This window comes from Cryptomeria japonica, chromosome 11 (genome assembly GCF_030272615.1).
Source record: "Cryptomeria japonica chromosome 11, Sugi_1.0, whole genome shotgun sequence".
In the NCBI taxonomy this organism is placed as follows: domain Eukaryota; kingdom Viridiplantae; phylum Streptophyta; class Pinopsida; order Cupressales; family Cupressaceae; genus Cryptomeria; species Cryptomeria japonica.
This window is the reverse complement of record NC_081415.1, coordinates 56,412,860-56,557,038: the sequence shown is the minus strand read 5'-3', so window position 1 is coordinate 56,557,038 and position 144,179 is coordinate 56,412,860. Positions and strand designations below refer to the sequence as shown.

The window sequence follows — 144,179 nt, the reverse complement described above, 5'->3', positions numbered from 1 at the left end:
CACCCCCATTCAATCCTTCCATTAATTCTTTGGGGTTCCAGATAATCCCTAGCTTTAACTCCCCAAGCCTCCTCCAACAATCTTCTGACCTCCATCACATCCTCATTGCTACCAATGACCTCAATACCATCCCATGAGTCTACCCAAAAATTAGCACTCTTGTCGTCACCAATCTGCCATGATAAATGATTTGTGATTACTTTCCTGTAGGAAACAAGGAAATTCCAAATCGTTGATCCACATGCAGGGTTTGCAATGGTAAAGATCCTCCAATCATCTGAATGATCCAAGTAATTTGCACACAATATTTGTACCCAAAGTTGATGAGTATTTTTATAGATTGCCCAAACTAACTTTGCCCCCATTGCTTCATTCATTTGTTGTCAATTCCTTAATCTTGCCCCTCCCTAGTGCTTGGGCATGCAAATTTTGTCCCAAGCAAGCAACAAAATCTTATCCTCCTCTTAAGCATCGTTCCAAAAGAACTTTCTCATTTTTTGTTCAATCACCTTCAACACCTTTTGAGGAATTTGCAGGCACGTCATTGAGAAGAGCGATATAGCATAAATAACTAATTTTAACATCAAAATATGTCCCGCCAAAGTTAATCATTTAATTTTCCATCCATCCATCCATTGAATGAAACAATCTATAAGATTCTTCCATATAGAAGAACGGCTAGCCCCACCAAATAGAGGAATACCCAAGTATTTTCCTGGAAGACTACCAACATGCATTCCCAAAATATGTGAAATCTCCCTATGTTTTCCCAAGGGGGTGTTAAAGAAGAAAATTTAAGATTTCCTCCAATTAATCTTTTGACCAGACCAATTAGTATAATTGTCCAATGTACTTCTAAAAACGTGTGCTTCTCTCAAGGTTGCCTCCCCAAATAAAACAATATCATCAGCAAATTGTAGGTGAGAAACAACCCTTACATATTGTGCGATTTTAACACCCTTCCAAACACCCACATCCCTTTTCGGAGAAATCAATCAACCTAGCACCTCTGCCATAGTAATGAAGAGGGAGGGTGAAAGAGGATCACTCTATCTTGAGCCTCTAGATGTGTCAAAGAAACCTTGAAGAATATCATTTACCAAAGAAAAAAAGCATGGAGTGCACACACAACTTTTAACCCAAGCAATTCATTCACTATAGAAACCAAATTTTTGCAAAGTAGAAAATAGAAAATTCCACCTTACCTTGTCATAAGCCTTTTGTATGTCTAGCTTGACTAACATTTTAACCATTTGTGCAACACAAATCGAAAGAATTTCCTCGTGTGCCACAATAATGCCTTCTACTATAAACTTGTTTGGATCAAACCCACTCTGCTTCTCTAAAATGATAAACTTTAACACCTTTTTCAGCCTATTTGCAATAACTTGGAAATAATTTTATAAATGGTATTACATAAGGAAATGGGTCACATATCATCATAAGATACAACCATCGGCTTCTTTGGGATAAGGGAGATGAAGGTGTTATTAAAGTCCTTCAAAATGAAACCCCCAAATCTAGAATCCTGCACTACTTGTCATATATCCATAGCAAACAAATCCCAGAATTTTTGAAAAAAGGCTATAGGGAAGCCATTCGGTCTCAAAGCCCTCTCGCCCCCTAACTCAAAAAGAGTTGTGTTCACTTCCTCCATGGAAACTTTTCTATCAAACATTTGTTCTATAAATTCGTAATGCACTTAGGAATAACATCTAGAAAGTTCATATCAACCATTCTTTGAGGATCCTCCCCCATTAGCAAAAAACTTGGTATTTCTATCCCCTTCTTTGAGCCAAGTTTCCCAAGACTTCTACATCCAAAAGATCTCTTCCCTCGCAAGCACCTCCATATACTCTTGGTTGAGTTTTTTCTCTTCCATGTATTCTGATTCCGACATGCCATTTTGAATAACTTTGTTATGAAAGCTTTCCAAGTTTTTTTCAATGGCAAGCTTCTCAACAAAAACATTTTTAAACTTCTCTCTATTCCATTTCCTCAGAGACTCCTTTAAAAACTGTAATTTCTTGTAGAAGATGAAAGCATGATTTCCTTCCCAAGCCGAAGAATTTTGCCATAGGTCCTCAATCAAGTCTCGAAACTCTTCAGCCCTAAAGCACACCATTTCAAATTTAAACGAACATCATGTTGGGGAAAAATCATCTTGAATAAGGAGACTTATTGGATAGTGGTCTGAACCATGGATAGGCAATATGACGGCTTTGGTAATCCATGATTTAGACACCCAATCATCTACAAGAAAGAAGCATGTTCCAACTTTTCTGCAATATTTGAAAATCCAGCTCTTCTATTGGTCCATGTGAAATCCCTTGTCTTAAATTTTAATTCCGCCAAACCACTAATAATAGTAAATTCACCAAATTTTATTGCACTTGACTAAACCTAAGATTTCCACCTTTCTTCTATAGGGGACAAAGTGGCATTAAATTATCCCCCCATCACACAAATGTGATCATCCATATTTGCTAAAATGCTCCCCAACTGCTCCCAAGTTCTCCTTTTATCTAAGGTACTGGTCGATCCATAAACATTAAACAAATCAAAATTGCTTTGTAGAACTTTTAAGTACACTTGCACCCATTGCCAATTCTCCTCCATTCTTACGGGTTCAATATTTAGAGTTCACCATTCCACAAAATCCCCAATCCTCCTTAAGCTCCCATTGCCTCAGAAAAAAAACACCTCTCCATTTTTGAAATTGCAATTGAAAAGCTTGAATATCTTCACCTTTTAATCTGGTTTCTTGCAACAACATAACATCTGATTGTACCTAATCAAGACATCTTTTGATGATTCACCTCTTGTTAGGGAAATTCTAGCCCCTGATATTCCATGAAAGGTACCTCATTGCCTCTGAGAAGAGTCGTACACTCTTCCTGATCTAAGTTTGGTTTGTCCTTTAGTTAGGCCTGTCATCTCCAATATTTCCCTATTGGACTTTTCCCCTTTGGACCTCTTCTCACCTATTTTTGGTTTGGTGATTTTTGAATTAGTTTGATTCAAAAATCTTTTTTTCCAAAAATCCCTCCTCCTCCTGTAGACCAAAATTGTCAATATTATTGGCTTCATCTTCCGACTCTTGCGAATCCAAACCTTCCTTGAAGATTCCATGGCCCGATTATCCTCATCCATGAAATTTAGAGTTCTTATAGGTGAGATCTGGATATCTTTGAAAATTTCGCCACCTTATCAACCTATCCATCTCCCTCCTTTGAGTGGGACTTGAGATTCTAGACATTCATATCATCAATTAGAGGTTCATTAGGATTTAAGCTTCTATTCTAGATTCTTTTACTAAAAATTTAGTTTCATAGAAAACATCATAATATATAAGAAATTACATGAGATTAGATCAATGAATTGGTGGCACGTGGTTAGAAAAATATTTCAATAAATATAGAGGTATATAGCTATTTTAATGTGATAATTTCATGAAACTATTAGAAATGTGAATCAAGACATAGATATCTTAACATTGTTTTAGAGTTTTCTAGCATTCATTATTAGATATTGGTGAGAAACAAAAATTTGGTTGGAAGTGATAAATTATTGCACAAGAGATGTATTTAAAATTTTAAGTTATAATAGGGAATGTCAACCAAACAAACAGGTATATGTTGGAAACAGTGTAACAAACTGAGAGGGGGAGGGATGAATTAGTTTGCATAAAAAATTTACTACACTTAAATACCAATTCAAATCTGATAAATAACAGTGAAAGCATAAACCAACACCATATCAATAATGCTCATAACACCAATATTTTTTACGTAGAAAACCTGGTGAAGGGAAAAATCACTCTGGGAACCTACCCACAATATGATGATACCCTATTAGAAGTATATGAAATATTACAATGGGGAATGCACATGCATTTAGGCACACTACCTAGAGCTCACCACTCAAACACAATAATAAAGAGGGCTACAACCCTTGGGAAGACTCACTATCTTACAAAAAGATTTGGATTACATTTAGAAGATCATGAACTGATAGAATAACATCTCCTCATTCCTAGTTATAGTTCTGATTAAGCTCATATACTACTCTACTACACTTCTTCACACTTCTTCTCTTCTACCGAAAGATTAAAGAATTATTCACACATTACACACACTCACTAATACTGCAAATACATCTGCAATAGGATATTACACCAATTTATACATATCATCAACCTATATTTCAAGGTCAGCTCAACCCATAATACAAATTAAAAAATATAACCACACATGCTACAATAACACATGCAGACCAAAACAATGTCAGCTAAGACATAGTCTGGACCCAAATCAACTCCTCAAACATGAAACACATCCAAGAATTATTCCTCGAACATTTGAAACACACTACAATTATCATGTCGACCAATAACATGAAGAACACCATCAGATCAACGAAGATCATCAATAACACGCACAATGATCAATGTGAACCATCAACACAAATAGGACACAACCTATAAACATCCACAAGCATCATAAATTACCACAAAACCAACCGCAACATCACCACTTACTAGAATATCCATCACCATTATACTGAACCTCAAGAACAGTAACTGAATTGACTGTCAAACTAAAAGATACACCTATGGACCTCCAAATCACAAACCATTTGAATTGAGGACACACCAAAATGTCCCAAACACTCTACCAAATCTACAAACCAAGATATTGCAAATTTGGAGCAATGTGGAGCAAAATCCAAAACATTGAACACACTGAACAACTGAAAGACCAACTGCAATACCGGACCTCATTACTCGATCAAATCACCATGTGAACCACTAAAACTTTTGATGAATCAACTAGAGATACTTATCAAAAAACCCTTTAATCCACAACAACTCATTTGCAACACACTGGCCAAACCAACTTACTTAATCTAACCAAAACACATAGAGGAATATGTTGACATCAATGACAACAACACATTCCAGCAAACTTCTCAACAATATCCAACAGTATATTCTAGACAAATTTATTGAAGTGTTTCCTTATAGCATCTTTAATTAAATAATTTTAATTTATATTTTCTAACATAATAATGTATAGAAAATCTAAATCAAAACAACATTTTTTAAAACTCTCTTCAGTTGAATCAAAATACTCACAAGATTGAGAAAATTCTACACAAAACTATGCACCTTTAACTAGACTTAGCATAAAAACCTTTGAAACTCCTAATAAGTAAAATATAAATTTTTGTTACATAAAATGTCATTACAAAATCTAATGCATGCAATAGTAAAAATCTAGAAAATATGCAGTTATTCAACAATCAACATACATACATACATAGAGAGAGAGAGAGAGAGAGAGAGAGAGAGAGAGAGAGAGAGAGAGAGAGAGAGAGAGAGAGAGAGAGAGAGAGAGAGAGAGAGAGAGAGAGAGAGAGAGAGAGAGAGAGAGAGAATTAGAAAAATAATCATAAATAACATCCAAAAATTAGAAACAAAACCACACAAAATTCCCCCAATAACTAAAAAACAACTTCACCTACAACCTACAATAAAAACAACACATAAGATTGTTACGATATTTCATGGAAATATTTATAAAAAATAGAAATATAGTAGACCACTTTGAGGGGGTGACATGAATAATGAGATTATAATATATGAATTCAACATTTGATGATATGATAATATGGCTACAGTTGTCATCCTTGTTTATATGCTTAAATATGTAGGGGCGTGTGCCCCTTCATCATAATTAAGAGGAATTACTATATTAACTAATATTTATGTTAGGGTTAATCCTCTCAAAAGTGCTTACCCTCATTATAGCTAGGATTATATAATATATAGTTAGGAATATATTATATAAGCATCATGACATTCCCTTCTCTTTTAGGAAAGCATTGCCCTTAATGTTAGAAACTCAAAAAAAAAATTTATTCAAATTGTTCATCATTTCATGTTGCATCTTCAATTGGAAAATTCTTCCACTTGATTAGGAATTTTGAGGTGGCTCTATTTGCCATTAGATTTTGGAAATTTTTATGAACTTTTTGTATATTTTTTATGATTTTCTTTTTTGTAATATTAATAATAAATAGATGATAGAGGCCATAAAATATGCATTCTTAATGAGTCTATCTATAACAAGAAATATAATCTCAAGATTATTTGACTTTTGAAACCCCATAATGAAGGACATTTTTTATTTTGGCCACAACAACAAATTGAGAAATAGATAAAAAAAGCCAATAGGGGAAATTCATCTTCAACCCGTACCTTAAATGATTGAGCTCCATAAATATGTCTCTTGACCCTCGTAAGGATATAGTTATCATCAAAACTTGTGAACTCTATAGGAAACAATAAATATTGAGTTCAACACCAAACCTTTTAGCTATCTCCAAAAATCAAACTTCACAATAAATGTATTGTTCTAATCCTTCATTATCAATAAGGAAAGAAAACAAAATTTATCATACAAAGCACAATCTCAAAGTGAGAAGCTAACTTGAGATGATAGAAGAACCTCTGACCTCTGATGTCATCAGTCTCCAATGTTATCATAAAATATCCTTGAAACTACTAGCATAAATATTTGAACAATCATTCAAACCTTAAAAGGTTTTATCAAGTGTGACATGCATGGTTTTGAAAGAATACACAATTGGAATTATCATTCTCTTTGTCTTGTCATACAAATGATGAACTCCTAAATAACCCTTTAGCCAAGTGAGCACTAAAGATATCTTCAAAAGCAATCAATTCTTGATGAGAAGGAACGTGATTATTTTATGACCACCTTTTCAATCTTTAGGAATATTCATGCATTATTAACATGTCTTTATGCCCTTTTTGAGCACATGAAAAAATATTTCTCCTATAGTGCCTTATTCCCTATTATTTAACATTAGACACTTTATTACTCTAAAGAATACAATTTCAATCAATAGTAACTTTATAAGTGATTCGTACTAATCAAATCAACCCAATTTCATATAGTTTCTTTAAATTTGAAGAGTGTTTCCTGTGTATTTACAAGGATCAAAAATATTTTGCTAAAATTTTCAAGCAAGTAAAATTGGATGTATCTAATCAAAAATAAAAACCCTTACATCACCTTAAAATAAATTCTTATTTTGATTACACAACCTATTAAATTTTATCTCTACTTACCTTTCACACCTCTTTCAACTGGTTTAATTTTTCAACAATACAAAGATAAAAAATTGCACCTGTTTCTAACCATCTATTATTTTACTCAATTGAGAAATTAAATCTCACCCTTGAGCTTTACTACCTCTCAGATGGAATTTATCCTTCAGGGGGCTTATTTGATGCTGCATTACTCAATGTGTCTCAAAGCTTGTATTGTGTTTGTACTACTATTTCTTGAGGCCTAGTGCATAATTGAAAATTAGTCTACAATATTGGAATAAACTCGTATCATCAATTTATTGAATCTAGTATGAGGGATGAATTAAATCCATACTTTCAGCCATCAAGCTCCTCATTAACCATGTTACCCCTACTCCTCTTCACCTGCCTCAAGTTGTTCTCCTTGGCCTCCACTACCAAATTCTAATGCACCATCCATAAATTCCAATACATTTCCCTCTAAAAGGAGAAATTATTCGAAAAAAGAGATATTAGCAATGTTACTATTGTTGTGGGTTTTTTATTTTTTCAGTAATGCTCTACCTATGTCTGCTCCTTCAATTAGAGAAAATTCACATCAATGTTGTTGTTGTTGTTGTTGTTGTGAGTTACTAGTTTGATGGCTTCATTGCCAGTGTGGATGGGGTTCAAATCAATGTCCCAGATACTACTACCTCACTAGTCCTCCCCTCTTCTTTGGTTAATAGCAGCCATGAAAGAAACTGATTTGCTCTTCTCTCTATTTTTTGAAGGTCTTTCAAATATTTTTCTATAATAATGTAATTTTTGAATTTTGGTTCTATACTCAACAACTGTTTGTCCTTTCTTAGCTAGCTAATTATATGGCCTTTTGACTTTTAGGTCACTTTTGTATTTCCAATTTATTATATCGAAACTTTTTATTAATGTTATTATGGATGCTCTACATCCTTTGCTAAAAAACCATCACTCACCATTCTTAAATAACAAGGTAAATAGCCTTTGATCATCTTAATTCTTATCTCATAAAAAAAATTTGAAACTATTATTTCCCACTCATGTCTTATCACCCTTCCCAAGATTAAACTGTTGTTTGATAGAAAACCCTATCCGCGCTAGTACGATGGATGCAAATTTTGTCATTACCATCGTGTGCCTAGTCATGACACTTAGTGATGTTCTCATCTTTGACACATTGTCCAGGACCACATCGACAATGGAGAAATCAAATTTGATGCATGGAAACACAAGTCAAAAACGTTTGTTGACAAAACCAACAGTGACTTGCAAATCTATATCGATTGCTTTCCCCTGCGTTCGGAGAATTTCATCTCTGCATCGATCCTTCTTTGGGCGATGATCCATTTGTGAACATGGTCACCATCACTCCTATTTTTTTGCCTCCTAGCTAGAAGGAGAAGGTGTATGATGTGTCTTTCACCCCTCTGGATGTCACATATTGTGGAGAGCCTTCTCCTTTATACATCCCTACTGAATTGAATGGTCAAACTGTCATGGGTGTGATGGTTGACCCATCATCCAGGGTCGATGTCATTATAGAGGAGATTTTATTCATGAATGGTTGGCATAGGTCTGCATATGATGAATGTCGAGTGACCCTAAGGACGCATGATGCATTCACTATCCCTCCTTTAGGTAGTATCACCTTCACGGTCCTCGTGGGACCTAAGGCTATATCATTCACATTTGTGATCATTCCTGAGTTGGACCTATTCCAAGATAAGCTAGGAATTCCCTAGATAATTTCCATGGAGGCGGTCCCTTCAGTAATTCATAAATGTCTCAAGTTTCCCCATGAGCATTCAATGCATGTCATCCAAGATACTGGATATCGACCCCCGATAGCTCGTGGGGACTTTTCGCTAGACCATTTTTGGCCTGCTCTAGTGGGGCCTATGCTTCCCTATGGTGACTTGATGTACCACACATATTATCAGTATAAGACAAGGGAGTTGGCCACTAAATCGGCTTATCCTAGCTATTTGTTGCCTCTTCCTACATTGACCGTTGCTCTGTCTTTCCCGATCTTGGAGCGGGTGGTGCCTCATGTCCCCTCATCATCAGGGGTTAAGGCTAAGCATGATCCTCTGAGTAGACCTCTACATCCGCCTAGTTTTGCATAGCCTCTAGCGGTGTCCTATGTTCCCATGGTTGTAGATAAGGGAAGGGCACCCACGTTGTCAAAGTCTGCAACCTGCCCTCCATTCGAGCTCTCGATCATGGCTGATATCGCTCGGCCTTCTTGCTATGATAAAGAGAAGTGTTCCTCTCATTTTCATTCATCTCAACTTGCTCCTATTTCTTAGCCTACATCAGCACCTTTTGTTCCTCCCACTACTCCCCACGTGAAGTAAAGTCGAGCACCAACTGCTATCAATGTCGTGCCTATTTCAAATGCAACTCATATTTCATCAGTTGGGCCTTCTCTTGTCCCTTACATGGCTCTAGAGGCCTCTTTGATGGAGCATGATGCTCCTGAAACCTCTCGAGATTCAATAGGTGGCCCCCATCTCCGTTGTAATTAGCGTGCGCATGAGCGTAAACTCTTTCAACGGGCCAAGGCTCGCGAGCATGAGGCTACTTTCCATTCTTCTGGTGCATCTTCAACATCCAATCTTGTCACCTCAACTCCTATTTTGTCAGGTGCTCCTATTTCTGGATCATCCTCGGTTTTGCTTCCTGCTACTTCGGGGCCTGTTAAAGAGCCTCCCCCTAAACGGGTGTAGATTTTTGTCTCTCCTTTGGAGCCGCCTCTCATCACCTCTTTGTTGGACATACCTCCATTGTCTCAGCCCACTGATATGTTATATACATAGGTGGTTCCTAGCACAACTCTATCCGGTCCCCCTATTTCACAGTCGTTCCAGCATCAGAGCTTTCCTAGAGTCCTTCATCTTGCTATGGTTGATAGGAGACCTGCTTCTCCTGTTTGACCCAAACGCAAGCTTGAACAGGGCCCCGTTCCAGAGGTTTGACAGTGGAAATCATTGTAGGTATGTTCCTCACCCTCTTCTATGCCTATTTCAATGCTTGTTGGTTTGCCTATTTCTGTGTGTGTGATTGAGAAGGCTTCACTATCTCTTGAGTTTTTCACTGCCCCTCTTCCAAAGGCTAGCAGTCTCGTTGTCATTTCATCTTCTCCAAGTGAGTCACTTGCTTCCTCTATGGAGGCTTGCTTATTCCACTCCTTGGAGAACATCCCAACCTTGTCTATGATCTTCATGTGATCATTTACCCTTACCTCCTCTGAGCCTGTGGATGCAGACATTGTTGGTGCTTCATCCCTTGCCCTCGTTGCTGGTGAGTTGCTCGGTAAGCTCTTATGGTGGTCCCTCTCCGAGCTCGTCCTCCTTCTCCTTATGATCTAGATTGAGAGGATGATGATCTTCTACGGGATGAACTTTAGGATGTTTATCGCTTACCTCCATCTTTTTGTTTGTGCATTTGATTATGTTCCCCCAAGCTTTCTTTATATGTGTTGGCATGTTGGCATAACTGATGGAGATGATGATGTACTGGTAAAGGATGATATTGTGATGATATATTGATGGACTGTTGGTGATGATATGATCAATTATTTGTGTTGTCATTGATGGCAACCATGTTTGTTTATGTTTGGTATGTCATCTAAGTTATCTTAGTTCCCTAACTGGTAATGGATTTAATTGGACAACAAAACTGCTAAGTAGCAGTTAAGCAGTTAATTGATAAGCAGGAACAGAGAAGGAGATGATTGCGATAGAGATCCATGTTGAGTTAGGTGTTGTGGTTTAGAATTTATGCTTATGACATTGTAATGACTATATAATTGCAACCGCATCATGTTTAGAGAACCGAAAGTCAAGTTTGTTATTGACTGTTGTATTTTCAGTGTAGGGTTTGAGAACCGGTAACAAGATTTTTGACCGGTGATGTTTTGTGGTTTGGCGATGATTCTTTTCATGTTCATAAGTTAGTGATGATGTGTTAGAATCCATGTGAATGGATAAGACGTTGTTTGAGCGCGTACAAGGATCAAATTTCTTAGGAAACAACAAAGTGCTTAGCAAAATGTGATAAGGGTTTGACAACTTATCAGATCAATGTGTGTTGATGAGTTATTCAACGACTATAATTGTCTTGAAATTTGTTGTAATGATCTATGATGTAAATTCATTGTAAGTTAGGGTTATGTAACCGACCTAATTGTAAAGGTTATTTAGGTCTAGTTTGAGAAGGATAATTGTGTCAGTGATCAAAAAAGAAGAGTGTGTCGAACCAGATTGAGTTGTCTACATAAGTGAAGCAGATTGGAGCCGAAAAGGATCTGAAATAACAAGAAATGAAGTGTTGAGACTAGATCATTTGCCTGTTGTTTCCTAACAATTGCAACAATATTGAAATCCCTTAACCGGGTAGGTCCTAACAGGTCTGATCTTGTAAATCCCTTCACCGGGTGGTTCATTAATTTGGGTTTAAATATGTTAGCAAGGTTACTCCTAACATGATAAAGCTCCTAACAGGGCTAAGTTGTAAAACCCCTTGATTGGGTGACTCCTAATAGGGTCTACTCTTAATCGGGCATTATTGTAAAGCTCCTAACTGAGCTAGGCCTCTAACAGGGCGCATTCCAAAAGAGTGCAATTTTTGTGGGTACCGATTCCCACCGTGGTTTTTCCCATTTGGGTTTCCATGTGAAAAATCCTTATGTTCATGTTGTGGTTGGATTTTTAAGTTATTCATTTGATGTCTTTACTATATTTGTTTAATGATGAACACTTAAGTTACCATCGATAATGATTTGGTAAATCTGATTTGAAGACTGTTTGATTTGCTACTGAAACTGGTTATGAACTATTTTGAGAAGTATTTTGCAGATTGGTGAAAGATTGCATTTTTTTGTTATTAGTGATTCACCCCCCCTCTCAATAATAACCGGATCCTCGCAATAACAATATGTTTGTTTCCTCTTGGAGGACCTAGGTTACTCCGTAGGTACTTGGATACGGGAGGTTGATTGTGTTTATCTATTGTTCTCTCCTAGAGGACTTGAGTTACTCCATAGGTGCTCAGATATGAAATATTTTTTGTTGTATATCTTCTTTTATTTGTCTCTCTAGTTCTTCTATCTATCATATCTTGTTTTTTGATATTGAGGACGATGCAAAGTGTTGGGAGCATTTTGGGCCTTCTTCCATCTTGATCTGAATTTTTATTTTATCTTTGTCTTCATGTGCTCTTCTTCAAATTTGAGAAATTTGGTGCTATGACGATATACCCATCTCATAGTTGTATTACATATCTTTTCCCACTGCTATGGGTTTTGATGTCAAACTATCAGATCCCCCTGTCTTCTTGCATTTATCACTAATGTTGGGTACATCTTTGTGTCACTAGCTAATGGTGGCATTCCACAAAGACATAACACTATATTGACGTACCACAACTACTCTTCTCCTTAGAATGACATGCCTTTCGTGCATATCATTCTAAGGAGGGCCCATAATTTGCATTTGTCACTTAGCTTCTTGCATTTATTTTTGTTGATTGTTTTTTCTTGTTTTGATCTTTTTCTTTATTAGGTTTGCCTAGGTGGGGGACAAACCACTTGATCTATTTCTTTATCCTACTTTGCCTCTATAGGGGCCAATCTACTTACCAAATCTAGCTTTGATCGCCTAATCATATGGCTATCTAGTGCACCACTACCCATGCCATCAAAATCTATCTATCTTATCACCCTATTGTATGGTTATCGATACCAACATATCTCATCACTCTATTGTATGACTATCTAGCATAATGCACTTTGTTATCCATACTAGCATATCTCATATCACAACGACTGCTTATCTTGTATCTTTTCGTAACAAGGGGCTTTCCCCCAAAGCGAGGCTCATTTCTGTTACGCTCTATCACTTATCTCTATTCTTTATCTTATCATCCAACATGCTAGTCTGCAACTAGCATGTTTGTGATGTATCAAATAACAATATCTATTCCAAATGGGGGGCAACCTCGTCTGATGAATGAAAACATGTCTCCCTATCTTGACTTTCTATCTTCCTCTACTTTAGCTTCGCATCTCTCAACAAAGACATGCTCACTAAAGTGGGGGCAAAATGTAATATCAAAAATTACATCTTGTGCAATTCATCACAACAAATGGCACCTTCCTCCATGTCATCGGAGGTTGTGTACCACCATCTTTGTCCCTTTGTCAACTCAGGATCTCTTTGTCAGCTTCAAGTTGGTAATCCACCAGCTTTGTTAACCTATCACCTTCAGGACTAAGGTGTGGTACAAAGACGTTCGCACAGTGTGCTAACATCCTGCGAATCTGACAGTCTACAGGTGGTCGTTTGATTGTTATGCCTGCGCATAGAAGGAATCATATTGCTCCTGCATGCAGCCACCGATGTCGATTATCCTTGTAGGACCTATATCTCCTTCATTTGAACTCATTTTTTAGGATCTTTGATCACTCTCTAGAAGCAAGAGCTTTTAGCAATCCATTTGAGCATTATTTATAGGTTTTTTGCAAGGCGTCTATTATTGCAACCTTGGAGCATTTTACAACATTCACATCATACCATTTAGAGGATAAATATTGGAGTCCATAAGGGATTCTTTCTCTTCCTTCACTCTTTTGATTTCTCTTCTCATTTGTATCTTCTCCTTGAATTTATTGTACATGTTGTTTCTTAGCTTCATTTCCTTCATCTTGCATTTCTCTATGGATTTTATTTGGGTTGTTCTTGGAGGTGGAAACACCAAAAAGGGGGTCTGACTTAGGCAGGCTCCAAAACACAACCCCCAACATTTTCTCTCTTGCATGTGTGCAAGTTGTTGATTGTGAGGAGCTAGCTGGAAGCTTCATAGCTTGGACCTTTTGTGTGTTTATCTCTCACCTTTTTTTCTTGTTCTTTCATCTTATTTTGTTGTTGGTATTCACACAATAATTGTTTCTTAGTTAATTTTAACTTCTGGATAGTTGCATGGATGTCAAAGTCTTTCTATACAACTCTCTGCTCTCTGGCCAAAAAGGACGTTAGTGCGATGTGCTAAAGTCCCTTCTACATGCATTTGTCCTGTTCATAGAGACTTGTCTGAGTCGTCTAGAAACTTGTCTAGTCTTTAATTTGCCTAGTTTGTTGTCTGGTATCCCTAGCTCACCCTTAGCGCCAGTTCAAGTGAGGTATTGGAGGATCGATTTGTTCTCTAGGATCCATCTTCCTTGAGGTAGCAAATTTCCTCCATTACACTAGTCATTATTAAAAAGTTTTAAGAGTTGTTGCTCATTTGAATAACATTACTCTTATTTATATTGCCAACTTAGAAAATATTATTTCTTATTTCTAGCATATTGAAGGACATGTTCCCCCTTAGGACCATCAAGCTTTCCAAGAGAGATATAATTCAATTTCTAAATCCTTATGTAGAAGAGAGCTACCCTTGTAAAATAATATCATATGGAGTTTAATAAGGGTGAGAAATATCATCATTGCCATTCAACAACAAAGAGAATATTTGATTGGTATGAGGTTTAGATTACCTCTCATTATTGTGAATGCACCAAGGTTAAATGCTCTAAATCAGATCCCCCATAACCTGTTTGATATTTGGCTAATTAAAGTGAGAAATATACATGGATAGGCATTCAACATGAGTTATTATGAGTATATAAAAGGGAAAGATTTGATTGTTTCATGTGGTTCGAGACCATGAATAAGAGAATACCAAATATCATCAATGTCTGACCATGAAGACATGTTCTACTGTAAGAGGGGGAGGATGATAAGATTTCACAATTGGAGTTTAATTTTATGATTTTTAAGACTATTTAAAACTTTTTCAATTTTTTTAAGATTATGTGGCACCAAAATTTATGATATAACTTCTCTTTTATGCACGATACTTAATATAATATTGAATAGATATAGGAAGTATTGCTTATATAAATTTTTGCTTTATGATGAAATGTTTATGGAATGATTGCACGTGTCCTATTTCAACACATATTTTGTACTTATAATATTTTTGAAATATGGAGCTTCTGACAACATTAAGAAACCTATTGGTAAGTCGCATGTTGCATTATATCTTTCAATCTGTGATCTTACATTGAACATATTTCTTCACTAAGGCCAATGTATTTTGGGTAGTTACCCTGTCTTAGGTTAGCGTTAGAATTAGAGGATTTTGATTTGAGTTAAATTTTCTCTTTTATGTTGTAATTCCTACTATACACCTCCATTTGGGGCTGATTTGATGCCAATAATAAGAGAAGTTTCTTGATTAGAGTAGTCTCAAATCCCTCTTGAAGAAGAGTAGGATCCACTCTACTAATGGAGGTGATCTTTGTGTGTTCATTTCTGATAATTCATTTACTTAGTTACTTTAGTTTTTGTTTCATTACAAATCATTTCAATTTCTATTTCAATTAAGAATTTGCTAAGACCAAAATTTGGTAATTAGTTTTTCATTTTAGCAATAGATTCAAATTGTTTTATTTTCAATTTTAGCTTAAATCTGTTTGTAGTTAGATTGGTATTTCATTTGATCAAGTCTAAGATTAGATTTGTAATATTTTTCTTTCAATTGGTAGTTTGCACTAGAACAATGAAAGCTAAAAATTTAATACAATGTAATGAAAAAATGAAGTTATTTACTTTTATGCAAGTATGAGAAGTAGAGTAGATTTCATTTATATGCAAGTATAATATTCCTACAATAGTAGAATAGATTTATTTCCTTAAATTGGTTAGATTTCAATTTTGCAAGTGTTCTTAGATTAGATTTAATTTATGGAAAGTATGTCTATAATTTAGATAACTCCATCAACCATCACTTCAAATTGAATCAGGATTAGAAGTTAATATCTATAAAGATTGGATAGTCCAGGTAGAAGATCTCTAAGTTACAACTTAAAGTAGTAGAAAAAACCTTCTAGATAGTTATTACAGACAAATTCAAATTAAAAAATATTCAAAAGGATCGACTTTTGAAGATAAACCCCAATAACCCATTTTTATTGCAAATAGATTTAGACACCCTCAAATTGATATTTAAAATTAAATAGGAAGGGATTGTGACTCTACAATGACCTCTCCATCATCAATATTTCCTTTCCTAAGTTTTGCATCTTGCAATTAGGGATTCATTTGAAGAAGATCCTTGAGATGTCTTCACCTTGAACCTTTAGAGATTACTATAATCACCACATCTTCAAAGACCAGTTTCCCACTTAGTGCTAAGTTACTAAGAGCCAGAACCAATTGATCCCAAAATTTTTGAAATGAGCATAATAATATTGTTGCCTTATCTTCTTCTATCTTCACTCCCACTAAAGACAACTTGCTTATTATTGTGTTGAAACCGTTAAGATGACTATGACTGATGAATTGTCATGCATCCTCGAATTATACAATTTCCTTGATAACAAAATTTTGTTTTCCAATGAATGCATCTCAAACAACTTTTTAAAGCTTATTCCACAAGTCATGTGTTGTTGCAACATTGAACATATTTAAATCTACCAGAGATAATTGAATTGTTGGTCTAGCCATGGTATCTTTTTCATCCCAATCTATTGGTGATATGATTGTAGGTTTTGATGCTACCCCTTTAAGAGATAGGCCACATCCATCCTTTCACCAATAAAGCTTGAATCTTTAGCTTCCATAAAGCAAAATTGGAGCCATCATAATTTTGTACCTCAAATCTGGTAACAGTGCTTCCCGTCATTATTTACTTCTAAAAAATAAAACTTTTATATAAAACACCTCACTCTCATACCAATTGTTGTAAAAAATTACATTGCAAAATTATGTAGAGAAAATAACAAACAATAACTACACAAATTTACATGTAAAAACTGCTAAAATTATACTAGGAAAAAAGTAAATGGGCAAAGATCTTTCGTATTATATTTCTCAAGCATTTCCACAACTATATGTAATTGGTGAATAAAATTAGGGTTTCCACCACAGAAGGAAGAAATCGCTCATTTTATGACTTAAAGACCATTACATTCAAAAGAGGGTTCCAATCCAATAGATCTAGTCATAAAGCATAAAGGATTAGGATTGGGAATTCTGATTGGATTGGGGGTTTTCATGATGTAAATTAATAAACCCTTTTTTGTAAGTTGAATTACTGAAATTAGGTTAAAAGTGTTGGATATTGAAGTAGAAATGTGTAAACAGTAAGCTACATTTGTGGGATGGAGCCACAAACTTGGATCTGAGCAATGTAAGCAGATTCGAACCTATTCCCAGAAAGAGCTCCTAAAATGTTGGGACCGTGGTAGTGGTGGCCCTAGTCCTCTAAACTTTTTGCACTCCAATGGGGGATTGATTCGTCATTGTAAATAATGCTTATTTTGAAGATCACAACTCTGTACCTATTTCCTACACACAGAAAGAAAGGGAAATAGGTTGAGAATAGGGGTTTTCCTAATTCAAACCTTGGTTTTGGAATTAACCATGAAATAGAAATGAAAGATAATTGAATTGCAATAATGAAAATGTTCTCCTTTTGAGGGAGATGTTGAATAATGACTAAAAACACAAATGATATACCTCCTTGTGAATTTTTGTTAGTCTCCACACGGAATTAGGGTTTTATGAAGTCTTCAACAACATGGAACATGAATGTCAACTCCAATGCCTGAATCTTGACTTTATTGCTACTCCAATGCTTGAAGGAGGACCGATTGCTTGCTCACTTGACTTGAATTCTTAATTGCTTGATGTCAAATTGAATTTCATGTGTGTGTCTTCTCCAAATGAGAGGGCAAAGCCTCCTTTTATACTTGTCAGACACAAAACATATTAATTTTCCGACATGAGGCGACACGAAGTTGGGTTTCTTTCTCAAATTTTTAAATGGCTAAGGGGCCCAAAGCAAGGTCCTAATTGGGAGGACCAAGGTGTGGTGCCCTAGTCCTATTGAGGACCAAGGTGCCACACTCTAGTCCTACCCAATTTAGGAGCCAGGGCAAACGGTTTAAATGATGCATAAGGTTACTATGAAGTCAAATATGCATGGCATGAGCGGAATCAGGTCCTCATCAGGCCTAGGGGCGAAAATGCTAAGGTGAGGACCCAAATATGATCAAAATTGTAAGGGAGTACAATTGGGGATGCTACACTATAACATGACTTCACATAGCATATGCCTTCTGAGTTGCAAAGTCTTAATTAAAGACAAATTTCAAAAAATAAAAAGTATGACTTGTGCAGCTATGTGTCTAACAATATTGAAATGGCTTAACATAATAAGCCACCAAAAAAAATTCGGCTTCACTAGAGGGGTGCCTTCAATGTGAAAGGGGAGCTACAACCAGCCCCTACAATCCTAGCCTTCAAGCCTTCATCTTGAAGCTTATTATTTCAAACAAATACATTGGGCATACCCTTGAGACATTATCATGGTACTCCATGATGAATATTCGTCGCCGTTGGAATAACACTAGTGCTCTATCCACTCCTGACTATTTGTCACTGCTACAATAACACTAAAACTAGCAATTGCACCTTAGTGTGCAATGGGTACGCCGAAAATGTGTGGAAGGTTAATAAATTTTTTTTTTGTATATTCTTAGCATATTGAGAAGGGGGAGAGAGAGTGAGATAACAAGATAGAGATTGGGGATAGAGATAGAGATGGAGATGGAGATGGAGGAGATAAAGACATGGGATAAAGAGATAGGGGAGAGGAATAGATAGAGATGGAAGATACAAATATACATATAAGGGTAGAGAGGGAGAAATAGAAAGATAAATATAGAGCTAGGATGCAATATATAGAGAGAGGTGGAGAGAGATTAAAATATAACAAGATAAACATAGGCGAGAGATTAGAATAAATATGGAGGGATGGGGATAAAGGGGTAAAGAGATATAGATATAGAGGGTTTAAGAAGAGGAGAAGAGAGGGAGAGAGATAAATTGGTAAATAGTGGGAGACATGTCTAGAGAAAGAGGTGGAGAAAGGAAGATAGAGGGAGAGATGAAGATAGAGGGAGAGAGGAAGAGGGAGAAAAATAGATAAAGATAAAGAGATGTTTAAAGGGAGAGATGAAGATATATAGGGGAAGAGGAAGAGGGACAAAGAGATGGATGAAGAGGCAAAAAAATAGAGATAAGTGGAGAGGGAGTGGGGAAGATGGAGAGATATATAAAGACATAGGAAGTGCAAAGGTGTGTGTATATATATAAAGGGATGATATAGATATGTAATAGAGATAGTGATGAACAGATAGAGTGGGAGGAGATAGATAGAAACAAGAAAGGAGAAACAAGGAGTGAGTGTGTATATGTGAGTGATAGAGATATAGAGGTAGAAATAAGGAGGGAGAAAAAGGGGGTGAGAGAGAGAGTGAGTGAGAGAGAGATATGGAGATAGTGTTAGTGATCCAAACATGATTAAAACAAAACCTCTAAATTAGGAAAGGGAGAGAGAGGGAGAGATATGAGAGTGGAGAGAGATGGAGAGATAATGGGATACCTATAGAATGAGTGATAAAAGAAGAATTATGGAGATATAGAGAATATGGAGAGGAAAGTAGATAAAAATATAGAGGTATAGGAAGAGGAGAGGGAGAGAGATGGATGGATATGGATAGATATTGAGAGAGAGAGAGAGAGAGAGAGAGAGAGAGAGAGAGAGAGAGAGAGAGAGAGAGAGAGAGATGTCAAGAAAAAGAGATAGAGGTAGAGATATATGGGAAGAGAAAGGAAGAGAGATATAAAGAGACATATAGATATGGGATAGGTTGGGAATAGGGAGGGAGTGAGGAATGAGAGATGAGAGAGATAAGGAGATAAAGTAAGAGATATCTATAAATCATGCATCAAGTGTCTTTAATAAGACTAAAGTAGTAATTTAATTTTTTTCTTTTAATTAATTTAATTTAAGATTTTTATTTGTAATAAGCTTTAGCAATCAATACTAAGCTAAGTTTTACTGTTGTATGCCTAATAACCTTGTCTAAAACAAACATAAAATAAACCTAGAAAGAATCTGTGAATGTAATTCGACTTGGCAACTATCAAAATACAATAAACACCTTTTCATTAATCTTCAATATGCAATAGTCAGAAGTTAAGACTTAAGCTTTAGCTTTGACCACACAGCTAATATTTTAAACAATATTATGTACTATACGCCACATTAGCAAATGTATAGCAACTAAAGAATAAATAGTTTACAATGTTCTTTAGATATGTAAGGCTTAGATTGTGATAAAATGTTCTGCTTATACAATTTTGGTGCAGGATAATAAGGAATTAGTTGTTTCAAACTCTAAGATCAATAAATAATAAGGAATTAGTACATGTCAAACTATTCTTTGTTGAAACTATATTTTGCTTCCACGTTTCAATGCAGTTTCCACCACGTGTCCAGTCGAACTTTCTTCATTCATATTCCACATCTATCTTCCCTTGGCAGGAGGAATTATAGTCAAAAACAGGTTTTAAAGTTGAACGCAAAGGCAAAAATTGGGTCTGCAACATTTATCAAGATGTTGCTCTAAATATATATGCCTCTGCTTGGAGTTTTTCACAGATATAGTTGCGGGGTATGTGTTTACCTTCCCTTGTATTTTGCCTTTTTTTTTCTCATATAATCACAATCTTTGTATACTAATTTATGTTGGTGATGGTGATGGATTTACAGGTGGAGTTTTAGATAGATTTGTTGCTCACATTTTTTGGTTTCATTTTGGAATTACATATGCTCTGTATGTTCTTATTGAATAAAAAATTGTGCAGATATAGTTTATTTATAATTTAATATAAGAAGATTCAACATGATCATGAATATTAAATGTATTGGATTTTTCTGATCATGTTGGTCTATATCATTTATATGATAGGAGTATATTAGTGAAGACCCAGTAAATTTTTTTGCTTGTGTCCTCCCTGCATGTGCCAAAAGTGGGAGTTTTGAAGTAGGGTATGGACATCAATGCGTAATGGTATGAAACATAAATATGCCTGGAGATACAAAATGCCCGTAAGGATGATTGTATGCGATTGAGTTTTAATTTTACAGCCAAATTGTTGTCTTGTTATATACTGATTAATATAGTGATATTGGTGGTTGTAAAACTTGTTCCCTTTTTTACAAAGTTGTATTTATGTTCTTGTAAAAGTCCTTTTTATTTTTTAAATCTTGTGTGTGGTAGGGCATAATAGTACTTCTGCACAAAAGAAAAACTTCAACATCTCACAATCTGGGCAAGAACACAAATAATTTTTTTGTAAACAATAATTCCTTTTTTTACACAGTTTAGATTTATCACAAATTTTGCAGATTATGAACATAATTTTAATACAGTGATTGGTTAAAAATGAGATTGAAGGCGACCATCTATCAGCTTGAGGTTCCTACCATCCATAACTCTTGTTTATGAAAGTACAAATAGTGAAAAACCCATGTAGAGATGAACCAAAAAACAGGCAACAAACACACAGTTGTTGTGTGGGCATTTAGAATTACCTTCAAGAAAGCTTAGAAAGCTTTTGTAAAATGCAAATTAATTGTATGAAATGGTCGAATGCCACAGATAAGTAGGCTATGAAGGAGATGGGTTAGCAGGAAAAATATCATGGAAACATACAAAAGCAGAATTTTTATTTTTTCCAGACTAAACAAAACCGAACTCTCTACATCTGTGGCCTTTTCAACTTGCACAACCATCCATAAATTGAGAAAATAGTATACCAAAGGAGGACTACTATCTAAATGTTGGAGGTAAATCAAATGCCATTTTGCTTTCTTTACCTCTAGTCTACAAACTGTTTGAAATCCAAAGGCATATAACGAGACAATTCCTGACCTACAAAAGCTACACATGAACTCCCCAATTGAAAAAAACCTAAGCACATTAAGAGAACCACGAATTGAATCGGGAAGTTTGACAACATTAATCAAAAAAATATTATGGAATTACTGTACTGCATATGACGCACTGTATTCAGATTTCTTCATAGATTAAAGAAGTGACACAAATAGTCTCCAGTACGGGGAAAATGGAAAACGGGAATTTTTGCCCACCAGAAATCGGCATGAGACATGATGTTTCCAGTGGGTTTCCAACCTAGAATAGCCTTATCAACTAACAACAGTTCCCTGCAAAGAATTAATGAGGTGTCAGAGAGCAGAGACGAATTGGTACCAGGAGCCAGTCCCGTGGAGACTGTAGCAGTAGTGACACCTTTAATTATCTCTTTCTAGATTTTTTTTGTACCATAGCAGCGTGTTCGAGTCTCATTGCAAAGGGTCCCATCCATCAACCTCGGCAAATGAAAAACAATGAAGATGCAATGGTTGTGATGCTTTTGATCGTCTTGCATCCCATTTCCAACTGTTTCCACCGTCGATGCCTAAAATGAGCTTGTCCATTTAATAGTAGGAGACTCCTTCGGCGTAATTAAATAAATATTCCAATACATCCTTGATAAAAAATTTATGCAAATCATGCTTAGGAGACCAAGATTAAATATACAACCCCACATTGCCCATAAATATAGGGCCCTACTTGAGGATGTTATTAGACTATTCCTAAGTGAAAAATAATTTAAATAAACCATGGTGCTAAGAAAATAACCTTAGGGGTAGGGGCACTACCATTTTTGGTAGATCTAGTACCTAATATGATAAATTTAAGCCTAGATGCTAATAAATTTGGCAATTATTTCATTCAACTTATTCTTCTTAATTATCAAATTCAAAAGATTGTCCAAGATATTAAGACTTGGAATCGCCTCATCTATCTCAACATTGACATTTAAGAAGCAAATTTCACCCTTCACTCACTTCCTTACTTTTCCAATATACCATTCTCTTAGCTTTTGACTTCATGATCTCAATTCTCAACTAACCTAAGTCTTAGGGGAAGCCAAGAGACATTTAAAACATGTGTTCTTTCATCATGATATCCACTCCATCCATAATATTGGTAATTTAATTTCCCATTTAAGCTTCATGCCTTACCACCTTTGCTTCTTCACCAACTTAACTATTTTTACCCATATTCTAATTTAATTATAACCTCATCTATGCATTTTAATATCAACATTAGTTTTGACAACAATAACAAATTTTATTTTGATATATTAAAATGGCACGAAGGGGGGCATACTTGTAATACCAAAGGATTACATAAATGCTAGGCAAAAAGCCCAAAAAGTTGTCCACTCATAGGGCTTAGACCTAAAGGCCTATCATGTCATCGTCCATCTTTATCTCCAATATGATAGGTATAATATGTTGGTATTTTAGATATGTTGGTATGGTTTGTCATTGATGTCAACACTTGTCAACACTTATTAGCACTTGGAGTTTCTTGGTTATGTTCACTGGCATGTTCAGTGGCTTATGCATAGTCACCGGTATCTGGTTCACCAACAGATTATATTGTTCACCGGCACTTGGAATGACTTGGAGATTACTTGGTTATGTTGAAGACATTGTTTGGACACTTTGTTTTGGTAATTTGGTCATTGGTCTAATCGAGTTTGCATATTTGTCGTTACCAGCAAATAGGTCCAAGTTATGCACCGACAAGCCTATCTATTCTAGATCAGCATGACACATCATGAAGATGATTTGTTATTATTGTAAATGCATTGAGCCAACATGATGCATCGCATATTGATTCATTTGTAATTGATTTTATTATAATATCTTTAGTGAGCCGACCTACTCATTTGGTCTTAGGTTATGGTATAAATGTAAGATCTCATTTGTGAGAGTAATGTAAGTAAGAGGAAGAGGAATATAATAAGGTATATGCAAATATAAGCATAGCTATACACGCAGACATCATTCAAGATTGAAGAAGGTTTGAAGAAGTCAAATCAAAGCTAAACTGGTACTGAATCCAACATATGAAGATGTTATTTTGAGCAGTACATTATCATTGGATTTAACCATCCAATTGTAGTTAGTGTAACTCCCATTTTGTGATTGAGTAGTGAGCTCTAGGCAGTTGGCCTTTCTGCATGTGCAGACTCCATATTGTACACACATACTATCTATAGTAGTATCATCTGATTGTGGGTAAGGCTTCCCACTGTGGTTTTTCCCTTACAGGGTTTCCACGTACAAATATAAGTGTTATGTATTGTGGATGTTATTGTCTCTCTGGTTCATGCACTAAACTTTACCGGTACTACAATTAACTATTAAGACTGTCCACCGGCATAAAGTTTGGTTTACTGGTATTAAGCATTAAGTTTGGATAAGTTATATTTGGTTTGAAATTTATTGACAACTGATTCACCCCCCCCTCTCAGATGTCTCCGGGACCCAACAATTGGTATTAGATCTTGGTCCTCTTTTTGCAGAAGTTTAACAGTTTGAGGAGGTCGTATGTCTTCTAACTATTTTGGGAAGGACAGTCCAAAACTTGATGAAACTAACTATGGCATATGGAAGATCGGGATGAAGATACATCTGAATTGCATTGGAAAGGATATATGGAATGTTACAAAGAATGGATATGTTGCTCCTACTCAAGGTCAACCTATTCCACCAACCTTGGCTAAAGATGAGGAAAATGATTGCAAAGCAAAAACACTTTTGAGCACATTGTCTGATCAACAAATCATGGGATTATCAGATAAATCTGCTGCTAAAGCTATTTGGGACAAATTGGAGACATTGAATGAAGGTGATTCCACTGTCAAAATTGCAAAACTGGAATGCTTCCAAGTCAGGTATGAAAATATGAAAATGGAAGAAGATGAAAGGATTTCTGCTTTTATGGAAAGTGTAAATGAAATTGTTTTGGGTATACAATGTTGTGGAGGAACCTTAAGTGAAGATGAAATTATTTCTAAAATTTTAAGAGCATTACCACCGGCATATAAGATGAAAGCTACTGCTATAAATGAATTGAGAACAATGCCTAATACATCAACATCTAGAGACACTTTGGTTGGAAAACTTTCAGCTTTTGAACTTGAGGAATTTGGTCCTATTGCTACAATTAAGACACATTTAGCTTTCAAGGCATCATCATCACCTACATCATCATCATCATCATCTGAAAAATCTAATTGGAAATCCTTTTATGCAAGAGAACTTGAAGAAATCAGAAAAGAGAATGAAGAACTGGAAGAACTTGGAGCACTATTTGCAAGGAAAATGCCTAAAGGTCCAATTGGAAGTAAGTATGAAGGTAAAGCACCATTTAAATGTTTTAACTGCAATAAAATTGGTCATATGACATCTAGGTGTCCTGATAGACATCCAAGATTGAAAGAAGAAGCTAAAAGAACATATAAGCCTAACCTTGAATATTAGAGATACAGATTTAAGAAGAATAGAGACAAATCTTGTAACTATGCTGATGAAGGAGTTACTGATGATTTTGATGAAGAACTGACAAACAATGGATGGGATTTTGTTGCTATAACAAGATCAACCGACACCTACTGTTCAACCGGTAGAGCAAGCTCTGACAGCTAAAATTGAAGATAAGGATGAATGGATCATTGATTTTGGATGTTCACATCATATGACTGGGGATAAAAGTAAATTCTTAACCTTTCAGGAATACAATGGAGGTCTAGTAGGATTTGGAGATGATAAAGCTTGTTTGATCAAAGGAAAAGGGACTATATCTTTTGATGGCAAGCACAATACTGATAATGTTTACTATGTTGAAGGTTTGAAGCATAATCTTTTAAGTGTTGGTCAATTAGTTGAAAAAGGTTTTCGGTTACAATTCAAGAATGGTAAATGCACAATCATGAACAAAATTGGCTTATAAATTGCAATCTGTAATCAAATTAGAGGTAATATCTTTCATTTGAATAACCATGAGAAGGCATGCTTGATTGCACATATTGATGAAAGTTGGTTATGGCATTAGAGACTTTGTTATGTTAATTTTGATTGCATTGTGAAAATCAATACAACTAAGGCAGTAAGAGATTTACCTAAGATTGTTAAGCCTCACAACCCGGTATGTAAGGAATGTTAACTTGGAAAGCAAGTTAGAACAACTTTTAAGAGTATACCAAAAAAATCCAATAATGTTTTTGACTTGATTCATACTGATTTATGTGGTCCAGCAAGAACTAGAAGTTTACAAGGAGATAGATATTTTATGCTAATCATTGATGACTATTCTAGAATGTGTTGGGTTAATTTTCTCAGGGAGAAATCAGAAGCTTTTGGGAAATTCAAACTATTCAAGGTGATGGTAGAGAAGGAAACCGGTAAGAAAATCAAATGTTTGAGATCAAATCAAGGAGGTGAATTCACATCTAAGGAATTTAATACATTCTGTGAAGTGAATGGAATTAGGAGACAATTATCAACACCTCGGACACCCCAGTAGAATGGAGTTGTGGAAAGGAAGAACAAAACTATTCTGGATGCAGCTAGAAGCATGATATCAGAAGAAAATCTACCTCATGTATATTGGAGAGAAGCAGTGAATACAACAGTTTACACATTTAACATAGTTCACATCAAAGGTGAAACCGGTAAGACCCCTCATGAACTATGGTTTGGTAATACTCCTACTCTTAAATATTTCAGAATATTTGGAAGCAAATGCTATATTAGAAGAGATGAGCATATTGACAAATTTGATCCTAGAAGTGATGAAGAAATATTTCTTGGATATTCATCTAAAAACAAGGCATATAGATGTTTTAATAAGAGATTGCAGAAAATTGTTGAGAGTGCAAATGTGAAGATTGATGAACAGTTTAGAGATAATTCAAGGTACATGGACTCTGAACCAACAATAGAGATAATATCAAATGAACCTACAATAAGTACACCGGTACAGAATGTTGATCCAGTTACACCGGCATCATCTGAGGATTCAACAGTGACTGAAGAACAACAACAAGTAAAAATACCTCGGTATGTAAGATTGAACCACTCTGAAAGTCAGATAATTGGGAACAAGTATCAAGGTGTTATGACTAGAGGAAGACTGACAAATGAAGAGATATGTCTTATTTCTCAAATTGAACCAGCATTAGTTAATGAGGCATGTGAAGATACACATTGGATTAAAGCTATGGAAGATGAATTGGAACAAATTGAAAATAATAACACATGGACATTGGTTCCCCGACCTATAAACAAAAATGTAATTGGAACTAAATGGGTATTCAGAAATAAACTTAATGAAGATGGTAAGGTAATCAGAAACAAAGCAAGATTAGTGTGTAAGGGATATTCACAGAAAGAAGGAGTTGATTATAATGAAACCTTTGCACCGGTAGCTAGAATTGAGGCAGTCTGATTATTCTTGGCTTTTGCAACACACAAGAACTATAAAGTATATCAAATGGATGTTAAATGTGCATTTTTGAATGGTGATCTTGAAGAGGAAGTTTACATTGAACAACCTGATGGATTTTCATTGACAAATGACATATGGTTTGCAGGTTAAGGAAAACTTTATATGGACTAAAGAAAGCTCCTAGAGCTTGGCATGCTAGATTGGACAAATATCTTTTGAAGATTGGTTACACTAAAGGTAACGCTGACAACAATTTATATTACAAAGTGACTAATGATGACATCTTGGTTATAGAAGTTTTTGTTGATATAATTTTTGGAGGAGAAGATGGATTGTGTAAAGATTTTTCTAATAAGATGCAAGAAGAATTTGAAATGTCTATGATTGGAGAGATAAAATTCTTTTTAGGATTGCAGATTTCACAGACTGATAAAGGTATATTCATATGTTAATCTAAGCACTTGAAGGAATTACTAAAGAAATTTGGCATGGGAAACTCTAAACCGGTAAGCACACATATGACTACAACTGATAAACTATCATTGAAGGATGAATCAACACCTGTTAATCCGACAAGGTACAAGTCTATGATAGAAGGTTTACTATATTTGACACAAACAAGACCTCATATTATGAATGCAGTATGTATTGTTTCAAGATTTCTGAGTAATCCTAAAGAAAATCATGAATGAGCAGTGAAAAAGATTTTCTAGTATCTACAAGGCACTACAAATCTTGGCTTATGGTATCCTAAAGATGGAAATTTTGATTTATGTGCATACACATATGCAAATTGGGCAGGAGATGTAGATGACATAAAAAGTACCACTAGTGGAGCATTCTTTCTTGGTAGCAGATTAATTTCTTGGTTGACCCAGAAACAGAGTTGCACATCTTTATCAACAACAGAATCAGAATATGTTGCAACAACAACTAATTATACCTAGGTATTATGGATTAAGAAAATGTTGAAGGACATAAAGGTAAAATGAAAGGAACCTATAATTATTTATTGCGATAATATGGCAGAAATTGGCATATCTAAGAATCTGGTATTTCACTCAAAAACTAAACATGTTTCTATCAAATTCAATTTTTTGAAAGAGAATGTTGAAGCAAAAGAAGTGAAATTGGTTTATGTGAATACTAAAGAGCAAATTGTAGATATTTTTACTAAGCCTTTGCCTAAGGAGATTTTTGAATATCTCAAAGAGCAGTTTCGGGTTATACCCCCACCGGTAAAGACTTAGACAGTTGATGTTTGTCATCAAACTGACAGAATTAATAGAGAAATCTTTTTCCAACTTTGATGAGGAGAGCTACTTCTCAGGGGGAGTAGCTGGATAAATTGATAAGTTGGTATTTTGTGATAAGTTCTATGAACTATTTGAATCTGGTTTTGTATTGCTTTGACATTTGATGTCAAAGGGGGAGAGATATCTATGGAAAAACACATTATCTTTTAGGGAGAGATTGTTGGAGAGATTGTTACTCTCTATATCTGTATTTTGATTTCTAGTTAATGATCTCTTTGGGAGATTGTTGTTTTTTGGTTTTTGACATTTCTATTTTGGCACTTTGATGGTTTTTCCATCTTGTGTTGTCATCAATGACAAAGGGGGAGATTGTTGGTATTTTGGATATGTTGGTATGGTTTTGTCATTTATGTCAACACTTGTCAACACTTGGAGTTTCTTGGTTATGTTCACCGGCATGTTCAGTGACTTATGCACAGTCACTGGTATCTGGTTCACCGACAGATTATATTATTCACCAACACTTGGAATGACTTGGAGATTACTTGGTTATGTCGAAGATATTGTTTGGACACTTTGTTTTGGTAATTTGGTAATTGGTCTAATCGGGTTTTCATATTTGTCGTTACCAGCAAATAGGTTCAGATTATGCATCGACAAGCATATCTATTCCGGATCAGCACGACACATCATGAAGATGATTTGTTATTATTATAAATACATTGAGCTGACATGATGCATCACATATTGATTCATTTGTAATTGATTTTATTGTAATATTTTTAGTGAGCCGACCTACTCATTTGGTCTTAGATTATGGTATAAATTTAAGATCTCATTTGTGAGAGTAATGTAAGTAAGAGGAAGATGAATATAATAAGGTATATGCGAATATAAGCAAAGCTATACACACAGACATCATTCAAGATTGAAGAAGGGTTGAAGAAGGCAAATCAGAGCTAAACCAGTACTGAATCTAGCATATGAAGATGCTATTTTCAGCAGTACATTATCATTGGATTTAACCATCCAATTGTAGTCAGTGTGACTCCCATTTTGTGATTGAGTAGTGAGCTCTAGGCAGTTGGCCTTTCTGCATGTGCAGATTCCATATTGTACACACATACTATCTGCATTAGTATCATTTGATTGTGGGTAAGTCTTCCCACCATGGTTTTCCCCCTTACAGGATTTCCACGTACAAATATTTGTGTTGTGTGTTGTGGATGTTATTGTCTCTTTGTTTCATGCATTAAACTTTACCGGTATTGCAATTAACTGTTAAGACTGTCTATTGGCATAAAGTTTGGTTTATCGGTATCAAGCATTAAGTTTAGATAAGTTATATTTGGTTTGAAATTTATTGACAACTGATTCACCTCCCCCCCCTCTCAATTGTCTCCAGGACCTAACATAATAGGCATCAGATGAAGCACCAAAGCCCAAGATAAGCCTGTCACCCACAAATCACCCATGACCTCCTTCAATAGCTTAACGCACCCTAAAACCTGCAATCTTTGGGCCTCCTCATCCTTTCTAATTTGCCCTAGCGGGAAAGGAACCCAAGGTCCATTGTATGGTACTGTAATTTGTGATCACACACACACACCCCCAACACTCGCCATCATGCCTTAACTAATTTTTTCATAACAAAATTTAGTGAGCTCTTCCATCTCATGCTTGTATAAGCCATGCCATGAAGAGGGACGAACTATCACTATTTACTTAGAATCAATAGGTCAAGCTTAAGAATGCCTCTCCCAAAGTCATATTGATTGCTTCTAACACCTTTGGTCCAAAGACATTAAAAATTGTCCATGGGTATTGGTTTGTTGTATCAAAATGTCATCTACCTCTCTATCATGCTTAGGAAAATTGTTATAAATTGGGATCTTAAGATACTAATCATTATAAACAAGATATTAAATAAATGCATTAAGAATCATACAACAATAAATTAACACATTACGCAATATATGCATGGATAATTATATTTGAATACAACTCAATTTTCATTTTTACAAAAATCACAAAAGAACAACAATCAGTCCCAACACATAAATGAATCTGTATATTTTACAGATACTGATGCAAATATTGCATTCTAATCATTAATCAAAATACTTTCAACAAATAAAAACCTATTTATCTTTTTAAAAATAATATCCCTTAAATCTTAAAAAAGACAAAATTACGCTGCAAACTACGAAGCCTTCTCCCCCCATTTTACATACTCTAGAATGTTCTTTCCAATTTTGTCTGAACAGTTCGATTTAATAGTAACAAACTTCTAAAAAAAATGAGCACTCCCTTTATGAAGTCAGGTTGCATTTCTTCATACACTAATTTTTGCATTTCAAGTTATTTAAGGGAGTAAAGATAAAGTGGCTAAAATTTGCAATTAAATGACCTCCTAAATTAGCTTCTCATCACAGTTAAAACAATGGACAAGAAATAGGGGTGTCAAGTGCGGGATAGATATGTGAATGCAAGGCAACAAATTAAAGATACATTGATAACTGTTATTACAATCTATTAAACAAAAAAATGACTCTGAGACTTCTTTTTGAGGCTGAGAGTAAACTTAACTCTTGTTGACATGGACTCATGCCATTGGAAATGTAAATAACACAAAAACCAACTGTCAAAATTAAATAATTGAGAGAGATGTTTTAGGACTAAAAATCTCAAAAAAATAGATTGCACTACTTATTTTTCTATAGATGCATCTAGTTATCATATACTAATATACAAATCTACTACTGACTATGGTATTGTCTTATAACAATATATTCTCTATGACTTGTACATAACATATTAGTAGAAAAAAACTAAATATAGGAAATGCTTTAGCCTTAAAATGATTAACAGAAACACCCCACTATTCTACTTTCTATTGTTCTTCTAATATAAAGCAATGCGTAATAGAATTTCAAAAAGGTGAATTTTTTTGTTTCATCCCCATATGATTAGTTTGGAATATAAATATGATCCAGCTGATAGACTAAAAATGATGGATTCAATCTTGGGAACCGTATTCATCTTTAGGGTATGATAAATAAGCCATACAACCAAATTTGTCAGTTCCTTGTATTTGGTAGAAACCATTAATGAAAGCACTATAAGAATTTTGAATGTTCCATCCTGAAACCAGATACAACGAAATCTAGATCTAGCAGAAAAGAAAAGAAAAGTTAAAGATGAAGTAATATACGACACCCCTATCTCTAGGGCAATAATATTCATTGGCCGTAAAGTCGAATTGAGGCCCCTTTGTCATCATTGCTTCAGCTACTTTGAATAAGAATATTCTTGTCAGATTTCCCTTGTTTTATATCTCTAGAAAAAGTTTTGACTTGTTCACATAGTTGATTGGAAATCAAACTTGTGTTTCTAACAAGACTCACTTATTAATGTGTTTTTAGATAAGCCGTCTAAATAAGTCAAAGTTTATCCAATTCACTAAAAACATCAATTAGAAACATACACAATTGATTTCATAAACAATTTTTAAATACTACATAGATTGTATAAAACTTATGCAAAAAAATAGAAGTAGAAAGATACCTTGCACTTCAAGGTGTGAAGAAGTTGGCCTACATCATCCCATGTGAGAAGTACTTCATTTTTAGCATTGGGTGCGTAATTATCTACTTTGAAAACCAAAAAGACAGTAAACCCTTTGCCATTTAGTAAGAGGGATTTCTTCCAAACTGTGAACACAGTAGACGAGGTTGAACCAAATTTATGATCAATACAAACATGGGGAGACAAATGAGACTCGAGATGAACTTGACTTGTTTTTTGGGATCATAGCTTATCCTGCTTATTGTCAGAAAGTTGAAAAAAGAAAAGTTATCAAAAGTCAAGACTGTTTGAACTATAGATTGTTAAAACTTAATCCTACTCCTCCCTCTATAAATACCTCTAAGGCAACGTTTTTGGTCTTTCTTTTTCTTTTTAGAAATTTGGGCTTATTGACCATCATTAAATCATTGATCCTACATGACTATGGATAGATTCATTGTTGTGGAATAAGCAATATGCATTGAACTATTCATGTGATCAACTTAGAAATAGGAGAGCAGAGCATATCTTCATTTTGCTCCTTTTGCAACATAAGATTTTACATAGTTCCCTCAGTCGAAGACAGAGAGATGGTGTATTTAAAAATATTTAAGGTCAGCTATGTTCAAACATTCTCACTCCAATGGCATCACCTGGATTTGTGGTGATACATTTAGTATCATAAAATGATCTCCAATTATGCCTTACTTTCAAAAAGCTACAATAAATTTGTTGATAAAAACTACTCTAAATGATGCTTATTCAGAATTTGTTATAGAATGAAATAGAGCAAAACAAAAAAAAAAAAAAAAATCTAGCTGAGCACAGATTACCAAAGACAAAAAAACACTCACCGATACTATGCACAAAAATCACAATCAATTAAAAACTTGAATCTTTTGAAGGCTATTTATGATATAAATGAGAAGGGATCTTAAACTAAAGCCCTAAAACTTTTAGTGTGCCGCCATACATTTTGACTTTTTCCAAGTTTTCTTGTATAATTTGGTTAAACATATACTGAAAAGCATTAAAACGTATCTTTGGCACATGTTTAAATATATTCTAAAAAATATAACTGTATACTATTTTAGATTTCTCTAATGTAACTGAAAAAACACAGGAAGGCTCGAAGAATTTCTCTAGTCAACATTAATTTGTAATGAAGCAAAATATTTTTGAGAAATTGAAAACCCTAAAAAATGTGCATAGCTCAGATGAGATTTTCTTTGAAAGAATATTATTTAATTAAAAAAATTTAAACATCCTATTCGTGGAGATTGAGATATATTGCAGTTACGAAAAAATCCAAAAATATCCCGTCAATAAGTGAGCTAGAATTTTAAATATAAAGCATTATAAAACTGCCAATTATTTTTGTAGTTGGCTTGGAATCCATGCCTGTGCAGGAGAATATAAAGTGTGTCCGTCATATGCGGGCATGTCATATTTTGAAGTCTGGTGGCCTATCGGTTAAATGTTTTCGTTATGCTGTAATTGCAACCCTTAGGAGACTTCAGATCAATAGTAACATGTATACAAAATGTGTGCATCCTCAACCCAGTACAAAAATTTAACCAAATGCGTCAAGTATTAAATAGAAGAGGAAAAGAAATACTCGTTTACATCGTAATGGTAGAGCTTCTTGTTTTGAAAGCGAACCTTGCAAAGGTTAGCCAGGAGGAAATTCCTAAGCAGGCAAGCATTGAACCCTAATAGCTCTTCAAGAATGTGCAGGCAATGGGTGTAAGATCTTAGCAAAAACTTATGGGCGATGTGCTCTATATGCCTCGTAACGTCAAATCGTGCCATTATTTCAAGTGATGTCTGTTTATGGTGAAAATGGATAACAATAATAACAATATTGAAAGGCTAAATGAATTCAACCACCAAACCCTAGCCTAACAATCAACAAAGATCCACCATAACATATGAAGATTACCTAAGACAATGCAAATAACTCAAAATCACAAAGATTATACCATCACATGTCCAATAGGGTTTTTGATCTCCATTCTTCCTATCTCCATTGATCTTGCTTGATATATTTGCTCTCAGATTTTTGTATGCACAAGAGCTCAACAAAGAACGAAATGTGGTTGCAAGTAGGATCGTAGTGTAGCCAAGTACTCCAAAATCAGTCATTAGTCATTAGGGTTTGACAATGAAGAAAGCATCTCCTTAAATAGAAGACACAATAGGAAATGGAGGGTTAAGATTGAGAGGTGTAAAAAGAGAGGTCGGCTAGGATTAGAGGGTAGGTAGAAGAAATACCAAAATAATGAAAGAGGTAGGTAGTGTATGAATTAAGAGATGAATGACATGTGTCATGGGTAAAAAAAGTTAATGAATTAATTAAATAAATAAAGATTTATTTAATTAATAGAAGAAGTAGGACAATTAAATAAATAAAATATTTATTTAATTTATGAAAGGGATAATTTAAATAAATAAATGTATTTATTTAAATGAGAAATAAGGCTAGAAGAGGATAAATGAATTAATTAAATAAATAAAAATTTATTTAATTAATAGAAGAATTAGGCTTAAATAATTAAATAAATAAAATATTTATTTAATTAGACATGACAATTTTGAGTGTCTACATTTTGCCCCTCTTTGAGACAATGCGGTTTGTCGTGTTGTTTCAAAGAAGATAAGATGAACTGATACAGATTTGCCCCAGAATGGGAATGATATGCCCCCTCGAGAGATTGGATGAAAATGTCTGCAAAAATTGCAGACAATCTCTCGATAAGAAAGAAAGGCTAGAATGGGTTGACCGAATAAAGTGACAAAGTCACAGGATGAAGAATACTGACTCGAGAAATGAGGGCGAGGGCTAGGCTAAGCTATAAGATAGATCACGGGAAAAATACATCCTCATTGTCATCCACACCCCTACGAGATCACAGTACAGAGCGAGAAAAGAGCAGCAGCAGTCAGCAGCGATGGCCTTCGTTCATAGATTCGACCGCGTTCGCCGATTCCAGAGGCCAGCAGATGCAGGAGAGCCGGTAAGTACCAGAAAACCTCCTCGTACTTTCACGCATTTCAAGTTTTGTCATTAATGCTCAATAGGTAGCAATAAATGCGCTAGGAATAGGGTAGTTAAAAAATGCAAAAAACGCGCAACCGCGTCTGTGTCAGTGCCAGGCGCGTCTGTGTCCAATAGGCGCGTCTGTGTCGGGTCCAGGCGCGTCTTTGCCTGGGACCGCGTTTGTGAGTAATGCGAGCGCGTTTGCGAATTCCAGACGCGTTTGTGCGCTTTAGGGACGTCTGTGTTCCCTGGCCGCGTTTATTAAGGATTTAGGCACGTATGTGTTCAGAAAGCGCGTCTGTGTTGCAGAAGCGCGTTTGTGCAGTCTATAAGCGCCTTTATGAGTTTAAAGCGCGTTTGTGTGTCAAAAATGCATAGTTTAAGTCTTTCAGGTCAAATCGGCAGTTCTGTGATGAACATACGCTGTCGATTGGATAAGTTGTTGAGAGGATACACTCAAGCAGGTCCTCTAGGAAGACTAGGATAGATCAAGGCACTTTGTGATGAACAGGGAGCACCAAGAGAGGCAGCACTTTGTGATGAACAAGGAGTGCGAATGTGAGTAACACTTTGTGATGAACAGGGAATGTCACACACGTAGTACTTTGTGATGAACAGGGAGTACCACTAGGATAATCAGCAACACTTTGTGATGAACAGTGAGTGTCACTAGGATAGGTAAGCGTATGCATTTAGGTAACAAGTAGCATTTTGTGATGAACAGTGAATGCCACGATAACTGACATGATTGATTGTTTGACTGCAGGAGTATCTGCCTATGCTGGAGTCACGGGAGAGATTCCCATCGACTCAGAGATTGCGACCAGAGTTGTCGATTCAGGACAGGATTGCTATTGAGGAGATGGGCCTCAGACATGTGCTATATGTGCCCGAGTTTCGGGCAAACATGGGTTTGCTGACTGCACTAGCGGAGAGATGGCACTCCGAGACTTGCACGTTTCACTTGCCTATGGGAGAGATGACAGTGACCCTCGAGGATGTGTACAGGATACTGCATATACCGATCGATGGAGAGCTGATTCCATATGATCGAGATGGAGACAGGGAGGCGCTTAGACGGGTATTCCAGGATCCCGGTTTGGAGATGAGAGCAGGGCACGTGGCATGGGATACCATGACCGCAACAGGTTTAGCGTTACCAGCTGTTATTGGAGGAGCCATCAGTGGTTTCTTGTGTCCAGACAGGGCTACACGGGGGTTGGCAGTGGGCTGGGGAGGAGCACTAGAGACACTGGTGACTGAGCACACCAGATATGCATGGGGGCCATGTGTCTTGGCGCATCTGTACTATGAGCTACATCAGTTTGTTTACCATGGATCAGTGGGCTTGGGCTGCGGAGTGACACTGTTACAGGTATGGGCTTATGAGCACCTTCCGATCACACGGCCTATCCACTTCAGAGGCAGAGGGCAGGGACGGAGTTTTGTACACCTGTATGATATGATTACATCACAGCCTCGGATTAGTCGACTGGAGCACTGGAGGCGTGTCATAGATGACATTGATATGGTTATCTAGAGGCCGTACCTGGGGTGCGAGGAGTGGGAGGACGATGCCGTGGAGTTGCCCTATACGTTCAGGAGCAGGTATCTGATTGGGCGTACGCCCTACATACTGGAGAGGCAGCTGGTTGACAGGGTTGGGAGACAGTTCGGCAGGATCCAGAGGATGCCGCGAGGTTCGAGCATGTATGCCCGTACAGTTAGGGATCAGGCTCAGTTCGGACCACTGTTATCATATGATCAGGCCGTGACACAGATGACAGAGATGCTGCCACTACCTTGGGATATGTGGCCAGAGGTGGAGGATGCAGGGAGGGACGCAGAGTATGCTGTGTATTGGGTAGAGCATCCATTTCCGAGGTTGACAGATCTGGGAGAGCTGTTGGAGGGAGAGGCTGGAGGGGATGGAGGCAGGGGCCGACGGAGGCGGAGAGGAGTAGTGGGGGAGAGGCGGGTAGCACCTCGGAGGGAGGGAGGACAGGAGGGAGCAGCCCAGGTGGTGAGGGGTCGAGGTGGATTGCCCCTACAGGTACCAGCAGCACAGGGTCCTAGAGCACAGGGACCTAGACAGGTGCAGGGACAGGGACAGGTGCAGGCTCCCAGGCAGGGTCAGAGACAGGTACCTGTTCAGGCACCTAGACAGGTACAGGGGGAGGCACAGGTGCAGGCACCTACAGAGGAGGAGCCACAGGCAGAGGCTGAGGGTGGTGATCCTGAGGAGGATGAGCTGCTAGAGCTGAGAGAGATCTACCAGGTCCAGGCAGACAAGATTGCGGATTTGGAGCGGGAGAGGGATCGCCTCAGGATCAGGCTCAGGGACACAGAGCGAGAGAGAGACCAGGCCATCCAGCGATATACTGAGGCCGAGGCAGCTCTGAGGGCAGGGAGGCAGGCAGCAGAGGATGCAGGGGCAAGCAGCAGAGGATGCAGGGGCAGGCTACACATATGTGCTACAAGCCGGAGAGGAGATTGGGTATTGGAGGGACCTGTACTATGGTGTCGTGCCAGCGGATCAGCGGGCGAGGAGCTTCCATAGATCATCGCGCACAGTGACGGCTACGGGAGGGAGTCACAGGAGGCAGGCATCTAGCGGTGGGGTCATGGGTCCTCCACCACCACCAGACAGGCAGGGGGATCCTGGAGCGGGTCCATCTACAGCTCAGCGTCTGTCGAGGCCAGGCAGCTCCGAGGGAGGGAGTTCATCATAGCCATAGAGGGCTCCCCTTGTATCAGTATATGTACCATTTTTGTATTGTAGACACCTGCGGATGATTTTGTAGCCATATGATTCTTTTGACATCATTGTATCATGACACATTTTGATTATATATGAGAGATGATCCATTTTTGCGGTAGCTATATGCATGCGTACCTTATGTGATGAAATGTTCTTATGTGATACATGTTTTATGATATGGATGCTTATATGATGCAATGTAATATATTTTTGTTCTTTTATGTTGTATATGCGATGCATGATGTAAATGTGAATGTATGTAATGCAAATGAATATGATAATGCAAATGATTATTTACATAATGAAAATGTGAGATGTACTAACATGTGTTATATGCAGGATGTGATGCAATTGTGATATCTATATGTATGTATGAAATGCTTATATGTGGTGATGTAGGTGTAACTATATGAAATGCAAATATTTTTGGTGTGTCATTATACTCAGTCATGTGATAGCGGGCTACGCGGACTCGAGAAGGACGATGGAAGTCAATCAAGAAAGGGGGATGGAAGACAGAAGATATGAAAGTGAAAGAGCTTCTTGTGCGTTATCATCATTGAGCTTTATTATGGCAGAATAGGTTATGACAATCGAGGCATATGTTCGACCTAGAAAGTCATTGTACCCGTTTGCATGGAGATAAGACAGTCACAAACAAGGAATGCCCCAGTTCATACTAGACTCATAGTGTCCTCATATCCTTGGACAAGTCATAGCATTACTAAGAGACAATCCACAGACAGAAAATACAAATAGGTGACGATACCCCATCCTCGCCTTTCTAGTCAAAGACATCCTGGAGATAGAATCTCTAGTCAAAGACATCCTGGAAAAGCTAAAAGACATGTCACCCAAAAGATAAAATCAAAAGAAAATCAAGACTCGACACCAACATCCACTGCAGTCCTCAAGTTTAGTGTCCCTTGTCACTTGTATAAGTCTTATTTGATTATGGTCACAATGTTTACTTTCACAAAAAGGATAGATAGCACTGAACCATATGTTGTCTGAGTCTGTTGAAAGATTTGATTTGTTGAAGCCCATTGTTGCTGCTGTGTCTCGTCTGAAATTGACTGAATCCATGAAACTGATACTTTATTGCGGAGAAGATGAAACTTTATTGCGGATCTGTGATGCAAATGTTGCTTTATTGCGGATTGTGCGCAGATAGACTGAAGAAAGCTGGAAGAAAATATACTTCTCAAAACATGTGATGTTCTCAGTTCCACACCCATCACTAGACGTAGGAATTGGCCGTAGTCACAGATAGGATCTGATTTATTATGGATGGAAAGGGATGTGAAAAGGGAGGTTTATGGATGGCTAACCAATCTTAGGTAGATCAATAACAAGCCATGATGGGAATGGGTAAGTTTATTATGAACGAATTGGTCGTGAGTGTGTGCAAAGTGAAATGATGAAAGAGAATCCTGAAGGAGGGAGGAGCAATGTCTCTACGCATGGCGCTGGTGACCCATTTTTCACCATGGTACTTGCCCAGGGCGCCACCGAAGTGGTTTTCACCATTGGACGAAATTATTTCTCTTTACTTTTTTCAATTTTTCAATTTTTTTGTGTCACAAGGCGCCTGTTTGCCAAGTTTTCACCAAGTAACGATTTTTTTGTTTTATAATTTTTTTTTGTATTTTTGAATTAGGATGTTCCAAAGAGCTTATGTGTAGAACCTGCGAAGGTGCATGCTATTGGTAGGATCCTCCAAGGGTTCACCTTCTGTAGTTGAGAGCTGATATGCCCCAGATCCATATACCGCTGTGATGATGTAAGGACCAAGCCAGTTTGGTTCAAACTTGCCCTTCTTATCTCTGTCTTGTTGATTCTTGGGGTTCTCTCTGAGGACTAAGTCACCTACTTCAAATGTGCGAGGCTTAACTTTGTGATTGTAGCTGTGACTCATTCTTTGTTGGTAAGCCTTGAGATGATTAAAAGCAGTGTGTCTTCGTTCCTCCAGCAATTCTAGTTCTTGTAAGCGAGAGACCCTGTAATCTTCATCGTTGATTATGTTTCTCAAAGAGACCCGTAAAGAAGGTAACTCGACCTCAATAGGCAAGATGGCTTCAGCGCCATAGACAAGTGAGTAGGGTGTAGCTCCTGTAGGTGTGCGGACACTTGTACGATAGGCCCAAAGTGCAGGATTGAGTTGGATATGTCAGTTACGACCAGCGTCATCGACTGTCTTTTTAAGGATTTTAAGAATTGTTTTATTAGACGCCTCAACTTGGCCATTACCTTGGGGGTAATATGGTGTGGAGAAACGGTGAGAGATATGGAAGCGGTCACAGAGTTCACGAACATCCTGATTTTTGAAGGGACGCCCGTTATCAGTAATAATGGAAGTAGGAATCTCATATCGGCAAATGATGTAGTTCAAAATGAAGGTAGCGATTTGTTTCCCAGTAACTTGTGTGAGAGGCACGGCTTCAATCCACTTTGTGAAATACTCTATGGCTATGATAATGAATTTATGTCCATTGGAAGAAGGAGGGTGAATCTTGCCTATGAGATCGAGTCCCCACTGACAAAAGGGCCAAGGAGATGCAAGTGGTTGTAGTTCTTGTGCTGGTGCATGTATGAGGTCTCCATGAATTTGACACTGCTTACACTTCTTGACAAACTGATATGCATCTTTTTCCATAGTAGGCCAGTAGTATCCAGTCCTGATAAGTTTCTTGGCCAAGGTAGGACCACTAGTATGCGGGCCACATATCCCTTCATGCACTTCTCGTAACGCAATCTGAGCTTCGTCACTCTCTAAACATCTAAGAAGGGTGCCATCTAGACCTCGTCGGTATAAGATATCAGCTAAAATGACATATCGAGAGGATTGGCGAATGAAAGTGCGGTGTTGATTGTCCCGATAGATCGGGAGGTAAGATATTGTCATGAAGGTATGTGAATATGGAACCATATAACTGGGATTCAGGACCAACAACACACATCATTTCTGTAGGAGTGATCTCATATGAAGGAATCAGTAGATTATCTACCAGGAACTCATAGTAGGTCTCATTTTGTGGTAGATCAATCAATGAAGCAATTGTAGCCATGGCATCTGCGGCACGATTATGTTCTCTTGGTATCTGCTCAAAATCTATCTTTGTGAAGTGTTGTTTCAAATCATCTACCAGTTGTTTGTAGGGCATTAGTTTTTCATCTTTTGTTTGGTAATCATCAGTTGCTTGCCGTATGACCAGTTGAGAATCCCCAAAAACACGAAGCTCTTGGATCTTCCACTGAACTGCAATTCTTAATCCAGTTGTTAATGCCTCATACTCCGCTATATTGTTGGTGCAAGGAAATGATAAGCGGTATGATTTTGGTATAGAATCGCCTTGAGGAGTTATAAAGAGTATACCCACTCCTGCCCCATGCTATGTATATGAGCCGTCAAAATATAGTTGTCATGGCTTCACATGTGATATTGTTAAAATTGCTTCATCTGGAAATTCTGACTGTAGAGGAACATCATCTATCATGGGAGCATCTGCCAATTGATCTGCAATTGCTTGTCCTTTTATTGTAAGGAAGTTAAGTAGCGGAAACAACTTCCTACACTAACCTTGAGAGGAGGGTAATGCAAAACTTTTTCAGATCGTTACAACAGTTACAGAAAATAGAAATAGATATAATAGCATTCATACCACAACACAATGATTTACGTGGGGAAAACCCTTTCGGGAGAAAAACCCCACCCTCCAAAAGCAGCTCAATATTTTATTCAGCAATCAAAAACAGATTACAACATACTTGCAGAGCAAGCTCTTCGCAGGAGTACCACTAATCAGAGATTCAGAGGCAACTCAATAGCCATGAGACTCTTACACACAACCTCTATCTCACACACCTCATAAATAGGAGATACAATACAAGAAACCGTCAAACGGTATTACAAAACCATGGGCTAAAACCACCCAATAAGGTGTAGCCGACCTTATCTCCCTTCTAGATGTCCTATGACATGTTAAAGCACACATCAACACGTGTCGCTCCCTTTTACAGCTCATTTATGTATCCGATACAAATTATTTTTCCTATTTCAGGAGTACAAACTTCCGGAGGCCATAACTTGAGAACCGGGTGTCCGATTGACAAACCGTTTGAAGCGCCGGAAAGCTCGCGAGGTGCTCTATCACCTCGTAACCCACTTCGCCGGTTACAGCCACTTTTCAGGGCGTTTCGGAGCCTTTAAAGTCCCCAAAATTAAGTTTAAACATTTTATTGCACCCTTCCAAGACGAAAACTTTAATATCTTCAAAACTAGCTGTGACCTTGCGACGCAACTTTACCGGAATGCTTATCTAACCAACCAGAAGCTTTAGGGAGAGTTTCGCACCATTTCGTGCTCAAATGAAAACTTACTATAAATAGTAACCTCGCATAAATGCAAAGTTGAGACACCATTTTTCCCAACAAATCTCCCATTTGTCGAACACCTTGCAAGAGCGGAAGGGAATGTCAACACAATGAATCAATTGCTAGGGGCCATAAGGCCCATAGACTCTGAACACCATCTAAACTTCTCTGTGCTCACAACCTTAGTTAAAGCATCTGCAACATTCATCAAAGTTTCCACCTTAACCAGCTTCACCCTACCATCTTCGACCATATCTCTAACAAAATGATACTGAACATCAATATGTTTGGTCTGGGCATGAAATGTCGGGTTCTTAGCTAGGCTAATTGCACTCTGACTGTCACAGTAAATTGTCACTGTACCTTGTTTTATTCCAATATCCGAACACAGTCTCTTAAGCCAAATGGCCTCTTTACAAGCATGAGTAGCTGCCATATACTCTGCTTCAGTAGTGGATAAAGCAATCACAGTCTGTCGCTTACTCATCCAACTAATTGCACCACCAAATAAAGTAAACACATAAGCACTGGTGGATCTTCTGCTATCAATATCACCTGCCCAATCTGAATCCACATAACCATGGATATCAAGGGAAGTCATGTCTCCAACTGAATTACCATGATAACACAAAGAATACTCTGAAGTACCCTTCAAATATCTGAAGACTCTTTTGACTGCATCCCAATGAACTCTACCAGGATTAGACATATATCTAGAAAGTACTCCCACTGCTTGGGCAGTATCTGGTCTAGTACAGACCATAGCATACATCAAGCTTCCAACCACACTCTGGTAAGGCACTCTGCTCATGTCTTCCATCTCCAATGGGGATGTAGGACAATCTGAAATAGATAGTTTCATTCCAACTGTAAAAGGAACACTCAATGGTCTACAATTCTGCATGTTGAACCTCTGTAACACTGAATTCACATACTTACTCTGGCCTAGCCATAGCTTTCTATTCACCCTATCTCTTCTAATTTCCATCCCAAGAATGTGCTTTGCTGCACCAAGATCTTTCATTTCAAATTTAGCAGCGAGCTGAGACTTCAGTTCTGAAATCATACCTTTCCCTTTGCCAATGAATAACATATCATCAACATACAATGCAATGAATAAGAAATGATCACCATAAGATTTATAATAAACACAGTGATCTGATTTAGAACGTTCAAATCCCAAACTCAACACATATGTATCAAATTTCTGGTACCACATCCTAGGACTTTGTTTGAGGCCATACAAAGATTTCTTCAATTTACAGACCAAATTACTTTTGCCTTTCACCACATAGTGGTCCGGCTGTGTCATATAAATATCTTCCTCCAAATCACCATGAAGGAAAGCAGTTTTCACATCCATTTGCTCAACCTCTAAATCATAAGCAGTAGCAATAGAAAGCAAAAATCTAATGGACGTCATTTTTGCAACAGGAGAAAATATCTCACCGTAATCAACACCCTCAACCTGAGAGTAGCCTTTTGCAACCAACCTTGCTTTATACTTCTCAATGCTTCCATTTGAACCAATCTTTTTCTTGAACACCCATTTACAACCAATAGGTTTTCGTCCTTCAAGCAATGGTACAAGATCCCATATATCATTCTTTTTCAAAGCTGCCATTTCTTCCTCCATAGCAATATTCCAGGATTCTGCATCATTCATACCTAATGCCTCTTCTACAGATTTCGGTTCATCCACACTAGTATTCAGAGCAAAAATACATCTCCAATCATCAGGTGAATACCTTTCAGGTGGTTGTCTATGTCTTGTAGACCTTCGAACAAGCTGAGTTGGAGGTTCTTCTTCCTCTTCTGAAGATTCAGAGCTAGACGAGCTCTCCTCAAATTCTTGCCTATCTAGGGGTCTCGATTCAACTCTTTCAGGTGTAGAAGGAAGTTGAATCACATCTTCTTTTTTAGTCTGTTCTTGCTGCAATGTAACAGAAGGAGACTTAATTTCTCTAAAAATAACACTTCTACTGTGAATTACCTTTTGTGCAATAGGGTCCCAAAGCTTGTATCCTTTCACACCATAACTATACCCGATGAAGATACATTTCACAGCCTTGTTCTCCAACTTTGTTCGCTTCTCCTTTGACACATGTGCATATGCCTCGCAACCAAAAACTCTAAGATGTCTCAATGAAGGCTTGTGACCTGACCATGCTTCCATAGGCGTTTTATCAACAATAGCTGATGTAGGAGACCTGTTAATCAGGTAGCAAGCAGTGGCAACAGCTTCGGCCCAAAATTTTTGTTCGAGACCAGCATCACTCAACATACTCCTAGCCTTCTCCATCAGTGTCCTGTTCATTCTTTCTGCAACTCCATTCTGCTGTGGAGAATACGGAGTTGTCTTCTGCCTGTTAATTCCACAGTCTTTACAGAATCTATCAAAATCATTAGAGCAAAACTCACCGCCATTATTAGTTCTCAAACATTTTATTTTCTTTCTAGTCTGCAACTCAACCATTGCTTTAAATTCTTTAAAACGACTAAAAACTTCAGATTTACTCTTTAGAAAATATACCCATGTCCTTCTACTAAAATCATCAATAAATGAAACATAATATATGGATTTTCCAATCGAAGAGACATCTACTGGACCAAACACATCAGAATGAATAAGATCCAAAACACCACAAGTTTTATGAGAACTCGAGTAAAACTGAACGCGGTTTTGTTTTCCATAAATGCAATGCTCACAGAAATCAAAGTCAAGATTACAATCATTCAAACCTTCAACAAGATTTTTATTTTTCAAGGTCCTTAGACCCTTTTCTCCAATGTGGCCAAGTCTCTGGTGCCATAACATAGTCTTCTTTGCAGGTAACTTTGCTTCAGACGAAAGAGCACCCTTAGGTACCCAAAAACCATTTCCATCTGCTGAAGGTGAAACCTTCAAATCTTCCAGTGAAGTATCTGCAGATTTACTTTTTACAGAAGTGCTATTACACTCAACAGTGTATGCTTCAAGCTTATACAAAGTGTCAAACCTGACACCTCTAGCAACTACCATAGCACCCTTAATCATCTTACATCCTGCTTCAGAAAAGACTACCTGCACACCTGCATCTATCAGTTTGCTCACAGATAACAGGTTTCGTTTTAATCCAGGGATATGCAACACACCATTAATCCTTTTTATTCTACCATCAAAAAACCTGATTCTAACTTTACCTCGACCAACAATGTCTAGATGTGAATCATCACCCAAGTACACTTTACCTCCATTAAATCCTTCATATTCAGAAAACCAATCTCTATTGGAAGTCATATGAAAAGATGCACCTGAGTCAATTAGCCAGGCATCATTACTTGCATGAGTCACCAAAGCCGCAATAAATGCATCGCCATCTTCCTTGTCGGACTCAGAATCAGAATCGAACTTTTTCTTTTTCTTCTTCTTCTTTTCTTCTTTGCAGTCCTTACGGATGTGACTCGGTTTACCGCAATTCCAGCAAATGACTTTGGACTTTCCAGGAGATTTTGATCTCCCTTTGGATTTGGACTTGTCGCGCTTCTCATTCTTCTTGCCTTTCTCCTTAAGTCTTCCACGAACGGTTAGGGCTTCCTTTGAACTGATGGATACCTTCCTTCGCATCTCTTCACCGAGTAGGGCACCCACCACATCTTCAGATTTCAAAACAACAGAAGTACTACCGATAGCCATAACAAGAGAATCCCACGAATCAGGCAAAGAACAAAGCAAGATCTGACATTTCTCCTCCTCATCCATCTTAACACCGATGGATACTAATTGAGCCACCAACATATTGAATGCTTCCAGGTGGTCTGCAATTCGTCCACCTTCTTCCATCTTCAAGGAATACAATTTCTTTCTTAAGAAAATTTGATTTAATAAAGATTTCACTTGATACATCTCACCAAGCTTAGTCCATAGCTTCTTTGCAGAGTTCTCTTCATGGACATTGATTAGAACAGAGTCTGCCAGGCATAGTCTGATTAGACCCTTGGCTTTTCGGTCCATAACATCATACTGAGCTGCTGCAGTAGGATCTGAAGGCCTTTGGACATTCGCATCAACAGCATCCCAAAGATCTCGATCTATTAGCAGATCTTCCATCTTCAGCTTCCACATCTCAAAATTACTTCCATTAAATTTCTCCACCTCTATTCTCCCTGATGAACTCGCCATCTGAATATTCCTGCAACAAGATCAAAAAGTGTCTTCTGCACAAGCTCCCACTCAAATCTGGATTAGTTCAAAAAACCCAACTGCCCACAATTGAAACCAAAGGTGATCAGGCTTTGATACCACTTGTAAGGAAGTTAAGTAGCGGAAACAACTTCCTACACTAACCTTGAGAGGAGGGTAATGCAAAACTTTTTCAGATCGTTACAACAGTTACAGAAAATAGAAATAGATATAATAGCATTCATACCACAACACAATGATTTACGTGGGGAAAACCCTTTCGGGAGAAAAACCCCACCCTCCAAAAGCAGCTCAATATTTTATTTAGCAATCAAAAACAGATTACAACATACTTGCAGAGCAAGCTCTTCGCAGGAGTACCACTAATCAGAGATTCAGAGGCAACTCAATAGCCATGAGACTCTTATACACAACCTCTGTCTCACACACCTCATAAATAGGAGATACAATACAAGAAACCGTCAAACGGTATTACAAAACCATGGGCTAAAACCACCCAATAAGGTGTAGCCAACCTTATCTCCCTTCTAGATGCCCTATGACATGTTAAAGCACACATCAACACGTGTCGCTCCCTTTTACAGCTCATTTATGTATCCGATACAAATTATTTTTCCTATTTCAGGAGTACAAACTTCCGGAGGCCATAACTTGAGAACCGAGTGTCCGATTGACGAACCGTTTGAAGCGTCGGAAAGCTCGCGAAGTGCTCTATCACCTTGTAACCCACTTTGCCGGTTACGGCCACTTTTCAGGGCGTTTCAGAGCCTCTAAAGTCCCCAAAATTAAGTTTAAACATTTTATTGCACCCTTCCAAGACGAAAACTTTAATATCTTCAAAACTAGCTGTGACCTTGCGACGCAACTTTACCGGAATGCTTATCTAACCAACCAGAAGCTTTAGGGAGAGTTTCGCACCATTTCGTGCTCAAATGAAAACTTACTATAAATAGTAACCTCGCATAAATGCAAGATTGAGACACCATTTTTCCCAACATTTATTGCTTTTCTGTCTACATACTCGATGTCAAATTCACTCAGAATCATTACCCACTTGGCCAGCCGCCTAGTAAGTGTAGCTTTGTTGAGAAGATATTTTAGTGGATCAATTCTGGCAATCAACTTAGTCTTGTGAGTGAGCATATAATGTCGTAACTTCTGTGAAGCAAATACCACAGCGAGACATGCACGTTCGATTGGAGTGTAGTTTAGTTCATATCCCACCAATGTGCGACTGATATAGTAGACTGCTTTTTCCTTGCCGTCCGGTATTTGTTGTGCTAGGAGTGCCCCCAGTGCCGTTGGAGTAGCTGATATGTAGAGTAACAAAGGTTGATTTGGAATTGGTGGCATCAAGACTGGTGGGTTCAAAAGATAATCTTTGAGCGCCTGAAAAGCCTGTTGATAGTTCTCATCCCATTTGAACTTGATATTTTTATGTAGCAGGTGCTGGAAAGGGTTACACTTATCCGCAAGTTGTGCTATGAATCTTCATATGGATTGGAGTCTCCCTTGTAAAGATCGAAGTTGACTGATGTTCCTTGGTGGCGGCATGTCCAAGATAGCCTTGACTTTTATTGGATCGGCCTCGATTCCTCTTTTAGACACAATGAATCCTAGGAGCTTCCCGGAGGTTACTCCAAAGACACATTTCTTTGGATTTAGTCTCACCTTGTATTTTTCCAGCCGATCAAAGACAACTGAAAGTATGTCCAAGTGTGTATCTCTATCTATTGACTTTCCCAAAAGATCGTCAACATAATCTTCCACGGTTATGTGCATGAGATCATGAAAGATAGTAGTCATCGCTCTTTGATAAGTAGCGCCTGCATTTTTCAGCCCAAAGGGCATGACATTCCAATAGAAGGTTCCCCATGGACAAGTGAATGATGTTTTATGTTGATCTTCAGGGGCAATCCTAATTTGATTATATCCAGAAAATCCGTCCATTAAAGATAACATTTCATGACCTGCTGTGAGATCAACGATCAAGTCAATGTTTGGTAATGGGAAATCGTCCTTTGGACAAGCCTTGTTGATATCTTTGAAGTCTGTACATATTCGGATACTGCGATCTGGTTTGCTAACAGGTACTAGATTGGAGATCCATTCGGGATAATCAATTGGGCGTATGAATCCGACATCCAGTAATTTCTCCAGTTCTGCCTTGACTAGTAATGCCACTTGCGGGTGCATTTTCCTCAATTTATGTTTTACTGGTTTTGCCCCCGGTTTGACTGTCAAATGATGCATAACCAAATCCGGATCTAGTCCAGGCATATCAGCGTATGACCATGCAAAGTTGACTTGTTGTTCCTTGAAGAAGCTTATGAATCTTGCCCTCTCAAACTCTGTCAATGATTGCGCCAAGAATATGTTGTGTGGAACCTCTTCTGTACCAATATTTGTCTTTATAGTCTCCTCTACCAACATGGATGATTTTTCCTCATATGATGCTGGGAGAATGTCGAGCCTTCCATCTTCGGGTGCCTCAGAGAGGTTTTCGCCCTCAGATACGTCCTTTCTTTTTACTTTTTTGGAGTCAGATAGCGCCACAGTGTGGTTTTCGCCATAAGACCCTTGTTTTGTTTTCATTTTCACATTTTTGCGACTAGAAGGCCCGACACCCTCGCCGAAGTATGCCATGTTGTTGAGTTCTATGGTGTATCCTGCTTTGTGGTCTCCAAGGGGAAGATCATCTCGAATGCCAAGATAGTCGACAATAGCTTCGTCATTTTGAAATGTATCAAATTGTGTTGGTCCTTCATGATCCCAGTCAATGAGTTGGGGGTGAACAAGGGGAAGGTCATTAGTATTTTCAGAGTTTGCTGGACTAATAGTGAAGATGTGGTTATATTTAGGTATGTCAAGGCAATCGTCGAGGTCATCGATGGCACTCTCCTCATCAGTTTCGATCGTGAGCGAATCCAAATTGTCATCACTAGTAGCGCCTTCTGGGACAGGTGTCCTCATCCTATGCGATTTCAACCTAGGACCTTGAAACGAAGACTGTGCGGGATCCTTATGGGTTGGTTCTTGACCAACTCTGAACTTTTTGTAAAATTCCTCCTCCTCTGTAGGTTCATCTGGCTCTCTGAATGTCTCGGTGAGCTCATAGTCACTGGAGGATTTGTCTGAACCCCACTCCCACTCATTAGAATCTGTGGAAGGATAATCCTCTTGTTGAACTTCGGCAACTTTGATTCGCCATGCCTCTTTTGTTCTTTTATTGTGAATCTTGGAATTCAGAAAACCGAGTCCCTTGGAGTGTTCCCTTCTTGCAGTTAGCTCAGGTTGTAAGGGCTCCATGACACCTTCTTTGCGTAACCCGAGAGGGCTTTTTCCATCATACCCGAATTTTTGTAGAATTTTGAAGCCTTTGCCATAGTTCTCACAGGGTATAATAATTTGATCTTGTGCGTCCTCTTCAATATCTTTATAAAGCATTTTTTATAAATTTTCTTCTTCTAGTTCGCCCCACCTTTGAAAGATGGTAGGATCCCATTTGAGTATCATGATGGAGATTTGCTTGTTAGGATGTGGCCTCCCATATTCTTTTGGAGAGCTCAGGACTTGTCGTAAAAACATTATCTGATTCAAAGTGTATTCTCCCATGCCTTTGTCTTGAAACTTGCCTCTAAGTTCACCTTGTTTGGATGTCGAGGGTTTTAATGACTCAGGATCAATGTATGTCGAAGGAGTAGCCTCACGATTACTGGGAATGATAGTTTCAGTATGTGACCTCAAGTTATTGCAATATATGAATGGATTTGGATCACCATTGACTTTTACCTCGACTCCATTATGAGGAAACTTAATGCATTGATGGTATGTTGATGGGACTGCCCTCATTTCATGAATCCAAGGACGTCCTAGCAATATGTTATACGTGAGATCTAGATCTAGGACTTGACAAACCACATCCTTTGTGACTGGCCCTATTCTTAGCGGTAAGGTGACTGTGCCCTTGGACGAGCGCTCTTCATCATCATAAGCCTTGATGGTGATTTGGTTTGTAGCATTCACAGCCTTGTCAGAATATCCCAATTGTCTTATGGTACTCAAGGTACAAATATTTAGACCTGCTCCTCCATCTATCAGGACTCGCTTGATTCTATGTTTAGGTATGAAAGCTTCAACGTGTAAAGGTGCATTATGTGGCTGACTTATGGAGGCGTCATCGGCTTCTGTGAACGTAAGGGAATGTGGAATGGATAGGTATCCCACCATGGCTTGAAACTGATCCATGTTCAGATCCGTAGGGACAGCAGTGTCTCTCAAGATTTTGTCAAGGATAGCTTTATGTGCAGGGGATATACGTAGAAGCTCCAGAATGGAGATGAGCGCGGGTGTCTTCCCTAATTGTTCTACAAGGTCGTACTCAGGCTTGATTGATAAAGGATTGGTATTCTTAGTGGAGGTACCTGACAATGTAATCTTACCTCGACGGGTTGTAACATGACATTCAGAGGTAGATTCGGAGGAAGATCCCACACCTTTTAGGACAATCTTGGGTCTCTGAGAAGGATTCTCAGGATTTTTGTTTTTGATAGCGATAGTAGAAATATGATTGTCCATCGAGATGTGATTGATAGTAGAATCATAATTGTAAGGTGCTCTAGTGTAATTGGCTTGATCATCTGTGACTTTGCCTTTTCCTTTGTCATGTTTTGGGAATGGTTCCTTAAACATCTCATGCTCTTGATTAGATGAATGTCCCTCAATCTCAATGTCGCCTCTATCAATGAGATCTTGCACAATGTTTTTCAATCGATGGCAATTACTTGTCTTATGACCCTTGCTCTTATGAAACTCACAAAATTCATCATCATTCCACCAATTTGGTTTGACCTTTGGTTCATATGGAGGAAAATCTGGAACTGTGATCACTTTGTTTGCTACAAGCTTTTTGAATACTGATTCAAGTGGTTCTCCCAATGGGGTGTACTTCCTTCACGGTTTAGAAGTTGTTTGAGTGTTCACCTGATTGCTGGTAGAACTTGATCCAGAAAAGACGAACTTGGGTCTCACTGTGTTGGCATCAACAACACCATCATTAACTGTGTTCTTGTTCTTGTTCCAAAATTTTGGTTTGTCCTTTCCCTTAAAGTCCTCTTTGTTTTCTTTGAATAGCTTGATAATTCCTTGTTCAATTAAGACTTTTTCTGTTGCTAGGCCCTTTTCAATAACATCCTTGAATGTAGACAAACAAGCTTTTCTGAGATCATAGCCAATAGCCTTGTTAACATTTTGTGTGAACATTTCTACCATTTGTTTTTGCAGGATTTCGCAAGAGCATCTGCTAGCTAAGTTTCTCCATCTCTGTAAAAATGTTGCGAAAGATTCTCCTTCCTTTTGTTTCGTATTGCACAAGGTAGTAACTGAGACATCTGTTTCTATATTGTAAGAGAAATGCTGAATGAATGCCTCTGCTAAGTCACCCCACGACTTAATACCAGAAGGTAATTGAGAAAACCATTCCATAGCTTGATCGCCTAAGCTCTATGGGAACAACCTCATCAAGTATGTTTCTTCTGCCGCTACCTCAATGCAAGCTGTGAAAAATTGTCGTATGTGTGCCTTGGGGTCTCCTCTCCCTCTATATTTGTCAAATTTTGGCATTACAAAGTGTGGAGGAAATGGAGGCATTGGAATGCTCTTATCAAAGGGACAAGGACATATATCTCTCATAGTGTATGTAGGTTTTGATGTACTCATGTCCTCCATTTTCTTTTGTAGATCTTTAATTTGTTGCTCCAAATTATTCTTGGGAGGGGATTGATTTCTTGTAGCATACCCCATGTTTGAAATGCCCATTTGAGGAGGAGCTTGTTGCATGTATGGATGATACTGATCATAGACATGCCCATATGGAGGTCTATATTGTTGCGACATATATGGAGCACTTGGCATAACTTCATGTTGAGGGACTCCATATCTGTTTTGTGTATATAAACCATATTCAATAGGCCTTTCATTTTCCATTGTGTTGCCCCCAATTTTGACGTGAGGTCTCCTTATGTCAAAATTTTGAGGATGTCCTTGAGTATCCACTTGTTTTGATTGATCCACACCTTGAGCATGTGTTTGAGCATAAGGCCTCCATGATGGTCTTTGAGTGTAAGTATCATATGTTTGAGCTTGTGTATGTGGGATTGCTGGTTTTTGAAGCAAAACTGATGGTGACTCAGGCATCATATTATTCGGTTCTCTATTTCCTCCACTATTTGGTCTCCTTTGATCCATGTTGAGTTGAGTTTGCTGTGAGGGTCGACTTTCTATAAGTTGAGATTAGTCAAAATCATGCGGTATTTTAGCTCCACTTTGTGCCATCATGTGTAAAAAGTACTGTCGATCTTTCCTCATTATCTCTTCAACCAATCTATTGAATTGAGGATTCATTATGGATTCTTCTATGTCTGCTGATAGTATTGAAGAATTGTCAACATTGTCATTGTGCGTAGCATTGTTGTTTATAGTATTTATGCTTTCCATATTTGGATTATGTCTATAAACATTCATGTCTGGTAATGTAGTGTGCTCAGGATTGTAGAATAGATCATTGTCATACTCATAAGAACTCATGTTTACGGATTCTTGAGCTTCTTTAGCTATTCTCCTAGATTTTTGAAGGCGGGTTTCAACCATGAACTAGGTGTTTGACCAATATGTGAGAGACTAGATGAAAAATGACAAGAGTATGGAAGACCAAGGGTTGTATGGAGTGTAAATGAATCTTGAGGTGTACTTGCAATGTCCAAAGTGTAAGACCAAGTATGTATGTAGTAGAGTAGGTGTGACTTCCAAAGAGAGGATAGTTTCTCTTGATGAGGTAAGCTGACCTTGACTCTAAGTAAGACCAAATGAGACCCAGAGGTAAGAAACCTTGATGAGGGACCACTTAGCAAAGTGTTGTTGTATGTAGTGTGTTGACAAAGTATGATGAGGACAAGCAAGTGACCTTTTGACTCAAGTTTAGACAAATGTGACTGTAAAGTGAGATGTGAAGCAATGATGGGCTGTGTGAGACCCAAAGACAGGTTGAATGCTAGATGAAACCTGAAGAGACAACCTAGGAAGCTCAAGTATGCCGAAACTGATTTTCTTTTGTTTGCTGGACTGTTAAAGTTTTCAATTCCTGACACAGACGCCTCTGTATACTTCACAGACGCGATTCCCAGACACAGACGCCTCTTTATTTGACACAGACGCTGTTGAAAACACAGACGCTATTCTGCCCTTCACAGACGCGCTTATATTACGCAGACGCGGTTAAAGTTTTCAATTCCTGACACAGACGCCTCTGTATACTTCACAGACGCGATTCCCAGACACAGACGCCTCTTTATTTGACACAGACGCTGTTGAAAACACAGACGCTATTCTGCCCTTCACAGACGCGCTTATATTACGCAGACGCGGTTAAAACAGACACAGACGCGTTTCTGTAAACTTAGTGCAATTTTTCTGATCTGTGAAATTGTTTTGTTGTGACCAAATCTGACTGTTTGACTGTTTTTCGTGACAAGAGGACACAATATTGATGACTCAATGTTTGCAAACTGTTTAGACTCCAAAGTGTGTTGTTTGATGTAAAAAGTTTTGCATACACTTGAAGACACAAAAGACACAATGTTTTGTTGTTTTGTCTTGAATGTTTGAGTGTTTAGCATAAGACAAGCACAAATCTTAGGGCTGGCCAAGACAATAGTTGTTGATCCCACATAGGGTTTTACCCCTGAGGCTACGCTATTCAGAGCGGATACTTAGATGCTTGACCTCACTGGCTCCACCCTCGGCACTCACTTCTCAGGTCAGCCAAGCATCAGTCCCCATGAAAACTCCCCATGGCGAACTTTGTATCTCTACTAAGAACTGTATGTGTGTGGGCCGCTACCAGAGGTCCGACCTCCTGCCTCAACAACTAGAAGGATTTGGGCTTCTAAAACAAAAGGTGCTAGTAAGGGCATCCGCTCGTGTGGCCATACATGCGGCACTTTCAGCTCTGTAAATACAGAAGGCTCCCAGCCGGTAGGGGTTACGCCCTACAAATGATCAAATAAATTTGATCAAACGGGTTTATGGGGAGACATAGTGTCGGTATGAACTAATCAGCACACGTTATCCATAGTTTTCACCATGAATACATTTGATTATAGTGGTTCGGAAGAGGTGGGTTTTCCTCGCTACCACTTGGGTCGTTCTCTTCTCACTAGTAGTCCTAATGACCACACGGGAAGACATGCCCTCTAAAGATTGAACAAAAAGAGCCTATTGCTCAAGACACAAAAGACAATGATTCAATTTTAGTGCACCAATGGAAGTGTTTGCTAATCTATGAAAACAAGGCACACAACAAAACTAGAAAACCCTAGCTAAGGCCCTGCAACGAAATTGTTAGTAGTTTGGGTTGTTTCAAATAATAACCCCTTCCTGCAAGCACACAAGTTAGGTAAATTTTAGAAAACCCAAAAAGACTTTGTGAAAAGGGGCCTTCAACAAAACGTTTTTGCCTCCAAAGCAAGCTGCACAAACTTGGTTAGCTAGACCTGCAAGGGTTAGCCGAAAATAAACCAGATCTGAAACTCTAAGCACAAAATCCGAAAACCCGAATCAAAGAAAATTGACAAATTTGCAAAACAGAAAACACAGACGCAGTTATACCAGACACAGACGTGTCTGTATGACACAGACGTGTCTGTATGACACAGACGCGGTTCTGTAATGCACAGACGTGCTTGGATACCGCAGACGCTATTCCCGAACACAGACGCGATAAGATCAATCACAGACGCGATTTTAATTCACAGACGCGGTTCCAGAAACCTGCAAAAATAAAATCTGGCAAAAACACAGACGCGATTCAAGATATTGCAGACGCTTCTGAAACACAAAAATGCGATCCGAACGCTCGCAGACGCAGAAAAACCTAAAATGTCGTCGAAAATTGTCTGATCTGCAACTTCAAAAATGCGAAATCTGCAACAAAAATGTTAAATGCAAAGGGACAAGAGTCCCACCGGGCGTGCCAAAATGTTTATGGTGAAAATGGATAACAATAATAACAATATTGAAAGGCTAAATGAATTCAACCACCAAACCCTAGCCTAACAATCAACAAAGATCCACCATAACATATGAAGATTACCTAAGACAATGCAAATAACTCAAAATCACAAAGATTATACCATCACATGTCCAATAGGGTTTTTGATCTCCATTCTTCCTATCTCCATTGATCTTGCTTGATATATTTGCTCTCAGATTTTTGTATGCACAAGAGCTCAACAAAGAACGAAATGTGGTTGCAAGTAGGATCGTAGTGTAGCCAAGTACTCCAAAATCAGTCATTAGTCATTAGGGTTTGACAATGAAGAAAGCATCTCCTTAAATATAAGACACAATAGGAAATGGAGGGTTAAGATTGAGAGGTGTAAAAAGAGAGGTCGGCTAGGATTAGAGGGTAGGTAGAAGAAATACCAAAATAATGAAAGAGGTAGGCAGTGTATGAATTAAGAGATGAATGACATGTGTCATGGGTAGAAAAAGTTAATGAATTGATTAAATAAATAAAGATTTATTTAATTAATAGAAGAAGTAGGACAATTAAATAAATAAAATATTTATTTAATTTATGAAAGGGATAATTTAAATAAATAAATGTATTTATTTAAATGAGAAATAAGGCTAGAAGAGGATAAATGAATTAATTAAATAAATAAAAATTTATTTAATTAATAGAAGAATTAGGCTTAGATAATTAAATAAATAAAATATTTATTTAATTAGACATGACAATTTTGAGTGTCTACAATGCCAAATTTAAGTAATAATCTTTAGCTATTTCTTGAATTTGTGTCCATGATTCTAAAAAAAAGACATCATTGCTACCTACCTCCACTCTCTTTTTCCTCCACATCGATGAAATTGTACTTGACATCCACCAATTTTAAGTGGGCTGAACCTATTTTGGCTCCAAAACAGACCTTTCGTACAACGTGTTAGCGACACGTTAGTCAATCGCAGTCGTTTATTGTAAAGTCGACGGTGTAAAACGCTCGACTAACACGCGTGTTAGTCAATCTGTACTGTTGTTTTGGAGCTAGAATAGACACGCCATTTTAAGTGCAGCTCAACTGACTTTTGTACTGAATTTGTGCAAACTTCTCTCTTGAAAATTTCTGATGCCGACATGAGAAATATCCGGCGTGAGACATGATGTTCCCAGTGGCACTTCTCAATGTAAATAGCCTCTTAGCTAATTACATGATGCCCAAACAATTTTATTCTTATCCTTAAAGCAATCTATAAGTATCTCCTTCCTTTAAATAACATTTTTCATGTCTCAATGCTAAATGGAATTGTAAGTTTAGTAGACCAAGATGTAATAAACTTAGTCGTTGAATTTATCAATCAAATGCTTGAAATTTAGTCTCAATTCATAGTGTGGGAGGCCCTATATGTCAAACTACCTATTGGTGCCTACCTCAAATTACTTTACCCCCCTTCACATATCTTTTGCACTAAAGAGACCTATTAATCATGTCTTCTAGCTCTATCCTCATGCTTGTAACTTATGGCTCTCGCTTTTATTCCGAATTCTTTCCATAGGCCTTGTCATGGTGATCCCTTTTACCCACACCTATAGTTAAGTGATCCTCTAATTCTTTTGACAATTGCATTACTTGACAGTTTTCTTCAACATAGTCCACCTACTCCAATTGAAACTTGGATAGTTTTCTCAAATTTTCCTCCTTAAGTTATTAATTAATTCAATACACTTCAAGCTTTTTTGAAGATCGATATTAAGATGGAAGCAATCATACATAGTCTTCAAATGCAACTCTAGGTTGTCAAAAGGAAGTAGAGTTTTATCATACGACTCTTCAAAATTTCAAGTAATAATGTCATTATTTATTGTTCATTTCCTTATAAATCTTCTCCATTTAGGTTTTGAAACTCCTATGATCTAGTGTTCTCGTATTCCTAGCTTATTTTCCCAACAACCAAAATTTTAAAATTTATAAATTTGCAATTAACTTTAGAACTTCAATTTGAGTTTTCTTGTGATTTGTGTTAATTATGAGCTGAACTCTGAAAAAAATTGCCTTGATGGGAATTAATAGAGCCCAATTTAGATTGTGTGCACATTAATATCGGGCTGAAAGTATATATTAAGATTGGTAATTGGGTGGAATATTAGCCTTATAGGAAATCTTGTTGTATTCATAAAAAATATAACATAGGTTAGTGTCTACAATGCATTTGCATTCTTTGGTGGAGTACTACAATGATTGTTGCTCAATTTGATTTTTTATGCTCCTACTATTTATGTTTTCAACATAGAATGAGATTGTCAAGGATTGTGCAAACACAATTATGGTAATGAAGGTGGCTAATACCACTAATTGTGGTGTTTCAACCATACATTTCTCAAATTTTACCATGTTAGTCTATGATCATATTTTGACTATTCCTCTTACAATTATTATGGATATTCAATGTCTCTAGCTCAACATTTATCTTGCATCTTTCTTCAAGTTAGGCTATTCCATGGATATCGTCTATGCATGGTCATGTTTGGTCATGGTTTGTGATGTCTATGATCTCATAAGCTACTTGGACCTAAACAAATATTTGAAAGAGGCCTTATGTGCCATAATAAATAGGATCTTTGCCATTCACTTCTTAGGTCCATGTCAAAATTAAAGCTACAAGAACTTACAAATGTACAATTAAAGAGGTGCATAGACAAAAAATAGTGTCTATAAAAGAAAGAGCATAAGGAAAATATAACAAGTATATAATGGGCCTTGAACAATAATAAGTTAAATTTCACATATAGAATACAAGGAGTTAAATTGTAGAGAAGCTTCTAATGAAGGGAAGGAAAACATAGAAAGTTTTCACTATGACTCGAGGAATACTTATGATTTTGAAGGAATCAGAGACACAATTGATCATAGCAAAGAGCTTATTGATACAAATTAAAATCTTAAATTATTTTTTAATTATAATTTGGAGTTTCAAACAATGTCTAAATTAATATTTGGTCTCTATGTTGTAGGGTAATACAAATATCCTTAGTTGGTGAATGAGATTGTGGCATGTATCTTTCTCATATAATTAAATTAATGAGTAGATTATTCTATGTCCTTAAACTTGTTGGGCAATCAAAGAATAAGATTATGCTATGTCCTTAAATTTGTTTGGACAATTAGAAAATAATATTCCATTGTTTGTAATCCAAGGTAGCATGAGATGCTCTCAAGTGGTAGTTATTCATATCTCTTACTATACCTTTCCCTTGGGTTGAATTGATTGCAACCAAACTTAAGTTAATGGAAAAATTAAAATACAAATTGGTTTCACATTCAAAGTACATGTCAAACTTCTTCTCCTTCAAATTATCTTCTAAATAGCTTGATAAATTGGCAAACTTGATGCAAGATTCTATTTAGTTTATTTAGAGGATGAATCAAAATTCAAGACTTAGAAATAGCCTTGAGATTTTTTTGGGGCACAAAGACATGACAAGTGTCACCCACTCACACTGCTAATGATATGCTTTGTCAATGATAAATATTTTTTATAGTGAAAATTAATTGGAAAATATAGCGAGGTATTATGGGTTGCTGAGACTAAATAGCATCTTGTCCAAGTTGGCAAGAAAGTAATGAACTCAAAGTATTTGTGCCTCTATGCCTATGTGCAAGTGTACATTTGTTCTTACCCTATTATTTTCCTTCGATTTTGTGAATTTAAAGTTCCAAGATAGACCTCTAGTAGTTCCCATAGTGACTTGCATGCTATATTATTTCTTTGAGTAGTGTTACTTCTATTTATATTTATACTAAGTGGGGCGATGGTAAGTATACAGGTTTGATGTTTAGTTTCTAAGATAAACAACTTACTTGTGACACAATCAAACCATACTAAACTATTAGTTGCAAATTGTTTCCTAAAGAAATATCTTGAAGACATGGACAAAAGAGGTGGTTGCTTTCAATCAAATGATGCTAGTAAACGACAAAAAAAAATAAAATACCATCATGAAAAATTTATCTTCAATTGCAAACACTCTAATAGTATTATTTTTTTGAAAAATAATATTAATTTAATTAACATTACTACAATATAAGATCTTAATAAATATGCCAAAAAGACAAAACAAAATATGAATATAAAGTTTATATAGAACTACCCTAATTCGTGAATGTATATTAGACAATTAAATTTATTTTCTTACTTAAAACCAAAAAAAAAACAAACACCACTATAAAATTATAAATCCCTGGAAGTTGCACTCTTTATTTACCAATTAGGGAGTTTCAAAAGATTCTTTAAATTTCCCTCAAACATTACCCATTACACCCCTAGAACTAAATGAAATACATAAATCAGATTTATAAAAACTTTTACAATTAAAAAAACGATAAACTAAAAGAACAATATGAAACAGATTTATACAATTATAAAAAAAGGCAAACTATATTTGGATGGTTCAAATTTTTTTCTAGACTCTGGATAGGCATATATTTGCATAAATAGGAGTGTAAATTCCCAGAGAGGAAACCAATGAACATGGCGCTAGCCATCACACAGCCTGCCTTGGGCTTGAGTTGCAGGCATCACGTCAAGTCCAAAAGACATAATAACAGTTTCAGAAGCACCCAGGGATTGCCTTTTGCCGCATGGTGTCTGGATAATAATAAATCCACTAGAAGAATCCAGCTTGGCTCTCAGGTTCTTTACATTCTTATCTTCTCTTTCTGTTAAATAGGAATCTTTTAGAGTCAGAATGGTGCTGGAATTATGGAGTTAGAGAACTTTTAGGTTCCCAAATGTGGTTACCAGTCTTAAAATTAAAACATTCCCAGAAACCCAACGATGCCGAAAATGGTTTTGGCACTCTGATATTCAAGAAATTTAGATACACCGCAAATGCTGTTGTGGCATGAAATCACATAAATCTTAGATACCCAAAACAGTGCTTTCGGTACTGAATCAGAGAAATCTTTAGATGCCCAAAATGGTTTTGGCAGTGTGGAGTTACAAAAGTCATAGATACCCAAAGCGGTGTTGAGGGGATGCAGTTGAACAATTCTTATATTCCCGTGTTGGAAAATATGAGATTAAAAAAATCTTATATACTCACACTTCAGTACAGAATTTTTTTTCCCTTGATAATTCTACTTCAACCAACGGTGGAGTGACTCTTTTGCAAAATTGCAAAGTTAAATTGATTGTTATTTTGAAATTGGTATTCTTTTAGAAGCCAGATGCTTTAATCCCGGATGCCCATGTTGGAAACCACCAGTAATTCTCTTTGCCGGGTACATTTTTCTCATCTTCTGTACAGACGGTATTGTTTTGTTTTTCATGCTTACATCCACTTGAACCCGTTATGAAGGAACTTCAAAGGTAAAGATGAAGGTGATTTTTAGGTCACGGATTAGCTAGCATGCTTCTCCTGTACATGAGTCCTACCTTGTGGACGCAAGGAGATCTTGGAAGCAAACCAAACCTTACCAATCCACATACACGGGTGCTGGTTAATAATCTCTAAATTGGCTGGACGAAAACATTCAACTTGATATTCTGCCTGGAAGCCTTGGGCTTCATTCCATAAGCTATGATTTTTGGGGACCGGTTTTTAATTCCGAGTTAAGGAGCGGCAGAGCTTAAAAAATGTTAACCCACACTTGTTTGGATGCTATTGTCAATCTAAACTGCACCATCTGTTGACACATGGGATTGATCTAAAGCTACGTTACCCCAAGTTTCTGGGACGGGGGGATGGGGGGACGAGTTTCCGGGACGGCAAATTTTTTTGCCAAATTTGGGGACGGGGGGGACGGCAAAGGGGACGGCTGTATAAAATATAGGGAAAATTTAAAATATATAGGAAAATTCTAAATGTTCATATGAAAACATGGATAAAGCATGCATCTATACATTATATTCATATGAAAACATGGATATAGCATGTGTATGATACTATGAAAACATTTTAGAATGCAAACATCGAACATACAACATTATCAATGGACTCAATACTCAATATGCACTCATAATTCAGAATTTCAATTCATTCACATTGTCAATATGCATATCATAATAGATATTAAAGAAATAAAATACATAATGGAGCCTAATCAGACTCAGAGGTTAAATTTTCACTACTTCCATCAGCGCAGTTCCCCCCTATATTTTTTGACGGGGGTTTGGGGGCAGCGCCCCCAACTTGGGGTCAAGGGGCAGCGCCCCTTGCGCGCTCCCTATCGCGATACAGGGCGGGGTCGAGGGGCAGCGCCCCGCGAGGCCAAAAATACTTTTATTATTTTATATAGGCATCGGGTGTTATTTTTCTATTGGCAAAAAAACCTTCATGAGATATTTCACTCCCTCAATTATGCAAAAAACATCATTAAAAAAAAATTGAAAATACGACTTTTTTTATTTTAATATTTTTCCCTAGCCCTAGATGTGGGGGACGTCTGGCCGTCCCCGGGACGGCTGGGACGTCCCCAATCCGTCCCCAGCCGTCCCCGGGACGTACGGACGTCCCCCACAGCTAGGGAAGCCGTCCCCCCGTTTCGGGGACGTCCCCTCAAAATTTTGACAATTTGGGGACGGGGGGGGGGGACGTCCCCTGGCCGTCCCCAAGTCCCCGAAACGTCCCCGGGACTGGGACGGGGGTTTTCAGGTAGGGGACGCGTCCCCGGGTTTCGTAGATCTAAAGGTGTGGGACTTTGCAGACGAGATAAAACATCCGGAGAAGGCTGACTTCCTCTCTAACCTAGATGCAACAGTGTTGGTCCAACCCAACACTAAATGACCCTAAAACTAACCTTATTCTATCAGCTTCTAACCCTATTCTATCAGCTTGCAAAGGGAAAGTGAAGTGAGAAATACAAAAATGAAAGAAATGTAATGTACCTAGATTAGAAATGTTTCTTCGTGCTCACTGCAGCATAGAGAATCAACCAAACTACCAAAGAGACCTACACAGTTTTCTGTTGTATCAATTTCTAAAGGCATGTATGAAGGTTAGGGTTAGACAAACACCAAGAGGGAAAAGATGATCCACATTTAGCTTTTGTAAACACGTTTAGCACAAGATACATGAATAAAAGATAACAAAATATTCATTCAACATATGAAGGTAGGGTGTTACATAACATATTAGAAGTGATAAGAAGTAAAAAATGTAATTTCTATTCATTCTGAGGCATTGAGCTAATTTACAGTTGTAGAGATGCCAAAATGCATGTATTTGTTAGAGAAACAAGGGAATAAACCTTTACAATGAGCACAAAAAATGCTCTTATTTGTCTGCTCGACATAGGAGAGAGATAGGGCATGTGGCAGGGAATAAACCCTAGTTGTGGGTTTACTAGAGTCTAACACTGTAATGTCCCCACTTTGAAATAGAATATAATAGTAAATAATAATATTAAAATTAAAATTCAAAAGAATAAAAATAAAAATAAAATTAAAATGTAAAAGAACATAGTTATAATAACTAAAATTTGATTAAAGTTAATGAATGGTCAAAAGGCATGAAATGATAAGTTGTGACTCCCCCAAATATGAGGTATAAAAGGGAGAAGATAACTCATTTGAAGGGGGGATAATTTGGAAATCAGATGTGCAGATCTGATTTAAATTAGAAGTGCAGATCTGATTTAATTAAGAAGTGCAGATCTGACTGTGAAAGGTTGTGTCCCTTTCAAAGGGCAGAAGTAATGAAGGGTTGCACTCTTTCAAAGGGTGCTAATGGTGAAAAGGCGTGTCTCTTGCCAAAGGGCACGCATGATGAAGAGATGTGACCTCTCCCTCACATTGAGAGATATAAAGGAAAGGAAAAGAAGAAGCATACTCAACAGAGATTATCGAATCAGAATATCATCAAGCATTCACTCAGACAAAAGGATCAAAAGAGGGGAAAATTCTGGGAAAGGGGAAATAAGGAGGAAACTCCAAACTGAAAACAGTTCGAATCATAAAAAGATTTTAGTTCGAATCATAGCAGAAAGCAGAAAGCAATCTACAGCAGATCAAAGGCCACACTTATACCGGCAACCAAGCATCAACACGAATCATATTAGTCTGCAGAAGCAAGGACTAAGGTACGCGCTAACCTCATGCGACAAGGTGTTTAATACAAATGTGCAAATGAATATATATCTGGAAATGTTTGTAAATACAGTAGCAATATTTATATAGAATTAGTCCATGTGAGATGTATGCATTTGAAGAAGTGGTCCAATCTGTTTGTTGCATCTTGTGGGAAGAGGATAGAGGTGTAATCCAGTGGTGATGAGGGGCTCACAAGTGGTCATAAGAACCCTTGGAGTCAAGGAACCAGTTACCCTCTCTATGCCAGACTCACAAGATGATGTGTGCATAGGTAATGGGCTTGGAGGGACAGCAAAATGGGCCGCCAAGTATAGTAAGGAGGTTAGAAGCAACCATTCCTTGGACTTGGTAGACAATGGACCCAAGCAACCCTTTCATGTCTTATATACCCACTCTTTCTGTTGTTACATTAGAGTAGATTATAACAGATTAAGAATAAGGGAATACTAGGGGGGAGAATGCAAGGAAGCAAGAGCACTAGGCTCTAGTATGTATGCCAACATTGAGTGTGGGCCAAGAGTTCAAGTTGACGAGGTCCTTGGTGCTCTTGGGTTTGTTGGAGAGATAGACTTGAGGCACCTTTTATGATTCTTCTTGAGCTCCGTAATGGGAATTGGTGTAGGGGGAAAAAGGGTTGTTGAATCCTTCATATAACTATGCAATATATAAGAATGCTTAATATATAATCTATTAAGGCATAATGGAAATGTTGACCAAATTGTTGTGCAGATTTCAGACCCAAGCTTAGTTGATAATAGTATCCCTCTATTGTATTTACTATGCACTAAAATTGTGATTCTAGGTCAGAATATAAGAGGGTCCCATTAGGGGACATTACAAACATGTTCACACCTAAAAATCATTTGTAGGCATGGAAATCCTCCCCAACTACCCTTGCCATATTTGAATTGATAAAAGGTGATGTGAGCACCACCCTTTGTACTGGATCAGTGCCAAGGAACATTATGATTGCCTTTAAGGCACCATGGATAAAAAATGGGCAGTTAGGGAGTCATCACAATGTTCATAGAGTTGTAGAGAGGGTAGGTGCAAGAGGACGATACTTTTTTACTTTACCTTGCTATTTTTGAATTTGTTCTTTCTTTTTGCTTCTTTATTGATAGTTGGATGAGACTTATGAACCTTGTTGGCAATTTTGAGAGCCGTCAAAGTTGTTGACTAGCAGTTTGAAACACTACTGTTTCTTTCCCTTTCATTAACCTCCTTTCTCCTCTTCTCAACGTCCTTTCCTTTATTTCCCTTTGGTTGTTAGAGACAAGCCTAGAACTGGGAACTTCATAAATCATAGGTTCCCATGGTTTTGGGAACCATGGGAAGCTTCGACTCTTCCATGCTTTTTCAATTTCCTACTGCTTCCCTCGTCTTCTCCTTGGCTCCTTTGTGTCGGCTTTCTACTATCCAATCTCTTCACTTGGTTTTGGCCTCTTTCTCTTTCTTGTCGGGGAGCTTTGGCTTTTCCTTACCTTGTTCTATTTCTTATTGCTTCCATTGTCTTCTCCTTGGCTTCTTTGTTTTGGGCTTCTATTATCCTATTGGAAACATGAGTATGTGTTGTCATTGATGGACTAAACTTGTTGTCATGGGAGATTGTTGGTAGTTTGCATGGTATTGTCATTGATGTCACATTTGTGTGTATTAATGACAAAGGTGAAGAGGAAGTTGTAGTTGTTTAGTTGTGCTTTTAGTATAGTCATGGTCATTGTTGTCAATCTGATTATTAAAGGTATGTGTGGTCTGAAAATGAGTGTTCAAAAGTTGTTATGATGTTTGGTGGTGATATTGAGTGAGTATGTGGTGTTTCCGGAAGGTGACAACGGTGGAAGCTGAAATATGTAAGAAAGAGTATTTAAACTCTTTGTGGGGGCCGCTTTTGCAGTTAGTGGCTTGCGATTCTGGATTTAATGTCTATGTTTTGTGGATATTACACTATCATGTTTTTAGGTCCTTAGTAATTTAGATGTTGAAGTTACTTGTTGCAATTTGCTGACAGTGAGGTTGTTTGTCAGGGTTGGTTTGGAGAATGCTCTGCAGTGTTAGTTCAAGTGTTGTGGCTTGGAGGACATGTTCATATTGCTCGTGCAGTGTTCTAGTTCAGAATTCAAGTGTTGGTTTGCTTCGCAAGTGAAGTTATTATGTTGTTTGGTGCTGTCTGTTGTGTTGGTCTCTGGCCGACTTAGTTGGTTTATCTTATTTAGATCACATTCCTTTGGTTGGGATATGTAGTGATGATTGGAGGTTGAGTTAAGGTGTTGTTATGGGTCTTACCGTGGCGCATGAAGATTCGCATTAAGTTATTTGCATTGGATAATGATTTTGGGCCGACTGGTTAACGTGCTTTATAGGTTATCTACATGTTATGTTTGATGCCAACTTTGGAGGATGTGTTGGTGTGTGTGGTTCATTGGAATCAACTTAGGAAGACACGTTGTGATGTATTTGGTTCCCCTTTATCCCCTAGAGTGGATTGCATTTAGTGCAGTCGCTCATGGTGGCCGACTGTGTGTAATTTATGTTTACTGTGTCTATGGCTGACCTAGTTGAGCGTTTCGGTGAACAAGTTGATATAAATAGATGTGTAGATGTGTGAATTGTGGTGTGGATTGAGATTGAGGATGATGTAGAAGTATATTTGTGGAAGCAGAAGTGCGAATATCAATTTGTGGTGTGTTTATGATTAGGAGATCCTACTCAGGTCAATTCATCTTTTCTCTGTGCCTGCTGGAAGTCAGCGAGTCCTTTTGGCAGCTTGTGTAGATTTGTATCAGGACCATGCGTCTCATTTTTGCAAGTCCATTGTATCTTGCCCTAAGGTTGTGTGCCTTTGCCTGCAAGTCCAAATCAGGAGTAGTGAGCTTCCTTGGCCTTCTGCCTAAAGCATTGTATTCAATTATTTATATTGTGCGTGTGATTCTCACCATGGTTTTTCCCACATTGGGTTTTCCACGTAACATTCCGATGTTCATGTGTTTGATGTTTGTTGTTTCATCTTTCATTGGTGTTTAGTTGGTTAATGATAATTGATAAATGTTTGTGATTGAAGAAGTTTAAGGATTTGGTTAAGACTGATTCACCCCCCCTCTCAGTCTTGTGGTGTGTTCAACATATCCCAACCTCTTCTCTTGGTTTTGGCCTCTTCTTGATGGCACCCCTCTTATCTTCATCCTTTGTTGGGGAAAAAGATGGGAACAAGACTACTCTCGGAACTACTAGAACTCCAGACAAACACTTGCTTTCCATCTACTAGAGGTTGGCCCAGAATCCGGAACTTTGTTAGAGGTTCTAGTGGTTCCAGGAACCATTGCAAGCTTCAACAACACTTAGCTTTTTCTTCACCCGAATTCCATCTCTTTAGCCAAGGGTTCATAGGAATTGGGAGCCGTTGGTGGTTCCAGTGGTTTTGAGAACCTGGTTGGGGCTAGACAAGGTTCTTGGAACCTGCCAAAGCTTTTATAGGCTATAACTTAGCCATTATTTGCCCAAAATGTCTTGAATTTGAATTGGGGCACCATTTGGACCTTCTATTGGATGGAGGATTCAAATTTGGACTTCGGGGATCAGGGGGTTGAGAAGGTGAAAAGGAACATGTCAAGAAGGAATGAGGATTGGAGAAAGTGTGGTGTCCCAAATCTCGACAAATTAAACACTTAGGCATTTTAGGTTTGGTAGGGTTTTGGGGGTTAGGAGGACAAAGGGAGGTATGATTCAAAATGGATGGGAGTATGGACAATGCTAATGCTCAAAGCCCGGTAAGTGGAACACTTGGGCATTCTTGTGAGACGGACTTCGGGCATTGGTGATGCTTGATGAAGGGGATTGAAATGTGGTATGGAGAGAGGGTGAACCCCGACAACCCAAAAGGCTAATAAGTAACACTTAGTTGAATTTTGCAAGGGGGATAAGGCAAACTTTGGGGCTGATAGAGATGACATGACAACGTGAGGGTAAGAAAATGTTTGAAAGTTTGAAATCTCAACACTTAGTCAAGTTTTGAGTTTTTCAATTGGAGTAGTTGACTAAGGTAAGAACAAAGAGGGCAAATGATAGGGAACAAATGCATAACTCATGCAAGGTGTTCTATATAGGATCTCTTAGATCTATTAAAATTGCTGGACCAGAAGGGGGGCATGAAATGCCAATATTTTGGTAATCTTTGTGGGATGATTGCTAGCTAATCATGGAATCTTGGAGCCTTATTAGTCCATTGGGCATAGAGTCACGATGGGAACAACAACTAAATAGGGCTTAACTCAAAACACAAAACAAGAGACAACATGTGTAAGCTTGCACTTGGGGGGAAATGACAAAAACTAGACCTTGCATTCCCTTAAGGAGAATACAAAGTGTGCAACAACACTTTGGAAATTAGTAATATCTAAACTAATATGTACATGATTTCGTACGAGCCACCTCAGAAACAAGGTTTGAGGTGAATTCCATTTACTAGGATTGGAAGATCTTCACCATCCAGCTTTGGGAGATGGATTGCATTAGTCTCCTTATAGCTGGGATGACATATATATTATAGACTACTCAAGATGGCATCAAAATTGGTATGCCTTCCAGCCTTGGCCCTATCTGCATCCCACTTAGTACCAAGTCCCCCTCTTGGAACACCCAATTGATAGCCTTCTTGTCAAAAGTCTTCTTGACTTGTGTTGGTGAGTCTCAAGGGTATGCATGGCCCTGCTCCTGATTTCTTCTAACTCTATTATCTCAGCCAACCCAACTGTCTTGGCATCATTTTTTGCGAATTCCAATTTCTGTGCTAAGTCAAGAGAAGACAACTCCAGTGATAGTGGCAGCCTTGCTTCCCTCCCATGAACCAACATGAAGAGGAATTGTCAATAGCTCTCTTTGGAGTGATTCAATCAGCCCAAATGGCTATCCTGAGCTTACTATGCCAAGCTGATTTTCTTCAATGGTCCTCTTTAGTATCTTGTTCAGGTTTTTGTTAATGGAATCAACTAAACCATTACCTTGAGGGTAATAATTTGATGAGGTCTTCAAGTATATACCATGTTTGATTGCCCATTCATTGCTTTGGGTGCCAACAAAGGCTCTAGCATTATTGGATATGATAGTCGAGGGGACACTGAACATGGTCACAATTCCATTGAGGAATTCCATAATTGAAGCTTTACTAGCATCCTTCAATGCAACAACTTCTGTCCACTTGGTGAAGTAGTTTGTAGCTGCTGAAATCCATTTGTGATCAGCACTAAATGGTGGATTTATCATGCCAATGAAATCCAACCCCACTGTGCAAATGGCTAGTTTGCTTGAATGGACGAAGAGGGAGAGTAGTTAACCTTTGCTTTCTAGAAAAGAAAGCACATTTTGTGCATTTCTTCACCCATCTAGAAGTGTTATTAAATGAGGTTGGCCAATGATAGCTAGCCCTTATTGCTTTGATAGTAGTGGTCCTTGTAGAAAAATGGCCACTTGAGGAGCCATTATGGAATTCTTCCTATATTTTGTTGACCTGATCTTGTTTAATGCATCTCAGCAACACTCCATTAAAATCATTTTTGAATAGTATGCCATCCACCAAGACAGGTGCTGGATTGTAGGCTGAAATACCTCCTTTTGTTTCATCTAGACTTGGAAGATATCTACCTTCCTACAAAAAGGTAGTCATATCATTCACTCAGCTATTTTGGATGTCAATGTTAGCTTGTTGGTTGCTCTGTTGCACAAGGGCAGCTTCTGTAGGAGTTTCAATTGCTGAGATAAGCTGTTCACAAACCCCTTACCTCTGTCATTTCCCCATCCTTAACCCAATAATCAGATTGACAATTGTATATAGTACTAATAGTTAGCTGTATGACCATTCGAGTTCCCGTAGGTCAACGGTATGGTTAGGGGACTCATTTTGAGGGTCATGGAGCTTTGCAGGGGCTCTGTGAGCCGTTTTGGACCTTCAGACGACAGTTCCTACTTTTTAGGGAGGTCTTTTATTTTTTAGGGAGAATTGGCAGTTGACTAAATGACCATCCGAGGGACCAGGGAGCAGAGCAGGATCTTTTTGAGTAGTTACAAGTATTTGGAGAGAGGTTCCTATTTTTAGGGCGAGTCCCTACTTTTTAGGAGGAACTGTCATTTGGCCTGCAGGACTCAGACAACATCAGTGATCACTGTGCTTTAGACAAAATTCAAATCTGAGTCACGGATTTCATTTTATGAATAAATTAGGAAATATTTTCCTAAGTTGGATTAAATAAATACTAATAAAGTGAAATAATACAGTCACTTTATATTAATAAAGTGGCCCCTTGGCACATTTTCCTAGAAGTTATAATTTAAATATATGGCCACTTTTAATGAGGAATTAGACCCTCAATGGGTCAAACCACTTAGGGGAAGTATTTTTTTAATAAAAAGAAACAATTTAACATGTTTTATGATGCCAAAAGTACAACCCTAACCCCAAATTCGAATTAGGGTTTGAGGCATGTTAAAAAGACATTGGGGGTAGCATTTCAATTATTATTGAAGTTGTTTTTTGGAGAGCATTGGTAATTGCAGGTCTGCAACGTTTCTTGCAGGGTTGGTTTTGGGTTTTGGAGACAGAAACCTTCAGATCTTGGGTGAGAGGACGAAATCCCCCTCATCTACACTACATTTATTTGTCTGGGAAGTTCATATCTTGCCAAAAAGGGCCAATTTTCCGAGTTTTGCAACTGCTACAGCAAGGAGACAATCTGATTTTCAGATCACAACAGGTTTAGAAGTCATTTCAGACTCTATTTTATTAATTTGGTTCAGCTAGTCATCCTCCAGCTGAATCGTACCATTTGGAGACAGCCTGGGACACCAAAGAAATAAATTGGAGGGTTTAAACTAGAATTTTTGTTACAAAAATCATTGTTAGGGGCTAATAAGAAGATTTCCAGTGTTTGTTTGGGAGAATTGATTCATACTGGAGCTATAGGAGCAAATCAGTGGGTAAAGAGCACACCAAATTGGAGCTTCTCCTGACAAGAAGTTGGAATTCCATCTGGGTCTGCATATTTCTTCGTCAATTGTTTTTGATAATTCATGTTAGGGTCAATAAAACATTTTGGAGCTGTTGTCTCATTGTGGAAGCTCCAGTTTCATCATATTCTTCAGTTCAGGCAGTAGAATAAGCCTTACCAGGCAAGCTCAAGACACTTGGTATGTTAGTTTGGCTTTGAATGATAGCATTTAACTATTCTTTGAAATTATTCATTGCTGATAAATAAATCAGAAGTCTGAAAATTTGATTCCAGTCAGTATTTCTTTATGTATTGCATTTGTATTCATTCTACATTGTCAAGTTTCAAGCATTAACCTCAAAAATTCCAAAAAATGCATACGCTGGCCAAAAAACTGAATTAAACAAACAAATCAGCAATCCATTCAGTGGTGGGTTTCTTTCAAAATGTGTAATAATTAATGCTCTTCAACTAATAACACAACAGGCCTACAATTTTTGGCATTGTTTGTTACAAATTGAACAACATTTCAAGGGCCAACTTCCTCAATGGTTTTGGCAAAGAATGTTAGCAATACATGGACCATCCTTCTCCTGCTCTTCATGCAATCCACTGCTAAGAAAAACATTACCCCTTTAGTGGACAATACAATAACATTGATCAATGGGTGATTTCTTACATCTTTTCATCCATTAGTGATGATGGACACTCCTGTTTCAAATTATGAATCCTTGATGGGCTTCAAGGAGTCATCTACATGTCTCACCTCTCTGTTTAATAAGGTGGTACACACCTCATATCCCAAGCCCTTGAACCCCTTTGGAGCCTCATTAATTGATCTCACCATTTTTTGCCAATAAGGTGAGGGAACAACATTAAATGCCTATCCATTAGCAAAGTTACATCTAGCTATGTCTTGCTCAATAATCTCTCTACCCTTATTGTGAAATGCTGTTTCCAATGCTCCCTTTGCTATCTTATGTGTCAAAGGGAAGGTGATGGAGAGGCCTTCGATCCTTTTTTAGTCTTTAGCAAAGGATGAGCACGTGTAGCTACTTTACTTGTTGCTTGGTTTGCTTTTGGTTGCTCTTCAATATATGCCAATACTTGTTCCTTTGCAGGAAAGCCTTTACCTTTTGGCTTGCTTGGACAAAATTTGATGCCTTGTTGAAGGATAAGGCACAAACATGCTTTCACTCAATTGCATGAGCTGTTTTATTGTGCTTTGCAATGAGGATAAATCCAAGTGAAACCTCCTCCATTTGGAAGTTGTACCATTTCCACATATTTCAAAGGGGAGAGTTTGGGTCTGTTTTAAAGCAGGGTTGGCTCTTAGAGCTAGAAGCACTTGCCATTTAATACCTAACACAAGTAAATCTATAAACAACATGGATAGGCACAAAGCCACAAACCAAAATGAAAAATACAAAAAAACTAGTTTATTTGAATTTGTAAAAAAAAAAATTAAGGAAAAATTAGAAAAAAAAACAACAAAAAACCTGCCTCTATTGTTGAAATCTTCCTCTACATTATCTTCAAGAACAAATCAACACTTGCAAATGCTTTAGAATAGCACAAAAACTAGCTTCGATCATGCAACAATCAATCTTCAACTCTCTTTGTGTAGTGGCAAGCAAAAAAGAAAGTATGACAACGGAGCACAATGTTTTTGTTTTCCATTCTATTGAGCATAAATGAAATAGGTTATAGCTTTTTGTTGTTTTCAATGATCAAATTAGGGTTGGCGGGAGGGGGTCAAAACTTTTTGCAAAAAAAACACTAAAAATAATTAAAAATAGCCAAATTTGGCTGATGACGAATTGTTGGGTGTAAATACGTTTCGAGTTCGGTAAGATCGAACCCATAGCCCATGGGTGGGACCTTGCCTGGATCCACAGTGGATCGGCCTCGAAATTGGACCCAGTTCGAATTACACTGGGATGCGGGGGGTCAAGGGGAGGGACCCGATAACATTGTCTAAAACTAACCCTTTTCTATCAGCTTGTAGAGGGAAAAGGGAAGAGAGAAATACAAAGATGAAAGGACGTTGATGAACCAAGATTAGAAATGTTTCCTCTTGCTCACAACAACATAGAGAATCGATCAAAATACTAAAGAGACTTACATAGTTCTTCATTATATCAATTTCTAGAGGCATGTATGAAGGATAGGGTTAGACAAACACCAAGAGGGAAAAGATGATCCATAGTTAGCTTCTGCAAACATGTTTAACACAATGTACATGCATAGAAAATAACAAAACAATCATTCAACATATGAAGGTAAGAAGGTGTTACACAACATATCAAAAGTTAGAAGAGGTAAGAATGGTAGTTTCTATTCATTTAGAGGCATTGAGCTAGTTTATAGTTGCAAAGATGCTAAAATGTATGTATTTTCTAGAGAAAAAAGGAAAGAACCCATTACAATGAGCACAATAAATGCTTTTATTTGTTTGTTAGGCATAGGAGAGAGATAGGGCGTTGTTGATGCGGGGAAAGTACGTGCTAATCCTTAACACAAAATTGAATGCTAAGTATCCTATCCTGTCTTGAATAAGGAAATCCCTAATGCAATTCGGGCTGATCAAAGGGGACAACCTCAAGGTTCCAACTGTCAGGTCTTGATGGCTTAGGATAACTCAATGGTAATGTGTTTTGCTGGTAAACACGAGGGGATTTACGGATACAACAAGCTGGCTTGCATCTGACAGTGCTGAAAATCTCAAGTTGGGGAAATAAAGAACAAAAGTGATAAGGTTTAGGAAACCTAAGGACAATGATAGTAATGATTAGTGCCGCGGGTAGACAGATTTCACACAAACTAATCCCTGCTTAGCCAGAGATATACTCACAACTCCATAGGAATAGTGCAAGCTCCAAGGGAATAAAGGATTTTCAGACTATAGGTACTCATTCAGGCACCCAATTTTGGCGCAGCTTGAGACAAACACCTACAGTTGAACCGAGAACAGTTTTGGGTTTAGACTAACCATGCACAAAGACCTACAATCAACAAACACTCAATGATATGAACCTGAAATCAAATCAGATACCCTCACACTTCACCATTAAGATCACTACACTTTAACTAGCTAAATGGAAAGAAACCATGCAAACAAGTTTGGGCAAATGGCAAAACACCATATTTCAATGCTTTATTCATTTGCTCAAGTTGCCATTACAACATTTTTTGTCCAACAGTCCTATTCTACTCCTAATTACAACTACTTCTAAAATTTCTAACTCTCTAACATCTAACTATCTAACCCTTTACAATGAGAGTGGCCCGAGCCTTTTATAGATTTTACATTTTGGATCAAGGGCTAGGATTGAATTCATACAATGGCACAGGTTTGCCTTCTAGAAGCTTGATAGCTTTAGCCCATACCTAGTAATTCTCATAACTTCCCAGCTGCCCTTTCAACCATTTCCTCAGCTACCTACAATTGTTTTTCATCAATTTTGCAAATCAGGTAGCTGAGATATAACTAACTTGTGTCCCCCTTTTGACCACTTCTACTATAGGACAGTCCTGGGTAGATGGGGAAATAACTAACTTTGGCTTCGTTTTTTATATTGCATTACATTGAGTCAAAGGTAGTTATTTTACAATAAAGCCATTGTCTAAATAAAGCCATTTTTTGCTATGCTTAGTTGTGCATTTATTGTTCTGCATATGCCTATATCATCTTGTGTAATCAACAGCCCTCAATCTTGTGCTCCACACTTCAACTTGTTGTCAGTGGTAGTTCTTATCCCTGCGCTTTGTCCTCGGTTCTGCAACACGCTCTTCATTGGCGCTGCACGCTGTTGAGATGCTCTCACTTACGATCACTCAATCATTTCGCACTTCAGACTTGAAAAGACAAAGAAAACTCTTTAGCATTGCATAAATGTTAATAAAATCTGATTTTCTCATCATTGATCTGGAAATGCCCCTTGAGACTTCGTGATGACATTCTTAGGCATAGAGATAGCTTATACAACTTCTTTCTCACTTTTGGGTTTAAACTTCAACCTACCTTAACCCATTTTGGTATGATTTTCGGTGTTTGAAAGGTGTTGTGAAAAGCGCTTTAGTTTTAAACACATGAACTTCATTTGTTCTATACTTGCGCTAGCACCCTTTTCGACATAATTTTTGGCCTTTTCTAAGGGGAAAATAAAATGTTTCACTTGTCAAAAGCACCCGAACTATGCCTTATGCATTCTAACCCTTTTGCTATCTTGGGGGATTTTTCAGGGTATTCCAAGGTGACAAGGCTAGTCCGTTTTCTTTAAAACATCTGAACTTCTTTCGTTATTTTTGACCCTATTACTTTGCTTGACGTTTTTGGTGCATTCATTGGTCTTTGTAGGATGGAATAGTAAAAGTGTTTTACAAAGAAAGCCCAAATTTATTTTATATCGTTCCTTTAAGACCTTTAGGTATTGCGTGGGTTGTTCGGTATTTGCATCGGCTTTGTGAGGCCTGATAATAGAAGACTGATTTCATTTAAAAAAAGAAAGAATGCGAGCTCTATTTCATTGTTTCGATTTTAGATTGGCCTGGCAGGAAACAAGCTTTTACTTGCCTCAACTTACATCACTGCGTGGGCATTTCTTCAGCATGTTTTTTGGACTTGGAAGGAGCTAGTTTGTGTTGGTGTTGGAAATAAGCCACACCCGGACCAACGATGGACTGGTCCAAGAGGGGCCAGTAGCTCAGTGGTAGAGCACTCCAGCAGCGTATGGAAGGTCCTAGGTTCGAGTCCTAGCTGGTCCAAGCTAGGAGCCTGTTGTGACCATTTCACACATTGCCCCATGCAAATGGGGGCCCCTTCTTTTTGCTCGTTTTGCCTGTTCTTTTTCTCTGCTTTTTAGGGTTTTGGTAGTTTGTCAGTTGTCTGGATTAAGGGTCAAGCCTTAGGGTTTCTGTTTTGTCGTTTTCAGGCCAAAATCCAGTCAATCTTGAGAGTTTTTCAAGCTTCCTTTCGTAGGATGCAATTTTGAATAAGGTGAATTCGCCAGAGGCTAAGTGAGTTGGTCTATTTTCAATTGGAATTTTGAATGAAGAGTCTAAATTTGTCTAAGTGTGAGTGATGAAATTGCGAATTTTGTCCAATTGAATGATTTTGACCAAATTTTGAAAATTTTGATATTTGATCCCGGGTATTGGAAAGGTCTTGTTTTTGCCTTGTGAAGTGATTGTAGTCCCGAAATCATGATATTTTGGCTTGTAGGAGCAAAATCGCTCCTGTCCCTCAGTGAAGGACCAGAGCTCGTTTTCAAAAATCTTACTGTCCTTGCATGATCCAAACGAATTTCAAAGTGGAAGTGATAAAGGGAGGCATAATCTTTCCGTTGGATATAATTTGAAGACTTTCACAAGCGTGGAAATGTCCCAGGAGTAAAAATCGCTCCTGTCCCTCAGTGAAGGACCGAAGCTCAAAATCAAACATTGCCTTGTCCTTGCAGGATTTGAACAACTTGACGATTTGAAGAGATCAAAGGAGATATGTTTTATCAATTGAATATAACTTGAAGTGCCTTCGTGAAGGAAAACGGACCAAAAATGCAAAGTTCGCTCCTGTCCCTCTCCCAGGGACCAGAGCGATGGGGTTTGTATCTTTCCCTTCTCCTAATTTTTGGCGCTAAAACAATTTTTTTAAATTTTATTAAATGCTAGAAAAAATCGATAAATCAAATTGATAGCATTTAAAAATTGCGCTTGGATATTTAATTAATTAATTTTGCCTATTTTAAAAATCGAATTAATTAATTGCAAAAGCATTAAATGAATTAATTATTATTTTAAATAAAAATCAAATTGGAGCGCTTGGATTTAAATATTTTATAAAAGTCGGCCCTTGTTATTTATTTAAAAATCGTTTTAATTTCTTTTGGCAAAGTCGGCCTAAGATAATACATAAGGTAAGCGCCTATAAAGGGAAGGTGATAATTTCATTTTCAAATCATCATTTCACTTTCATTCATATGCGATTTGGAGAAGACAAAGAGGTATGCGATTTGTATTTACAAGGAGCGAATTTCATAAAGGAGAAGTGCGAATTTCATTAAAGGAAGGTGCGAACATCATCTTCAAAAGGGAGTGCGAGCTTAGTTTCAAGTGAGGCGAACTTGCCAAGACTACGTCAAAGACCCCCAAAGGTGGCGAAGTTGCTAGCTTGAGAGAGATCACGTTGAAGCCACCAAATTTCGAGTTTTGCCTAGGCGATTTTCTTCTTTTTTGCATTTTAGAGTTAAACTCTCAAGTGAGGTATGGCGAAGATCCCTTGTTTTGAATTTTGAATTTTAATCGTCATAGCTTCAAATTTTGAATTTTGAAATTTTGAATTCCAGTAGCTCAATCGTTTTTAGGAAATGATAACTCAAGGACTTATCATGAAGTTTCCTAATCTTTAATCTAATTTATGTTATGCATTGCAATATCTAGTTACTTATTATGAAATGTTGTGTAGGTATGGCGACCCCGAAGGCGAGAGCATCCACCAGTCGTCCAGCTCTCATGAAGGAAGATCAAAAGACCAAAGAAGTGGAGACCAAGATCGTGTCTAAATGGAGCAACATTGGAGATACCAACTTGGGCAACTTCAGCACGAAGAAGTTTCGAGAGGTCCCCTACATTGGTAAGCCATCACCTGTCGCCCGGAGAATAATTGAAAGTGGCATCATTAAGGCGGCCGGCTTCCCTCCAGCAGTACAATGCCATGAGTTGATGATCGAGTGTGCTCGTCATTATGATCCTCAATCCAGAACAATCGTGTCCAAGGAAGGAAACACTTTAGCTTATCTTTCAGAAGAGGCTATAAGTGAGGCTTTCCATCTTCCAGAGCACAGAGTTATGGTCTACAAGAGCATAGAAGGAGCCAGGTCAATGTACGAAGATGATCCAGATGCTTGCCTAAGCATCATTAACAAGAACTGGTTACTCAAGAGTCGTCCTCGCCTGAGCAAGATACCGAACACACCACATAGGATCGATTTCCAGGAGGAGTACAGAGATTTGATTACAATGCTCAACTGAGTCACAGGAGCTCCTCAAGCCTTCTACTTTGAGAGGTGGATGTTCTACTTTATCCAAGTGATAGTTCAGGGAAAACGAACAATTCATTGGGCCAGAATGATTAGCCATTGCTTGGACGTACAGTTGAGGAGACTCAAGGCTACCAAGTCCTTCCACATGAGTTCATACGTCATATATGCCTTAATCAGGAGCTTTGAGTACGCAGGACTACCTCACAGAGGAGTGATTGGAAGAGGACCCGGCGAGGTCAGAGTTTGTGATTTCTATGTCCACTTGCATCATCCGCCAGGAAGCAACTACAAGTTAGTTAATGATACCTTCATGATGAACATCACGAGGACGTTGCAAGGTGGGATTCACAACAGATTATCACAGGATGCACAGGAACTAGTAAAGAGGTACGGTGCTTGGTTTATCCAATTTTCGAAGTTTACTTATATCAGAGTTCATGGATGTCCTTCACCTCCATACATGTTGCCGAGATATCCGATAGACAGAATAGTGTTACTTGAGGTAACAAGACAGTTGGCAGCTTATGCGAAGGCATTCAAACACAGACATGGAAATGGAGTTCCTGTACCTATCATCTTAGGCAATTCAGTTGAGGTATGTCCTAATGCTTTAGCCATGGATGACGCAGAGAAGGAGTTAGCTTTGTATTCTTTTTCATCCTTTGCCTTGAGAGAAAGCTTTGATCCACATGGATATATAGAGGAGACAGTCGGTAGGAAGTTTAAGCATGAATTTCAGATAGAAGATTTTATGATGAATCTCTTAGACGATCTTGAAGTGAAAAGAAAGATGCATTCTAGATTGCCTTTGGATTTCATCAGGAAATGCAAGATTTACAGAGTGGCCGACCAAGCTCAGGACAGTGGCAGACATCTCCAGTCATCCTATGATCGAGAAAGCAAATCAGTAAAGTTAGATTGGAATGAGCCCGAGGTCGTGGATCTAGATGCTTTGATGGCTCCAGTCTTGTCTTGTACTCGTAGATGGGTTGATGTGCAGCATCAGAAGTTGAGAGAGCAAGGCATAGCTATGACTTTCACTTTGGAAGAGAAACCAGCCGAAGGTGGAGCTAGTGTAAGCGAAGGTAATCCTAATCCCAGAAATACAAATGAAGGCAACCTTCGAAGTGCAAGTGAAGGCGATCTCCATCCAAGAGGCTCGAAGAGGAAAGAGAGACTTGAAAAGAGAGAATCTTCCAAGAAGAAGCAAGGGGCCAACCGAGATCGTTCATCCGGCACATCTTCTCGACCTGAGAAGAGGACACTTGAAGTGGAAGATTCTATGGAGTCAATGGTACAGAATGATAAAGAAGGACAGGCAACAGGTGGATCTCTTCAAGACAATGAGTTGCATGAAGATGGGGAAGATAATAAAGTAACATCTCCTCCCAGAGAAGAAGAATTGCCCAAGGAAATACAGGTTAAAGAGACAAGATCTGCCATCCCAGATTGGTTGAAGGAAAGATTAACTAAGGTGATCGTGATTGAGGACGAAGACAATGTAATTGACTTGGAGAGCCTTGTCGGACATTCCCAGGAAGTGACAGAAAAGAGGAAGGCTACCAAGATGTCCAAGATGATTAGAGATGAGACTGGATCCAGAAAATTGCAGATAGCTACGCCGATAGTGGACAAGTATGAAGGTGAGATCTTAGCAGAGGAATATGATATAGAGACATTTGAGCTAGGTCCATCCACAGCCGAGCAGACACTAGATGATGCCACCGATTCATTTGAGGCCTTGAAAGACAAGCTTAGGGAAGAAATGGAGAAGAATAGGAAGCTTGAGAGAGAGGTTGGTGCATGGAGAACATATTTCAGCCATCTCAATCAACCTTTAGGACGTCAGGATCCAGCAAGATCACCCATACAGGCACTTCCCCTTCAATCAATTGGTGAGGCAGAGAGATTCAGGAGTATGGTCCAGCGTATGAGTACTTGGATGGACAAATCTCATACAGTTGCCGTAGAATTTACAACAAGGATGATGAAGACTATTCATAGGGCTATCCAGGTTCTTGAGATTATCCACAATTTGATGATAACAGTAGCTGCTTTTGCTCATACCAAAGAGGTTATCATTCCTGTCTTGAAGGTAATCAGACAAACATCGAGGAAGGTCTTAGCGCAGGAAAAGATTATGATGGAGGACCTCACAGTTTACTTCAGTGGTCAACCTTACTCCAGATGAAGGAAGTTCTCTTTGAGGACATCAGTACTAGATGTAGCCATGTTGAGGAGGTGATCAACCCGATCCAGGACAAAGTATTTGAGGTACTACGTATCATTCTTGGCAGGAGGATCGAAGTTGAGACAGATGTGGATTTGCAGGAATTGGAGGATAGAATCAAGGTCATCTTTTGCAAGGACGCTAATATCACAGATGAGCAACAGGACCAGATATTTGCTACCATGCTCCTGATTGAAAAGACTAAAGAACTTGAACTTACATGGGACGCAACTCTTCTAGATGCATTTGATCAGGTCATCCACTTGGAAGAAAGAATGAAGAATCTTCCCGAGATTCCAATTGCTGAGATCGAAGGAATCGTGTCAAGATTCATTGCATATGCTAAAAAAGAGAATTGGAAAGGGAATAAGATTCTAGATGAGAGGTTGTTATAGATGACATGGCACCTTAGTTGTCATTGGTTTATGTCTCCTAGATTTTCGTGCCAAATTTAATAATTGGCTATGCATTTAATGTTGTGCAATAAAAGGGGAACTTTTGTAACAAACCCTAATTAGGGTTTAGGTGTCATGATCTTGACCGTTGATCTGCTTTTGATCTGGACCATTCATTGTAATTGAGGATGCTATTTATACCCTCATTTCATTTCATTTTCATAATAAGAATTAGATGTAAGAAGAAGATTAGATTATTGATGAGAGATTAGAGTTTAGAAGCAATTTACTTTCGTAGCAAGATTGAGCTTTGAAGAAAGAATTCAAACAATTGTTGTACATGATGACTTTGAAATCAATGAAATATTGAAGTTATGGTGTTTTGTTGCAATTTTCTTGGTTATCTTCATGGTTGTTCAATTTTCTTGAATCATTCTCAATCAAAGTAGTGTGTTAATTCAAAGGACAAAGTGTTGGACTTGATCTTTGGTAGGATTCGCTTTCCAAACCACTAGCTTCTTGCTGATTGTAGGAACGCCTTGCGTGGTCGACTGGAGAATACTCGAATCACTTAACCTTCAATCGTTATTGTATCTTGGATATGTACCTTCGTGGTAGTGTCTTTAATCTTTGATGTGTTGAAGAACTATTTGTTACCTTAGAAGATCGCATCAATTTCAATTGAGTTGTTACTTTATGGCAAAATTGAAGTTGGTAGAATCTTGCCAAGTCTTGTCCACATGAAGTCATTCTTAGGGTTAGACTAGATTAGACCTCTTGCAAAACCCTATCCTTTTGTTATTTTTTTGTAAAAGCTTCTTTAGTTTAGTAAAATCTTCGGCAACGTAAGGCCCCTTGAGGACACAACAAATCACAACGACCACTGGTGCTTATCCACACGTAGAGACCCTACCAAAAAGAACATTGGAGTCATCCTAACTGATCCTTCTTGCGAAATCTTCAGCAGTTAGCGACTTTATTCAAGAGAGGATAAGATGCCTTTGGGTATTTTATTCTGTGTATGATTGTGTATGAAATACACGTCAACAGAGCCCCAAGCACACGAGAGGTGTGGCTTAAGGGGGGTTGTTGGTGTTTGAATAAGCCACACTCGGACTGACGATGGATTGGTCCAAGAGGGGCCAGTAGCTCAGTGGTAGAGCACTCCAACAGTGTATGGAAGGTCCTAGGTTTGATTCCTAGCTAGTCCATGTCTCAACAATTTGTTTTTAAGAAACAATGCTCAAACTTTATTACTTGTTGCTTTGCGTTTTAAACATTTTGGCTTCTTAAGTTCATTTAATATCCTCGGGATATTTGTTGGCTAAGACAAGGTCAAAACAAAATATTTACGAGGCCCCTAAATGATTGAACTCTATCCCCACATCCTTAATCGCTTGAAGGTGAAAACACAAATGCCACACCGAATTTTGTCGCTCTGCAAATGCTTTAAGTGATTCAAAGTTTGGGATTTCTATCGGCCTTTATTGACAAAGATAGGGATGAGGAAGAGACATATATCCACACTAAAAACAACTCCGATCTTCTCTTTGTTCTTGTGATTTTGGGATTCTTTTTGGGAGTTGGAGGGTTATGCAAACACGACTTTACCTTCTGCATTTGATGCCTTAATGATTTCATGCCTGATCATTTTGTTCGGGGGTAAGACAAGGGCAGTGATTTCATAAAAAAGTTCGAGCTTTTATTGGCGTCCTAACCCTATGCAAAGCATGCTTGTAATGCCCCGCAGTTTTGACCTTTTAAGTGTTAATGCATGGTAGCTTATGCAAGATAAGATCTTCCTAACCTTCCTTGTTCTGTTATTTATCTACATGCTTCATGTCTGATTTATATTGCATATGATTATCGGATTGTACAAACATTGCTTATCATTATGCTATCGGGCTATCTGGGTATTAACCCAATAGCATATTTAATGCTATAAGTTATCGGGTTAAATTCGCCGATACATACTTGCTATCGGATGCATAAACATTGGCACCGATTCACATCTGTTATCGGGCTTAATTATATCGGGCATATTTGTTATCGGGTTTAATGAATACACCGCTTCATTTGGCATTAACATTGGTTAACAAATGCATCGGTTGGATTATATTCATCGTGCACTTTGAATCAATCGGTGTTTATATGAACCGATTCATTAAATGATCAGTCATTATATTATGATATTACAATATGCTATCGGGGGTTTTTGAACCGATAATCAGCATTGTGTTAATGGTATAATTGTAAAGGCACCGATCAATGGGTGCATTGATCGGTCATGCCTTTTTAGGCATGACCGGTCAATACACCAACTGACTGGTTGCCTAAATGATATATGTGCCAATTGAATTCATTTGGAGAAGACATAGAAAATATTAAATGATCTCTCTCCTTCAGACCTGCAGATAAAAATCAGAATTATTAGACATTGACATAATTCCTCATATCCATATATAGCATTCATAGTTCATAACTTGTTCTTTAATTAAAATTGAAATAACTTTACATGGTATCAGAGCCAAGGTAATCGAACCTAAGGCTATTCAATTTTGATAAAATTCAAGGACTAAGTTACAAACTACATCACATTTCCATAATGGCCAACACTATCAGATTCGAAGATAGACTCGGAGGTAGTGAAGATTTTTCAGCTTGGAAGTTTAGAATCAAAATGATTTTAAGAGAAAACAAAGTTGATTCATATGTCCAAACTGAAAGTGCATAGCCAGAAGATGAAACCGAGAAATCCACATGGATCGAGGGAAATGATAAGGCTATTAAAATAATAGTGGATGGGGTAAGAAATAATATAATGCCCATCATTAGAAAGCAGGAGACGGCTTATAAAATGTTCAAGGCACTTGAAAGAACATTTGAGATATCAAATGCAAGTCGTACTCTGGCATTAAAACGAGAGATCAACCATATCAGTATGAACAAAGGGGAGACAATTAACTCCTACTTCATGAGGATATCAAGCCTAAGAGATGACCTAGCTTCCCTTGGATACGACATCCAAAGCAAAGAGTTAACACTCATTGCTCTAGACGGATTGCCTAGTAGATGGAACACATTCGTCCAAGGCATCAGTGCTAGGTCCAAATATCCTAAGTTTGAAAGACTAAGAGATGACTGTCTACAAGAAGAATCCAGATTGAACAAGGTAGGAATAAAACAGAAGAATATAGATGAAGATTTGCAAGTCCTAAATACAAACATCAATAAGAAGTACAAAAAGAAGCAATTCAGGAAAAGAAAAGCTAAACAAGGCAAGAACACTTCTAAGAAAGACCTATCACATGTTCAATGTTATAGGTGTGACAAATTCGGACACTATGTTGCAAACTGTCCGGAGAAAGGGAAGCAAGCCACATTTGCAAAAGTGAGGAAATCTAGAAGAGAAAATGACTCCGAGAACTATGTCCTCTACTCAGCACTTACAAGCCATGCTTCAAACAAGTCTAACTCATGGGTGATCGACAGTGGTTCATCCAGACACATCACCGGCTTTAGAGAAATACTAGACTCCATGATAGAGAAAGATGATGAGGAAGTAACCATCGAAGACGATTCTTCACATCCAGTCAGAGGAATTGGAACCTGCACCATCAAACTGAAGACAGACATGTCACTACGACTTGAAGAAGTACTATATGTTCCAGGCTTCAAAAGAAATCTAATCTCCATATCAGCACTAGAAGATCAAGGATACAGAGTGACCTTCATGGAAAACAAGGTGTTGGCTTAGCCAAAGAGATCCTTCATCAAAGACGTTAAGATCATTGGTCAAAGACAAGGCTATTTGTATGAGCTATGTATAGAGCCCAATCTAGCATTGATCCATGAAGCAACTAATGCAAATGAAGTATGGCACAGGAGATTAGGCCATCTGAATTATAGAGCTTTGTCAACTATGGGAAACCTTTTCACAGATCTACCTAAGTTGAAGCAATATCATTCAAAGGCATGCAAAGGGTGTGCCTTAGGTAAAAATACCAAAAGTGCATTTCAGAATAGTACTAGGAAAACTAGCAAAGTTTTGGAGTTAATTCATTCTGATGTATGTGGACCTATGTCCGTACCCTCGCTAGGGGGATTTTTGTACTATGTAATTTTTGTTGATGACTGCTCTAGGAAGACGTGGATCTACTTTCTGAAATGTAAAGAATCAGAAGAGATCCTAAGTAGGTTTAAAGAGTTTAAAACATTAACAGAAAATCTCTCTGAAAACAAAATTAAAACCTTAAGAACTGACAATGGGGGGGAATACACATCAGGACTATTTAAAGACTTTTGTAAAAATTCTGGGATTAAGAGGGAGTTGACAATACCTTATAATCCACAACAAAATGGAGTAGCTGAAAGGAAAAATAGGACCATAGTAGAAGCTGCCAAAGCCATGATACTAGATCAAAATCTAAACTTGAACCTTTGGGCAGAAGCAACTAACACTGCTGTGTACATACAAAATAGATGTCCTCATTCACACCTTGAAGATAAAACTCCTGAGGAAGTCTTTACCAATACAAAACCAGATATTAGCCATCTTAGGATATTTGGGTGTCCGGTCTATATTGAAGTATCTAAAGAGAAAAGACTAAAACTAGAACCCTCTGGAAAAAGGGGAATACTTGTAGGATACAGTGGAACTTCTAAAGCCTACGGAATCTATGTACAAGGGCAGAGAAATATTGAACTCAGTAGGGATGTAATCTTCGAAGAAGGTTTAACCTTCAAAAGGGCCCAAAATACAATAGAACCTGAAATTCATAATCTTACTCCTAACCTAGAAGAAGAACCTACTCCTGAGCTTCAGAGGGAGTATCTTGAAGAAACTATAAGTGAAACACAAGACCCACCTATAGATAATCGCAAGAAAAAACCACTATGGGCCACCAAAACTATAGTAAAAGCTCAGAAGTTCGCTGCTCCTTCAGGAACCTTCAGGGAAAGCAAGAGGCCTAATAAATTCATCAACTATGTTGCACTTATGAATGATCTCTATAAAGCTGAATCTAACAATGTTTCAGATGCACTCAAACATCAAGTATGGATAGATGCCATGACGGAAGAATATCAGTCCATTATGAAGAATGATGTTTGGGAGATTGTTCCTAGGCCAACCAAGAAGTCTGTTGTGTCTTCTAAATGGTTGTTTAAAATCAAGCATGCTGCAGATGGCAGTATTGAAAAACACAGGGCCAGATTTGTAGCTAGAGGGTTCTCACAGAAGGAAGGAATAGATTACGAAGAAACATTTGCACCTGTTGCCAGGTACACATCAGTAAGAGCTGTCCTAGCCATTGCAGCAGCAAAGGGGTGGAAGGTACATCAGATGGATGTTAAGACAACATTCCTAAATGGCGAGATCGTGGAAGAAGTCTACTTAGAGCAACCTAAAGGGTTTGAAATTCATGATGCAGAGTCTCATGTGTGTAGACTCAAGAAAACTCTCTATGGGCTCAAACAGGCTCCCAGAGCCTGGTATGAAAGAATTGACACCTATCTCTCAAAGCTGGGTTTCTCTAAGAATGATGCAGATCCTAATCTCTACCTCAAAAGAAATAAAGGTGATATGTTAATATTAATTTTATATGTTGATGACTTATTAATCACAGGAGATGATCACCTAATAGATCAATGCAAGAAAGATCTATCCACAGAATTTGATATGAAAGACTTGGGGCTTCTTCATTACTTCCTAGGATTGGAAGTATGGCAGAATTCTGATAATATTGTACTGAACCAAGGGAAGTACACCTTGGACATATTGACAAGATTTGGAATGCTAAACTGCAGACCCATGACCTCTCCTATGGAAACCAACTTCCATAAACTTAAAGAAGCAGCAGCAGAATCAAGACCTACTGACCCCACTCAATACAGGGAGACGATTGGGTCCCTAATGTATCTAGTAAATACAAGGCCAGATATCTGCTATGCTGTTAATGCCTTAAGTCAGTTCATGTGTGAACCTAAGGAGATACACCTGGTTGCAGTAAAGCATATAATGAGATATCTACAAGGTACCCTAAAGCTTGGTCTTAAATATGAAAAGGTTGACATAGATCTACATGGATTTACAGATTCAGATTGGGCTAGCAGTGTGATTGACAGAAAGAGCACTTTAGGGTGCTGCTTCAGTTTAGGGTCAGCCATGATATCCAGGATCAACAGAAAACAATCTTCAGTAGCTCAGAGTTCCACAGAGGCTGAATATATTGCAGCTTCAATGGCTGCTCGAGAAGCAGTATGTGTAAAGTTATTTCAATTTCAATTAAAGAACAAGTTATGAACTGTGAATGCTATATATGGATATGAGGAATTATGTCAATGTCTAATAATTCTGATTTTTATCTGCAGGTGTGAAGGAGAGAGATCATTTAATATTTTCTATGTCTCCTCCAAATGAATTCAATTGGCATATATATCATTTAGGCAACTGGTCAATTGGTGTATTGATCAGTTATGCCTTTTAGGCATGACTGATCAATGCACCCATTGATCGGTGCCTTTACAATTATACCATTAACACAATGCTGATTATCGGTTCAAAAACCCCCGATAGCATATTGTAATATCATAATATAATGACTGATCAATATAATGAATCAGTTCATATAAACATCGATGATTTAAAGTGCACGATGTATATAATCCAACCGGTGCATTTGTTAACCAATGTTAATGCCAAATGAAGCGGTGTATTCATTAAACTTGATAACAAATATGCCCGATATAATTAAGCCCGATAACAGATGTGAATCGATGCCAATGTTTATGCACCCGATAGCAAGTATGTATCGACGAATTTAACCCGATAACTTATAGCATTTAATATGCTATCGGGTTAATACCCCGATAGCATATTAATGCCAATTAACAATTGACATTAATATGCTATCGGGTTGTTAGCCCGATAGCATAATAATAAGCAATGTTTGTACAATCCGATAATCATATGCAATATAAATCAGACATGAAGCATGTAGATAAATAACAGAACAAGGATGGTTAGGAAGATCTTATCTTGCATAAGCTACCATGCATTAACACTCCCTCTTAGCTTTGTAAGATAGATAAGGCAACCTGCATCATGTGAGAAATCAACAAAACATGTGATCTGTAAGATTCATCAAGATATCACCTAACACGTGATATCAGTATTGCCTAACACGCAATACTTAAGGATAAGTCTATGAGAAAGGTTAGTTTCTCATCATATCCAAGTTGTGATAAGTGCAATAACATTTATAAATGTTTATCACAACATAGTCATGGCACATCCATGACTTACCAGAGATCCAACATGATCAATGGTTGAGATATCACCTACACGTGATATCAGTATTGCCTAACACGCAATACAAGGATAACCATATGAGAAGTGCTTAAGTTCTCATCATATCCAAGTTGTGATAATGCAATAACATTTGTACAAATGTTGTATCACAACATAGTCATGGCACATCCATGACTTACCAGTGATCCAACATGATTACTGGTTTGACTATCATAAGATCGTCACCTTATGATGTCTACATACAAGTGTTCAGTATCTGAGAGATCATCACCTCTTAGATATGAACACAGGTGGCAAGAAGCCAAGAGATAGTCCAAACATGACAAAGAAGTTTACACATTAAACATCTTAAATATATGTAAGTATAGATTACAAAGCAAATTACCTTTCTATCATACCTAAACCCTTTCTGAAGTGATCAACCTTCACTCTGGAAAGTGGCTTGGTCAGAATATCTGCAGTCTGATCTCTTGTACACACATATTCTAACTTTATCACATTCCTGTCAACCATATCTTGTACATAGTGATATGGAATCTCAATATGTTTGGACCTGTCATGAAATACTGGATTTACAGAGAGTTTTATACATCTTTGATTATCACATTGAATGACTGTAGGTTTCATAGGTTCTCCAAATAATCCCACGAGCAATTTCCTTAGCCATATTGCTTCTCGAGCAGCCATTGAAGCTGCAATATATTCAGCCTCTGTGGAACTCTGAGCTACTGAAGATTGTTTTCTGCTGATCCTGGATATCATGGCTGACCCTAAACTGAAGCAGCACCCTAAAGTGCTCTTTCTGTCAATCACACTGCTAGCCCAATCTGAATCTGTAAATCCATGTAGATCTATGTCAACCTTTTCATATTTAAGACCAAGCTTTAGGGTACCTTGTAGATATCTCATTATATGCTTTACTGCAACCAGGTGTATCTCCTTAGGTTCACACATGAACTGACTTAAGGCATTAACAGCATAGCAGATATCTGGCCTTGTATTTACTAGATACATTAGGGACCCAATCGTCTCCCTGTATTGAGTGGGGTCAGTAGGTCTTGATTCTGCTGCTGCTTCTTTAAGTTTATGGAAGTTGGTTTCCATAGGAGAGGTCATGGGTCTGCAGTTTAGCATTCCAAATCTTGTCAATATGTCCAAGGTGTACTTCCCTTGGTTCAGTACAATATTATCAGAATTCTGCCATACTTCCAATCCTAGGAAGTAATGAAGAAGCCCCAAGTCTTTCATATCAAATTCTGTGGATAGATCTTTCTTGCATTGATCTATTAGGTGATCATCTCCTGTGATTAATAAGTCATCAACATATAAAATTAATATTAACATATCACCTTTATTTCTTTTGAGGTAGAGATTAGGATCTGCATCATTCTTAGAGAAACCCAGCTTTGAGAGATAGGTGTCAATTCTTTCATACCAGGCTCTGGGAGCCTGTTTGAGCCCATAGAGAGTTTTCTTGAGTCTACACACATGAGACTCTGCATCATGAATTTCAAACCCTTTAGGTTGCTCTAAGTAGACTTCTTCCACGATCTCGCCATTTAGGAATGTTGTCTTAACATCCATCTGATGTACCTTCCACCCCTTTGCTGCTGCAATGGCTAGGACAGCTCTTACTGATGTGTACCTGGCAACAGGTGCAAATGTTTCTTCGTAATCTATTCCTTCCTTCTGTGAGAACCCTCTAGCTACAAATCTGGCCCTGTGTTTTTCAATACTGCCATCTGCAGCATGCTTGATTTTAAACAACCATTTAGAAGACACAACAGACTTCTTGGTTGGCCTAGGAACAATCTCCCAAACATCATTCTTCATAATGGACTGATATTCTTCCGTCATGGCATCTATCCATACTTGATGTTTGAGTGCATCTGAAACATTGTTAGATTCAGCTTTATAGAGATCATTCATAAGTGCAACATAGTTGATGAATTTATTAGGCCTCTTGCTTTCCCTGAAGGTTCCTGAAGGAGCAGCGAACTTCTGAGCTTTTACTATAGTTTTGGTGGCCCATAGTGGTTTTTTCTTGCGATTATCTATAGGTGGGTCTTGTGTTTCACTTATAGTTTCCTCAAGATACTCCCTCTGAAGCTCAGGAGTAGGTTCTTCTTCTAGGTTAGGAGTAAGATTATGAATTTCAGGTTCTATTGTATTTTGGGCCCTTTTGAAGGTTAAACCTTCTTCGAAGATTACATCCCTACTGAGTTCAATATTTCTCTGCCCTTGTACATAGATTCCGTAGGCTTTAGAAGTTTCACTGTATCCTACAAGTATTCCCCTTTTTCCAGAGGGTTCTAGTTTTAGTCTTTTCTCTTTAGATACTTCAATATAGACCGGACACCCAAATATCCTAAGATGGCTAATATCTGGTTTTGTATTGGTAAAGACTTCCTCAGGAGTTTTATCTTCAAGGTGTGAATGAGGACATCTATTTTGTATGTACACAGCAGTGTTAGTTGCTTCTGCCCAAAGGTTCAAGTTTAGATTTTGATCTAGTATCATGGCTTTGGCAGCTTCTACTATGGTCCTATTTTTCCTTTCAGCTACTCCATTTTGTTGTGGATTATAAGGTATTGTCAACTCCCTCTTAATCCCAGAATTTTTACAAAAGTCTTTAAATAGTCCTGATGTGTATTCCCCCCCATTGTCAGTTCTTAAGGTTTTAATTTTGTTTTCAGAGAGATTTTCTGTTAATGTTTTAAACTCTTTAAACCTACTTAGGATCTCTTCTGATTCTTTACATTTCAGAAAGTAGATCCACGTCTTCCTAGAGCAGTCATCAACAAAAATTACATAGTACAAAAATCCCCCTAGCGAGGGTACGGACATAGGTCCACATACATCAGAATGAATTAACTCCAAAACTTTGCTAGTTTTCCTAGTACTATTCTGAAATGCACTTTTGGTATTTTTACCTAAGGCACACCCTTTGCATGCCTTTGAATGATATTGCTTCAACTTAGGTAGATCTGTGAAAAGGTTTCCCATAGTTGACAAAGCTCTATAATTCAGATGGCCTAATCTCCTGTGCCATACTTCATTTGCATTAGTTGCTTCATGGATCAATGCTAGATTGGGCTCTGTACATAGCTCATACAAATAGCCTTGTCTTTGACCAATGATCTTAACGTCTTTGATGAAGGATCTCTTTGGCTAAGCCAACACCTTGTTTTCCATGAAGGTCACTCTGTATCCTTGATCTTCTAGTGCTGATATGGAGATTAGATTTCTTTTGAAGCCTGGAACATATAGTACTTCTTCAAGTCGTAGTGACATGTCTGTCTTCAGTTTGATGGTGCAGGTTCCAATTCCTCTGACTGGATGTGAAGAATCGTCTTCGATGGTTACTTCCTCATCATCTTTCTCTATCATGGAGTCTAGTATTTCTCTAAAGCCGGTGATGTGTCTGGATGAACCACTATCGATCACCCATGAGTTAGACTTGTTTGAAGCATGGCTTGTAAGTGCTGAGTAGAGGACATAGTTCTCGGAGTCATTTTCTCTTCTAGATTTCCTCACTTTTGCAAATGTGGCTTGCTTCCCTTTCTCCGGACAGTTTGCAACATAGTGTCCGAATTTGTCACACCTATAACATTGAACATGTGATAGGTCTTTCGTAGAAGTGTTCTTGCCTTGTTTAGCTTTTCTTTTCCTGAATTGCTTCTTTTTGTACTTCTTATTGATGTTTGTATTTAGGACTTGCAAGTCTTCATCTATATTCTTTTGTTTTATTCCTACCTTGTTCAATCTGGATTCTTCTTGTAGACAGTCATCTCTTGGTCTTTCAAACTTAGGATATTTGGACCTAGCACTGATGCCTTGGACGAATGTGTTCCATCCACTAGGCAATCCATCTAGAGCAATGAGTGTTAACTCTTTGCTTTGGATGTCGTATCCAAGGGAAGCGAGGTCATCTCTTAGGCTTGATATCCTCATGAAGTAGGAGTTAATTGTCTCCCCTTTGTTCATACTGATATGGTTGATCTCTCGTTTTAATGCCAAAGTACGATTTGCATTTGATATCTCAATTGTCCTTTCAAGTGCCTTGAACATTGTATAAGCCGTCTCCTGCTTTCTAATGATGGGCATTATATTATTTCTTACCCCATCCACTATTATTTTAATAGCCTTATCATTTCGCTCGATCCATGTGGATTTCTCGGTTTCATCTTCTGGTTGTGCGCTTTCAGTTTGGACATATGAATCAACTTTGTTTTCTCTTAAAATCATTTTGATTCTAAACTTCCAAGCTGAAAAATCTTCGCTACCTTCGAGTCTATCTTCGAATCTGATAGCGTTGGCCATTATGGAAATGTGATGTAGTTTGTAACTTAGTCCTTGAATTTTATCAAAATTGAATAGCCTTAGGTTCGATTACCTTGGCTCTGATACCATGTAAAGTTATTTCAATTTCAATTAAAGAACAAGTTATGAACTATGAATGCTATATATGGATATGAGGAATTATGTCAATGTCTAATAATTCTGATTTTTATCTGTAGGTCTGAAGGAGAGAGATCATTTAATATTTTCTACGTCTCCTCCAAATGAATTCAATTGGCATATATATCATTTAGGCAACCGGTCAATTGGTGTATTGATCGGTGCCTTTACAATTATACCATTAACACAATGCTGATTATTGGTTCAAAAACCCCCGATAGCATATTGTAATATCATAATATAATGACTGATGAATATAATGAATCAGTTCATATAAACACTGATGATTTAAAGTGCACGATGTATATAATCCAACCGGTGCATTTGTTAACCAATGTTAATGCCAAATGAAGCGGTGTATTCATTAAACCCGATAACAAATATGCCCGATATAATTAAGCCCGATAACAGATGTGAATCGATGCCAAATTTTATGCACCCGATAGCAAGTATGTATCGGCGAATTTAACCCGATAACTTATAGCATTTAATATGCTATCGGGTTAATACCCCGATAGCATATTAATGCCAATTAACAATTGACATTAATATGCTATCGGGTTGTTAGCCCGATAGCATAATAATAAGCAATGTTTATACAATCCGATAATCATATGCAATATAAATCAGACATGAAGCATGTAGATAAATAACAGAACAAGGAAGGTTAGGAAGATCTTATCTTGCATAAGCTACCATGCATTAACAGTATGGCTAAGGAAATTGCTCGTGGGATTATTTGGAGAACCTATGAAACCTATAGTCATTGAGTGTGATATTCAAAGTTGTATAAAACTCTCTGTAAATCCAGTATTTCATGACAGGTCCAAACATATTGAGATTCCATATCACTATGTACGAGATATGGTTGACAGGAATGTGATAAAGTTAGAATATGTGTGTACAGGAGATCAGACTGCAGATATTCTGACCAAACCACTTTCCATAGTGAAGGTTGATCACTTCAGAAAGGGTTTAGGTATGATAGAAAGGTAATCTGCTTTGTAATCTATACTTACATATATTTAAGATGTTTAAGGTGTAAACTTGTTTGTCATGTTTGGACTATCTCTTGGCTTCTTGCCACCTGTGTTCATATCTAAGAGGTGATGATCTCTCAGATACTGAACACTTGTATGTAGACATCATAAGGTGACGATCTTATGATAGTCAAACCAGTAATCATGTTGGATCACTGGTAAGTCATGGATGTGCCATGACTATGTTGTGATACAACATTTGTACAAATGTTATTGCATTATCACAACTTGGATATGATGAGAACTTAAGCACTTCTCATATGGTTATCCTTGTATTGCGTGTTAGGCAATATTGATATCACGTGTAGGTGATATCTCAACCATTGATCATGTTGGATCAGTGGTAAGTCATGGATGTGCCATGACTATGTTGTGATAAACATTTATAAATGTTATTGCACTTATCACAACTTGGATATGATGAGAAACTAACCTTTCTCATAGACTTATCCTTAAGTATTGCGTGTTAGGCAATACTGATATCGCGTGTTAGGCAATATTGATATCACGTGTTAGGTGATATCTTGATGAATCTTACAGATCACATGTTTTGGTGATTTCTCACATGATCAGGTGATGATTCTCTTACTTCTATCACATGTTAAAATAATACTTTATGTCACATGCTCAGGTGATGTTCTTCTATTTTGTATCATATGTCTTGATGGTACTTCTCATGTATAAATGATTTTTGCTGACTGACATTATCTTAGTTATGAAAAGGAAATGTGATGCAGGTTGCCTTATCTATCTTCCAAAGCTAAGAGGGAGTGTTAATGCATAGTAGCTTATGCAAGATAAGATCTTCCTAATCTTCCTTGTTCTGTTATTTATCTACATGCTTCATGTCTGATTTATATTGCATATGATTATCGGATTCTACAAACATTGCTTATCATTATGCTATCGGGCTATCGGGGTATTAACGCTATAGCATATTAAATGCTATAAGTTATCGGGTTAAATTCGCCGATACATGCTATCGGATGCATAGACATTGGCACCGATTCACATCTGTTATCGGGCTTAATTATATATCGGGCATATTTGTTATCGGGTTTAATGAATACACCGCTTCATTTGGCATTAACATTGGTTAACAAATGCACCGGTTGGATTATATTCATCGTGCACTTTGAATCATCGGTGTTTATATGAACCGATTCATTAAATTGATCAGTCATTATATTATGATATTACAATATGCTATCGGGGGTTTTTGAACCGATAATCAGCATTGTGTTAATGGTATAATTGTAAAGGCACCGATCAATGGGTGCATTGATCGGTCATGCCTTTTTAGGCATGACCGGTCAATACACCAATTGACCGGTTGCCTAAATGATATATATGCCAATTGAATTCATTTGGAGAAGACAGAGAAAATATAAAATGATCTCTCTCCTTTAGACCTGCAGATAAAAATCAGAATTATTAGACATTGACATAATTCCTCATATCCATGTATAGCATTCATAGTTCATAACTTGTTCTTTAATTAAAATTGAAATAACTTTACATTAAGGTGCTCACACCAAGTTCGGTGTTTTCAACGGCTTCAACAGGGCGCTTGGAAGGGCACAAAATGTTTGACTCCATCCCACCGAGCCTTCTCTCTATTTTTCACTTGGGCAGACATACTATAGGAGGTGGTCCCCGTCGAATAAAATGGGGATGTGTGTGCTACGCAACAGGCACGTGGTAGGGAAGAAACCCTAGCCATGGGTTTGCTAGAGTCTTGACACATTTGCACTCAAAGCATGGAAATACTCCCCAAATACCCTTGTCATAATTGTATTGATTAAAAAGAGGGCTAAGTGTAGAAATCCCCCTCAAAATTTGTTGAAGACATGGCTCAAGCATGACCGCTTGACAAAAAGGATGACCTATAGATGAGAAGGTGATGTGAGTGGTTCCCTTTGTCCTTGATCTGTGCCAAATGACATTTAATTGTTTGCAAGGCATTATGGATTGAAAATGGGCACTCGAGGAGTCATTGCAACATTCATGGTGTTGTAGAGAGGGTAGTTGGAGGACAATGCCTCTTTACTTTGCCATGCTATTTTCAGCCAGTTCTTTCCTTTTGCTTCTTTATTGATAGTTAGAGGAGAAAAGAACCTTGTTGGTGGTTGTTGGTTGTGGGAACCATCAGAACCTTCAAAACCATTCGTCATTGTTTTCTTGTACCTTTGTTTGGGGTTAGTTCAAAATTGGGAACCGTTGGTAGTTCTGAGAACCTAAGAAACCTTTGACATATTTTCTTTACTTTTGCCTTGGCATGTTCAACCTCCTTTCCTTTTCTTCTCGACTGCCCTAAGCCCTTTCCTTTATTTCCCTTTGCTTGTTGGAGAGAAGCTAGGCATTGAGAACTTCATCGGAGGTTCCCATGGTTTTGGGAATAGTTTCAAGCTTTGGCTCTTCCTTGCCTTGTTCTATTTCCTATTGCTTCCCTAGTCTTCTCCTTGGCTCCTTTGTGTTGGCCTTTTGTTATCCAACCTCTTCACTTGGCTTTGGCCTCTTTTGCTTTCTTGTTAGGGAGAAACCAAGGACTAGGAACCAAATTGGAGGTTTCCATGGTTTGAGGAGCCATGACGAGCTTTGATGCTTCTTGCTTTGTCCTCTTGTTGATTGCACCCCTCTTATCTTCTTCCTTCATTTGGGGAAAAGATGGAAATAGGAACCTCTCGGGGGTTTCAATGGCTTGGGAAACCATTAGAATTCCCAAAAACCACTTGCTTTTTGTTTGCCAAACGTTGCCCCCGAATCTGGGACCTTGTTAGGGGTTCTAGTAGTTCTAGCAACCATTGGAAGCTATTCAACAACACTTAGTTTTTCTTCATGTGACTTCCATCTCTTTGGTTGAGGCTTCAATAGGAATCAAGAATTGTTGGTAGTTCTAGTGGTTTTGGGAACTTGGTTGGGGCTTGATAAATAACTTTAGCTAATATTTTCCCAAAATGCCTCAAATTTGAATTGGGGGCACCCATTTGGAACTTCTATCAAATGGAGGACTCGGACTTGGACTTTGGGGATTGGGGGGTCTGGAAGGTGCAAGGGAGCATACCAAGAAGGAATGAGGGATGGAGTAAGCTCAATGGTCGAAACCTCGACAAATTCAACACTTAGGCATTTTAGGATTGGCAGGGTTTTGAGGGTTGAGAGGATGGAGGGAGGCGTGATTGAAAATGGATGGGAGTATGGAGAATACCAACAACTCAAAGCTCAATAAGAGGAATACTTGGGTGATTTTGTGATGTGGACTTCGAGCATTGGGGATGCTTGATGAAGGGGACTAAAATGTGGTATGGAGGGAAGGTGAACCCTGATGGCTTGAAAGGCCGAGAAGAATCACTTAAGCCGATTTTTGCAAGGGGAATAACGCAGACTTCCGGGCCAATAGAGATGAGATGACAACATGAGGCTAAGTGAAAGTCTTGAAGTTCAAAATCTCAACATAGTCAATTTTTGGGTTTTCCAACTGGGGTAATTGACTAAGGCAAGAACAAAGAGGGAAAATGCAAGGAACAAAAGCATAACTCACGTGAGGTAGTCTAGGTTGGATCTCTCAAATTGATAATAACTGCTGGACCACAAGGGGGTGTGAAATGCCAACAAATGCTTCATTTCAATCTTGGCTGCAAAAGATTTCTTCAGTAGAGGGTACATGTTGGTTTCTGGACATCAACTGATTCCAGCAATTTGGAGTTTACTTGAGAGTTGTAATCATAGGAAGAAAGGTCCTAGCGCTGAAAATGATGCAGCTCATTAGGTTCACATATACATACCCACCAAGAGGATTTGACCTACTCATTTTAGAAGCCTAGGGTTGCTTTTGGGCAAGATGAACTTTTGACGTTGGGATCTTTTACTACCTGTGCAGTGACTTAAGAGCCAACTAAATTGTGTATAAAAGACATCTTGATTTTGGATCAAGTATGGTTTATTACTATTAACTAGGATTATTAAATTGAATATGAATTTGTGAATTACTTGATTGAAGAAGTAGCCCAGTCTGCTTAAGCATGTGTTTCATGTTATGTCCCCATCCTTTACACATCATGGCAACCAAATTCCTCAATTTTGTGAAGTCTCTAGGAGAGACAAAATTGCAAAGGTGCATCAAAAGAAAAAAAAGTCAATGATAGCCAGAAGACTAAAAGAAGGGAACATCCAATTGCTTGAATCGCATCGATGCATTAAAAAGACTAGTGAATGAATGGCAGCCATTTAGAAGGATATAAGCTACTAATAATGATATATCGATGACATCTACTCTTTACTACTTTCTTCATCAATAATTCTATGGACAAGCAATCTCTCATTATTTTGTGCGATAATTCCTTGTGAGACGACATTCCATGGTCATATAGGAGCCAACTTTCATCACAATAAACAATAATCCAAGATAGCAATGCTTACAAGAAAATAACAAATCAGTGATTTAGGAGACATTGGACAAGTATAATGATTCGTAATTGTTTAAGGGATAGCGATCAAGATACCAAGTATATTAAGCTTTTGAACATAATGGTCAACCGATTATGAAGTGATCCACATCAACAAGATATGCTACTAATGATTGGAGTCAGCATTGAACCAATAGCAATCATCATATCACGCCACTAAATGATAACATATTTGATGAAAGGAATTACTGTGAAGTTTCTCTATACGTGGTGACTAACAAAGAACCCCATTTATTGTTGTTAAGGAGGCGACCAGAATTAATGACGATCTCAATTTGCGTAAGTTGTATTCACACCAATATTTATCGGCAGCTAGGATATCTTCCCTCGTGGTCGACCAGCCAAGAACTATTAAGTCTATGATTTGTCTTTGACACCAACCCAGGGATTTTACCAAGATAGCTAGTAATCAGCAATTACACTTTACAAGGATGATAAACTAATATGATGTGCAACAATTACACACATTAAGAGAAGCGACTAAGTTTATCATGCATCTATTATAACAAGAGGAATGGCAAATATATAAAAAGAGTTGCAAACATCATGTTAAGATTAATATAGTATACAACAATTAGAGGATAATGTTCATGAAGAAATGATAGCTAACTGGAGCAACCATAATGGACAAGAACAAGCTTGCGTTAGCAAACGCTTAAAAATAATGGAACAGCGACAGAGAAGAATAAACACAGATGAATTTTATGTGCAGTGATAAGATAATGTTTTAACAAGTGTTTGGTGATTAACAATGTGAAAATATGTAGTGATTGGGATTATGTGTAGAAGACAACAATCAAAAAGTACAAGCCAGGCAGTGATTATCATTCATTCCTAACAACAGTGACAAAGATATTCTGTAGAAGACAAAGTGAAACAATATTGAGAAGTCAGAGATTAATAAAAGACAGCGATTGCATCTGCTAATACATCAATGAAATGAGTTATAGGGAGCGGCTACTCAATTAGCAAAGACATGTATTTTGTCATATAGAAAAGCCAATGATTAATATGGAATGATACGATTAGTTATGCAAGATGACTCATGTATGGTACGATTAGTTATACAAGTCGATTCATATTTAAAGAATATTAGCCGATTCATAAAGAATTGTGATCCACCTTCTGTTGAAAGAATAGTCAACAGATATTTTGAAGAGGTACAATGTCACTGCTTAGAGGGTGTGACTTCATGAAGTTCGACGGGAACCTTGTTTAGCATTAACCAAGTTGAGTTGATTAAAGACCGATTTCTTAGTAGTAGTTGCCTCACTTGAAAAAGGTGCATCTCTTATGAAATAATGTGTCTTTCTACGTAGACTGTAATATCCCTTGGCTAATCTGACCCTGTTTCGCTTATTTGAACCCGAAGGAATATTGTCAAACACTTGGCATACAATGTTTGAAGCCGCTGCAGTGAATTCTTTATTTGTTTTCTTTGGGTTTGTACGCTGCAAATGAAGTTATGGAAAGCTTCTAACAATGCAAAGTTGTTATAGAAATGATATGCTAGCTGTTTTAGACCTTACACACACATGGAATGACTGAAATTAACTAGTACAACTAGTAGACATTAAGACAAACACTTGTCATGCATCCCAAAGTACACCTACAGCCATTAGGCATTTAAGCAAACAGTTGGCATGAAAGCTAAGTGGCTGATCAATGTTGAATGTCACCTGGAATATCAATCGACCCCAATCTGTAGGTGATGAAGGTGGCTACAGGGGTTTGCAGAATGTAGAAGCAGCAGCCAAAGACTCCTTATTCAATCTTCATCATAAATCTCAACAAACATCTCCAATTTGGTCTCCACAAAGACCACAAAATTGGCAAGGTACTGTAGCGTTTACTGTAGCGCGGTACTGTAGTGTTTACTTTTCATGGGCACTGTAGCGCACTATTCACGACACTGTAGCAGCAAATAAACCCTCTGTATGATGTTCTCAATCTGCCATATACATATGCCCTCAGCTATGCCAATAAATCTGAAAATAAATCCCCAATCAGCACAATGTCAACTTCTGGATGAAGCCAACCCTAGGAGCAACTTCAGATGAATATCTCACACCCTTAGATTGCTGATGCAATGAAGTCTTCATGTTCTCCAATGCCGATACTCTGGACAAGCTGCAGAAACCCCGGCTTCTTCTCCAAAGCCAAGAGACAAGTCTTCTCATCAAAAATAACAATGATCAATCCCCCTTCTCTTCTTTTCAAAAGCCTTATATATATTTCCCATGAAGGTTCGATTTTCTCCAATAAAGCATTAAATCAATTAATGATATTAAATGACATTTAATGATATAATATTTTCACTTTGTCATTTAATATTTCACCTTTGTAAAAGAGCCACACTTAATTAATTGAATGGTCCCCTTTAATGATACTTGGACCCTTACTTAAGTTATAATATAAAATTATATTATAACTTAATAATATAAGCTCAAAACATTAATGTTTATTTAAACTAAATAAACATTAATAACTCCATTAATACTCAACATTTTTGAATGCTGTTAGCTATATGATCATACCCCTTTACTAAAAATAGAAGGGGTCCATCTCTAACATCTCAACTTTCTATAAATAGTAAGTATAGCAAATGAAGTCCAAATGATACCAAATGAAAGCCAGATCGAAACACACTGAACTCTGGAGATGATACAAGCCTCGGAAGACCCTCTATCCATACTCATTAGCCTACGAGGGTCAGAATGATAGGCTAATCACCCAAAAAACCATGTCTGCTAAAATGGGGAACACAAAGGAATAAATGATATTTGGAGATCACAGGATGAGGAGATATTAATTTAGAATGAAGAACTCAGATTGAGCCTTAGTGTCATGAAGGCAATAGATGCATGAACAACCAATATATCATCAGGAACAGTGCTATGAAGAAACTGACCACATGGGCATAAGATTTTAAACAAAGACAGCAATCCAATACAGGCAAATTCATACGTATAATAGGGATGCTCAATTCGTAGGAGACATGGATTATAAACAAGAACATAATGCAAGCAGCTCCACGTGGAATAATGTTAACATAGGTTGCAGCAATTCTTTTACTAAAGGTTGTGATTTGTTATGAAGACATCATTAATTGAAGGAGAAATAGATCAGCAGATTAGTATGGAAAAATTATAATAGAAGACTTTATTTTATTGATTATTTTCCAGGTTTGGATTATGTATTATTTATGCATATCAAGCTATCATGATAAGTTCTCTCTTCCGAATTAGTTTTAGAATTGCAAGTTAAATATTATAATAAAAGGTCTTCAGTTTGATAAAATTATATTCATAAATATATTACAATTCTCACTTTAAGTTGGAATTGTTGTCCCAGGACTGAATTATGATAAATCCCAAAAGGGGACATTACATTTTGGATTGGAGCTTTATATTCTATAATGATGTCAATGGCTGGTACCAGCTTTTCTTTGTCTCAGGCTCCACTAATCTAAGGAATTCATTTTCTAAGTGCCATGTCACACTGACTGTCTCAGCAGTTGACCATGCACAATATTTTTGCCAGAATGTTCTCCAAAAACTACAGTTTAATGAATCTTATGGTGAAACATATATAGGTTAACAAGAATTTGTAGAAATAGATTTCTAATGTGATGAAGTTACTAAGGCATGCATTGGCTGGTGGAGTTGGTTGGTCCAATCAATATTTCACCAAATTTGAACGGATCATAAAATTGCCAGTGAAAGTTAGAAAAGATTGATCCAAGGCAAGTTTCAATCAATTTGATGGTGTCATCATTCGCAAGCTCTTTTAAATTATTAATAAATAAATGGTATCATTGTATAAAGAGAACCAGATTAAATCTCACCAATAGCCCATCAATATCTTTGATGAAATAAAAAAACTGGCCGAAGTCCTTTATGAATGAGGCCTTTATCAACAAACAGTTTGAGTTGGTTAAAAATGCTGACAAATTGAAATCATGGATTGAGAAGTTGATGGTAAAAGCTATCAGCCTCAATAGTGACACTTATGCATTTTGAGTAACCCCATTTTGTTCAAGGAAAGAAATGCCAAAATCACAAGGTGAATTCGAGCCTAAAAACACTGCTGACGACTCAGGAGGACAATTCATTGGATTGGGAGAGCAGTCAGGTGGTCTGAGAATGGGAGTGTGGGAGTTTTGCAGGTTGTGCTGGATCCAGTGCACCAAGAAGATACCTTGAGTATTTTCCCCTTAGCTCAACAGATCTGATTGATATTTAATAGGATCTTGAGACCTTGTGCCATAGCATTTCTTCAAAACTGAGTTCTCAAATTTCTTGGTCTAACTTCATCTTTGTTCTTTATATTCTCTTGCTTGATGAATGAACAAGTGTCCAAGAGGATTCACATATCAAGGCATAGAAAATTTGTTAAGTCAAGGTGCAGCAAGAGAAGCTTACCCGATCGTTGATCAATTTGACTGTAAGTAATTTCAATAATTAACTCAAGAAGTGCAGTTTCCATTTTCTCAAAATTATATCCACTTCTATGGTTGTGGAGGGCATGTGTATTATAAAAAATTAAGGAACTAATTGATTACCCTGGCACATATTTAAAAAGACAGTAACAGACTACAGCTTTCACTTTTGCTTTGTCTTCTAGAGATGCAATGCTCTACGGAACACACAAGAAGTTCTGGAGATCAATGACTTAGAAGGGAAGAAACATTCCTTTCTTGTGAGATATACGAGGAATCAGATTGACTGAATAATGATTTTCTCTTTTTTCATTGAATATAATTTCTTGCTGCTTTTGTAGATCAATTATCTGCCTCCCTTACTTTTCTTTAGTATCTTTTTTCCAATTCATTGTTAGAAATCATTTGATTCACTCTGCACTACCTTCCAGCCATATAGAAGAATCGCCATGTGCTTGTGTACAACTTGTTTGGCATTTGGTAGACTTTGAATTTTCTATCTCCTGCATATATTTACTCTGAATTAAGTTTTTAAACTAAATTATTGTTCAATAAATTAAGGCACTGCCCTTTTGCCATGATTATAGATGAGAATTTTGTCATTTTGTTAGCTGTTTATCTCATTTCTTGTAAAACAGAAACCAGTCAAAGAAACACACCTTATTGGCACTGAGCAATTTCTATGGCCTTTTTTTGTAGTCTTATTTTAGTTTAGTTTGATCTTTCCTCCTGGTAATGCATTGTTATGCATCAACACGTCTGAGAATGTGTTCTTGTAGTATTTTTCTTTTTAATTAACGAAAAAGGCTGATGTACTTTTGCATTATTTTCTGTTGTTGGAGGGAAACAGTTATGTGGGGCAACTGGAAAGCTGCACACAATGTCTGTAATTAATCTGGAAGGTAAAGATGATTCCACATTAATCCTTTGGCATTGATGACTCTATTGGTAGTTGATTTATTGAAACTCATCTTAATTTGTTTGGGGATGAGGACACACCCCATCTCGCATCCTTGATAGCGACATTCTTATTTTGTTCTAGTATCACAATTTTCTTTTCTCTAGGAACTTAAGTTTTTTAGCTTCTATTTTTTACTTCTGCACTACTCTTTTAAATCCAAAGTGTAACAAATTATATAATTTTGATTCTGTATTCAGTGATTCACCAACCACTTTTATGTTTGGGCCTTACGGATTCGAAAGTGAACTTACATCTAGGGGAGGACTACAAGCAAATTTTAGAATCTCAACCTTGGGCTTGGATTTTTCTGCCTGGACTTTCTTCTGCCTCAAGTTTGGCAGATGTTGCATTTGCTAGTGAAGAAGAAACCTCAAATGAAGTTTTTATGGTTGGTGAATTATTTGAATTTGGAATACAACTGATTTACCTTGGAGCTTTACTTGCACTGCTTGGAATTGGGAGTTTTTTTGTTGTTCGTCAAATACTAGTTCGTAGAGAGCTTGAAAATGCTGCCAAAGAATTACAGGTGAATCCATTTTCTGTATGCTACGCATTTATGATTTTTCATATCTTCTTTTAGAATCATTTGATGTAAGAGATCATCTGAAGTGTCCAATTACAGTAGGGGAATTTTCTGCTTTTCACAACATTTGATGTAACATGTATGCTGACATTTTCCCTTTCTTTGACTTGATCATGGCAATGATTTAGGTGTGGAAATATATAATGATCATTTAAAGTTGAAAAAATATTTATAAATGAAGTTGTAAAGCTTTTGGAGAAAACTGTATGGCAGACTCTTGCATCAAGGTTTTGGATCATGCTCTGTGATCCATCATCAAGATAACAAAATGGGAGAGAGGATTGCAGATTCTAGATTCACAAATATAATATTCAAAATGTCAAAGAAGTGGGTGGGGTCACCCAGGGAAATGTAGGAGGTAGCGAAGGCCCTAAGTTCTAACCTTCATGCTCAATCACATATAAATTAATGGAACACTTCTTGAATTCCAGCATGAAAGGAAGAATGAAGAGTTGAACATCGGTCAAGAGTTAATGGGGAAGGATGTAAGTCTTAATATACTGAAAAGAAAGAGGAAAAATAATACAACAGAGAGGCTCATTAAAATGAAACAAACAAAATAGATCAGTGTACAGATAATATATTTTCAGTTTATTAGTTTGTTTAGGGAGTTTATTAGTGGATGCATGGGGGCTGACTCCACACTCCTCATTCCTGTTAAGATTGTTGTCTGAGTGTTTGCTAATCTCGATGGCTTCTCTTAGTGTCTTTTGAAGTAGTTATCTTCTACTGCTAAGATCTTGATATCTTCAATACAAATGTGGTACTTTGTCTTGGCAGAATGTTCCGTTGGGTCTGATTTGTTGGCTAGATCACACTTAATGTCAGCTCCATGCACTTTGATTTTAGTTCCTATGAAGCAACTTGTTTCTCTGATTTGCGAGGGTAGTTTTTCTTTTTACAAAAATGGATCATATAATCATATTTTAATGTCGACATTGACACTTTATTTAGCATCTGTAATTACAAAGATAATAAAATTTAATTATTAACTATAAAGAAATTGTCAAAGATACCTTGTGAAAGATCACCGTTAATATTGAATAATGAGTAATAAGCAATTGCATACACTTATTGAGTTCAAAGGCATTCTTTAAATTCCACAAAAGATGTGTCCTACAAATGTGAAATCGATCAATTAAATTCATGGCATGTTACAAATGACACATTTATATGCAAGCAAGGGCCTGGATAATTGAATTGATAGGGTGCTGTCATATGCTCTATGATGAAAACAGTTAAGAAAACATCTAGCTAAGTATTTACACCTTTTTCTAAATTTTTTGTCTTAAACCAAAACTTTTTAAGTGTAAATTTGCAGGAGCGTGTTCGAACTGGGGAAGCCAGTTCATTAGAATATTTTGAATTGGGTGCTGTGATGTTGAGGAAAAAGTTCTATCCGCTTGCTGCTAAATATCTTGAGCAGGCTATTGAGAAATGGGAGGGAGATGTTCAAGATCTAGCACAGGTGGATTTTTGGTTCCCAGATTTTCTTGTTCATATTCTCCTTGTTTTGAAAGGAATTTTTTTAAGGTTACAATTGCAGCTTCAATAGTTTATGCTTTCTTTCATCTCTTATATATCAATTTAATGTAATCTTTGTTGTTAGACATTTGTTTAGTGGAGTTTTTATGATTATGGTTTGGATATTATTAGTATTTTTATATTTTACATTTTTGTTTGGTATACATTGATCCATGTAAGTCCACTTTCTGTCAATGCTTTTCGTGATTGATTCAAAAGTAACTTTTGTTTTCTGGTATCATCTGTTCAGGTCCACAACACTCTTGGCTTCAGTTATGTAAGTGAGGGCAAGATAGACAAGAGTATTGGCCAGTTTGAGATGGCTGTGAAGCTTCAGCCAGGATATGTGACAGCTTGGAACAATTTAGGTGATGCATATGAGAAGAAGAAGAAACTGAGGGATGCGTTAAAAGCATATGATCAAGCACTCCTGTTTGATCCAAATAATAAAGTTGCAAGAAGATGTCGAAATTCTATAAAGGAGCGACTTGACCTGTTCGAGGGAATTCCTACCAAGTCAGAAAGATAACAAAATATGCAAGCAGTGAGAATTAGACCCTCTTTGTACTTATTTTTTTGGGAGGAGCATAGACCATTTTTGAGAAGCGGATAATGTCTTTTATCCTTTTGAGCCTATGATTGTTACAATATGGGTTTCTTTTATCATTTCTCAAACATATATCCTAGCCCACTCACAAGCCATAAGGTGAAGACACAAAATTGGTTTCAACTAACAAGAACTTGGGCTGTGAAGGGTCTGTAAAATCTCTTTGTTTGTCTCACATGGCAAAAAATTTGGAGCCGAAAGAGTGTGTAATGTAGTGAATACTATTCCAGAAGCTAGTATGCGAATATGAAAAACTAAATTAAATGATTGTTATAGCTTTGATGACTCATTATCATGAAAGTGAGGTTAAAAAATTGCTCAATATGTCAATCTGGACAAGAAAAATACATTATTCAACATCCAAGTCCATTAGCAAGCGCATTTTCCATCTTCACAAATGCAAGGTACTAGAGAATTGCTGAGTTGGCTGCATAATGTCTTTCTGGGAATAAGCAAGGACAATGGCGTGGATTGTTTTTCCCTTTATTAGGAAAGGCAATATATTTATATACGAACTTGTGACAAATAAAATCTTTGGAAAGGAAGCTTGTAATGCTATTATGCTTCATGGAGTAGTCTTAGAAAAAAATGCAATCATATAATTTCAGACTTAACTCCCAACATCTATGGAAAAATTACAACCTTATCAGTATAACCTCACACTATTCGTAACCTACTAATTTGTGAACTTACCAGAAGTTTTCTAAGAGCTTTGTGGTGACCTTCATAAAATTATCATTGTTCTCTTCTAAAATATTTGTAGAAAGTCAATACACTTTTTTCTTTTCTTTATATAATTCTTTGATGGTTGGATCACTACTGCATCCAAATTTCCTTCATCGAATTGTGGCAATGCATAATCAAAGTCTCAAGCTGAGGATAAGGTTATCTGCACTCATTGGTCCTTGAATTTGCTTACTCGCGACTAATCCTCTTTCATCCTTATCTTGCTTCTTGAATTACATCCGTCAGAGTCAGGCTTCAGATATGTTGTACATTCTAGATTAGAGCCTCAACCTCACATTTTGGTAGACTTTTTGGTCTTTACAAGAATTTGTTGTTCCTCCTTTTATTGCCTCCTTGGATTATAGAAGGCAAAAAAATTCACTTGATGGGTTTACAACTTAACAATTTTCTCTTTTAGAATATCTCACAATTAAAATGAAAATAAGATTTAGGGAAAATGCAATAGAAGTGGCATACAAAAATTATTTCTGAAGAGCTAAATACAAGACTTCTAAGAAACATTCACCCTTATAAAATCAACAATTATTGCACCCTTAAAAGATGGAAGCCCTGCACCCTATTCATAAAATGTATGGAAATAAAAGAGTCTACTTGAGACTCAAAGTTAATGATAGACCAATTCTTTTGTCCATGGCAGATTAAAACTTTACCAGCCATTGGTTGCTAATTATAAATTTCCCCTTGATTGCAAAGGCTACATATTTCCCATATGCCAATGTTTGGTGTTTCTAATCCCACCTCTAGGAGTGATTGTGTCTAGTCTAAACGACATAAGGATTTGATTGGTGTTTTGAATTGTTTTCTTTAGAATTCTCCCGAAATTTTTGCCAGTTGATTTAGCCAATCCATTTGCTTTGGGAAATTAGTTCTAGGAGTATCGATCTGTAATAATTTCAAACGTAAGCAAAATTAAATTGCCCCTAATGAGACAAGTACTTTTGGTATAATTAGTAGTTATTTTTATCAAAGTTAATGAATCTAAGAATTCCCGATATTGAAGTCCCTGTCTTAGTAGGAACCACTTCTAACCATCAATTAAAGCAGTTGCAGTAAGATAATTATGGCGGGGAAATAAATCCGATGAAGTCTTGGGAGATAATTATCAGTAAGACAATTTGTTGTTAGGGCATAAGTGCTAACAAATAGCATTTGTCTTCTTGGATATATATGGCAAGTTAAGTACGATATAACTAGAGTAAAAGAGTCGGCAAGTTAGATTGGCAATAGTTTTGGGGGAGTAGCCCCCACAGTAAACTCCTTAGCGATACTTGGTCAGGATTTCTTATTATACCAAAATTCCATCAACAACTTTTAGGTCAATGACTCAATGGTCTTTTGTTTTGTGATTTGAGCAGTCAATTTACTAGTCTTTGTTCTTCAATGGATTTTTTTGGATTTGAAGATTATTAATATTTTTTATTAAGGTAAGGAAGGATTTTGAAAGGGTCCAGACAGTTGTACAAAGACAATTGTACAAAGAGATCAAAGAAAGAGAAAGAAATCAAGAAACTAATACTAATGTGACATAGTCAACAAGAACATCTTTTATGTGGTTGGCAATACAACGCTCTTTGTAGTGGGTAAGTGAAGGCACTCATTTTTATTCCACCTTCCCTTTCAATTCCTTGTACAAGTAGAGGATGCATATTTGATATATGTTGATGAAGTCCATAGTGATTTGGAGTACCAAAGTTGTTCTAATCCTGATTTAATAAGCATGACCTTCCAAATCTTTATAACTCATAGATGGAATGCCAGCTACCAAACCTTTGTTCCTCCATTTGCTATTCTATTTTGGAACTTGTTTCCTCAACAATTATTTGGATGTCTTGTTTTTGTAGTTCCAAATAAGCTTCCTTTCTAGTGTTTTTTTTCTTAGTGTTTTGATTAGGTAAGAACATGAAGGGCTTAGACCCATTACAGTTCAATCATCAAGGAAATGAAGCGAATCTCACAAAACGTGTAATTGAAAAATAATAATAATTAGGGACTAGAAAGCTTTTGACTAGAGCAATAAACCAATTGGAAACAATGGTCTTCTTTTTTGCTTTCGTAGTGTTTCTTTACATCACCTACGATATTTCTATGGTCCATATGGTTTTTTCAACTCCTTTTTGCCCTTGCTATTATTTTTTAATCTTTTCTTGGAATTTCAATTGATCTTTGGATGCATAATTGATTTTATTAGCAAACTTGTCCTTGTTAGATATGCTTGACCAAGGTGCTCATAATTGCTATTTTCAATTTTTAAACTAAGTACTATAGTTGTATTTTTTGATAATTTACAAGAAAAATATAGTAATTCAAATAGGAAAATATTGGTCTCTATGTCAATCTTTTCATAGATCCTTTTTTCAACATTAAAGTGGATTTCCTCACTATTAAGCTGTAAGATAGATGAGCCTAGTTAGAGATAAGCATGTGTTTAGAATCATTTATTGTTAGCTCCAATTGGATAGTATCAAGAATCTTTGCAATACATTTTGTGACACTTTGGACATTGTATTTAGTTGTAGGCATCTCAATCAACAAGTGTTTGTAGATGTTGACATGGACATTGCAGCTCTCCACTGCATCTAATTAAGCGAATCTCACAAGATGTGAGATTGGATAAAAGAATTAATTAGGGACTAGAAAGCTTTTGTCTGGAGCAATAAACCATCCGGAAACAATGGTCTTCTCTTTTGCTTTTGTAGTGTTTCTTTACATCACCTACGATATTTCTATGGTCCATATGGTTTTTCCAACTCCTTTTTGTCCTTGCTATCATTTTTTATTCTTTTCTTGGAATTTCAATTGATCTCTGGCTGCATAATTAATTTTATTAGCAAGCTTGTCCTTTGTTTTATTAGCAAGCTTGTTAGATATGCTTGACCAAGGTGCCCATCGTTGCTATTTTCAATTTTTAAAACTAAGTACTATAGTTTTAGGATTTTTTGATAAATTGCAAGGAAAATATAGTAATTCATATAGGAAAATATTGGTCTCTATGTCAATCTTTTCATAGATCCTTTTTTCAACATTAAGGTGGATTTCCTCACTATCAAGCTATAAGATAGATGATCCTAGTTAGAGGTAAGCATGTGTTTAGAATCATTTATTGTTAACTCCAATTAGATAGTATCAAGAATCTTGCAATACATTTTGTGCCACTTTGGACATTGTATTTAGTTGTAGGCATCTCAATCAACAAGTGTTTGTAGATATTGACATGGACATTGTAGCTCTCTATTGCATCTAATGATCTTAGGGATTTTTTTTTGTTGTGAAGACTTTTTCCATCTTTGTGTAGTAGGATCAAAGGAAATAAATTTTTGTAGGTGTAATGGAGCAGTTCTCTAGTTGCTTTTGCACCATATGTTCTTTCTATCTTTAAGCTCTCATATAGCTTGGACAATTGATCTAGGGACAAGTCTACTTCTATGACATTAATGGAAAAGACTAGTGATCACTTAATCAACATAATGACTTATGTGGAGTGTGAATAAATGAATTGTGAGCTAGGATTTACAATCAATCCTTGACACAACTCGTGTAACCAACATGATACAAAGATTCATTCACATTTGAGTAGTGAGCTAAGGTTGAAAATTACTCTTTGGTGCTGCTCAACCAAAATGGAGAAAAGATGAAGAGTAACACATCAAAGAGTAGTTATTTTTTTTTCCACAATAGTTTCTTTTGTTTCCACAACATTGTTATTCAGATATACACATAAAAAATTAGATAGAGAAGACACATCCATTCATCTCTTTCAAGGGAATCCCATGTACAAAACAAATTGAAAATAATGAAGTAATATTGTTTAGTATCTTGTCTTACAAATGTATAAATGTTTCTCTTATTTTTTTGTCTAGAACATAATCTCACACATCATACATATGCTTCAAATATTTTAGAGTCTTGTCCAATAATTTATGTTTTGGTATCCAAGACAACAACCCATTGGTCCTCAAGGTTTTTCCTTCACCTTTTCTAAAATAAACTGTTTTTCCATTAGGTTTAGAAACGACAATCTAGTCACATATTGATTCATAAGGATGCAAGGGGGTATTGATCCTTAAGTATCCAAGAAAGGATAGAAAGCCCCATTTGTCTTTTCTTTCCCTAAGAAGGGATGAAACACTTTGCTTTGTCTCTTTCTCCAACAAAAGATAAATTGGTCTACACACAACTCTTCATATTTGATACATGACTCTTCATGTTCTTCGTGCTTCATACTTGGCCTTTCATTTTCCCTACATGACTTTCCATGTTCCTCCATGATTTGCGTACCATACGTCCCTTCATTTGTTAAAGCAAGAAACCCTATATAAAGACATGTTAAGGGCAAGTTAGAGCATTAATGAGTGTTCCGTTGTGAATTATATCACATGGAAGGCATTTCAGAGTGAATTTATCTTCAAGGGAGCCAAGTTGGAGTTTTGAAGTGACTAGGAGAAGAAGAATTATAGTTGAAAGTGAATTGGAAAACTTATCAACAAGAACAACTAGAAGCTGCATCTCTTATCTTTGTACTTGTCTGTTTTTAGCAATAACAATTAAGTATATGAGCAATTGTAGCCACTAATTTTTTTTCCCCATCCCAGAGATTTTAAAGACAAAATATGGTGTGTTGCAATTTTCCTTTGTTCTCTAATTCTTATTCCTATTGTAGCCCACATTATAATAATCTATTAAACTACTAGTTGAACTTTTAAAGTGATAAAAATAATATCAAATGTGTGTAAGATATTGTATCTGGATTCAATTGTTGTTGAGATTTTATATCAACGTGTTGGATCACACTATGTGATCCATCATTAGGATAATGGAGAGCTAGAGGAGAATAAATGATTTGTTGTAGACCAAGACAAGCTAAAAAGAAAGAGAGGAGAGAGGGAGAAGGTTACATCCGGTTCAAGGACCAAGACGATCTTTTTGGAAAATGAGTAAAAAGCTGAAAAATTGACAAGAAGTGATAAAACTACAAGAAATGGAATATGAAAATAAAACATAATAAGAATCTAACTTTTATCTATCACAATCAAGGAAATTTATATCGTAAAGACACTATTATAATATTATATAAAAATTAAGACAATATAGCCTAAAGATACCTTTAATCTTAAGGTATTTTTAGGTTCTATTGTCTTAAATGAATAAAGTTTCCTTAACACATTACAATATTTTAAAGATAGCTTATAGTATATCTAGCTGTAAATGTGGATTAGGTGAAATCAGAAACACAGGTCTCAACCCTATTACATTGTAATCCTGAAATTCAAATCATATATAACAAACTCTTAGATGGGAGGAGATCACATCTATAGCCAAATTGCCAATCAAGAAACAACTCTATTTCAACTAAGTCTAAACAATGCCATACCCTACTCTATTCAATCTCTATCACATCTCAATTTTTGTTTGCATAACTTAACATTAATAAAAAATGTAATATGCATGAGACCATTGTGTTAGGGTTTCAAGTAGATCCGAAGCAAATATGAACTAACAATCATATGCAGATTTAAATACAAAAGATAATGAAATAAAATAGGACACATATGACACAGAGATTTAACGTGGTTCACCCAGAATGGGTTACGTCCACCATACACAGTCATCCAATCTTTCTTATTATCCAGCAAAAATAGTACATCAACCTTACAATGCCTTAAGCATCCCAGCCACTTATAACATGCATTTTTAGGGCAAAAACAAAGTCGGCCTTTTTAGGGTTTTATTACAATGTCAGTTTTCATCAATAAAAAAAAACCCCGGCAAGGATACATGCTAAGTGTACAGTACTTTGCTGATTAGTCCCCACATTTCAACAATCTCCCACTTGGAGACTGATCAGGCTCCACACCAAACAATCCCCCACTTAGAGACTAATACTACACGACACCACTGTATATGCAACATCCGTTGGATAAAAAACTAGGACTCGACTGGTATAAATTCCACAATTATCAATCAAGAAGACCAACATAAACTGATGAAGAAATCAGTTTCTCCTGTGGAACTGCCTTTGTGAACATATCGACAGGATTCTCACTTGTGTGAATCTTCTCAAGCCATAATTGACCCTCCTCCAAAACAGTCCGGATGAAGTGGTACCTGAGCTGAATGTGCTTTGTCCTTGAATGAAAAGCAGAGTTCTTCGCAAGATGAATGACACTCTGGCTATCAGTATACAATGGGCGACCCTCCTGTGTTTGACCCAATTCCTCCAGAAAACATTGTAACCAAATCATCTCCTTGCTGGCTTCTGTAGCAGCAACATACTTAGCTTTAGTGGTTGAAAGTGCAACAACCTTTTGCAGCCTAGAAATCCAACTAACTGTAGTTCCCCCTATAGTAAAAACATACCCTGTAGTACTCCTCCATGAATCAATATCTCCTGCCAGATCGGAGTCAACAAATCCACTCAAAGCGACATTAGATCCTTTGAAACATAATGCCTTCGTAGTCATTCCTTTCAAATACCGAAGAATCCATTTCACAACATTCCAATGTTCCATACCCGGATTACTCATAAACCTACTCACAACTCCCACTGCATTGGCAATATTTGACCTTGTGCATACCATTGCATACATCAGACTGCCAACAGTTGATGAATACGGGATGTTAGACATTTTATTTACCTCTTCCTGTGCCTTTGGGTACATCTCCTTAGTCAATTTGAAATGACTAGCCAAAGGTGTACTAACTGCTTTTGCATCCTGCATGTTAAATCTTTTCAACACCTCCTTTATATACTCACTTTGGGACAAATTCAAGGTTCTATTTTTCCTGTCCCGTGTAATCCTTATACCGAGAATTTGCTTAGCTGCACCCAAATCCTTCATAGCAAATGACTTGGCTAATTTCTATTTAAGATCATTTATATGTTGCATGTTAGACCCAACAACAAGCATGCCATCAACATAAAGCAACAGGATAATATAATTGCCATTATCCAATCTCTTAAAATATACACAATGATCAAAATGACATCTATGATAACCATCTTCAGCCATGAAACTCTCAAATTTTAAATACCATTGTCGGGGTGCTTGCTTTAGGCCATACAAACTTTTCTTCAACTTGCACACCAAGTTCTCCTTACCTTTGACCTCATATCCATGTGGTTGCAACATGTAAATTTCCTCCTCCAAATCTCCATGGAGAAAAGCTGTTTTGACATCTAATTGTTCAAGATGTAAATCATTTACAGCCACAAGACTAAGTACAGTTCTAATTGAAGTCATTTTTACAATTGGAGAAAATAATTCATCATAATCTATACCCTTTTTTTGTGCAAAACCTTTTACCACTAGTCTAGCCTTATATCTTTTCTGACCTCCTTCCTCCTCCTTTAGCCTATAAACCCATTTGTTAGGCAAAGCTCTTTTTTCTGCAGGTAAAGGGACTAAGTCCCAAGTCTTATTTTTCATCAAGGAGTCCATCTCCTCTTTCATGCCTAGCTCCCACTGTTGTTTGACATCCACCTGCATTGCTTCTTCATATTCTTCGGGTTCACCAGAATCAGTTAATAAAATAGAATACAAAGAAGGAGAAAATCTTTCAGGGGGTCTACTTGACCTTGTAGAATGTCTAACACTTGTAGGAGTTTGTGGGACAATTTGTTGAACATTGCTGAGCATCAGGGACCTGTGGCATTTTATTTTCAAGAATCTCATCCAACACCACATATTCTTGTTTGTCATGTTCATGCTTCTTTTCCTGCATTTGTTCTTTATACATAACCTTCTCATTGAATATAACATCTCTACTTCTAATTATTTTCTTATTTTCAAAATCCCATAACCGATAGCCATATTCATCTATCCCATATCCAATGAAGGTACATTTCTGAGATTTAGCATCAAGCTTGGTTTTGTTTTCTTTATCAACATGGACAAAGGCTTCACAACCAAAGGTTTTCAGAAAAGAATAATTTACCTTTTTACCAGTCCATGCCTCCTCTAGAATACCACCATCCAAAGGGGTTGAAGGTCCTCTATTTATCAAATAGACAACAATATGTACAACATTTGCCCAAAAATGTAAGGGCAATCCAGCATGCAATCTCATGCTCCTCGCGCATTCCATGATAGTCCTATTCATTCTCTCTGACACACCATTTTCCTGTGGAGTTCTTGGAATTGTCTTCTGATTTTGAATCCCATTTAAGGAGCAATAATCTTCAAATGCTTTGCTGCAATAATCTCCTTCTTTGTTTTTCGGAGACCAACAGTCTTTCTTTAGATGACTAGGCTTTCCGCAGTACCAACAATCTTTCTTTCCTCTAGATTGAGAGCGTCCTTTCTTTGACTTCCCTCGTGACTTCCCATTCCCAGGGCCTTTTCCTCTTTCCTTTGATCTTCCTCTATTCTCCACATTCAAAACACTACCCGATGATGTTGGAGTCTCACCTGTGCTTTTCCTTCGCATTTCCTCGCTTAGGATAACACCAACAATATCATCAAATACCAAAGTATTTTTACTAGAGACAGAGTTACTTATAGCCATAACCAAGCTATTCCAACTTTCTTGCAAAGAACATAAAATCAAGAGAGCCCTAACCTCTTCTGCAAAGGTACTTTTTACCGAAGACAATTGACTGGTAATTGTATTAAATTCATTTAAGTGCTCCGCTACAGATCCCCCCTCACTCATTTTCAAATTAAACAAACGCTTCATAAGAAATACCGTATTCGAAGTTGAGGGTTTCTCATACAACTTAGCCAATGTCGCCATCAAATCTACAGTCGTTTTTGCTTCTGTAATATTGAATGCTACAGACGGTGCAAGGCACAATCGAATGGATCCCAGTGCCTTTCTATCTAAAATGTCCCACTCTTCATCTGACATTGCGGTCACTTTCTTTGCCTTTCCTTCCAATGGCCGCCACAAATCCTTTTGATACAGGTAATCCTCCATCTGCATTTTCCATAACTGATAGTTCTGGCTGTTGAACTTTTCGACCTTGAATTTGGAATCCTCCATTGCTCCCACTCAAATCTGAAAGTCCCGCCAATTTACTGAAAACCTTGCCCTGATACCAATTGTTAGGGTTTCAAGCAGATTCGAAGCAAATATGAACTAACAATCATATTTAGATTTAAATACAAAAGATAAAGAAATAAAACAGGACACAGATAACACAAAGATTTAACGTGGTTCACCCAGAATGAGTTACGTCCACCATACACAGCCGTCGAATCTTTCTTATTATCTAGCAAAAACAGTACATCAACCTTACAATGCCTTAAGCATCCCAGCCACTTATAATATGCATTTTTAGGGCAAAAACAAAGTCGGCCTTTTTAGGGTTTTATTACAATGTCGGTTTTCATCAACAAAAAAATACCCAATTTTTTTTTTCTCGAGGGCTCCTGCCCCTGAACCCCGCTTTCCTCAGGGGTTGCCACCCTCGAACCCCTACCCGGGGCCCCGACAAGGATACATGCTGAGTGTACAGTACTTTGCTGATCAGTCGCCACATTTCAACACATTGGACATACATTATTTAATGCAAATCATACATAACAAACTCTTATATGGGAGGAACTCACATCTATAGGTAAGCCACCAAATTAAGAAACAACTCTATTTCAACTAAGTTTAAACAATTTCAAACCCTACTCTATTCAATATCTGTCATATCTCAATTTTTGTTTGCATAACTTAACACTAATAATTAATGGAAACTAGACGAGACCATTGGACATATGTTATTTAATGCATTGATGAATGTGCGTGTGTGTGAATTGTAATTATATATGATTATTGAGAATACATGAATTTAGGTTTAATGATGATGAATTACATATTGTAAATATTTTTGATTATGATTATGGTTTATGGACTAACCTATTGATTAAAAATTGAGTGCAAATGAGTGCAAGGTGCAGGTTGAAGGCAATAACATGGTTGAGGTAGAGATGACCTAGTAGCCCGACAATATTTGGAATGATGGAAATATCACATACACACCCATGATGTTGCTTTCATCCTAGATTTGGAATGATTATGTTTTTTTATTAAAAACCAACGTTAACTAGGGCGCCGACCTTTTAACATAGCCAAATACTATCAACAACATTTTAACAACAACCAAAAACTAGGGTATTGACCCTTAAAACCAAACAACCCAAACCCACTCAATGAAGGGGGTAAGAATCCGAACCTTGAGAAGGGGGGAGGACTTCCTCTTCCACCTACGAAAAACCACAGTCCAAGTGATACTTTCATTAGGACCAACAAGAGAGTGGTCCAGCGAGGAGGACCTCGTAGGGTTAAAAACAATAGCACTAGCATAGTGCTATTGCAGAGAAACAACAGGTTGTTGCAAAACCATGACCAATTATTGCAATAGAGTAGTAATAGGACAAAAAAAACAACACCATCAGTAGGAGAAGAATGGGGCAGAAAAGATGAAGCAACAGGAGTTGAATCCACATGGGCAAAAGCTGCCACAATAGTGACATCAACAACAACATCAACAAAAAAAGTAGGCACATCAACATCCTCTTGAGAAGAGCCAACCGAGTTAGAATTAGAAGCAAAGATAGTTAAGTGCTCATCTGTAGCATCCTTCCACCAAGTAGCAACACCCTTGTGACACGGAATAGAACAACCTGAAGCCAAAAGACCTGTAGAAAAGCACTTCTGATAGTGGAAGGGGAGGCCCTCATAATCCAATGGTTGAGTCCAAGACCTATCCCCAACCATAAGAACTATATCCCCCGGGAGAGATGAGGAGATGCCAATATCGACCAAAATATGGGCAAAGGTGGAGTGGCCCATTGAAGTCATGGCATTGTCAACCTTCAAGAAGCGACCAATCGAGTTACCAATGACCTCATAACAAGAAAGTTCCTAAAAGTGAAGGGGAAGATTCAAAAGATGAACCTAGACCTGGCACACATTAAGTGGTTCAGTAAGAGGGTTCAAGGAATTTTTCCAAGGCTTAATAGAGAGAGCGTGAAGTCCCCAAGCCCACAACTTGCCTACAACCAGATCACAATTAGATGAAGATGCAAAGGAGGCAATGAAAAAGGCTTATGCATTTTTTCTTATCTTAGAGTAAATTGTGGGACATGTCTATGAATGGTTTAAATGATGATTGTGTTTTTTGGTTGTTTAAATGACGACAATTAGCTTATAGATATGCAATTTTGCTTACGATATATATTCATTTAATTTTTTGTATTTAGTTAGAAAAACAAGAGATTTATTTTGTATAATGATGTTATTGTTTTCATACATTTATATATTTGATTTAACTAAAAAATTAAAAGATTATATTGCATTACACAATGCTAATCTCAATCTCTCTCCCTCTCTCTTCAAAGTTTTACAAATCAAAATAATGATAAATATATTAATAGTTATATCAAATTATTCTAGAGTGCCCATGTAAGGGTTGATTGCATGCAAAAAGTGGCAGTTTCATCAAATTTTTAGAAAGGTAAAATAGAAGGGAACCCCAACTTGGTAAGTTGACCTAACATGCAACAAATGAATGCCCAAAAAAGGAATTTTTTTTGAAAGAAATCGGTGGCAGATATGAGGATGCCTCCATAGAAATAAGTTCTCTATTTTTGGTAGAATACACAATAATTTTGCTTGTCTATTTTCAGCAATAGGAGCAACAATTGGGGCATGAATTTAGGGGCCGATTTCTGACGAAATATTGGGGTGAAGATCAACAACTTCTGAGTGCCATTCATACTTATATTGGAAGAAAAAACACAATCAAATTTGGAGCATAATACACAATTGACTCTTGGACAATTTCTCCTCTGTTTGATAGTACATATATACTATCTTCATAAATTCTTGCAAAGATATCATAAAAATATGATAGATATGTTTATTACTAGTAGTTTTTGAAGCTTGAATTCATTGCCATAAAGGAATGGATACATACACACACATATAAATATGCATTTACATTTATATATATAAGTTTATTTCTATTGTCTACAATGAAATTATGGAAAAGTGGCACATTCTTATATCTTTATTTTGTTGATTATAAATCTCTGAATATAAAACACACACACACACACAAAAAAAAAATGGTTTTACTAGTATAAATATGCAAATTAGCAATTAAACCCAATCACACCAATTACATTACAAGAAAACCAATTAGGTCTCAACTTTAGACCTATTGGTGAGAGCTGGGTACTTGTGGTTTTGATTGTTCTCTTATTGATTGACTAAATATTGACAATGTAAAGAACTAGGCTAAAAGGTACGCAATTGACAAGGAACGACATGAACAGACAAATACATAACTGATAATCAGAGAATAAACCTAGAAATAGAAAGGGGATGTAAAGAGGAACTTGCCACAAAAATACGAGCTCAAAATGGGTGGATTATGGGGCTAGGCGACATAGTCCTCACAAGTGTTTGGGTGGAAAACAAGGGTCAAACAAGACTTAGGCACCCTAGTCCTCTTTTTTGGTGAACTTGGTCTCATTGGTCATCTTTGTCTTAACCAAAAAATTATTTCTAAGCCTAAATTTGCACACAAGAGGAGACAAATGGTGTTTGAGCTATATAAGGGTGTGCCTCAGTCAATCCATGGGTTGGAATTAACCCTACAACAATGATGAATAGGAAATATAAATCCAAAAAGAAATGCTTGAATGGAAATATGATCAATTGAAAAGATTATACTTTCAACTGATGATGCAATGCTCTTAGGAAAAGTCCTCCAATTATTGATGCAATAACATGACAAATCATCACAAAATCCATCATGAAAATATAATTGAATATGCATTGCTATAGCTTGTTGTGCCTTAGACTCAAATCTGCTTTTGAAGAATGATAATTACTCTTGAGTTAGAATGATAGCATAATAATGAGATGATATGTTATGTTGAAATGGATTAGGAGTGATGCTATACATAGGGATCTCAAGGTAAAATCACCTTTTGGATAACTTAAAATAATCATATTTTTGCATTGAATATAGATTTGGAAATTGCAAGATCAACATAATATCCTCCGAAATTTTAGCCAGAAAGCATTAGATACTGTGCACTGACGGCCAGTGTCTCGACAAAATAGGCCCGAATTTTTAGGGTTGCGAGATAATAGGATTTTGATTCCATAACAATAATTTATATGAAAAATGACAATAATAAGTGGCAGATCAAGTGCATTGAAGTTTACAATGACATAGGGCCCATATGATCTTAAAATGAAATAAGATAAAGGGCAGACTGAAAATAAGGGTCCAAATAAGAAAGAGTTGATGTAATAAAGTAAAATAAGACTCATAATATTAAATTAAATATTAATTTAATACAAGAAAAGGTTCTATAGTGCATAGAGGAATGGGATAATTAAAATAAGTGGTAAGGAGAGTGTGAAATTGGACTTATAATTAAAGGAGTACAATCTACGACACTACAATACATGTCTACACACATATATGTACATATACACACATATATGTGTATATACACACATATGCATATATATGTGTGTACACACACATGCCATTGAATGTTCAATTTGAAAGTTTATCTTAGATTTTATTACAACTATATATCATGAATATCAAATTCTTGCTTACTATCATAAAATTAGTTTACCTGATTTTTCTTTAATCATTTTTAACACGAGTATGTATACACACGTGTGTACACACACACACACACACACACACACACACACACACACACACACACACACACACACACACACACACACACACACATCTAGAAATTAAAATACTTTGGCCAAAGCCATATGTTTCATTGAAATAGATGAATGTTTATTTATTATTTTATTTTCTTTGTCATATCTTGATAGTAGGAAATTGCATGTTCATTTATAAATGCATGTAGATATATCAAGTTTCACCAAATTCCATCCTTCTTGTTGTTTTCAGGTTGTTAGGCTTCTTGTGTAGGGTTAGGTATTCTTTAAGTATGAAGAATTTTGAGGAATCATAAGCTTCGTGGTTGGGCAAAAATTACTTGAATCATGTTTTCGTCTCATAGATTTGTAAATTACCGTTCATTTGGTGGTGGCTAGAGACTCCAATAATTATATTCTTATTATATTGTTGTGATAATATGGGATATAGAGCCTAAATCACCTCTATTTATACATTATGTTATTGTATTCTATATTCATGCCTTGATGTTACTTCATGTGAATATGTAATATGTATTCGCAAATTGATGGTATTTCATTTCATGTCCTTATTAATGTGAAATTGAGTTATTTTTTTGATCTCGTGATATAATTTTTTTGGTACATCCTGTATATTTGGTATTAGAGATCTAGGTATAACACTGAGGCCTTTGTCTACTATGCTAAGATGCAAACCTTGATGTAGGTCATCCTAACCAACCATGGTGAACACTAGAAACAATGACCATAGTGAGCCTAACAATGATAAAAATGATAGGCTAGACCAAATCCTCAACCTCCTGACCCAACAAAGAAGCAAGATGGACAACATAGAGCAAAAGGTTAGAAGGAATCAAGGAGAGAGAAAAAAAAGATAATAATTGAGTTAGAATTGAAGAAGAATTCGCTAAGGACCTTAAGAGGATTACACCAAATTTGATGGCAAAATCATTAGAGATGGGACTCAATCTTGGATCATTGATATGGGGAAGTACTTCGAGCTTCATAATCTATCCAATGAGACCAAGGCTATGTGGGTTGCATATTAGCTCATTGGTGAATCAACAACTTGGTGGAACAATGAGAAAGTGGAGACGAAGTTGCTACCTGAGGAGACCACTTGGGAACTTAGTCATCAAATCTTTAGGAAGAGGCGGTTACCTCAACTCTTCTTTGATAATAAGATGATAGAATTCTAGAACTTGACCCCAGGTAACATGACAAGGACTTAATATTGGGTAAAGTTCACAAACTTTCTGAAGCATGTATTGCAATATCAGATGGATAAATGATTATGAATCAGGAAGTTCATCTTGGGGTTGCAGCCTCATATTGGAGTAGACATGAACATCCATAATCCTTTGACTATTGATGAAGATTTTGAGAAAGCAACTAAATAAGAGAAGAAACTTCAAATAATGGTTAACTACTACAAATGCAAGAATGGAGAATCTAGGAATAAGAAATTTCCAAGCAATAGTCAATAGGGATGCAATAATCATCAAATTCAAGATATAAAGCAAGGCAACAATTTCCAAGATAAAGGTGAAGGAAATCACAATGAAAGCAATACAAAGGGCAACAAAAACAACAATAGGAGGGATAGGCCCGAAGGATAAAGAGAAGCCTATGAAGTATGATTTGTATGCCGAGGAGAACATTATGGCAATGCTTTACCTCAATAGTCAATAGGAAGAAAGGAGAGGAATCAACAAAGATAACCTCAACATCAAATCCATGCAACTGTGGATAATAGGTAGGTAGACTTCCAAGCCTCTCCAATTTATTATCCCATTAAGCTCTATGGCCAACCTGTCCCTATATTAATTAGTACTCGAGAAACTGAATTATTTGTAGACCCAAGAGTAGTTTTTAAGTTACCAATTAGAGTAGGACATATGTCTAACTAATGGATGGTTTAGTATGGGAATCAAGTAGAAAAGAGGGTAGATTCTTGTCTTTCTTGTAGTGAGTTATAACTTCCCAATTTTCATATTGAAGTCAACCTATATGTGGCTTGCTTAGGGTTAAATAATGTAATTTTGGGAATCAATTGGTTGGGTGAACACAAGTCTATAGTAAATTGTGAAGACAAGATTATAAGTTGTTTGGATGACTTTGTGAATCCTGTTGAGATTCATGAATTTTAGAAACCATTAGAACTTAGACAAATCTTAGCTATGCGACTAAAGAGGTTCCAAAGAAAAGAATGTTCCATTTTTGCCATCCATATTAGTGACCTTGATAACATGATGAAAGTGCTTGATTATTATCTTATCCTTAAGGAATTTTAGGATGTGTTTCGAGAGGAGTTAACAAAATTGCCGTTTAAAAGGGAGTTTGACTTTTCTATTGAGTTGCTACCTAGAACTGAACCTTGATTAAAGGATCCCTATAGGATGAATACTATAGAGTTGTATGGATTGAAGATCCAATTGTAGGAGTTTTGGAACCAAGGGTTTATTAGACCTAGTGTGTCATCATGGGGAGCATCAGTCATTTTTGTGAAGCTGAAGGATAGAACCTTGCACTTGTGTATTAACTATATGATGCTATACAAGAGAACTATTAAAAAATAGATATCCCCTTGTGTGAACTAATGAACTCTTTGATTAGATGGAAGAGGCTACAATGTTCTCTAAGATAGACCTTAGATCTGGATACAACCAATTGAGGATCAAGGAGGAGGACATTTACAAGACATCATTTAGGACTCATTATGACCACTACAAGTTAACCAATGCTCTCGATGAACCTAATGAACAATGTATTTAGAGATTTCTTGGATTACTTTGTGCTAATATTTCTAGATGGTATCTTGATCCACTCCAAAATTATGGAGGAGAATGATAAGCATTTGAGGATAGTGTTACAACGTTTGAAGCAACATAAACTCTTTGGTAGCTATCCAAGTGTACCTCCTATCAATACAAGGTGCATTATTTAGGCCATATTATTTTAGTAGAAGAGATTGCAATTGACCTAAAGAAAATTAAGGTAATTGTAAAATGGCCAACACCCCAAAATGTGAATGAATTTTGAAGTTTCATGGGACTTGCAGGATACTATAAGAAGTTTGTAGAAGGGTTTTTTAGAATTGCAACACTGATCACTTTAGTCCAAAAGAAAGGAAAAATATTTGAGTGGATTGACAAGTCTAAACAAACTTTCCAACTTTAAAGAAGAATCTCATTACAAATCTAATTTTGACTATACCTAATCCAAATGGACAATTTATGGTGATAACTAATGTATTGAGAGAAGGTGTAGAGTGCTAATGCAGAATGGACAAGTGGTGGCTTATGAGTTGAGGAATTTGAAGTAGCATGAGTTGAACTATGCACCTCATGACTTAGAGTTAGAAACCATAGTTCATGTACTACATATGTAGAGACATTATCTCTTTGAGAAGCCTTTTGAATTGAAAAAAACCACCTACGACTCAAGCATGTCTTTACTTAACCCAATATAAATTCTCGATAAAGGAGATGGCTAGAATTTATCACTGAATATGATTTTTGGATTGAGTATATCAAGGGGAAGGAGAACATAGTAGCCGATGATCTTAGTTGAAGAAGACACCTAGCAACCATGACTACAAGAAAGTCTAACTTGAGATATGAATATTGGAAACTTGAGTTGTTGAGTTGTGTTGTCATTGATGGCACCATGTGTTGTCATTGATGGCCCAGAATCGAGTATCATGATGTTGTTGTGCAATCTAGTGATGCCAACCTATATGATGTTGTCATTGATGTCACTATGTGTTGTAGGTGGTCTAGAAGTGAGTGCTTTTATGTTGTTTTGTGGTTTTTAGGTCCTCTATTGCTTAGATGAAAGAGTCGGTTTTTTGTTATTTTTGACAATGAGATGTCTGTCAGAATTGGTTCAAAGAATGCTTGATGATTCTCTCATATGTGGATTCAAGTGCTACAACTTAGAGGGAATTCTCATGTAGTTTGTGTAGTGTTCTAGTTTAGTTTTTAGGAGTTTGTATGATTTGTATGGGAAGTTATGTTGTTTTGTATTCGGTGCTATTAGCTAGTTTGGTTTACGACCGACTAAGGTGGTGTATCTTATTTGGATCATACACTTTTGGTCTGGATATGCATTAGAGGTTGTGTTTGGATGTTGATATGGGTCTCACTATGGCATGTGTAGATCCACAATTTGTATTTTGTATTGGATGATGTTTTTGGGCTAACTAGTTAACATGCTTTGTTATTTATCTGCACACTTTGGTTGATATCAACTTTGGAGGATGTGTTAGCATGTTTGGTTTTCTAGAATTGACTTAGAAGGATGTTTTGTGATGTGTTTGGGTCCCCTTTCTTTCCTGGAGTGGACTGCAATGGATGTTATAGGTTCGGGTGTGAATTTATATAATATTAAATATTTTGTCTATGGCCAACCTTGTTGAGAATTTTAATGAATTCTCTTGTATATATAGATGTGCAGTTGTATGAGTTGAGGTATGGAATGTGCATGAATTGATGTGAATGATATGCAAGTATATTTGGTGTGAAGTTCAGTTTGTGAAGAGTTTTGATAATGATATTTTTAGTGTGACAATGTTCTGAGACAATAATTGATGTCAGATGTGTTTGCCATGATATTGGTCACTTTACATAGAGGTTCAAGGCTAATTTCATGATCAAGAGATCTTGTTCATGTCAATTCATTGATTCTTTGTGCCTACCAAAAGGTGTGTTACTTTTGGTACCTTGTAGAGTCCTTTGTATCTTGCCCTAAGGTTGTGCACCTTAGTCTTGCAAGTCCTATTAGTTGTTGTGAGCTCCTTGGCCTTGAGACTAAAATATTGTAATTGGTTATTCATATTGTGAGTGTGATTCTCATCATGGTTTTTCCCATTTAGATTTTTTCACATAAATCTAGTGTTCATATATTTATTATGCTTTGTGATTTCATGTTTCATAATTGTAGTAACTAGTTAATTGTGGTTTGAAGTTTAAAAGATAAAGAGAAAGGGTTTTAAAGGTCCAGACTAATTCACCCTCCCTCTCAGTCCTGTGGTGTGTTCAACAATTGGTATCAAAGTGAGGTTCCTCTTTGAGAAGCTTAACTGCTTGAGGAAGATCTGGAATGTCACAATAAGTTAATTATAAAGCACCAATTTTTTATGGAACAAATTATTCCTATTGGAAGGAAAGGATGAAATATCATTTGGAATCTATGCCGAAAAGAATAGGAAATTATCTAGACTGGATATATTGCTTCGACAAATGGTCTTGAAACTTTGGATGAGGTTAAGGTACATGAGAATAATGCAAAGGCTAGAGTTGTTTAATTGATCCAATATTGTATAAAGTTATGGGTTTGAAGTTTTCTAAAAAAATCTAGGAGAAGTTGAGTAGTGTGTATGAAGGTGATTTAAAGACAAAGTAAACCAAGTTGACAAATCTAACGCACAAATTTGAGAACTTGAAGATATTTGATGATGGAAAATTGAAAGCTATCTACATTGAGTAAATGAGATTGTGAGTGCAATTAGAGGTATTGGTGGAACACTAGTAGAAAGTTAAGTAGTGAGATTAGTGATAACACTACCAAGATATTATAAACCTAAGAAGTATTCCATTGAAGAAAGTCAAGATATGGATAAATACACCTTGGATTAGTTGTATGGTTCACTCTTTACCTTTGATATTGTTGAGCTAGATAATTTGTGAAAAGAGAAGAAAGAAGAAACATTGAAAGCTACCAAGAATATTGAAGATGAACTTGAAGCAAGAAATTACATGGATGAGATAGAAGAAAAACTCATGAGAAGACTAAAGAAAGGATCTGAAAAATACAAAGGTAAGTTACCTTTCAAATGTTTCAATTGTGGAAGAATTTCTCATTATGCTTCTAGATGTACTTATAAGGAAGCTTATTGTAGAATATTTGATGATGATAATAATAGAAAGGATAGTTACACATGGAATAATAGAAAAAAGCTAGATAGTAGATGGCAAAGATAGGCCTAAGAATAATTTCTATTCAATTGAGACCTATTCATTTGGGGATGAAGATGGTGATGACTCAAATGAAGAATCATTGTTTTTTATCTATAGAGGATAAGAATAATGAAAGTTATAGAAATTTAGAAGATGTGGATAATAGTGAAAAACCAGTGAATGGGAAGACTACACTACATGCAGTAAAGCCTTAAGCACAAATATTGATTCCAGATGATCAAATCACATGATAGGTGATAAAGGAAAGTTTATTGACTTTGAAAAGTATGACCATGGATCTGCAAAGTTTTTGGGTGAGGAAGTTGCACCTATTTGTGGTAAAGCTACTAAATCTCCATTGATGGTAAGCATACGGTTGATGATGTTTATTATGTTAAGGGTCTGAGACAATATTTTGAGTGAGTTAGATGTGTAGTAAGAGTTATAATCTCATATTTCATGGGTCAAGATGTGAAATAAAAAAAGGAAGATTCAAGAGATTAGTTGCTGAAGGTATAAGGAGTAATATAGAAATGCCTACTATGTGAAATATAACAAAGGAAGCAACTGTATGTTGGCACAAAGTAGTGAATGTTGGTTGTGGCACAAAAGAACATGCCATATGAATTTTGACAATATGGTGAAGATCAATTTTAATCATGTTGTGAGAAAATTTCCAAAGATTATCAAACCTGTAGATACTATGTGCAGAGAATTTCAACTGTGAAAACAACCAAAGAGGAGATTCAATATCAAGGAGTATTCAAGATCAAGACCTTCGGAGCTAATTTATATAGGTCTATGACTTTGGAGTTGATTCATATAGATCTATGCGAACCTAAAAGCACAAGAGGATTGAATGGTAAAAGGTATTTTATGTTGCTTATTGATGATTATTCTAAAATGACATGGGTTACCTTCTTGAGAGAAAAAAATGAGGCATTAGAAAAGTTTAAAGTATTCAAGTTTATGGTTGAGAATCAAGTAGACACTAGGACCAAATGTTTAAGATCCGATAGAGGAGAGTTTAAATCAATTGAATTTGATAGATTATGTGAAGAGCATGGTATTAGATTTTTTTTTTTGTTGCTAGGACCCCCTAGTAGAATGGTGTTATTGAAAGAAATAATAGGATTGTTGTTGAAATGGCTAGAACTATGATGAAGGATGTTAACCTATCTAATGTGTATTGGAGAGAAGTTATCCATACTATTTTTTTACATTCTTAAAATGGTACAAATAAGAGTGAATCATACAAAGAAACCTTATGAACTATGAAATGGATTACCTCCTACAGTCAAGTATTTCAAAATATTTGGAAGCAAGTGCTACACAAGGAGAGGTGAGGAAGATCTAGGGAAGTTTGATGCAAGATCAGATGAAAGAATATTTTTGGGATAATCTACAAGGAGTAAGGCATATTGATGTTACAACAAGAGGATGAATATGATTGTGGAGAGTGCAAACAATAAAGTTAGTGAAGAATGCTATTAGAAAAACACTGTACCTACATTTTAGATTGAAATAAAATTTGTTCCGATGGTTGTAGAAGAGAAGGTTTCTCTAGAAGATAAAATTGAGACAAGTATAGAGGAAAAGGAACCTAAAAAAATAATTAAGACAACCACAAAATATGTGTGGGATAATCATTTAGAGGAACAGATCTATACAGACGCATGCAATGATGAAATATGGATAAAGGAAATGGAAGAGGAGTTGAATCAAATAAATAAGAATCAGACATGGGAATTGGTACCTACACTGGTGTATAAGAATGTGATAGGAACTAAGTGGGCATTCCAGAACAAGTTAAATAAAGATGGAAAATTCACAAGGAACAAGGAAAGATTGGTGTCTAAGGGTTAAATTCACAAGTTGAAGGTATAGATTTTGAGGAGACATTTGCTTCAATAGAAATAATGAAGGCTATAAGGATGTTTCTTACATTTGTTGCATATACAAAATTTAGGGTATATTATATGGATGTCAAATCTGAATTCTTTAATGGAGAACTTGAAGAAATATACAATGAACAATTGGATGGGTTCAAATCATCAAAAGATTCAGATATAGGTTGCAGACTCAAGAAGACACTTTATGGACTCAATCAATCTCCTAGAGCTTTGTATGCAAGCCTAGATAGGTATTTTTTGCAACAAAAACTCAAAAAAGGTACTGTAGAGGATGAGATTTGATACCCTTGAAATGATGAACTTTCAAGGAACAAACTGACCTTCACTCTACCTCACTTAAACTATTGCTAAGGGTGAGCTTGAGGATGCAAAGTAAAAAACTAAACAAGTGAACTATATACAAGACTCTTGGATGACTTTGCTAAGCCTTTGTCTTTGGGATGAACACATAGAACCAGGACACAAACACAACACGCTACCATCCTATATGGATAGAATACAGAGACCGTACAAAAGATGCAAACACAAGCATACAACTAAACAAATTCTATTATAGTGAAAAAATTAAAAAGTATAGAATACAAAAAGTTAAAAGGAGATGAGAAATGGTGGCTGGAAGCCTACAACCGGTCCATGATTGAAGTCCCTTGCTAATTAAAATCCCCTCCTTGATAAAAAATATACACAAAAACAAAGAAAGAAAATGTTGGGGGTTGTGTTTAGAGGCATGTCTCAGTCAAACCCCCATTTTGGCGTTTCCACCTCCATAACAATACAAATAGTAGCAACGATTGAGATATAAAATGATAAAGATAAAAGTAAAATAGATAAGCGATTGGTAAACTAGATAAAAGCAATAAACATTAAAGCAAAGAAGGAAAGAGAGAAAATCCCCTTCAATACTCAAAGAACCTTCATTCGGATGAGAGGAGTTGGATTCCAAGAGCTCTTCAAAGACTGTGATAATGGCAAAAATTATTTAGAAAACTTGTAATGGAGATGTAGAAGTATATCTAGATCTTAGAGAATTCATTGAGTGATCAAGAAGTCCCAATAAATTCTCAAAGGAATGAGATATAGCCTCCAAAGTGGAATCTCAATGTCGATGGCCATGGATAGAGGCATTACTAACTCTTTTAGGCATAGACGTAACACTCAAACAACCACCTATAGGCTGACATATTCGTGGGACGTTAGTGCAAAGAACAAACATCTCCGCTATGCACTAGAGTCAATTGATCAAATGGTCAATATTCTCAATAAAGAAGCCAAATTCTAAGTTGACAAGGCAATCCATGTGGACAAAAGGACAAGAGAACAAAAAATGATTCCAATCAACTAGAAGCAAAGGTTCTTATGTGACATGGAATTGCATGGGGTGTAATTTACGACGTCACATTTTGCCCCCATTTTAGTGAGAATATCATTATTGAGATAGGTGAAGCTAAAGTAGAGAGATGTTACTGAGATTTGCAAAGGGGAAGTAAAATTCGCCATTCAAACGAAGTTGACCCCAGTGAGATAAACTTGAGATTGTGTTAGATTTTGCTAAGTTGTTTCATCACAAACACATCAATTACAGACCAACGTGTTAGACAAAACAACGATCATATACAAAACATATAAGATGGCATAATGCTAGATTGCCATACGATAGGGCGACGATTTTCAAAGTGTGTTATGCTAGATAGCCATATGATAGGGTGACGATTTGCAATATTTCGTCAGTATGGATAGCAAGTTGTGTTATTCTAGATAGCCATACGATAGGGCAGCCGTAGATTGATTTGATAAGAAATGGATTAGCTTCCACAAAAGGCGAAAAGATAAATAGATCAAATGGTATGGCCCCCACCAAACTAAAAAATATAAATAGATCAAGATGTTTGGCCTCCACAAAGGCAAAAAGATAAATAGGTCAACAAATTCAAATGTAGACTATGCAGATATGATAGCCCCCCCTTAGAATGGTATGCATGAAAGACATGCCATTCTAAGGAGAAGAAAGGCTTTCGCATGTCAACATAGTGAGATGTTTCTATGGAATGTCATCCTTGACAGATGACACATAAGACCCACAACATCAATAAAAATGCAGGAGTACAAGGGGATTCGATTATTTGGTATTAGAACCCATAACAGTAGGATAACATAAATAGTATAGCTACAAATGGGTGTTTCATCATAATGCCAAAGATCTCAGATTTGAATAAGAGCATATGAAGACAAAGATAAAATAAAGATTTAGATCAATATGGAAGAAGGACTAAATGCCCCCAACGCTTTACATCATCCTCAAATGTTGAAAATCAGGGTGCGATAGATAGAAGAAATAGATAACCAATAGAAGAAGTTGTATGACAAAAAATTCCCTAAATCTGAGCACCTATAGAGTAACTCGGGTCCTCCAGGAGAGCACAACAGATAAAGACAGCCGACCACCTAATTCCAAGCACTGACGAAGTAGCTTGGGTCCTTTGATAGGGAACAAATAAGGAACACAAGTATAGAGGAACAAAATCATGCACATATACTAAGAGACACAATAAAGAAGGTATTGCCCTACAATCCATCAACTATTAGGTCATCGTCCTACCAATCTTGTGTTGGCAATTGACACTCATCCAACTTAGTTGTGTTGTCATTGATGGCAACACACACCATTTTGGGTTGGTCACTTAACCGATACTCACTGATATTCATTGTTTGGCAACCGACATTCAGTCATCCGACAATCTAGGAACTAGTATATGAGGCCGACATAGGAGATTGATTCGGCAGGTCTACACAACAACGATCAAAGGCATCAGTATTGAAGTTTAATGAATCTATTTTTTCTTAGGCCGACATGCAAATAAATTATAATATCATTATAAGCCGATATAAGGCATTTATGTTTGTGTTTGGGAAGGGTATTTAAGTCAGTCCAGTTAGGTTATTTTGGTGATGCATAAGAAGGTAATGGAATATAGTAATGTGATGTTGTGTGAGAAATCTTGATTGACAGAATACGAATGTAATATTGTATAGTTTGTCTTGGATTTTGGTTTAGAGGTTTGGGAAGCGAAGCAATATATTGGTAAGGAAGAACATAGTGTAAACCGATACAAACTGTTCTTTAACTGAAACTCATCCAACATAGCATATGCACTCTTAGAGTTTGTAATTTTGTTTGTAACTCCATATGTGGTGTTTGTAGTCAGTGAGGCTCCTTTTGTGATGAGCAGTGTGTTCTAGGCTATTGGCCTTCCTGCATGTGCAAGCCCCTATTGTACTATTCATTCATTTGGCCAATGGATAGATATTGTGGGTCTCCAATCCCACCGTGGTTTTTCCTCCTTGAGGTTTTCCACATATAAATATCCGTGTTATGGTGTATGCTCTTGTGGTTGCTTCAGTTCTATTTGCTGTTATATTCTTTCATGTTTATCGGTTACTGAATTGCATTGTTAATAAGGTAAAAATTGATTATACCGACATAACACTGATTCACCCCCCCCAGTGTTCTTGGTTTCCAACAATTGGTATCAGATCTTGGTGCCTTGGAGTAATTCTAATAGCTTGTGGAAGATCCTAAATCCGGAATCCATGGAGATGAGTCTACATAAACAACTTGAAGTAGCACTTGAGGACAATGATGCTGAAAGGATGAAAAACTTGAAGTTGCAAGATGAATTTAACTCTGTAAAGGAATTCATTCTTACCCTGTAGGAAAGGTTACAATTTGTTCAAGCTAAAAGGAAGGAACTTTCGCAAAATCCGGATGATGAAGAGAAGGATGCCCTTAAGGAACAATGTCAGAAAATGAGTAAGGAGAATGGTGTGATGAAGAATGAAATGCAAGCCATGAATATGAGGATGTCCAAGAAGATTGAAGACCAGAAGAAGAATGAAGAAAATATTAGCAGATCTCTGAAAGACAGATATGAGGAATGCATTAGGTTGGTGCATGAGAATGATGTATTGAGAACTGAGTTGGTACATTTATAGAACAATGAGCAAGAGATGGAAAGAATGATGTCAATCCTAAAAAGTGATCTAAATGCTACAAATGAATACAAAGAAAAGTTTAGGGTTAGTTCTGCAAGGCTTGATGAATTATTGAAGGATCAAAGTGACACTGGAAACATGAGAGGTCTTGGATTTGAGCATGGAGAAAGCTCCGGTACTGCAAATCAGGGAAATCCAGCAGACAACTAGAATAAAAAATCACCGGTAAGGCAACCTAATGCACACACATTTAATGGTATATGCTTTGTTTGTAATAAGTTTGGTCATAGAGAAAGTCAATGCAGAAATAGAGCAAATCAGAATAACAATGCAGTTCCCGGTCAATGTTCAATATGCAATCAGTATGGTCATAGGACAAAAGATTGTAGAATGAATGTCAAATTTCATGCATGTAGAAATTTTGGACATATGGCTAATCAATGTAGGTCAAAGAATGGTCAAGGACTCAACAAGGCAATTCAGAAAAATAATGTCACTTGCTATGCATGCAAAGAAATAGGACATATTGCCAAATATTGCAGAAGCAAGAACAATCTAGTAGAAAATGGTGACAAAGGAAAACAAAAGGTTGAAGACTTCTGCATGAGAGTAAATGGGTTAGGAAACCTGAAGATCAACCGATAGAGACAATCAACTCGGTTACTCAACCGACAAAGAAAAATGTTCCCACACTGATAGAAACTTAGCTAGTAACTATGGCATTAGCCTTAGGGGGAGGTAAATTAATGATGAATCTTGCATTACCCCTGGTAGAGATCTGAAAGCTTGTTTCAAATCTTAGTGAAGACGGTTTGGAGATTCACCGGCGCTGAGATAATGGATTTTGTAACTGGTATGATATGCCAGCATGCATTAATGTCAATGAGAAATTAGAATTTTCACAGAATAAAAGGGAAATGTTGGTTTATTTTTTATCACACTGCATTCAGAGTGAAACAAAGTGAGTTTAAGGTGATTTAAGGTGATCAAAACCATTTCAGGCGAATTCCAGTGCATTCACAATGAATTTTCAAGAGCTCTCACCGGTGAAGGTTGTGAGGTATTTTATCAATTTTTTGAGCTATCCTTTGTTTGCAATGACTTTTGGATCATCTTTCGCTCCGGCAGGTGTGGCTACCCCTATTGTTCTCAACATCAAGGAATGTCCACACCCTATTTTCAAGCAATGCCCTTAGATTGTGAAGTTCAATGATTCGGTTGGCACATTTTCTAGAGTTCCTGAAGGAGTTTTGTATGTCAAAGATGTTCGTGCATACATTCACTATACTTTGGAGGATTTGGGTTCTGTTGAGCTCAAGAATATTTATATTGGTACTTTGCTGAACCAAGATGGGTTGATGAAATCGGAATTTAAAAATTTAAAGAATCAAGGTTTTATCGACATTTAGGAGATGCCAGAATTTGAGGATGAATTGATCTGGTATGCACTGAGCTAAGTCCGTGGCGAATTCATATGGCTAGACTGGCCCCACAAGATCACCAAGGAGGCTATTCATGCGATCACTGATTTACCCCAGACCGGTCCAACCCCTGGAAGGAAGAAGATATCTAACAATGAGGTGGAGATGTTACCTAGTGCAACATCTGACAACCGATCCATGAGAATCAGTACTATCAGAGACAAAGTAGTTCAATTTGGAAGCATGATCATCGGTTACAAGGTAACCCAATCAAATCGGTTGAACTTTGTTTCCAGTTCATGCATTTTCTATGCTCACAAAATGATTAAGGAGAATTAAAAGCTAGATATATGTCAATGGATGTGTGATGAGTTGATTATAAACCTAGGGAAGATTAAGGGTGAGAAAAAATGGTACTTTCCGATATGGCAACCTTGTTGTCTATTTATTGCTTTTCTTTCTGAATGAGATGCATGTGACGTAGAAAAGCACAAGACTTAAGGGAATTTGATATACTAGTAGCAAAAAAAATCAAAGATGCTATAAGGAATATGGGACAACAAAAGGATAGGGACTCCATTCTTTGGGGTTATTTCAAATCATTCCAAAAGGAAATGAAGAAGAGAGAAAGAGTTCCAAAACATATTGTAGATAAGTACTCAACTAAAATGTATTTTATGGTAAAGAAGAATGAAACATTGATGGAGGCAGTGCAAACTAGGACGATCTAGATAAATGAGATGGGCTATGAGGTAGATGATGAGATCTTGGACTTGTATGCCAAGACTCTTATTGATGCCCTTGTAGATGAAACAGAGAAAGCCTTTGGGACTGCAAAGAAAAGAGAAACTGAAATTGAAATTAGATTCAATAAGAAGAAAAGGGAAGGAAAGATCAAGAAGGTTGGGGAAGTTGTGCAAAATATGTCCACTGAGATAAAGCAGATTATTGGACTAGCTGAAGGGTCATCTTCGACAGTAGTGCAGGCTCCATCAACAACATCAACTGACAAGGGTGTAGTAAAGAGGAATAAATTGAATACTTATATTGCCCCTATTACATCCAGTTCTGACACTGATGTTGTGCCCTCACAGATTCCCAAATTTTTTTATCAAGATATCAAGGAAGAAGGCTAAGGAAGTAAAGAAGCAGAAAGTGAAGGTTACCCCTCCGACAACACCAAAGAAAATTTTGAAGGAGAGGAAGCCCATAGAGAAGAGGAATCTAGTTAAGGAGTCTACTTCTACTCCTGGCAAGAAGAAGAAATTAGATGTAGATATTTCTCTCGAATCCGGTAAGAGTATTGAAGTCATTCCTCCTCTTTCAGTTGCTGAGTTGATTGATCAAATCACTAAAAAATGGAATTTTGAGTAATATACAACATTAATATGTACATATGGATGACAAGGAGAAAATGGAGATAGAGGAATCAGTTTTGTTGTACTTAGATATATATAAGAAAGCACTTTTAGAGATTGAAAAATAGATATCGGTAGATTTGTATAGTAAACTAGATGCTAGAAGGTTATCTTCGGTTGAAGAGGATAGACATATAAAGGTATAGGAATTGTTAACTGTTTGTGGTGCTATAACTGATGAAGAGATGCAACAATGTTTAGAGTTTTCTAATAAATCAATTTTCTGAAGCAAACACCAACATGTGAGTCTCATGGTAGGTAGAGTGAATGAGATAATTAAGGAGACACATGAGGCTTGGGTAAAATTATTTGTAGATAAACCCAGATTCTTTACATCATTGGAAGTCTCTCAAATGTCTAACACTCTAGATATCCTGGTAGATGATAAGGGTAAAGGTAAATTGGGAATGGATACACAAGTTTTGGATCAGAAAATATGAAAGGATATTCGTCTGGTAGAACCACTTGTACCTAATATAGAGATACCGGTAGATAACATTGAAACTGTACAGGATAAGCACGATACACCAGAACAAATCATTTTGGATATAGAGGTTATTGATGTGGAAATAGAAAATAAGTAGGTTGAGGATACCGAACCTCTGACACCAAATGTACATACTGAAGAGGTTAAGGTTGAAAAAGTTATTGCACCAAGTGGCGAAGCCATCGATGCAAGTCTTGAGGCTGAATCTTCCCGAAAGATTTTGGATAGTCATTCATTGTTGGCACTTGACTCATCTGATCAAGTTGATTTTGCACAAAATAATATTGAGCAGTTGAGCAGTTTTGAGTTGATGTATGTTGCAACTCAGAAATTAAAGAAGGAAGGGACTGAAGGTAAGCAGGTTATTGAGAAGGCCATTCTGGTTTTGCAGCAGCTTGCACCAGAATATAAGGTAGATCAGATTGGAAGTCCATCCGATAAACTAAAAGGTTTGGATGAGCATATTTACAAAGAGTTTAAAACTCTTCAACAAGTATCAAACTGTCAGTTGATTGAGCGGTATAATGTAGCTCGAAAGGTCACTTGTGACAACATGATTTTATTTGACAAGGCTAAGTTGACAGATGAAATAACAAAGATTAATGTGGTTCTAAATGACTGTAGAAATATATTTAGGTCCTTTACTAACACCGAAAAAATAACAACGAACCTTGAGGTGAAATTGAAGGCGACAAAGGCCCGATTAGATCATTTGGCTAATAGTTTTGATGGTACTCAGACAATGACTAGTACCATTGATGGTCAAATTTTGATAACAGAGTCTGAGATTTATGGATTAGATAAGGACATGGATAGGATAATCTGACATGCAAGGGAATTAAGAGGTTTGGTGAGTCCCCAATTGAACACTCTATTACTTCACAAGAGGGAAAGCATAGAGTTAATGAATAAACCTACTCCGACAGACATATCAGAAGAAGAGCTTCATGCATATAGTCTTAATGGTTTTGTATCCATTTTGAGCACATTGAAGACATGATGGGATGCATATTTAGCATTTTTGAAGAATGCTTACCCGGATATTTTCAAGTTCTTCTAGGTCCGATAATCACAGTTTTGCTCTCAATCATTCATTCATTTGCCCCAGCTTTGGCATTGTTGTTAAAGGGGGAGAGGTTGATGTGAAAAATGTCTAGGGACATGAGAAGTAATGTATAGCTTAGGGGGAGCAGTCTTCCAACAATTTTTGAGATCATTTTTGGAGTTTTTGGCAGGGAACTGGAACAACACTTCAACAATCCATTTTTCACATGAGTATTGACATCAATGCCGAAGGGGCAGATTGTTGGCAATTGACACTCATTCGACTTAGTTGTGTTGTCATTGATGGTAACACACACCATTTTGGGTTGGTCACTTAACCAGTGCTCACCGGTATTCATTGTTTAGAAACCGACATTCAGTCATCCGACAAACTAGGAACCGGTATATGAGGCCTACACAAGAGATTGATCTGATAGGTCTACACGACAACGATTAAAGGCATCGATCTTGAAGTTTGATGAATTTATTTTTTCTTAGACCGACATGTAAATAAATTGTAATATCATTATAAGCCAACATAAGGCATTTATGTTTTTGTTTGGGAAGGGTATTTAAGTTAGTCCGATTAGGTTATTTTGGTGATGCATAAGAAGGTAATGGAATATAGTAATGTTATATTGTGTGAGCAATCTTGATCGACAAAATGCGAATGAAATATTGTATAGTCGGTCTTGGATTTTGGTTTAGAGGTTTGGGAAGTGAAGCAATATATTGGTAAGGAAGGAAACAGTGTAAACCGGTACAGACTGTGCTTTAACTGAAACTCATCCAACATAGAAGATGCACTCTCAGAGTTCAAAATTTTCTTTGTAACTCTATATGTGGTGTTTGTAGTCAGTAAGGCTCCTTTTTTGATGAGCATTGTGCTTTAGGCTATTGGCCTTCCTGCATGTGCAGGCCCTTATTGTAATATTTATTCATTTGGCCAGTGAATAGATATCGTGGGTCTCCAATCCCATCATGGTTTTTCCTCCTTGAGGCTTTCAATGTATAAAGCTTTGTGTTATTGTGTGTGTGAAAAGTGAACCTGTATCTGTATCTACAATACACAACACTTCAATCAAGTCATTACATGCATGGTTAGTCAGATATAATCAATGAATAATAAACCATAACAAATTGGCCCATTGCCTTCTAAAAGATGCGAGTATAAGATTGCTCTAAGATTATAAGCAATACTCTTGACTAGACAACATCAAGACGAAGGATTTTAATCTATATGAACATGATGAATGCTAGATGGATGCAATATTAATCTAACAATATTTTTGCAATATTAAACTAAATGATTTAAATCAATATGTAATAATTAATATGCAATGAGCCTAAAGCAAAAATAGTATAATAACAATATATTCTCCAGCCTCTCTTTGAATGAGAGATAAGCCTAAATTTATAGAAAATTCAGAAAGAAGCCAACGGTTGAGATCAACTGATGATGAGTGGTCAAGATTTTCCAAGAGGAAGCACAATCCAGGTGAATTGATGTGATTGGATGCTTTTCTCAGTTTTAAAGGAAATTGAACTAAAATTAAGATTAAATAAAAAAAAACTGATTTAAAGGAAATTGAACTAAAACTAAGATAAAATCAAGAAAAAACTGATTTATTATCTATTTCATTCAATTTTGATATTCAATTGTTTTAATTGCTTTCTTTGAGATTATTTATCAATTTTTAATTTGTTTTTTCAAGATTATCTCCGATTGATTTCTTTTCTCAAATTTTAATTTTTTTTTGTCAATTAATTCCTTTCTTGATTTGTTTCCTTTTTGAAGATTTATGGCAATTTGATTTATTTAATTAAATATGCTAGGATATTTAATTAAAATAAATAAGATAATTGTTTAAAATGATTTACTTGGAATGATTAATTAATCAAATAAATATTTAATTAATATTGAGTGATTGATTTGCCATGTGACATTTGATGATTTTAGGAATTAATTGTGTGCTCAAGATTTATTTAATTGCCTTTGGTTAGGACCTTGGTGACGTTGTCGAGATTAGGGGCCTATGGTTTAGATGACCATTTTTAGGGTATTACATTTTCCCCTCTTTGGATTAATGTGCGAGCAGCGCGTTGGTTCAAAGAATAGTTGATGTCTAGGAGATGCCAGTTCTGAACATTGAGGTGTTTAGTTTGATTCGAAGTGACAAAGCTAAATAAAGTCTGATTAACGTGATACCATTTCAGAACTTTATTGAACTTGGGAACGATAGAAAACAAAAGATACCAAACTTGAACTTGATTGATCAAGAAGCGGATCTTACTGATCTAGAACTTGATTGAACTTAGATACAGTGGGTGATGATAAAAATTGATGTTGAACTTGATTGATCAAGATACGATGAAGATAAACTGTTCAGCTTGATCAAGAAATGAATAAAACGTAACACCTGTTTAGATTTAGCATGATCGAAGATACTCTTTAAACCCTTGATTGAGTTTAAACAAAAAATCAGCTTGATGAAAAGCGATGGAACTGATTAACGTAAAGAGATTGATTCAGATAAAAGACAAATATCAGCTTGATATGAAGCGATGAAATTGATATGCCCCTAGAGATTGATTTGGATGATTGAGAGATCTCAACTTGCTATAAAGCGATGAAGTTGAGATGCCCCTAGCGATGAGGTCTTATTTGATTTTCTTTAGTTTGAAAAAGATGTTTTGCTCGACTTTTGATGAAGATTTGAAAATTTGCTCAACATTTGAAGATGTGAGGTCATAAGGTCATGAGTATGCCCCCTCGGGAGCGAAATCGAAAGATAACAAGGGTTCATGATGATTATAGGCAATTTTGAGTGATGATAAGTTGTTTGAGCACAAATTGATTCAAAGGAATTTTTGAAATTTTAGCGAGAAATTGAGCGCAAAGTTGATTTGTAGAAATTAAATTGAGATTCAGCGTTGATTTGCGAGAAATTGAGCGCAATTAGAAGAGAGAATGAGCTTGTGATGAAAAGAGAGCTTAGTGGTCCAAAATTTGAAATTGACTAGCAAAATGATCTTGATTTTCGATTTCGATCCCGAAAATGGACTCAGGACAACCGATTTACAAGCTTGTGATTTGATTTCATTGTACTTGTGTTGATGGATTATGAGATGTTGTTCTATATGCTTTATTCTATATGTATGCATTTCTTTTCAACATGAATGTATGCAATGCAAATGATCATGGATGTCTATTTTTGTTTCTTTTCATATGCAAATAAATGATAATGCAAATGAGTAATGAATAATGAGTAATGCAATTTTTTTCATTTTTCTATGCAATAAGATGAATGCAAATGAATGATAATGAATGATGCAATGTTTTCATTTTCCTATGCAATAAGATGGATGTAAATGAATGATAATGAATGCATGAATTTATATGAAATGCTCATGTATGCAGCTAACATCTCAAAACACAAGTACTCGATCAGAGAAATGATGAAAAGAGACCACTTAGCAAAGAAATGATGAGGCTCCAACTCTCATTCAAAAGATAAAGAGATCATTGTTATTGTACTGAAATCACTCCAAATTCACAAAATGCAGAATGAAATGCAAGATGAGATGCAACCTAAACCTAGTCACTGGACTTTGAAAAGCTTAATTGTCATCATTGAGAATTTTACAATTATAGCAGGCATAATAGAGTTCATTTCTTTTCATGTGCAATATTAATTATCTTGTCCGCAATGACCCTTTTTTCGTTCATATCCTTGGACAAGTTACGCATGGACCCGGATTGCACAATAAAGAAATTTCCTCAAAACAGACAAAGAAATGATTGGAACCTCCCTGTAGCATTCAAATAAGTGGAGTCGAGGTATGTGTGGCGATTTCACCTAGATGTGAAGGCTCTTATCATAGACACCCAACTAATTTAGATGTTTCCATATCATTGGGATCATTCCTACAAGCAGAAAACAAGAAAATATTATGCCCCCAATCCTTGCTCCTCTTAGTCAAGATAGACTTCCTCGAGTTACTCAGAGGGATAATAATCGAAAACCAATATAAAAGATAGTACACAAAGAAAATTTTCATGCATATCTCAAACAACTTAGTGATTGTTTTTCGTTATGTTGTTTTGCTTGTTAACTCAATGATAAAACTCTTCAGTAGTCAGGAGACAGGTAACTGACTCGGAGTGGACGACCAGGTTTCACTAACGTAAGGTTGACTTGGTTGATACTGCTTAGGACATGTAAAGTGCTCTGTCGATTACCCTAAGACTATGACAATGATCGGTTTCAAGCCATGAGGGTTCCAATGAACTAGGATGTCATGAAAGTGACCAAAAGATATGTACAAGCAAAAGCAAAGATGCATGAAAGCGGGAATGCCAACATTGCGTTGATAGATGGAGCGCTTGAGTACAAGAGGCACCTGTTTGCCAGGTTTTTACCTGCTTGACAAAGATTCATATATATTTTTTTTACCAAGGTACCTGTTTACCAAGTTTTCACCAGGGCATTTTCTCTCTTTTTCCCTTTTTTTTTTTCTTTTTCTTTTCTTCAGGACTTTTTCTGGTTTTTAGGATTTCTTTAGAACATTTTATGATTTTGATGATTTCTTCAGGACATTTTCTAATTTTTAGGATTTCTTCAGGACATTTTTTGCTGTAAAAGCTGCTGGAACAAAGAATATCTAGGTGAAGGATTTCTTCAGATGGATGGTGTTAATCGGTTCACGGAGCTGTTCTCCTTCCGATGTTGAGAGTTGATAGGCACCAGAGCCGAAAGCTGTAGTGACGATATAGGGACCCAACCAGTTGGGTTCAAACTTCCCTTTGTTATCTCGAAACTGTTGATTTTTAGGATTCTCTCTGAGAACTAAGTCACCAACCTGAAATTATTGGTGTCAAACTTTCTTGTTATATCCTTTGGACATTCTCTTTTGATACACTCTGAGATGATCAAACGCCACTTGCTGATGCTCATCCAACAATTCAAGCTCTTGCAATCTAGATATTCTATAGTATTCATCAGTAACAAGACCTTGCAAGGAAACTCTTAGAGATGGTATTTCTACTTCAATGGGTAATACTGCTTCGGACCCATACACCAAAGAAAAAGGTGTAGCCCCAGTAGGTGTTCTGATACTTTTTTTATAAGCCCACAGTGCAGGATTGAGCTGCAGATGCCAATCCTTCCCAGATTTGTTCACTGTTCTATGCAAGATAGTCAGTAGGTTTTTGTTAGATGCCTCTGCTTGTCCATTACCTTGAGGGTAATATACTAAGGACCAGTGTTGTTTGATTTTAAACTTCTCACAAAGTTCATCTAGATCTTTGTTCTTAAACTATCCTCCATTGTCTATTATAATTGATGAAGGTATACCATACCTGCAGATGATATAGTTAAGAATAAATAGAGCTACTTGTTTCCCTATTGCCTTGATGAGTGGAACTGCTTCTACCCACTTAGTGAAGTACTCAGTGGTAGTGATAATAAATTTATGTCCATTAGATGACGCAAGATATATTTGGCCTATTAGATCGAAAACCCACTGTTGGAAGGGCCAGTGCGTTACAAATGGTATAAGATCCCTTGCAGGAGCGTGGATAAGGTGCCCATGTAACTAACACTTTTCACAAGTTTTAGCAAATTTTATGGCTTCCTTCTCCATGTCTGGCCAATAGTAGCCAACCCTTAGTAGTTTTCACACTAAATTTAGACTGTTCGAGTGAGATCCACAAACACCTTCATGAACTTCGGATAATGCGCATTGGGACTCCTCAGTTTCTAGACATCTAAGCAAAGTATTATCTAAACCTCACCAGAATAAGTCATTAGCAATGATGACGTATCGTGACGCATTTCAGATTAGGTTTCTTTTTTCATTTCGGGAAAGATTGGCAGGGACAACTTGGTCACGTAGGTAAGAGTAAATGTGGCTATAATGAGATGAGTCATGTCCAATAATAGAACAGACTATGTGGGACTCAGGAGAATCATAGGCAGGGTAATTTAACTCTTCCACTAGGAATTCAAAGCGAAAATTAGACTCCTGTAGCTGTGGTATAGATGCCAAAGTAGCCATCACATCCACTGCTCTATTTGCTGTTCTGGGTATCTGCTGAAATGATACATAAGTAAAATATTGCTTGAGGTCATCCACCATTCTCTTGTAAGGCATTAGTTTCTCATCTCTCATCTGATATAGATCATTGATCTGGTTGTTAATGAGTTGAGAATCTCCATAGATGTGTATTTCCACGATCTTCCACTCGATGGCCAACTTGATCCCGTTTACCAAAGCTTCATATTCCGCAATGTTGTTTGTGCAAGGGAAGAGAATCTTGTAAGCTTTTGGAATTGAGTATTTTTGGGGAGTAATAAATAGTATCCTGACACCAGAGCCATGTTGAGTAAAAGACCCATCAAAGAACATCTTCCATGATTGTTCAGTAAGGTGCATGATTGATTCATTTGGGAATTCTATATGCAGAATCTTCAAGTGGAGCTTCAGCAAGTTGGTCTGCGATAACTTGTCCTTTGATAGCTGTACGTTCTACATATTCAATGTCAAATTCTGTAAGGACCATGACCCATTTGGCCAGTCTTCCTGTAAGCGTTGCTTTATTGAGAAGGTACTTAAGTGGATCAATCTTGGCTACCAGCTTAATAGAATGTGCCAACATATAGTGCTTTAATTTTTGTGATGCAAAGACTAATGCTAAGCATGCTTTTTCTATTATAGTGTAATTCATTTCATATGACACCAATGTTTGGCTGATGTAATAGATAGCTCGTTCCTTTTTATTATCATCCTGCTGTGCCATAAGTGCCCCCAATGAAGTATCTGTAGCTGATATGTACAGGATCAGTGGCTTACCTTGAATCGATGGCATTAATATGGGCGGATTAGAAAGATATTCTTTGATTTGCTGTAAATGTAGTTCACAATCTTTATCCCAGTTGTATTGAATCCCTTTCCTTAATACCTTCGTGAAGGGTTGAGCCTTGTCAGCTAGCTGAGATATAAAACGCCTTATGGACTAAAGATGACCTTGTAAACTTCTCATCTGACTAATATTCTTGGGTGGAGGCATGTCCATTATAGCTTGGACCTTTTCAGGATCAACCTCAATTCCCTTTTTTGAAATTATGTAACCAAGTAATTTTCCTGATGTGACTCCAAATGCACACTTTTTTGGATTTAAGCGGAGCTTGAATCTTTCCATTTGATCTAATATGAGGCCTAGCTCTTGAATGTGTGTAGATCTCTTCATAGTTTTTACCAGGGTGTCATCTGCATAATCTTCCATGTTTTTATGCATCATATCATGGAAAATAGTGGTTATTGCTCTTTGGTAAGTTGCTCCTGTGTTATTTAGACCAAACGACATAACATTCCAGTAGAAGGTTCCCCACGCACATGTGAAGGCTGTCTTCTCTTGATCTTCAGGTGCTATCTTGATCTGATTGTAACCAGAGAATCCATCCATTCATGAATACATCTCATATCCAGCAGCCATATCTACTATCATGTCAATGTTGGGCAATGGAAAATCATCTTTTGGACATGCCTTGTTGAGATCCCTGAAATCTGTGCAAACTCTAATAGATTTGTCTACTTTTGATATAGGTACTATGTTGGATATCCATTTTGCGTAGTCTATAGCTCTGATAAATCCAGCTTTTAGCAATTTCTCTAGTTCAGCCTTGACTAGTAGTGCCACATGAGGATGCATTTTTCAGAGTTTTTGTTTGACTGGTTTAACTCCTGGCATAATAGAGAGATGATGCATGATGAGATCAGGAT

The 144,179-nt window shown here is 37.0% G+C and overlaps 1 protein-coding gene across 1 annotated transcript; it reads left to right on the top strand.

The window, feature by feature from the left end:
* The first annotated feature begins 60,098 nt into the window (after nt 1–60,098).
* Nucleotides 60,099–106,048, top strand: LOC131051354 (tetratricopeptide repeat domain-containing protein PYG7, chloroplastic). The gene is made up of 5 exons (XM_057985834.2): nt 60,099–60,337; nt 102,949–103,000; nt 103,257–103,585; nt 104,964–105,110; nt 105,417–106,048. The coding sequence occupies exons 1-5, from the start codon at nt 60,170–60,172 to the stop codon at nt 105,693–105,695; spliced, it is 975 nt and encodes a 324-aa protein (XP_057841817.1). The 5' UTR covers nt 60,099–60,169; the 3' UTR covers nt 105,696–106,048.
* The last annotated feature ends 38,131 nt before the right edge of the window (nt 106,049–144,179 follow it).

Coding starts and splice junctions, on each gene's coding strand:
- LOC131051354 (XM_057985834.2), top strand. CDS start 60,170: ATGAACATGGCGCTAGCCATCACACAGCCTGCCTTGGGCTTGAGTTGC. Junction 60,338..102,948: donor GAATCCAGCTTGGCTCTCAG/GTTCTTTACATT, acceptor GGAGGGAAACAG/TTATGTGGGGCAACTGGAAA. Junction 103,586..104,963: donor ATGCTGCCAAAGAATTACAG/GTGAATCCATTT, acceptor GTAAATTTGCAG/GAGCGTGTTCGAACTGGGGA.